Source organism: Gambusia affinis, linkage group LG16, assembly GCF_019740435.1.
Source record: "Gambusia affinis linkage group LG16, SWU_Gaff_1.0, whole genome shotgun sequence".
NCBI classification, from domain to species: Eukaryota; Metazoa; Chordata; class Actinopteri; order Cyprinodontiformes; family Poeciliidae; genus Gambusia; species Gambusia affinis.
The window spans coordinates 25,488,368-25,610,263 of NC_057883.1; the positions used below are offsets into that span (position 1 = coordinate 25,488,368).

A 121,896-nucleotide genomic window follows, 5' to 3' on the forward strand; every position below is an offset into this window, starting at 1 on the left:
TAGATCCTCCAACACAAAATGTCCTTCATCAAAATGTTTTTAGTAATTAAGAATCTAGGCAATAAATTGATTTTTATCAGTTAATTGTATTTTTGAATACTGGAATCTGGATTTCCACAGTCCAGAGTGATGTCTGCTTCCCCAAAGCCGCCATTTTGTTTGACAAGGTATTTTAAAGCTTCTATTTATTTGGACTTTGAATTCAGATCAGAATATTAGGACCGGTTTAATATTTATTTTTCTTTTAACTACACGAATACAATTGTAATGTTAGAAGAATAAAGTAGTAATTTGATGAAAAATAATCAAATATTAAAATGAGCCATGCTGAGCACCTGGTGAAGTTATACTTTGGTGTAAATTTTACACATAATATTTAATGTTTTCACAGCATCAAATCAAATTATTTTCAGAAGCAGAAGTGAAACGATCGACTGAGTCACTTCAGACCCTGATAACTCTGAGCAAACAATGTTCTTCTTGCCATTTTAAGAAGTTTTTCTGGTAAAATTGACTTTATTCTGCTAATATTATGATTATATCTTAAACAAAAACATTCTGGTAGCCTGGCCTGATCACATGATTTAAATAAAATCCACTGAAAATATTTGTTTTTACAGAGTAAGCTAAGAAAATAATAAATAAATAAAATTACAAGAATAGACATAAAATTACGAGAACAGTCAAAATAATGAGAATAAAGTCATTGTATTATGTAAAAAATAATAGTATTCCAACTTAATTCTCTAAATATTCTGAATTTATTTTTGTAATTTTTGTTTCTTTTTTTTTTTTAGTATGGCTCTAGCAGTCCATCCATCTTTTAGAAAAGAAAAAAATCGATTAGAATCGAAAATCGGGTCTTTTTAAGTCATATGATCTAAAAGTCGCCATCGTCGGTTTTTTTTAATCCATAAAATCCTGTTTCTGTTTTTCTTGTCATTTTGGCACAATTTGTAGTAACAAAGCTAACAGCTCAGAGACTAAACTACACTATTAGAGTCTCAGTTGTGCAGAAGCGTCTTGGTTTCAGACGGGCTGTGCGGTAGAAGACTCCGTGCCTCCAGAAACTCTAACCTGAGATACTTTCGTTTCAGTTTTCTCACGGCGGCCGCGTTTTCTCTCTGCCCTGCCAGCTGCGGCCGCCGCCGCGGCAGCTGCTCTCATGCTCCTGCTGGTCCAGTCGCTCTCGGCGCTGCTGTCCAGGGTCTGGGAGCCTCCGCGCCACATGCGGCAGATGTTGCGGAAGGCCCTGCGCAGGTCTTTGCTCCTCATGGCGTAGATCACGGGGTTCACAGTGGAGTTGAGCAGACACAGCATGCTGCAGAAGGCGAACACGGTCTTGATGAAGTCGTCCACCTTACCGAAGAGGTCGTAAACCATGATGGCAAGTAGCGGGCCCCAGCAGATGATGAGGGCCACCAGGATCATGACCAAGGTTTTGGCCAGGCGGAGGTCCATCCGGGCTTGCTCGGGCCCGTTTGCACTTTGGCGCCTTCTGCGGTGTAGATGATCACGCTCCTCTGGGAGGTCCGGCTCAGCATGCGGACGGCGTGGTGGTGCGACTTCCAGAGGATGAACATGTAGGCGTAGATGATGAACAACACCAAGACGCTCGTTATCCCAATCCAGAACATGAGGTACCTCCGGTCAATCAGCGGGAAAATGTCCGAGCAGACGGAGCCGAGCCGCTTGCAGTTCCAGCCGAGCAGCGGCAGCAACGAGATGACGATGGAGATGGTCCACATCATGCTGAAGGCGATCACCGCCTTCGTCTTGGTGACGATACGCTTGTACGCCATTGGCCTGTGGATGGAGATGTAGCGGTCAATGGCGGTGAGGAAGAGACTCCCGACGGAGGCCGTGAAGGAGGCGATGACTCCGGCCAGCTTGAAGAGGAAAACGTTGGGGCTGTCCTTCCTGTGGAGAACATGGAAGTCCAAGAAGCTGTAGACGAAAATGATGCTTCCAATGAGGTCGGCCACAGCCAGGCTGCCGATGAAGTGGTAAGAAGGTCGAGATCGAAGCGTTTGGGAGTGAAGGATCACACACAGAACCATGAAGTTCTCCAACACGGTGAAGGTACCCAGAGTGAGCGCCAAGATGACGATTGCAAGCTGCTGACTAGGGGTGAGGATCATGAAGCACTCAAGATTGTCCGCTAAGTTCTCCGCACACTGCGGCGCATCGACGCTCTCCACAGCGGTGGCGTTACCCAGCGCTAATCCCGAGATGTTGGTGGGAAAAACCGGAGCAATGGCGCTGAAAATCACCTCCTTACTTCCAAGGACGAAGCTGTTCTTCGATTGGCCGGAGTCGACTGAGAGGTCATCGTAGCTGGCGTCGTTGGAGCCCAGGTACTGCACACCTGTCGTGAGCGCGCTCATAGCCGTGCCAGCCACCCGGTGCGCAGCCAGCTTCATGGCGGCAGAGATGCTCAGTGAAGAGGCGAGTTGGGTAACAGCATCAGGTGAAAGAACATCTGAAAGGCAAAGGAATGTTTGGTTTCCATTAAAGGGGTGTTATGATGTGTTTTACAGTAACATAGTGCCATTTTATAGCACAAACAGGTAACTATGGTAACTTTAGTTGTAAAAACATTACATATGTTAAATATGACTTAAAGCTGCAGTAACGTTTACATATTTGTTCAAACAGTCTCCATGTTGTGACAGTATAAGTTGAGACAGATAATCTGTGAAAATATTGACGTTCTCCCTGAACTGCTATTACCATCTGAAGAAATCCAAAAGCAGCCAATCAGGACCAGGAGGAGGGTCTTAGCGCTGTCCATCATCCTTATGTACTCACTGCTAAATGTGCTAATGGCAGAGAAACAACTCACCAAAACAGGAAAACTGTTTATCCACCATCATCAGTGGCTATGCTAACTAGCATGCAGCATAGCAAAGAGTGTGGGGGCCTGATGGAAGAAGGATGAGCAGTGCCATAAGAGATTGTGATTGACAGCGCTAAGACCCGCCTCCTTGCTCTAATTAGAAGGCAGAGGAGTTCAGTTTTTAACAGATCATCTGTCTCATAACTATCACGACTCACCACAAAATGATAGTTTAAACAAACGTAAAAAGCACAATATGGATTTTTTTTTTTTTTTTTAAGTTACAAAATGCAGTTTTAAAAGAAATCTGACTTTGTAACTAACGCCTTAAAATTGGGCCTCTGCCTCTTTAAAAACTCCTGCTCTTTCTGAAACTCCAGGAAGTCGTCATGTTTATTGTTACCAGTGTTTCACTGAAAAGTAGCTCCTCTAGTGAGTTCAGCTGATGTGCAGCTCCCCCAGAGGTTTTCTAATTGCTGCTGGCTAGTCTGAAGGAGCTGCTGTTCTGTGAAGCAGAAGCTTGTTAGTTGGAAACTGAAGCTCTGAGGAGGATCTCCGTCCTCGAAGGCGGGGCTAGGTCCACTCAGGCTTTTTGGATAGCTGAATGGTTGCCATGGAGATTAAAGGGTTAATAAAACATGCATAAAAGAGTCAAGGCAAGACTGCAGGTATGATTTTGATTAACAAATAACATTATTATAAGATGATGTAAAGCTCAAAAAATAATTTTATACATAACACTGCCCCTTTAAGAATTGAATTATTTCTTATTTAAAGAGATTCTGGTTTTAAATTTAAAGGAAAATTAAAAGGAGCATCTGAATCACAGTTGCATCTCTGACAACAATGGGAAACTGAACAGTTGAGGAACCTTTGCAGCCTCAGGGCATGGAGGAAACCAGGGGCATTCTCATTAATTAAATCAGGTCATTATGCATTAAAGATGTTTTTTAATCCAGTGATCACCAGATTAATTAGGCATCATGGGGCCAGATCTGGGGATTAAAAATATCTGATCAATGAACCTTTAAAATTTGGTGACAGAATTCAGGATATGAATTATTTACACTCAGATTTACATAATTATTAGCAATAAGACATCAAGAAGACCAAATGATTCAGGAGCAGCATTACATAAAAAATGAGAAATAATTTAATTTTAAGAATGGATGCATGTAGTAAAGTTTGAAAAACACAAACCTTCATTGTTTCACTCCAAATATCCCGCAGCGATCCATGCTGTGGAAATAAAAAGTGCAAAGTCCGGGTGAGGAAAGCCTTAAAAGCGAGAGTTAATTAGCAGAAGTTGTTGCTATGGAGATGATTGCAGGAGAATAATCCCGTTTGGATCCTTCAGACAGACGCGGTGAGCATCAGAGCCAGGCTGGCTGTGCGCCGCTTTGGGAGAGGGGCGGTTATAAAGCGGCGCTCTGTGCGCCAGCCGCATGGTCACGTGACCTGAGGTGTTGGAGCGCAGCTCACGGTTCTCATCACTATCTGTTATAAATAAACACATTAACAGCTGCGGAGGAGCTTTACCTCCCCTCCGTTAATGAATCGCACACGACAGAAGGAGCTTTTTAACATTTTTGCAGCTTTTTTACAGTGAAACCTTTTAATGTGAATTTAGGGGGATTTAATGGTTGTTAGAAACAGCTCAAAATGTGAATCCAATTTTAACATGTTTTTACTCAAGTGAAAGCAAAAATGAACAGTCTAAAAAATTACTCAAGAGTAAAAAATGTATCTGGAGGAGAGAAACTGACCAGAACGTCCGATTTTAAAACGGCAGATAAAAGTGAAAAGTTATGTATAAATTCTGGTATTTTAAAAACAAAATAATGCAAATAAAAAACAGAGTCAACACTTTCCCTATTCATAAAAAAGAAACAATGAAACTTTAAATTATACTGGAGCAAGTACTTCCAGTAAATCAGCATAAGATTATAAAAATATATTTTGTACACAAACAAGAAGTCTACTGTAAGTGTCAGATGTATGTTTTGTTTTTTTTTATTCAGTGAAGTTACTCGCAGTAAGCAGAAATTTTACTCAAACAAGAGTAAAATTTATAAACTATATCATTTTATGCTTTATTATAAAATTACTCAAGTAAGAAATACGGTGTAGCAAAACGATTTAAGTGTAATATTAACAACAAATAAGTACCATTGTTAGAACCGTTTTTAAATTCAGAACAGTGTTTAATAGGACTGTTTACCGCAGTTAGCCTAAATGCTAACTACACAGTTAGCCTAAATGCTAACTACACAGTTAGCCTAAATGCTAACTACACAGTTAGCCTAAATGCTAACTACACAGTTAGCCTAAATGCTAACTACACAGTTAGCCTAAATGCTAGCTACACAGTTAGCCTAAATGCTATCAACCATTAGATTCTTTCTCGAAAGCGTTGGGCAATTTTACGAATATTTTCCCCTTTAGGTTAAAAAGTAGTTGCAATATATCTGGCCAGATTTATGTAAGCACTGGTCCAGTATAAAATTGTATATTTATTTTTATTAGTAACATAATGTAAGCCAATAATATGATTGTCTCATTAATGAGGTTTATTTTGTACATAACCAGACTGTTTACTCAGGCAAAAATACAAGAGAAATATTCACATTTTTTAAAACGAATCTTCTTATGTGTCCTGGTTTCACACAGAATCTTAAAATAAATCATAAACTGTGTATGTTATGATTTTTGTTATTTGGATTTTTAGTTTCAGTTCTATTCTCTTTTGATCATTTCTTTGCTTTTCTTTATTTCTGGCCATTTTAGTTTGTTCCCTTTTCTAATTTACCCCATTTGACGACGTATGAGATAGAAGAAAAAACTTTGGAAAAAAAGCAAAAATGCTGCAGTAAAAATTGCTGCATAGCTCAGAAAGAAAGACGTGAAGCAACACGAGTCAATATTTGTTCAAGGCTGCTCCTCTCAGGCTCAGACGAAATGAGCTTGATAATTATAATGCTGTCCTAGAAGTCAAATTATCATATAAAATTCAGTTTTATAATCCCAACTATGGACTAAAACATGGATTTTTGCTTCATTTAGGAACAAAGGTTTGTTCTTCTTCAACTACATTGAGAAAATATCACAATGCGTTGATGTTTCTTATTTTAGATTTGGTCTTGGTTCATTCTTCTGTGGGTTTACTTCTTGACTTATTATTATTATTATTATTATTATTATTATTATTATTATTATTATTATTATTATTATTATTATTATTATTATTATTATTATTATTATTATTATTATTATTATTATTTGGTATTAAATTTGGGTTTCTTAGATTAATGCTCCTTTTCCTTTCTAGTTTTATCTGTGGATCTTTATTAAAACAAGTATTTATGCCACATCACTATAAAAAATGTTGTCCACACAGGATTAATTTCAGAAAAGTTTTCGTCCACATGAACCTGCAGAAACATGCCGAACCCAAAGGGGGCAGTGTGGAGCAAAACTAAAACCTGTGTCAGCCAATCAGATTGCTTAGAAACAACCACGACTTCCTGTTAGAAATTAAAAATGGCGTCCGGAGCCTCGCTTATTTGGACATACATATTTACAGCGTATTAGAATAAAATGAAAGGCAATGTTGATTGGAATCATGCCAAAATAAGCATTATTTACCAGAAGTCTCCATTTTTCCATCTGCACACACAAACAAAATGGAGTTTCCTCAAATTGCTTTTATAAATAGTTGCTTTTAATAATATTAGATAAAGTTTTTGTGTAATTTTCTCCTTGTGCTCTGTTGCTCCATATTTCCTGGTGTCCAGTTGTTTAGTTTTCAGTTGAATGATTTAAAAATTTTGAGCATGATCCTCCTGAGCTCCTCATCCACCTTTAACAACAACAAATAAATGTTCCGGTAATTTCACGCTCGTGTATTTTTGAATGGGCACCATGCTGTGCAATTCTAGAGCAGTTTGAACCTCAAAGTGCAGCTCAGTCTATAATTTATCTGTTTGCAGCAGTTGTGGGTCATAAGCACACATGAGTTTGTTTCCTGCCCTGCGCAGCTGCACAATTATTTCCCCTGTGCTGGCTCACAAATTACATGTATCAGCTTGTGGACTCATAATGCCGGGTTTATACGAGCAGCTATTGATTGGTTGTGGCAGAGTAAGCTCTCTTCGCGAAGACATTTCACAGACTGACCAGATTTTCTCTTGAGAGATGGATACTGATCTGGAAACGACTGTAGAGCATTTTGTGTTTCAACCTTTGTTTATGTTCAGATTAATGGTGAAACATTTATTTATATTGTAGCTCTCAGTAATATTCTGTTCAAGAATTGACTGAGATGTTTGCATGTTGACAGGTTACGCTCTCAAGACGTACTTGGTAACTTTCCAAAACTTAACAGGTACTTTCTTGGAACTTACTGGTTAAATCCCAGAAACACTTAGATCTAACTGGTCACTTTCCCAGAACTTGCAAAGTATTTCCTGAAGTTTTAACAGTACTTACAAGTTACTCTCTCAAAACCTGCCGGATACTTTCCTGGGACTTTGCTGGAACTTACTGGTTAAATCTGAGAACAGTTCATGAAGCTAATTGTCTTCTTTCCTTGAACCTACGAGGTACAATTTTAAAGGTTTAACTGCTGAAGAAAGTACCATTTTTAAAAGTTACTCTCTCAAAACTTACCAGGTACTTTCCTGTATTTTTACTTATGGGTTACTCTCCCCAGACGTACTAGTCAGCCTTCCTTACTGGTTAAACCTTCCAGGTACTTTCCTGGAACTAACTGGTTGCATTTCTGGAACTTGACAGATTCTGTCCTGTATTTGCAGCTTCCTGTCTCAGGAGGTACCCAGTACTTGCAAAGTACTTTCCTGTAACTTGCAGGTTTAAATTTCCAGAAGGTATTTGGAACTAAGTGGTTACTTTCAGAAAACTTACAAAGTACCGTACATGAAGGTTACTCTTCCAAGACTTACTAGGTGCTTTTAGAAAACTTTCTAGGTACTTTCCTTAAACGTACCAGATATCTAACTTTGTAGAAACTTACTGGTTGAATTTTTGGAAAGTTTATAAACTGACGGATATTTTTCCAAAACCTACCAGGTCCTGGAATGTTTTGGGAACCAACTGTTTAAGTTCCTGGATCATTCATAGAACTCATCAGATACTTTCCTGTAGCTTTAATTTTAATTGCCTGTTACTTTCTCAGAACATGCCACACACTTTCCAGGAACTTTCTATATTTTCTGGATCTACATTGTTCTGTGATTTTGAGGAAAGTGCCGTTTAAATATTTTTGTTAGTCACAGATATTTTCAGAAAATAGGAAAAAAGGATTTAACGGAAAAAGTTGTTAAACATTTTTTGCAGTGAAGCATCTTTCACTATCCCAACCTGCATTTAAAATATCCTGCAAAACACACACACTGTGGGTCAAAGTTCACATCCTGGGTGTGTTTGTGTGTGTTGCGCCTCATCCTTCATGACAATCATGATTGTTATTCCAGCATCAACCGAGGTCGTTTCACATCCATCTGGCTTTTATGATAAATATTGCAAGTGATTTGCATTGATTGGTTCAATCAGTAGTCCAGATGAAAGAGCCATTAGTATGGATCTCTCCCCATCATGCATTACTCTATTACTTAAAGGAGGCAGATTTCTTTTTCTCCATGCACATCAAAAGTTGTTGTTATATTTAGTTTCATTTTGTGCAACAAAACAATAAAGGCAGTGGGAAGCTGCAGCCTGTCACTGATGCGTTTGTGCTGCAGGGACGATGCATAAATAGCGAAGGGAGGAGGATCACTGACAGCTCCTAACCGTTTCCTAATCTGCCACTTCTATATTCTGTTCAGCCCAGCTGGAGACACTTCGCGCTGTAGCCAAGGTGACACCAAAAACGGAAATCGCACCAGATCCGTTTGGCCGGGGGAGAAAAAGCCCAAATGTGATTATTAAACCAAAGACTTTGATTCTCGACTCATGACACAAAACAGAAAAAAACTGCAAAATTTGTAGGAATTTCTGGATGCATCACCATCGCAGGAGAAAAGTTGTGACTCAGTCCTTCTGTGAACAATGTTCTCCCACTTCATCCGTCCATTTTATTCCTAATATCCTGTTGTCAAAGCCATCAATGCATTTAGTTATCGGATTAATGGAAGTATCTGTAAAACGGAGAACAGAAAGACTGACAGCAAAATGGTCAGTTAGTAGAATCTCCTTCATGCACCATTTAATCATGTAAAGACCTTTTTTATCTCTGCAGAACACTCTTGCAATCACAAAGTCTTAGCAGGTGGTTCAGCAAATGTTCAGTTGCTGCAAAAGCTACAGGCAGAGACGAGTTACTCAGGCAGAAACACCCAGCTTTACATAACATCTGACTGGATTCAGATTCAGTCTGAGCAAACGCACCGGATCTACAAACATCACCGTCTGAAAAACAACAACAGAACCGTTTATTTGAGCTTTGTGCAGCTGCAGCGGATCACAGAGTGACGAAAAACCCAAATAAACCCGACAGCCGGAGCGCCAGCCGTCACTTACCTGGAACCACCTGGTCCGGTTCTGTCACACACAGGAGTTATGAAATTTAATTTTCAATTTTAACGCCTTGTATTCCGGATTTCTGGTACAAACGCTTGTTAAGGATCAGTCAATTCTATGTTTCCTCAAAGGGCAAATATGATCATATTCTGCAGAAATAATCCTGGAAAATCTAGAAGATAAATAACAATAATAATAATAATAATAATAATAATAATAATAATAATAATAATAATAATAATAATAATAATAATAATAATAATAATACTAATAATAATTAAAGGGCGTTTCAATTGGTTTTCGAAGCAATGAATAATTTTAAAATGTACGTTTCTGAAAGAAGTTTAAGGACACTGAAGAATAAATCCTGACTTTAATCAAAATATTGGCTTTTTACCAAAATACTGCAGCCAGTAGACGGAGAGATTTTTAGATTAATCTTAGAAATTTTCTAGAAAGAATTAAAAAATTTCTGAGCTGCAAAAGTAAAAAATTGATGATAAAAAAAACTCAGAAATGTTTTAATTAACCTTAGAATTAAATGCTGAAATTTCTTGGCTTCAAATGTTGAAAATCTGTGAGTGAAAACTTTAATCTGATCAATTTTATAGAAATGTTCTGATTTTGTAGTCAAAAATGTTTCACTATTGGACGTCAGAAGTTTTCATGTTTTTTTCTAGAAAATTTCTGACGTTGATCTAAAATTTTCAGTTTTTTGGTGGAACTTTTTTGTCTTGTTTCTTGTTTTTTTTCTATTTACTTTATAGGATTTGAACTTTAATCTCAGAATTATATCAGAGAAAAAAGTTATAATTTCTAGATTTAAATTAGAAAGGCAAAAATTTGAAGCTACTCCATTTTTGTTTACGTTTTGTGAAACAGGAAGTTGAGTTCAGCGTCTTCAGAGGTTTTCATATTGTTTCATTCAGTGGTTCTTGTTGCAGCGCCCCCACAGGCCAGGAGGGGAACAGGTTTTCAATTATTTAGAATCGTTTTGACACAACAATGTGAAATCAAACTGCAGAAGCTGAAAGTGTAACAAATGTTGCAATTTATACCCAAATTGTACCAAATCTACTGTGAAAACACCGGAAGCTTTTAAATTCCAGCATAGGGTGCTGGATTGTTTGGTTTCCCAGTTTCAGCACTGAGATTTTGTCTTTATCTGTCTGAGACTCACACTGAGAGTGTGAAGGAACGTTGAATTTGAGATTCTATTCCAGGAACATTAGCTGTATTTCATTTGTCGATGTGGATGAAAGGAGTTTCTAGAGGCAGCAGATTCTTTCTGTTTGTGATGCTGCAGAGATCTGATGCATTCAGGTGACTCACGGTCATCGTGTTTACAGACCTGCAGCTCCTCAGATTCCCCAGAATAGAAAGCAGCGTCAGTGACCCGCCCTGACTCCTGTTGCCGGTCAGAACTTATCGCTGGCTGGAGAATTGCTATTTACCCGGCAGCACAGAGACACTTTTTCCACCGAATCCTTTCCAGCTCAGTCAGCGCTGGAAACAATCAGGTGGGATTTGTGCTGAAAAACAGGTAAATTTCTGCCTCATTTTGACATGTTTACTAATTCAGAGACCAAAAAATGCATTAAGATTGGTTCATTCAGCAGAACAAGAGCAATGAACAGAATGCAAGCATCCAAGTTCTACACAAAACTAAAGTAAATTCCTGCTACTTTACAATCAGACGTTAAATATTCAAATTATGGAATAGATTTATTTAATACAATAGTGGTGATAAAAACTAACTTCATAAATCTATAAATAGGGTGGAAATAAAAAATTAACAACAACCAGCAGAGGGTCTTACAATTCAACTACAATACCACAGAAGAAGAAATAAATAGGAGAGGCTCCGAATGCTAAAGTCATACGGTTCAAACAACCCCAGAGTTTTCAGAGGTGATACAGTGAGATAAGGAACAATCTGAATAACAACAAAACAAAAGAGAAATACAACCTGGTTATTATTATAACTTATTATTTTGAGAAAATTGACAAAAAACTGGCTCCTTATTTTGAAAAAACCTCAAGAGAAAGAAAATCCAGAAATCAGGAAATGAACTTGTTACCTGGGAAACAGCAAATTCTGCATCAGTTTAGTGAGTTTAAACTCTGAAAAATCATCCGTTTGGTTGATGAGTCAAACCTCACCTGGATGATCTGGACAGGTAGAGACTCAATCTTCTCCTCCAAAGTGATCTCAGCCATCTGTGGCGGAAAGTGAGGCTGCAGCATCAAGCAGCATCAAGCAGCATCAAGCAGCATCAAGCTGCATCAAGCAGCATCAAGCAGCATCAAGCAGCATCAAGCAGCATCAAGCTGCATCAAGCAGCATCAAGCAGCATCAAGCAGCATCAAGCAGCATCAAGCAGCATCAAGCAGCATCAAGCTGCATCAAGCTGCATCAAGCAGCATCAAGCAGCATCAAGCAGCATCAAGCAGCATCAAGCTGCCTGCTGGCAGCCGGCCAGAACTGACAAACCAACGCAGACCATCCTTCAGTTCACGCCGACGAAGCCCCGTCATCATCATCATCATCATCATCATCATCATCCTCCACAGACTCACTTTTATCACTTCACAGCTTGTGGCCTGATGACTTCAGACTCACACATGGACGTTTGAAACTTTCAATTATCTGTGAATTTCACACCGAGGAAGATCTGCAAACACCTTTAACACCAACAAGTCACTTTCATTTTGAATAAATGTAGTTTTTTTCTTCCCATAAAACCAACAAGGATGTGGCAGAAGCAGTTCCTCCTTCTTGTTGTAATTTACCACATAAATACCAGCTGGTACTCAGATTAAATACATTCCTGATTTTCCTCTCGTCTGTTTCTGGTTGAAATAGTTTTGAAATATAAATTCAAAAATGTGGATGAGAATAAAAGAAAAACATTTTGTAATAACACAACAAAAATGTATCATTATACAATCACTGCTTGTTTAATAATAATAATTTGGATTATTAACTGGTGCTTTACTTCAAGGTGACTGCACTGCAAAACAACAAAACTAAATCTTACCAAGTATTTTGTTTGTTTTCTTGTGCAAATATCAAACTAAATGATCAGTAACTAAATACAACCTTCACTAAGGTTTGTATTTATTAATCACTTAATAAATTATTCACATTTATGAAGTCAATAATTTATAAATATTGATGAAAAGAACCATTTAGTATGGAGCTAAATTGGAGCCATAAAGTATGTTTTAAAAAACCATTCTGAACTGAAAATAAAAAGGTATGAAGCTGATAATTTGGGTGTTTTGTAAACAATAACAATCACTGGTGGTAATAATAATAATAATAATAATAATAATAATAATAATAATAATAATAATAATAATAATAATAATAATAATAATAATAATAATAATAATAATAATAATAATGATAATAATAATAATGATAATAATGATAATAATAATAATAATAATAATAATAATAATAATAATAATAATAATAATAATAATAATGATAATAATAATAATAATAATAATAATAATAATAATAATAATAATAATAATAAAACATTTCATGTTGCAAACTTTTATTATGTATTTAGTTTCTATTGCTAATATCAGTTTTCAGTAAAGCTTGTTTTAAGTCAATAATTAATTTAGTTCCACCGGCGTATTTATTATCATTATTTTATTTGATTTATAACATGTTAAAGAGTAAGGACTTTAATAACTATTGGAGAGAAATAAAAGTGCAGGAAAACTTCAGTTTCTAAGGTGAGCAGGAGCATTTAGCAATTCATATCTGCGGTGAGACGAATATAAAAGCCTTTGTTGGCGTCTGAGTGCGTCGCCATGGTAACCCACAACCAGCCAAGGTCACCTGGCTGAGCGCAGTTTGGGTGTTAACAGAGGAAGAGTTGGTTTTTATGTGAAGCAGCTCTGATGAAGATGAGCGTTCAGCAGCTGCTGGGTAGCAGTTGGTCTCATTCGACGCCTTCTGTCGCGTTTTCAGAGACTTTCTGCATAAATTATTATTTCTGCTGGATCTGCTGATCAGTCGCCTGGAAGATGTTTCATCTGAATGTTTTTAGTAGAGTGGATCGTTAAAGGCTGTTTTAGTTGGAGGTGTTTCATTTGTGCTTCATTCACTGCAAAAACACAAAATCTTACCATGTTTTTTTAGTTTCCAGTGCAAACATGTTAGTACAATCTAAATAAGAAAACTAACCCAGAAGTAACTTTTCAACAACATATAGTAAATAATGATAAGTAAATATGCAGTAAATAATTCCTTCATATTGATGATAGAGTCCCAGTTCAACCAGCAGATTGGGAAAAATCTCTCATAACTTTCAATCTCAAAAGTTTTCATGTTTTTTCTAGAAAATTTCCAAGATTAATCTAAAAATTTCAGAGGTTTTTATAGAAATTTTCAACTTTTCAAACTCAAAAATGTCCTTGTGTATTTCTAGGAAATGAATCTCCTTTAGATTAAACTACTTTTTTTTTTTTACTTTTCCTAAATTTAGGGGATTGAAATAAAACTTAAAATAAGATGATTTATATTACAAAAAAATATTTATAAGTTGGTCTTATCTGAGTTCAAGAAGCTACCCTTACAAAAAAATCCCATGAAAATCCCATGTGACTTTCACATGTGGATCACATGTGATTTTTTGTAAGGGTAGATCAACAATAGTTGGTAAGATTTTGTGTTTTTGCAGTGCGGTTTCTGAATTAGAAGTCAACAACAAAGCAAGTGTCTCTTCCAACACAAACAGTGAAAAAACCAGCTGACCAAACGTGCTGGATCCACCTGGGTTGCTAGGTAACGGGCTGGGCGTGGCTGGGGTTGCTAGGAGACGGTGAGTGAAGGAGTTATGGACTGATTGAAAGTTCTTATATGTTGCTGAAAAGTTACTAGTAAGTTTGTTTTTGTCTTAATTCAGGTTTACTGAGATATTTGAAGTAGAAACTAATCAAAAATACTTTGTAGGATTTTGTCCTGGATAAGTAAGAATAAGAAATTACTTTTTTTATTTTGTTTTTATCGTGCCAATTCACAATAAATGCCGTATAAGTCTTTTCTATTCAATCATTCCTCCTTTTTTTGAACGTGTTATATATTTTAGTTTTCTGCTTTTAGGATTATATTTTACTTACTTCATCTTCTGTTTGTAATTTTACTTTATTCCTCCTGTAAAGTAACAAATTGTATTATTATTATTATTATTATTATTATTATTATTATTATTATTATTATTATTATTATTATTATTATTATTATTATTATTATCATTATTATTATTATTATTATTATTATTATTATTATTATTATTTAAACTAACACTAGTTATCAAACATTTGACCAACTATTTTCTCATTTCAAGTACAAATATCTTAGTTTTACTCAGAAAGGGCCACTTACGAAGCTCTGGCGGGCCAGATTTGGCCCCCGAGCCTCGGGTTTTACACATGTTCTCTACAACCTGATACTAAAGAGGTGTATGTATACATTTGAGCCTATCAGAGAAAATTTAAAGTAAATTCAAATTCTTTACTTTGAAAAAGAAAAATGTCCGTTTAAATCCCAAAATCCGTTTGTCTTGTTGATTTTGAGCGTTTTTAAAATTCTGACTGGAAATCTTTTGTTTTTTGGCCGTTTTTACGTAACGTGAACAGAATCAGGACCAGCATGCTTTCCGTTGTGACTTGCTGGTTCAACCCTCATCAATCAGCTTCTAATAAACGTTCAGGATGAGGTCAAAGAGCCGAGCAGCAGAGTTCAGAGGTCAGAGTTCATCGTTACGTTTTGACTGATTAATGACATGTCATGCTGCGGCACCTGTTCCCACAATGAAATTAGCATTTTATCTCATTTCTTCTCACCGAGCGTCGAATCAGAAACTCCAACGACTCGATGATCTCGATGTTTTCAGAGTTTGAATACAAATATTTCTAATATTTTATGTATCTTGAAGGTAACGAACCTTCAGGTTGCACCGGCTTCATGTCTTTTATTCAGCTAAGAAATCAAAAATGAATTGTGTTTTCTTTTACCACTCAGAAAAAAAGTCACGTTTATTTTGATTAAATTTAGTCGTTTTCCACAAAACCAATAAGAATTTAGCAGCAACAGAAACTGGCTCTTTATATTCCTGAGATACTCAGATGTAATGATGTTTCTCTTGTTTCGTCTCTTTTCAATTGAAAATTTACTATAATTTTAAATATGAATTTAAAAATGTGGATAAGTAGAAAACATTTGAGTTGGACCAGGAGATCAACCGCCCACAATTTTGGGGTTTTGCAAACAATAGCAATAACTGATTAATAATAATAATGACTTACATTATTAACTTGTATGTTTTCTTTTTTCAAAAGAAGAACATGAAACTATAAAGAAAAATATTTGAAACTGAAAAAAATTCAAAACTTCTTTTCAGATTAAATTTTATTTTCAGTTTCATTTTTTTTTCCTTTTAAACAAATGTAATGGCCCCAATTTAGCTCCATAGATGAGCCAATTACAGAGAACTGTTTTGAAGCTCAAACTGTAAAAACACTAAATCTCACTTTTATTTTATTTCTCATCCTTTCACTCTGTCCTGACCTCCAACTTATAGCAACTAACCAAAACGTTAGCCAAAGCGCTAACCTTTAGCTAACTTTTCAATATGTGACGTCGCTAGTTGAAAAGTTGACTAAACCTTTGGCTCTCACTGAGTTAAAGTTTCCCTTTAGCTAAAGCTCAAACTTTTCGGTTAGCGCTTTAGCTAACTGAGATGTTAGCTAAGCATTTAGCTTACTTAGCTCTCAATTAATTAATATTTCTGGATACATTTTGAAGTGTGAATTTTCTCTTTTATAAACTTTCAGTTGAATAAAGTTCAACATTTGAGCTTGAAGTTTTGGTTATTGACGGTTTGCTCTCTTCTGCTAATCCGCTAAAAATGGATGTAACGTTTTGGTTAGTGCTTTTGCTAAGTTTGAAAACATTTAGCTTCTACTAAATTATCTTAAATTCTGAAGAGTGATTTTACTTGTCTGTTTTGTGAGGTAAAGTTTGACATCTGTGTTATTGACTGTTACGTATCCCTTTTCTTGTTGGTGTATTTAACTTTTTATGCGATTTAATCAAGAAAAGGACAGGAGTGCTGGTTGCTACGAGGTCAGTTTTGACACTCAGTTCTGTGTTGGGAAGAGCATGATTTAAAAATGTTCCTTCTCTGGTTTGTCTTTTACTTCTTTTTACATGAAGCATAATGAAATAAGGACGTGTAGCTTTATTTTGAGGGCATATTTTAAGACTTAACACACAATATCACAGTGCTAAAAGTATTAAAAGCAATCTTTAAGAAAATGTATTCAATGTTGAGAAAATCCAATCTTATCAGATGTAACTGTGTGTCCGTCAGTAGCATCTTTTGAAGTTCAGATAAAATGAGTGTAATTGAAGCCCAGCAGAGGGAGGCAGCTGGATGAACTGCTCCGCAGATGCAGCTTACAGTTGATTAATAAAATGACACTTGTGACAGTTTGATGACTGAGAGCCCTCATTAAAATAAAGATGAAAAAGATGCATCTTCATTTTGTTTTCCGTCTGTGCAAAGTCATGTTTATCTCTAGAAATACACATGGGAAAAAGATTCAAATGAAAGTAAAACAAAGAAAACGAGCTGCAGATTGTTCATAATTACAAGTTTGCCTTTGAAGAATTCTTCATCTTTTTTGTGTTAAACCTGTAAAGATTTATCTGATTTAGGAGGATTAAACAGTAACACAAGAATTTGCATATTCAGTTTGTGCCCTGTGGAGAGTAAAGATGTCTTCACATCCTGACGGATGACTGATTTTCTGCAAGTGTCGATCACAGTTAATGTCACAGCTGCTGAGTTTCTGAATAGATTCATGCTGCAGGTCATCTTCCTCAGCCTCTGGAACAAGAAAACACAACATTAAAACTTCACATGTAAGGGGAAAATCTTAATCTAAGCTAAATCTAAATATTTATCCTGGATGCTACGTAGGTGAGGCACTGAGGAAAACACCACACTTCTGATCAAAGATGGGAACAAAATGAAACATAAGGCAGAACCACCATGACTCCAAAGTCAGAGTTCTCAGATCATGAAAACATTCGACAGGAGATATTGCACAAAATTCACAGTTTTGTTTTTCCATTTTGGTCTTAACTGCAACTAAAAACTGTCCAAACATTTTAAAAAGATCATTTAGCTGTTTCTTCACAAAAGTTGAAGTTTTTGTTGTCTGGAAAATGAGCCGTTTCAAAAACTTGCTGATTGTTAAGTCACAATCCATGAGCGTTTCACCGTTACCTAGCAACCCCACACAAGCCGGCCGGTTACCTAGCAACCCAAGCAGAGCTCCAGGACGTTTGGTCTTACGCTGTACAATGACTCCTGGAAGAGACAAGCGTTTTGTTAGCGACTCACCATCCAGAACCGCTTGCTGCGTTGTTGTTGGTTGTGCAGGAGGCTCCACTTCTGCTTTTCGAAGATGTACGGTAGGATAATTGTACATCTGTTTGCCGCCATTTTGACGTGGGAGTGTAAATGTTGCATTGGGGTGGTGGGCGTGGCCAGCAGCAGCTTATTTGGATTTAAAGGGATAAAACTACAGCAGTGTGTTACTGGACCACTGTAGATAGATCATAAAGGAGTAAATCTTCATGCAAAATATGGCAAAATTTTGAGATTAATCTCAAAATTTTCTAGAACAATTATTATTTTTTCTTAATTCAGAAATTCCAAACTTTTCATTTGTAGTTAGTTGTATTTTAAGTGGCAATTTTGGTATTTTAAGACCCAAAATGACAATAGTTCACATAAATAACAAAACATAACAAAATCAGGCAAAAGAAAATGTTTCCAAATCAGCTTCTATCAATAAAAAACTTACGAAACTTTAACAACAACTGCATGTGTGTATCTGGTGACTTTTTGGTTAAAACATGTTTGTTTTTTATTCAGTGGGCAGAAAATCCAGAAGTTTGACTCAAGTAAGAGCAGAAATACTTCATAATAAAATTACTCAGATTACAGCATAAATCTACTCCTGAAAGTATTTTTTTCTCTAATAAAGTTACTCTAGTAAATATAATTCGGTAAATCTAAGTAGGAACAAAACAACTTGGATTTTACTACTTGACAGGCTAGTATGAAAACAATTTACAAAGTTTTTATAAAGTATTATTTTATGTAGAAGCTAATAGCGGGTTCGATTCCCGGACCCGACGACATTTGCTGCATGTCTTCCTCCCTCTCCTTCCCTCTTTCCTGTCAGCCTACTATGATAAAAGGGACACTGGCGCCACAAAAAGACCCCCTGGTGAGGAAAAAAATATATATATGTCAGCTAACCATCCAAACATTTGAGAAAAAACATTTCCTGATATTAACAGTGTTGGTAGCAGATGTGCATCAAAGTTTCTCAAAATGTGTTTGAGTCTCTTTGTCATCCAGGTCAATTGTAAATTGTTAAACTTTTAAAAACCCAAATGTTTCTTTGGGGTCAGAATCGTCTGGCAGGAATATTAAGCATGTTCATTATTCAGAAGGCGAGGCAACGCCATTAGGCAGTAAACAGAGGAAGACGCCTGCTGGCTCTCATGGGACGGCAACCAATTAGCACTTAAGCTTTTTTTCATGTTGGCAAAAAGCGACAAAAATCCCACAGAAACAGAGACTGAACATCTCCTAACATTTACAGATGCATCAAAGGTTCACCCGTTTTGTGTTTTTGATACTAATGAGTTTAATTTGACTTGTGTTTCATTATAGCTGTGCTTCCATTGACCTTAAAAATCCACAAATTGTAATTACAAAAATTAATTTGCTCAGTGAAATTGGATTTTTGAGTTCAGTATTTCAGTTGCGTCAAAATTTATTGATTTGGCAAAACTACGATGGAAACACTTTTTTCACATCACACAATTCCTATGATCAACAACAAAATGTTACTACTGGCAGAAACGACAAGGAAAACAACAGGAAGTAGTTGGAGGATGATGGCGCAGCGTTTTTTAACGACTTATCTTCTTGTAGTTCTCATTTATTGGATTAGAGCAAATGCACAATTTAGTTTTTTCACCATTAGTAGAATATTAACACAGTTGTGAATGCATTTATAATGGAAACAAAATAAAGCTCAAGTATTGCCTTGTTTTGTGTTCCATACAGTAGTTTACATAATTTAATCAACCTGCCTTGGATTTTGTTTTTGGACTTCATGTTTGCAGAAGAATTACTGCATCTCTCACATGCTACCATATTTACACAACTACAATATAACTGCAGTTAAATATTGCGGCAACTACCCAATGTTGTTTATCCTCATGTTACACAATGCAAACACTCTGTCTGCGCTGATGAAGATTCACCCACATTGGCATCCAGGTTGATTAACACTAAAATTGAAACTGTTTTACCTATTGGTCTTAATCTGGTAAAGAAATTGTAATCCCAGAGCAGTGGTGCCCCCAAGGGGGGGATCAAGGGAGGCTGTGGTCCCATCTGGAAATATGCTAACCACATTACTAGCATAATGTCCAGATCATATATAACTATACAGAGTTTTGATCAATACATAAATACAAACCCCAAAAAATAGATAAATAATTTTGAAAATTAAGCATAATTTAAATATGGTTATGTACTCAAGGAGCTAATAGCTAGCACACTGTGCTAACATGATGCTACTGCTAGCTACACAATTGTCAAGATATAACACGAATATAAAATATAAAATAAATATAAATTTTATACTAAATGAAAGTTTGTTGTGACAAAGTTTGTCATATATATATATATATATATATATATATATATATATATATATATATATATATATATATATATATCACATTAAAATATGATTATTTAGCGGTGATAGATTTGTTTTCTCACAGGTAATTGCACACATTCAAACCCAATATTCTTGGACTATTCAACCTGGCATTAAAACTACTTCAATACTTCAAATATCTGAAAGTATTTGCTGCTTTATTTCCTGCAGACCAGCTTGTCCTCCACTGCTCTTGTGTCTCCTGCCGTCTTGCTGATACTGACCTTTCCTTTGTGTCATCACAGGTCTTATCATCTTCACACAGAAAACATACTTTCCCAGTTAATCTCTGTGTTGAACCTGCAGCTGGTAGCTCAAAGCAGTAATAAAAGATGAAGGATCCCCTGAAGAGAAGGAGGAGGAGTTTCTTACCTCATCTTAAATGAAATCTCAGGAAACAAACACAGAAAATCTGTAATTCAAATAAAAAGCTTATATTTGGAGGAAGGGAGTGAACAGACTGATATTCTGAAACATTTTCCACACTCATTTAATATGCCTGATGTTAACATTTACAGTAGAAATCTAGGCAAACACCACTTCTGTTTAATCAGCTTTAGTCCAACTCCAGGCCATTTGCCTAGAAAGTCCGGTTTGGTTGGGAGGTGGGAATGCTAACTGAACTCTGGTCCACTTTTAAACTTGAACTCTGGTGAGGTTTGAATGCATATGTGAACAGCAAGCAAACTGGAGACCGCTCCAAAAGCAGGAAGTGGACTACAGCGCAGGGCATTCTGGGTAAAAAAACCCAACAAAACAAATGTGTTAGCCTTGCGCTAGCAGGAGAAATTGTTCATGGTCTTTAGCCAAAGACAGAAGAGAAATCCTCCGACCGCAAAAATCTGACGGAAGGAAGGAAGGAAGTTCCATGTGACGTTTCCTTCAGAGGTTTTTGTGTTATTTCCTTTAGTGGTCCTTGGTGCAGCGCCGCCACAGACCAGGAGGGGAACAGGTTCTTTAAACAATTTGGTTCATTTGATTCAGTGCAGTGTGAAAGCGAACCGCAGCAGCTGGAAATGCAACAAACCAAGTCTACCGGTTTATCGTCTTTACTCAGCTCCACTTCGCCCTGCTGATTACGGCTGGTCTGCAGGTTGAAGGACGGCTTGTCCTCCCACCGTCCCCCAGTCTGTCAACAAAGGCTGATGTTATTGGGTCAGACGCTTTTCCTTTGCCAAACAAAGAGAGAAATGGAGGCGAACTCAAGAGGAAACCAAGGAAACAAACAAAATGAACAAAACATCCGAATATTGTCAATTTCCTGCAAAAACAGAGATAAACCTTCAACCCACATAGAGATGGAGGGCTAAAGAAAATGACTTCCCTATTTATTGCAAACAAATTAAAAATGAAAAGATTTCAGTAAATAAACAGAATAATAATTTAGCTTAATGAAATTGAAATGCATAAGCTGCAGCAGCTGTAAAATTAGAAAAACTGATTTGGTTTTTCATATTGTAACGTCTGAGAGGAAGAAGTGAAGCTAAACCCGAAAACACAAACACAACAAACAAAAAGCAAATACTGCAGCGTGTAATTTAACCTCCAAACCGAGGTGTAAACGTGTTACTGCCTGGTGAACACAGAGGCAGAGAGCGTGCACTGACGTGACGATAATGACAGAAGAGGGTCTGTCACACGCACACACACACACACACACACACACACACACACACACACACACGCACACACACACACATTTTCCCTCGGGGGATTTGCTCGCCCCGCTGAGTGGCTCGGTTTGCAATATGAAGCACAACAGGCAGGATTTCTGTTGGGACTCTTCATGCTACGCGTCTCATTTGAAAGTGAAGCAGACAGGATGATGTCACTTCCCTCCACTGGCCTTGAATTTCATGTATAAAAATCAAGTTCCTCAAAAAAAAATGCTGAGGTTTTGAAGCATCAAGAAGTAAAACATGGTGTGACGCACTGCAAAAACACAAATCTGAAGAGTGTTTTTGGTCTAGTTTACTTGACATAAGAAAAACTAAAAAAAAAAAAAAGCTCTAGTTCACAGGAAAATTATAATATGGGAAAAATATCTTCCCATAAATCACAAAAAGGAGCAAAATCTTTGGCCATAAAAGCTCAGAAATTGTCTTGAACAGAATACAAAGTTTCTGAGTTTCAAAAGTAAAAAATTTGCTAGAAAAAAAAACAAAACAAAACAAAACAAAACAAAACAAAACTTGAGATTAATCTCAGAATTCTTCTAGAAAACTTTGTACATTTTGAAATTAATCTCCAAAATATGGACTACTATGAGTTTCAAAGGTCTAAAATATTTGACTGTAGAAAGCCAGAAATTTATTTAAATTTTCAATAAAAAATTCTGATTTCTTTTGTAGCAAGATTTTGACTTTCCAAACTCAGAAATGTCTTTCACTTTTCTAGAAAATATCTGTGATTAAAATAAATTTTTTTAATTATTATTTTCAAGCAAACTTTTAACTTTTCCAACTCAGGAGTTTCTGAGTTTTGTCTAGAAAATTTCTAAGATTAATCTAAAAATTTCTGATGTTTGTCCAAGCATATGTTTGACTTTTCAAACTCAGATATTTCCAAGTTTTTTCTAGAAAAATGTAGATTTTGGGGGGAGAAAATGTACGGCACTCCTTACTCTAATGCGCCGTCATATAACAGTGAGTAAATTAATTTATTTGACGTAAATCCCTCCGTGTAACCATGTGAAATCAAACACATGCTCCCCGCGGGTCAACGGGGTGACGCGTGGGTCGGTCCGTCCGTCACCAAACTGAAAACAAAATGGCGGCGCCGCAGCGGGGGGCGGGACGGGGGGCGTGGAGGAAGCTGACAGGCCGCCGTGGCGGTGTCATCCTGCTGCTGTGACTGACAGCAGATCCCAATTAACCCCAGACAGAAAACACACACAAGTACACCTGCTCTCCGTGTCACACACACTGATCTGAGATTTTACATCCAAAACTCTTTTACACCTTTACGCCCTCTGAGACTCAAAGTATGTAGACTGTGTAGTTAATAACATGAAATTAGGGCTGAAATGATTATTTAGATATATTACAATTAATTGCACTAAAAAATTACTGAAATAAGCCTCTAATTTAGTAATCAATTAACTAAATGAATCAATATTTAGACCCATTTGCTGAAACATCAACATATTCAGAGCAGTAAATATTCACATTTTGCATTTAAGATGTACAAAAACTTCTTTATTCTACCTGAAACTCCTCAAGTGATAGTTTTAGTTTCACCTGCTTCATATTCGGTTGAAAAAATAATTAGAATAAAAAACTCATATTAAGCATCTTTGCTATTCTATTCTATTCTATTCTATTGGTTAATCCAAAAAATTATCATCAGACTTTCTTGCATTTTAGGCAAGAAAACGTTTTTCAACCTGTATTTGTTTTAGCTAAAACTGAATTAAATTAGTCATTTGCATTTATTTGTGTATTTCTAAGAAAAAAGAAAGAAAAACGTCTTTAATAAAGTTTGAATTTTCTATTTTTTATTGAATTGATCGAGTCATCGTCAAGATAACTGATTAATCAATAACTGAAGAAGTCCTTAATTGCATTTGTAAATAAATTACACCTTTTACACAAATCCCCTATTAAAATTATTTATTTTATTCCCCACAGGAGAATGTGACTCTGGCGCCCTCTAGTGACGATATGGATGCAAAACGAAATGTTTTTAATTGGACGGCCTGTTTTGTTTAATAGACCAAAACAAAGTAATTGCAATTGAATAATAAAATATACTTGTTTTATAATCTAAATAAAATACGGAAGAGTCCCTTTTTGGGTAATTTAATCTCACTATAAATTCATCTGTTCTGTTTCTGACCTCAGAACATTAATGAACAAACACAAAACCCATAAAATAAACATCATATTTTGGTAATTTGTTACTGTAAGCAGTAGATATCATTGTTTTCTATTCTGTAATTATGTAAATAAGCTGCATTTTGTTTGAGAAGAATATGATTCCAGCCAGTAGACGGCAGAGTTTACACAGCTTGCTTTAAAAATTTATTTTTTAATTCATATAGTGCCCTAAAGGCTACGAAGCATTATTTATCCCGTTTGTCACCCTATTATTACTTCATTAAAAAAATTACTGGTTGAATTTCTAGGGTAAATATCTTATTACATTGAAATAAGATGAAACTGACTTGCAACTAACTTTTAAGCAAGAAATGTGGACTTATTCTACATAAATGATTCATTAATATAGATTTCGAAAAGTACTAGTTACATTGCCATATCATTTCACTTGTGGCATTGAATAGTTTTTTTTATAAGTTAAATATTCTGCCAATTGAATATTTAACATTAATATTAAGGAATTATTGACAAAAAACAAGTTGCTGAACATTTACTTATAAGTTCCTTTTATCTTATCTGAGGTGTAGTAAGATATTTGCACTAGAAATTAGACTAAAAATACTGAGAAGGACCTCGCTGCAGCGAACAGATGGTCCCATTTCCATATAAGGTATGAGCCTGACAGCGGTCCGTCCCCGCCCCTTTCTGTTTGCTGCAGCGAGGTGTACTTGGAGATACTTGGTAGGATTTTTGTGTTTTTGCAGCTTTCCCAGGTAATTTACGGCTATTTCTATTTAGGTAACCCGAAACTACTTCCGGTCAGAGGCTCCGCCCACGTTGAGACTTTAACGAATGTTCATTGGTCACAATGAACTTTTTGAATGTTTCACAGAGTAATGTAGGAATAAAACAAAACTCTGGTTCTGTTTGGACCTCCGGCGGTGCTGTGGGAATGGCGAACCGGAACCAGATGAAAGAAGCCCTGCAGGAGCGCATAGATTCACTGAAACAGCAGCTCCACAGTCTGAGTCGGGACATCTGGACCCGGCCCGAGGTCGCTGGCGAGGAGGTGAACGCTCACGATGTGCTGGTTCGCTTCTTCTCCGAGCAGGACCAGGCATGGACGGTCCAAAGCCACTACGAGCTGCCGACCGCGTTCCGGGCCAGCTGGGGTTCGGTCGGTACCACCGGGGAACCCCGGCGGCTGAACGTGGGTTTTCTGTGCGAGTATGACGCGCTGCCGGAAATTGGGCATGCATGCGGTCACAACCTGATAGCGGAAGTGGGAGCTGCGGCTGCTGTGGGGCTGAAAGCGGCGGTGGAGACCCAGCCAGAGCTTCCAGTGGAGGTAACGGTCCCTCACTGGGTTATACTGGTCTCACTGGGAGGGAGAGCAAAGTCCCAGAGACACAAGTTAAAACACTGGTAGTATAGATAAATACCCCCCTTCCCTAGCTAGCTAGTTGGTAATAATTACACCAGACGTCTATGGAATATCAAAAGTATCAAAAGTCAATAGATCCTGTATCATGTTTTAAATATCGACACCTTCCTAAAGAAATGGCCCATGTCATTTTTCACCAGAAGTCATTTAATTATTTGGTTAAACACACTCAGAAATTTCTTTTTTTTTCTTAGAAAATTTTAGAAAGTTTTTTGATGGAAATGTACTCCTATTCTATCTGTCCGTCCATCCATCCATCCATCCATCCAGACGTACCTACCTATTTTCCTTCCTTCCTTCCTTGCTTGTTTGCTTACTGCGCTTTTGTACTTCCATGCAGGGAAAAATCTCTAATTCTTAAACCATGAAGTACATCTTAGACTTTCTTCTCCAAACTTTTTATACAGTTCTTCTATGTCTCCTCCATTACATCATCTTGTTTGTGAAAACTTTATTTTGATCAAATATAAGTAATAATTTCTGTTTACTAGTTGAACTGGTAGTTTGAAGAATGATGTAAGCAGAAGCTTGGTTGGAGAAACTTCTAAAGATGAAAACAGTCCGAAACTCTCTGCTTTCATGATGGTAAAGATGCATACAATCTCATAATGTTGACTTCATTTCAAAGGTGACCTATTATGATTTCTGGAACAGGCTAGGATTGGTCTAAAACATGTTTACTACCTTTGTTGCACAAAATCGTTCTTAAATAATGAGAATTTAGTCTGCCCAGTTCTGGCTGTTTTCAGATGTTTTACGGCATCTTGTCACTTTAAATCCAAATAATCTGCTGATGGCCACGCCCCTCAACTGTACATTTACAAACAATCATAAAATGGCTGTAAACAAATGCTCAATTGTACAACCACACATCTTTGAAAAGCAGAAGTGGAGCCTCCTGCACAATTAACAAGAATACAGCAAGTGATTTCTAGATGGTAGGTCAACAACAAAACGCTTGTCTTTTCCAGCAGCCATTGTACAACGCATACAGCAGTAATATCAGCTGACCAGTCGAGCTGGAGCTTCCCTGGGGTTGCTAGGTAACAGAGCAGTGCCTGTTAATTTATGACATTATATTCTGGAAGTTTTTCGAACAGCTCATTTTTTCAGACACCAAAAATCTTTAAGTTATTGCAAAGAAACGGTTGGGTGGGTTTTTTAAACACTTGGACTTTTCTTATAAGCAGTTGAGACCCAAATGGAAGTACAAAAATATGCAAAATGTACATTTTGCCTAATAGATTCCCTTTAATATTAGGCCAGTTGACTTATTTGGATCATGGATCATGACTGGCACATATAAGGTGATATTTACATCAGGTTGCTGAACCCTTTTAATCCAAGATAACCGTTCTGGGAACACCGGCAGAGGAGGCGATTGGAGGAAAGATCGACCTGATCCGAGCCGGGGCTTTCACTGATGTGGATCTCATCTTCATGGCTCATCCGGCTCAGCAGGATGCCTCCTTCCTTCCCACCGTCACAATCGCTGAGTGAGCTCTTTTCCTTTCTTTTCTTTCTTCCTTGAAATAAAAACCTAAACTAACCATGTTGATGTCACAGGGTGTCAGTGAAGTACCATGGGAAGGCGTCTCATGCTTCTGCGTATCCGTGGGAGGGGGTGAACGCGCTGGATGCTGCTGTGCTAGCTTATAGCAACCTCTCTGCGCTCAGACAGCAGCTGAAGCCTGAGTGGAAACTTCATGGTGAGGGGAAAAGTAAACAGCGATATTTCAGTTTGATTAGCCTGCTGCAGAGAGAAAGTCGATGGTGTTCATTTTTCAAAGCCATATTTTTACCGTGTTATCCATTCATTTATACATTTATAAATACTCTGTGAAATAAACAAAAACACTAACTGTATTTTTATTAAGAAATGCGCCAAAACTTTGTTGATATTCCGCTAATGTTAAAAAACCCCCACAATTTTGCAACTGCGATGTTTTCATAAATAAGAAACACAATTAAAACCACACATGAATACGTTTGCTCACATAATTAGTCATTAAAAACCATGATGTGCCATCATCCTCCCACTTCCTGTCATCTTCTTCATTTCCACCAGTAGCAACATCCCGCTGTTGGTCGTGTGACTTGTAAAGCAAATAAAGGGTTTCCAATGCAGTTTTGCAAATTCCGTAAATTTTTGTTTGTTTTTTAGCCATATCAAAATTGGTTTATTTTGCAAAAGTGAAACATTTTTGCATCACTTGAGTCACATGATCAACAACAGGATGTTTTTTGGAAAACAAGAGTTTTTTCCCAAAATTGGCTTGTTTATTAAGTGTTTATTTTTATGATCCCAATTTCCTAGTTGATAAAACAGTAGTTTAATTTCCATTGAGCAAAGTGGAATTACGAAAATAAATTTGCTTAATGGAAACGCACCAATTTTGAAAAAAAAATAAAAATTTTTTTGATGTTTTAAAAAAAAAAAAGGTATATTTTCATTAAACATATTTTATATGGTCAATGGAAATGTCACTAGTTTACATTTAATTATATGTGCCAAGTGTAAACCTTGTTGCTGCATATAACAAGAAAATGGATGCTCTCTTTTCTATCCTCCATTTTTCTTTATGTCTTTATGTTTTCCTTCCTTACAGGCATCATCAAACACGGAGGGGCGAAGCCCAACATCATCCCTGCCTACTCAGAGCTGGAGTTTTATCTGCGAACCCCGTGGCTCAGTGATCTTTGGGAGCTGAAGGCCAAAGCCGAGGCGTGCTTCAGAGCTGCAGCTCTGGCCACAGGCTGCCAGGTGAGCTGTTGTCCATGACTCACCTGTCGTCTAGCATCATCCTTTTTACCTCATTGCTGTAATTATTCTCCAGAATGTTTGTTGCTGTTGCATAACTGCTACCTTTGAGCTATACGTCTTCTCAGTCTGCAGCTGATCTAAACAGGCTCTAGTTTCAGGAAACACACAAACAGAACAACTTGAATGTGATCTTAACCTACATGAGAGCCTGGACATTTTTTATTACATTTTTAATAACTTTGTCTGTGTTAAAGGGGAAGAATTATGCCAAAATTCACATTATGCATGTTTTACATTTCCATTTGGCTCTCAGCTGCTTCCCAAAACAAACCAAGTGCTTTAAAAGAAACACTTTAATCTTTAATGGTTAATGGAGGAGCCATGTTGTGATGGCTTCCTGAAGGCGGAGTTTCAAAACGAGCAGGAGTTTTTAAAGAGACAGAGGCTCAATTTCAAGGTGTTAAATTAAAAGTTACATTTCTTTTAAGTCATATTTGATACATACAGCATTTTTATAACAACTGAAGTTAACATAGTTGCTTCATTATTCTATAAAATGTCACTATGTGCCTGTAAAACATATAATACTGCCCCTAAAAGTCATGTTCTATGGGTACTGTGTCGTTACCTAGCAACCCCAGCCCATCGCCTAGCAACCCAAGTAGACTTCCAGCACAAAAATCCTCAAAGAATAGTTTAATTTCACTGTCATGTTTTCTCTACTGTGTGTGTATTTTATTTTGCTTGTTTAAGTTGTTTGAAATAAAGTTACTGGGAAAAAAGAGGAGAGGAAACGGTCTTCATCACTTCAAAATAAGAGCATGAATCCAAACCACTAACTCGGGTTAGAGGGAATAAACCAAATTCAAATAGAAAGAAAAGATTAAACTTATGAGATTGGAACTATATGGTAACACAACAATCAAACAATGAGGATTATTCTGTTCATTTTTAAAGTAAACTTGCCAATTCTTTTAAATCTTAAATTTTAAACACATTGTGACTGCTCCCTTTGGTCCCTGTAGGTGGAGATAATGTACCCGTCCCATACCTACTCTAACATTCTGCCTAATGACACACTGGCAACCCTGTATAAAAGCAACGGAGAAGCTTTGGGCATGGTGTTTCCTGAGCAGCCAGCTAGCTTCTCTGGTTGGTAAATATTGAATCTTTATAACAACGTTCTCCTCTCTGTCTGTTTTGCAGTGCTAACTTTTAGCAGCCGGTTTTGTTTACAGGATTGTTTCGACACAGAATCATTATCACAGTGAGTTTCTAATTATCCGGCAGGTTCCACAGACTTTGGTAACGTTTCATTCATAGTGCCTGGGATCCACCCGTTCTTCCACATCGGCACCGACGCATTAAACCACACAGAGAAATACGCTGCAGCAGCAGGTACAGCAAAATTATTATACTTAGCTAAAACATTTTTAAATGAAGTAAATAAAAACTATAATTAATGGACAAAAATACAAGTGGAAGTGTAATGAATGTTTATAAAACTAAGTTAAAACAGATTAAAATTAATATCCTTGTTTTCTTGTTTATTAATCTATTTTTACATAGTTCCCACAAGTCTGAACCTGAAGTGATTGGCACCATCTTGGTAGGCAAAATATAGATGAGCCATGGCTTCCAAACCAACAAAAATAAATTATATTGACACTCTTTAACGATATGGAATAAGAAATGCATATCAACAAAATGGCTGCTATCGCGATCGAAACACGTCAGGCGATATGGACAAGCTACCTCCGATCTCATACTATGACACGGTTACCTACCTGAGCACAAAGGGTTAAATCCATGAACGCATAAAATCAATGTTTAAACGGATTCTTAAAGGACGTACAAACTCTTCAGGTGAAAAACAAAATCCTGGTGACCGGCAGAGTAAGTACACGTAGCAAGATACATGTATGCTACATGTCCAAAAGCTGCACTAGCTAAGCTAACTTTGCTAGCTAGGCAGTAAGTACTGCAGTAAGTATCACTGATATTTATCTTAGTATTACAGAGAGGTGGATAGAGTGCTCAAAAATTGTAATTGAGTAACAGTTGTCATTTTCTAAGTTAAATGTGAACAAGGTGAGAGCTAGTTCTAAACTTGTGGCTTGTTTATTGTAGTCATAGTAACTCCATAGCAACTTCCTGCCAAGATGGCCGTCGGTTACAAAGTTCACTGAAGCGTGACGTCACAGGAGAAATGTGTTAGCCTTTCAAACTGATGTTAAATTTACCCCCCTATCTCCAACACAAGCAGTTTACGTCAGCTGTCGGAAAATTACGGCGCTCCATAAATCTCCTACGTTAGTCTGCAAAATGGCGGCCGCAAAGTTTAGGAGGAAAAAAAAACAGTCAGTTGGTTGTTCAGCAAAAATTGAGTCTATTTTTTAAAATAGATGAAAAAACTAGAACTACTACTGTAGGTAATAAAAACTATATTTAATTAATAATACTAACTAATAAAAACTAGCAAACACACTAAAACTAACTGAATTAGACAAATAAAAAGTCATAATTAAACAAAACTATTGGTTTCTGGCTATAAAAATGAACTCAGTAAAGTTCCCTTCCATGTCATGTGGTGATTTCTATTTTTAGCGTTTTATTTTCCTTCCTGCGCCAGGAGCCGAGGAGGCCCAGTTGTACGCCCTGCGGGCGGCCAAGGCTCTGGCTATGACAGCTGTGGATGTGCTGTGCTGCTCCGATCTGCTGCAGCGAGTGAGGGACGACTTCAGGCTGGCCAAACTGAGAGAGGAGAAGGGACCACAGGGCAGAAACAACAACTCACATTGAGACACACAAAATCCCCGAACTCGGCTGGATGGTTTCATTTCAACCACAAATGAATGGCACTTTGAAACAAATGTCAATGCATTTTATAAACCAACACAAGTGGTTACCAAGTATTTCTAGTTCTTGTTCAAACTAACTTATAAGTAACTTTTCTAAGAACTTGTTTTAAGCCAATAACTCTTCAATATTGATTTAATAAGTTAACTTAAGACATTTTTCTGTGGTAAAAGTGAAATAATCTGCCTGTGAAACTGATACGTTACTATTGATCAACCTCCTATTGTGCTGTAAAGTTACTGTAAGTAATTACTGTAAGTAATTTTGTTTTATTTCAAGTGTGATAAGATATTACCATTAGATATTAGACAAAAACCTCTTGATATTTGTGTTTTTCGCAGTGAAAACATTGGTTACATAGTGAATCTTTACAGTTGTTAAGTTATACAGTGGAGATTATAAACCAACCAAAATGCTTGGTAAGATTTTGCCGTTGTTCCGTCTTTGTGTCTTTTACAGCATAATTTTTCAGTTTTAAGCTCTCTCTTCTTCAGCAGCTTTTATGTGATAAAGAGTCGGATATTTCCCCTGCGGCTGCTTGGAGATGAAATGCAGAGTTAAAGGAAAACGCTCAAAGCTGAATTTCTTTCACAGGTGAGCAGGAACTCCTGATGTGACCTCAAATGAATGTTAATGCTGCAATGTGGCTCCCTAACTGCAGGGGGTGCTTCACTTTGAACTTTTTTAAAACATTTGGCGTTAGACCAAACTGGGGTTTATGCAATTTACATGCACACATCCTGTCATTTAGATCTTAGTGGCTGAATACCGGGGATTTATGCAAAAAAAAAAAAAGTATCAGTTCAAAGATATAAATTGGTTGCACAAGTTCTAGTGTCAGTTCAACATTTTTTAAATCCAGAGTCAATATTTAAAGTTCTAAGAAATTACAGGCATTTCATATCTCCAAAAGCAAACTCCTGGTACTTTTGGTTGGATATTTCATCACTTTTTTGATCAGTACTGGTGAATTTAAACCCTGAAAATACAAAGAACATTGATTTAGCTGTCAAACATGGTGGTGGCAGCATCATTCTGAGGTTTTACTTCCAATGGTAGTGCTAAAAATAAGGTCCAAAACCTACTTTAACTTTCTTGCAAATAAAAAACAAGACGGTAGATGTGTAATTTTAAAAAAATATCTTAATGTTTGATGCAAAATTATTCAAAGCCAGAAAAAGAATAGTTTGAATAAATAATTATTAGCTCAAAATTAGTTATTCCAGTTCTGCAAATGTTTTGCTTCAGTTTTCACTCTTAATTTTTTTCTAATTTCTTTCTTTTATTAAGGTTAAAAATAATAATCACAGCCATGCATGTCAAAGATCTTTGTCATTCTTATATTGCATGCAAGAGGGAATTTACATCAGCTGTGATAAATTCAGCACAAACAACTTTCACATTTTTAAGAAGATAAAACCGTTCTCTTCAATCTTTAGTTTACCTCAATCAAAGTACGTTTGGTCATTTTACAAATTAAATATTTACAGAAGATCAGGGTAACTAAAAAAATGAAAGGATTCTGAATTTCTTTTTGACTTTGAGATTTACAATTTTTTTCTCAAAATTCAGATTTTGTTTTTTTTCTAAGAATTTTGTTTCCTCAGAATTCACTTTTTTTATAATAAAGATTTTTTTCCTTGACAACCTTGACTTCAATATTCTGAAATTAAAGTTCTGAGGAAAAAAATCTTCTGTAATATCTCTATTTCATTTCACCAAAACTTTATGATAAAATATAAAACTATCAACTAACAGGTCACAGTGAAGCTCAAAGCCTCACAACAACAACATAGGAGATCAGCTTCAGTATAAAAAAAATAAATGAACATTAAATACAGATGTTTAAAAAAAATACTAAAACAGGTGTTGGGATTTACTAATTATATATTCAAATATTTTAAAACCCTTTTCCTAAACCTAAAGAGATTGGCAATAAAACAGCCCCACTGATCAAATCTTTATGTAACATAAACTGAGTCATGATGCAGAAAACCTGGAAATCTAACATGAGAACTGAATACAAAACTTTAACTTATTGTAACAAAATTTGTTTGGAAAAACTCTGAAATTTTGAGACTAATCTCAGAATTTTTTGAGAAAAAACTACATTTTTTAAAATTAGGAGATTTCCAAAATTTTCTCCAAAAACTTCAAAAGTAAAAATTTTTTGACTCTTCAAACTCACAAAATTTCTGAACATCAAATATTTCTAACAAATTCTTTTAAAACTCAGAAATGTCCTCTTTTGTACAAAAGCCCTGTGATTAATTTCAAAATTTCTGAGTTTTTTGACAAAAATGTGCCTCTTCCCTCTTATCTACAATGGCCCTGATGCGATGTCATAAAATATAAATATTCTATTGGATATCAAAATTTCCCTATCGCTAGTAGAAATACTTCAACATGTAGCATCATGACAAACTTCACATGAATGTGAATTTAAGAAAACCTGAAATTTTTATGAAGTTGGAATTGGAGGTATTGGCAGATAAATTCCCTTAAACCTTGGAAACAGGAGTTCATTTAAAGATTTTTCCACTTTAATGTTAAATGAGTCGATTCTCTCTCAACAAACTTGAAAACAGCGTCACTTTACTCCTCTGAGGCTTTCCACGTCTTTGTTGATTGTCATGCCCAGATTTTCTGCAAATTATAAAAAATTGGCGGTTTGTCACTTTTTTCACAAAGTCCAACGTTATCATCGACACCAGACACGCAAAAGCACACAGATTTGACGGAGTGATGAAACGGTGTTCTCAACAGTTTTAAGTGGCTGGGGCAAGAAGGCAAAAGTTTTCTATCTGTTGTTGATCCCCAGTTTATCCTCTGACAGAGCATCGGTTTAGCTTCTGCGCCAGCCAGTCGGCTAAACAGCCCGCCAGCTAACTAGCCTGCTGGCTATCTAGCCGGCTAACTAGCCCGTCGGCTATCCAACCGCGTTCTATTTAAAGCGTCCCAGTTTATGAGTATATGGACCAGTAAATGATGTTGAAGAGGATGTATGCGCCGGGGAAGACGACCCGGGAGTATTTGTCTATGGCGTGGGTGTCTATCCAGATGTTGACGTAGCTTCGGGAGGCCTTCACCTCACCCGTGATCTGAGGGTCGTTCAGCGCCACTTGGGCCAGGATTCGCTCCTGGCGCCCGCCGTTCTCAGGTATGCCATAATTCCCCGTGGTGTTGACATCCATGGAGCCGTAGCCAGTGATTTGTGGGTCGATCATCATCTCGTCGGGGTTGCCAATGCCACATGTGCACGGCAGCTAAACGATATAAACAAACAAAGGGTAAAAGGTGCATAAATCACATTTACTTAAAGGTGAAAATTTCTTTTGTCATTTTATACATTGTTTGTTCAAAATTATTCTTAGATAATGAGGTTTAAGACTTGGGTTTGTTCTGAAGTTTAGAGTATGACAGGGCCACGCTAAGAAAATAAAAATTACAATAAAGGTATATTTTTATGAGAATAATCATAATTATTATGACTTTATTCTTGTATTATTTCAACTTTATTGTCATATGACTACTCATAATTTTATTTTTTTTATTTATTAATAAAAATTTGTATAACCCTAATACTCTGTTGTATTTGACCTCCTTTCGGAATGAGCTGTTTTAGGGCGTCTTGTCTCTTTAAATCCAAATAAGTTGCTGCAAACCAGGCCCCTCAATGTTTTCTCTCGCACATAAAAATGTCTGCAAATAGATGCGCAATTATACAACCATACACCATTGAAAAGTGGTTTCTGGATTTTAAGCCATCAACAAAACACTTTTCTTCTCCAGGAGTAAAACCAGCTGACTAAACCTACTGGACCTCTGCGCGGGTTGCTAGGTAACAGATAGAACTCTTCCTGGGTTGCTAGGTTATGGACTTTACCACAGGGGCCGCTTTTCATTGGCTGATGCCCATTCTACGTGGTCACGTGATTGGCCGTCTCACAAACTGCTTCCTGTTAGCTAAGTACAGCATAATAGCAGCACTGATACAACTTGTACACCTTGTAGCCTGTCTGCTACAGTCTTACGTTAGCTAAACAGATCAATATGCAACGTGTATCTGACACACACTGAAGATTTTATTTTAACAGAAAAGGTTTTGGACTAAACTGTTCCTCCTGTTAGCCTCTCTAGCACCAAGTACAGCTGGTCAATCAACCATCACTGTGTTCAGGGAAGGAACGATTAATAATCCAGAAATAAACTTGATATCGTAACGGACTGAATGTTTTGTTTTTAACGTAATCTTTGCTCGTCTTGCGGGGCGCAGACGGTTGCCATGGTAACAGGTGTGTTTAAACTACAAAGAGAGAGAGAATAAAAAGGTAGGAGTGGTTTTGAGTTGATCACCTGTTCGGGTTATTTTACCTTTGTTTACCTTTGCTGTGGTTCATTACAGCCGCTGTAGTTTCTAAATGTTGGACTAATTACCTCGTTCCTTTGTGAGTTTACGTCATTCACAACAAACATCACATAAAACAAATAGATTTCATTAAATTTTAACAAACAAATGGCTTCTACCGCAATAATTATGTGAGATTAAATGAATTATATCCCATCTTCAGAAGATTTTCCTTTACCTTTCCAGAGCTCTTTGGTTCCTCCTGTCAGTCTGTAGCTTCTCATATTGAGGTCAAAGTTCAGATCTACCATAACTGACTGACACCTGCTGGCCTCAGGTTTGCAACCAGTTTGTGACTGAGAAACCAGTAACCTCCTCCCAGTTGATGACATGAACTTGTTAGTTCCTCTGTCCATTGCAGTAGCTGATATATTGTGACAATCCGCTAGAAATGAAGCACTAATGGAGTCATGTTTCCATAGAAACAGGAGACTTTGTTTGTGAGACTTGCGGTCACGTGGGTCGGTTGTGGGCGGGGCTTGTAAGGTCCATGGGCTAGGCTTCACTGGGGTCACTCAGTGAGGGGTAGGGCCTGTTGATTAGTGGCATTACATTTCATAGTTTCATTGTCCTGATACCACAAAGCATCAACTTATTGAAAAAAAAAAACAGCTGAGTTTTTTTAGCGCTTGGGTTGTTTTTAGAAGCAGTACAAACCCAAATGAAAGAACAAAAACTTGCAAAATGTGAATTTTGCAAACTGTGTCCCTTATTGTCAAAGGTAACAAACTGTCTTGTCTCTAAGTGGGTTTATTTCTGTATCATACTAATGACATTGAAACGAGTTTGCTGTGGGAGATTTATTGAAGATGTTTTTGCTGGAAATGTTCCTCGAGGTATGTGGGCAGTTTGGCTCCATATGCCACAACATTTGGCACATGAAGAATAGCAGCTCCGCATTCCCAGAAATAATTTACCGTAGCCCTCTGAGGAGCTTAAAGAGAGACGATTCAGAAAATATTTATCTGTTTATTGGCAACAGACATGAATCATTAACGCTCGTTTCTGCCAGTTTGGAAATATTTTTCCCATAAATCAGGTCAGCCTTGACTGATCCATCAATGAACTCGATTTAAATGTCTGAGTTTTCTTTGTTTAAACAGGTTTTCTTTCACCACAGTAACAAAACTTCACTATTTTCTGTGTTTTCCAAGCCAAATTTGACCAAAATATGCTTTTTAGTACATAGTTTTGGTTTAAAAAATGTGTTGTGTTTCTCAGCAGAATTAATGAAATATTAAAATATCACCAACTTATTAACTGTGACTACACAGATTGATGTTGACAAATCTCATAGATTACATCTAGGTAAATATTTCAAGTACATGAAAACCTTATTTTTTTTTAGCACATTCCTTTATACATTTGGAAATTATCCCAGATCTTTGTAGTAAAATTAACTGTGTAAATAAACTGAGTATATTCAGGAAAGTCAACTAGAATGTGGAAGAACATTTTATTTTGTCTTTTGAACTTTTATCTTCTTTCTGCTACTGAAGACAAACAATGTGGAAAATTCAATAGGATAGCTTCTTCAGTATTTACCTTAATACTGAGGAAGCTTGTGGTGCATTCAATTTCTAGTCAGAACTCGTAAATTCCAGTGGCCCAGTCAGAAAAATCAACTGGAACGCCCTCCGAAGTCGGGCTTCCTACTGGGAAAGTTGACCCTCGTTACGATTTTAAGGCAGTCTTTGCGTTTCAATATGGCCGCTCTGTTAACAACAGCAAATCAGAGTAAATCTAATGTCAATACTGAACGAATTTAAAGTGATGATTGCTTATGGAAAGTAAAGCTTAAACTGATGTAAGAGGTACTGCTAACAATGTTTATGGGCGCCGCCATGTTGAAATGTTACCTTAATCAGTGTTTCTCAGTTCCAGTCCTCAGCCCTGCTCTGCATGTTTTAGATGTACCTCTATTCCAGAGCAGCTGATTCAAATGATTGCATGACCATCAAGTCCTGCAGAAGGCTGTTAATCACCCAAAGATTCAATCCAGGTGTGTGGCAGAAGGAAACACCTAAAACATGCAGGGCGGGGGGCCTGAGGACTGGAATTGAGAAATGTTACTTTAACTGGAACGCTGTGACTTTGAGTGTAATGTTAAATCCAGCTTTGCTTTTTGTGTTTTTATATTCACTTACAAAACCAACATTAAATATTTAAAACCTCTCTGGTTTGAAAAATGTTGCCGTCAGATCAAAATCATATTTATATTTCACAGCAGGCAGGAAACAGAGAAAAACCCAACAAACAGAAATAACTTACTCTCTCCCTCAGCTTCCTCTCTTTCCTCTCCTGCACAGTTGAGAGGTAGTTCACAGCCGCGTACTCGATCACCGAGAGGAAGACAAAGACGAAGCTGACCCAGAGGTAAATGTCCACGGCCTTGATGTAGGACACGCGAGGCATGGAGGCGTTGACCCCGGTGATGATGGTGGACATGGTCAGCACTGTGGTGATACCTGAAGAGAAGACGACAAACACTGTGGTAAACACACGGGGAATTAAAAACTGACGCTTCGCTCTGTAATGTTAAACCAGGTTTATCTAAATGGCACATTTCAGTTCAAAGTGTTTTAAATTATGGAAACATAAAAACATCATACAGTCAACAAAAAGAAAGTATATTTACTCTCTTGACCAATGTGCAAGAGGAAGACACAGTAACATAATGGCTGCTGGCAGGATCGACCCGAATGAATCGGGTAATGAAAACATGTCAGACGATGTGGACAAACTGTGTCCGGCCTCCTGTTGTGAGGGTAGGGTTAGGGTTACCCTAACCCTAACCCGCCTACCTTGTAATCTAAGTAGGTAATCTAAGCGTTCATAGATTACGAGAAGTGTAATCTCCGCGTTTGTGGAAGTCAGCAGAAAAAGACAAAACTATAATTTAAGTCTTATTTTATTCTCAATGTCTTCCAATCAAAACCAATTATAGAATGAAGTAAAACCGTTTGTGTCTTCTCCTCTCACCGTCTCCCTTTCACAATAAAAGCATACATTCGGGTGTGAAATATATACATTGTATCTGCCACACAGGCCCCCCCTGAACACACAGAATGTCACACACACAAAAACACACATCATCACAAGTGCATAAAAGAAAACACACACGAGAAAAACTAAACAGCAGCAACAAACAAAAACCTAACGGTAACGACAAGGGAGTTTAATAAGTCGGCCACAAGTTCATAGATTACAAGAAGCGCAAACTATGAACACATAAAATAAAATGCTTAGATTTGTAAAGAGCTTGCAAACTGAATAACAAGGTTCTGGTGACTGGTAGAGTAAATATATGGAGCAACAAACCGGTAGAAGCTACATTAGCTACTGACTGCTAGCTCAGCAGTCAGTACTACAGTAAGTATCATTGAAATGTATCTTTGTGTTACTCAGGCAGGTAGAGTACTTAAACTGTAATCGAGTAATGGCTCTAAAGTACTTCTATTATTTATAAGTTAGGATTAAGAACGAGGCGAGAGCTACAGTAGTTCTACGCTTGTGGCTTGTTTATTGTTGTCATAGCAACTCCATCGCAACTGCCTTCCAAGATGGATCTCAGTTACAAACTTCATGGAAGTGTGACATCACATGAGAACATCAGATATGTCTGTCAATGTTGCATTTATTATGGTTCATTGACCAACAGGTGGGATTTTATTTTTTTACACAGACCTGTGAACACATTGTTGCAGAAATCAATGATGAACACATGGACGAGTTTCTCTAGATCTGGCTTCGTCCTTTAGTTCTGGAAATGGTTTTCAGGCGATGGAAGGCTGATTTTGTAACTGTCTTTATGTGACTCTGAAGGCTCAGGTCAGAGTTCATCACTACACCCGGCTTTCATCCTGATCTCTCGTTTCCAGCTGTGGTAACTGAAGCTTTGTGCTTTGACTAGATCGATCCTCTTTAGGTCCAAAGACAGTCATTTCTGTTTCTGTTCAGCTGGAGAAAGTTTTGGCACCCACACATTGTTTTTTTCTGAGCATTTGTTTAGTACATCCTGTTTGTGACCTGAGCAAGCGAGCACATTTAGATTTTGAATAGGAGAGCTGTTGCTGATATTATCCTAAAAGTTACAGTTTAAAATTTAAAGTAGACTATATTTAAAATTGATAGTGAATTACTTGAGGTCTAACCGTTTTTGATGGAGGAATAGCTCAGATTCTTTGAGTTAGACGTTTTTATGTGGTTGTTTTCTTCAGCTCTGACTCTCAGAAGAATCTCAGTGTCTTATATGAAAAGCCCTGAAGGATCCGACCTTCCTGAAGACGAAAAAGCTTTTTTATGATCAGCCTCTGCATTTCTTTCCTTCTGTTTATTTATTTCATGTTGCAGCATTCAAGGCCAAAGGAAATAGGATTTTTATCTCTTTATAACCCTGTAACAAGGTGCAGCATTACAATGTTTTAGGGTTTGTAATGTTAAAAGCAGGGGTGAGGCAGTCATTTTCTCTATTTAAAGGCATAAACTTATTTTGGATTCATTAGCATGCCACATTAAAACAGTTAGTTCATGTTGAGTCTGATCAGACAAATGAAGACTAATCAGGTCAGACTGGGTGTTGAACCCCCCCTCTGCCTCCAATGAGCTGTTTTAGGGCCTCTTGTGACGTCTTCTGACCAAATATGCTGCTCAACGTTTACACTCGAATGTGAAAATGGCTGCAAACAGATGTGCAATTATACATCTGTACATCTGTACATCTTTCAAAAGCAGAAGTGGAGCCTCCTGCACAAACAACAAGAAGATAGCAAGTAGTTTCTGGACGGTAAGTCAATAACAAAACTTTGGTGTTTTCCAGCAGCCATTGTACAGTGCATACAGTGGTAAAACCACCTGACCAAATGTGTTGGAACTTCACTTGGGTTGCTAGGTAACGTGCTGGGCTCAACTGGGGTTGCTGGGTAACGGTGATTCGACTAGACCAGACTAAAGACTTTTGTTCTCTAATTTCTCTAAAGGGGGGAAAAAAAGAAACTGAAAAGTCATAAAAATGTTATTTACTGATTTATTGCGTAATGCGACAGGCCTAGACTCAACAATCAGGACGTTTTTGAAACGGCTCATTTTCCAGACACCAAAAAAAACTAACTAATTGTCAAAAACCAGCTGGATGTTTTTTTAACCACTTTGAAGAGGTAGAAACCCAAACGGACGTATAAAAATGCCAATTATGCATATTAGAAAATGTACCAACATCAAGGGATATACATTTAATTTAGTGTATGTAATGTTTGCAGAGTTAGCATTTAAACACTGAAATGATGTACCTAAATAATTGAGAAAGTTTTAATAGAGGCTAATTCTTAGTCAAATAGATCTACCTAGTGGCACCCTGGCAGGAACGGCCCTGCGATCGATCCAGAAGGACACCCAGGACAGCATGACCATCAGCGTGGCGGGGAAGTACGTCTGCAGCAGGAAAAAGAAGATGTGGCGCCGCAGGGTGAAGTGGATGTACAAACGGTTGTACCAGCCTGCAGCACAAAAAGAGAGACAGCGCCAGTTATTCCCACATTGTCAGGCAGCTGATGAGCCATGTCAACACTGCAGGAATTGTCCCTGCAACTTTGGCAGAGAAAGATAGCGCACAAAATCCTTTTCATGCGCTGAGTCGCTGGAAAGTGACATGTGGTTGTGTGAACAGTGAAAAGCTTTCTGTGGGTTTCCTGCAGAGCACAGCAGGTCCACAAGAGCCTGTCTGCTTCAGTTCACTGCCAGGATTATGGATTCTTCACTGCAAAAACACAAAATCTTACCAACTATTTTCTAGTGCAGATATCTTGCTGCACTTAAAGTAAGACTGAACTATCTTCCAACAAGATACAGGAGCTTGTTTTAAGTCAATAATTCCTTAATATTGATGAAAAAGTTGTTGCTTCATTTTACTGATAATGTAGGAAAAATGTCTTGTTATAAGTGAAATAATCCGAGAATGGAACAAATACTTTTTCATTAATATTAAGGAATTACTGACTTAAAACAAGCTAATATTTCTTGCTGAAAAGTTATTTTTATGTTAATTTGATCTTATTTCAAGTGTACTGAGATATTTGTAGTAGAAACTAGATTAAAACCACTTGATAACAGTTTGTGTTTTTGCTCTGCAGACGGCGGGTTCCTGTGTGAAATGGCTGAGAACCAACATGAGACATGATGTTTGAATTCAGGTGTGTGGTAGCTACCTGTGCTGCTGTAAAACGCCAGCTTTGTGGTGGTGTGAAACTTTTGGATCAGGAACTGGGACAGAGATATTCTGTCATCCGTGTTCAGAGATTCGTTTCCTTTCTTCCAGTACAGCATCAGGTCGTCATCTGTGTACGCATCTGTTTGGGAAACAGAAAAGTTTTAACATTTTAAGTTACAAAACAATTTTAACCCATTTGAATAATAAACTGAACTTGGATCCAGGGCTAGGTTAGTGGCGTTTAACGTTTATTAATTTCCCTTTTGGATCAATAAAGTATTTTTGAATTTGAATTAACGCACTAACTCGTAGGTTACCTAGCAACAACCTGCTGAGGAACTTGTTACCTAGCAACAACTTGCGCAGCAGCAGTTTACAATTTTACCGCTGTGCCTCATAACTGCTTAAAAATAAAAAACTGCGGAGGGAAAATGGGAACGGTTATCCCAACTGTTTGAGGGTATTTCAAAAATCTAAAACAAAAAACTAATCAATAACTATCAATATCAACTGATATGAAACACCTATTTCATATCAGTTATGATCCGTTTTGCTGCCATACTGTCCAACCTTCATCCTGTAGATAAAAATACTAGCACTCTTCAGAAATTAAGAAATTACTTACACTAACAGACAGTAAATATAGTTTACTGTCTCAATAAGGTTTATTAATATTTGAAAAGTAAAATCTAGATGCGTTTCAGTTATTGGTGTGAAACTATGGAATAAATGACATGATAATCTCAAATTATGTGCTGTTTTTTGTTACTTGTTTGTAAAATAGTGTTTTACTTTGTTTCCTTTTTTAAAATATAAATTTACTAAAACAAAGCTACTCTGAATCTGGATGAAAATGTGAACTACCCATCATCATCATCGTCATCATCATCATCATCGTCATCATCATCATCATCATCGTACGGTCTCTACCTGCCAGTGTTCTCTACATGCTGCTCTTTATTCACCGTGAAGTTTTACATGAGACGGACTTCAAAGTAAAGCGGCAGAAAGTCCTAAAACTTTAATGCGCAGCAGATCTGGGGTTTCAGGGAATATCTGGTATGCAAAGCGGACATGTCAGTCTCAGCAGGGGGCAAGAAGAAAGCTCCTGAAGAGTGATGATACTAAAAATGACTGTCAGGCAACACCATGTGTGGAAAGGAAATCGACAGGAATACTCTGGAGTCGGGTGGAAATCTTTAATGTTTCTGTTGGGGGCAAATTTTACTGCAAATATTTTAACCAGAATTAAAGTGTCAGTTTAGCTGACTTCATTTCAGACTGGAGTTTTTATCCTCTGCCTTTCCAGGTGCTTTATTTCTATTTGCATTCTGTTTTTATAAAGGGAACCTATTGTGCAAAATTCACCTTTTGTACTTCCATTTCAGTTCGTTCTGCTTGGAGAAACGGATCACACGCTTTAAAGAAACAACCGTTTTTTGGTGATAAGTTATTGTTTTGGTATCTGGAATATGAGCCATTTCAAAAATCTATGGAAAGTAACTTGACAAATCAGCAGGCACTGTGCCATGAGTGACCCCAGCAAGGCCCAGCCCGTTGCCTAGCAACCCTAGTGGAGCTCCGCCCATCACCTAGCAACCCAATCTGATTTCCACAACATTTCATCAGGTTGACTGTGTAAATAGCTGTTTGCTAGTATTTCCTGTCCAGATTTTAGTGGATGTCTCTTAGAATACTTAAAATAAGACAAATTGAACTTTTCAGTGAGATTTATTAACTTGTTTTAAGTCAATAATTCCTTAATATTGATGAAAAAGCTAATTCCATTGGCAGATTATTTCACTTATAACAAGGGGAAAATGTGTAGCTATTATTCATCATGTAGCTATATCTGAAATAATCTCTTGGTGGCACTAGTACTTTTAAAGATCAATATTAAAAAATTATTGACTTAAACAAACTCTTAGATCTCGCTGTAAAGTTACTTATGAAGTAACTTTGAGTTTCGTATGAAGACATTTGCACCAGAAACCAAAAATATTTTGTAAAATTTTACGTTTTTTGCAGTTTAACATTAAGTTCTGAGGGAGAAATTATCTTGAGAATAAATGCTGTTTTAGTTTTTGGTGTTTCCAAACAAAAAAGTTGAAAATAGATCAGCTTATTTCATCTCACATCTTATCTTAAGTCCCAGCTGTAAAACAAAAGATCTGAACTTTGCCCCAGAAATCATTTCACTCACAGCTCTCGATCTCCAGTGAGCAGGTCTGGGTGTCCAGGGGGAAGCGGCTCAGGTCCATGTTGCACATGGCAGTGACTGTGACCCTGCAGAAAACACAGAGCAGATCCTCCTTAAACCAAGACAACAAACCTTCATCTGAACATCAGATGACAATCACTAAACCTGGAGCTGCTCCGTTTCATAACAAGGAAACTAATTAGTGTCTTGTACTGCTTTCCTCTTACCTTTTAAGATGTAATCAGAATTAAAGGGATGAGTCATTTCACCATCATGACTCCCCGATTTAGAAAAGCTTCCTGGATTTATCTCCACTGTGAAACTGAGAGATATCTTTTATATTTAATCAAGACCTGCAGCTGAACAAAAGTCTCTCAGCCTCCATTTTACCTGCAGTGCTGGCAGAGAAACGTCCTATTCAAAGCCCCTTTCACACTTCCAACAATGGTTCAAAAGCTTTAAAATGTATTTGTGGGTTTTTTTGTAGCAGCAAAACCCAATTAAAATGGAATATTTTAATTTGAGTACATTTATTTTTATGGGAAAAATCCAATATAAAGAAAAAAGTGGGTTTTTTTTTTACCTGCATCACAATTATTGATCTGCCTGTTATTAATGGTTTGTACAATAATAATAACAATAACAATAATCTCTCTGTATCAGGGGAGACTTTTGATAGAACCGGGTCGGACCCTGCAGTGCAAAAAGGCCTATACAGTATTAGCAGCATTACTTGGACTTTTGTGAAGTTAACAGTTGTTCCTGGTTCAAAAACCACCTTGTTGCCATGGTTACACATCATAACGGATGCTGAAAAGAAACAAAAACAATAATCTACAAATATCCTTCCAGCTACACAGCATCCAAGATCAGAGGGAATAGTTGATTTAAAAAAGTGTTTCCGGGGCGTAGAGGTTAGCGCGCCCCACGCCTGGAGGCTCCCAGCGACGCGTCGCGGGTTCGATTCCCGGACCTGACGACATTTGCCGCATGTCTTCCCCCCTCTCCTTCCTCCTTGCATAAGGGACACTAGAGCCACAAAAAGACCCCCTAGTGGGGGAAAAAAGTGTTTCTGCCAGAAGCAGGGAAGTTCATGTTTCTAAAAAAGAAAAGATCAGATGCGACGCCAACATGCTGCCAGCTTTATAACAGAACTGACATGGAAACTGTTGCCCAGTCTCTGACCAGAGATCATGGCTCCAACTGAAATCCAAGTACAGCTAAATAAACTTTACACATTCAGTTTTTTACACACAAAAGTATTTTTTACTGTAAACATCCACTCTAAAGGTTGCTATGGAAACTGAGAGACTTTCTCTAACCTTCTCTGGTGTTTACCGGGTTATAGTTACAGGAAAACAGGAACTCGTGGATTGAGATTTAGAAATCCCAAATACTCTGATTAGCCAAAAGAGCTATATATTTTTTTTGTATCTATTTAACATTTTTGCTAACTTTGTTGTAATCTTTCAATTGAATAAAGTTCGACATCTGCTGGGGATCGTCTAATAAGAATTCCTGAAGTAGTTAGATATTTATATCCGTGCTCTTATTTTGAAGTCTGTTTATGCTGAAGTTCTGTTTCCTCTCATCACCTTCTCTGTCAGCAAGTGGCAAACGAACAGCTGAGATACGTGACGTAAACATCCAGGATTAATAATTAAACAAATACAAATATTCTGAACTGCTTTGAGAGCATTTTTGTTGGTACATGATTTCCACCAATGATGTTGACATTTGTTCTGTACCCAGAATGCATTGCAGAGCTAATGTTTATGATTACTGCTTTAAGGTTAGCGCAACTTCTTAGTTATCTGTGCCCGCCACTGGAATATATAAAATTACCTTGCTAAACTATGTTATGTGAAATTGTTAGCTATGATGTAGTATTATAGAACACTAATAATTTTTTAAAATAAAATTACGACAACAAAGTCATAATATTATGAGAAAAAAATTAAAAAGTGAATTAAGTCATATGTCAAGAATAAAATCAGAGTATTACAAGAATAAAGTAGAAATAATACAAGAAAAAACTATAACATGAAAATAAAACCATCATTTTTGAGAATACATTACAAGAATAAAGTTAGAATATTAGGACTGTTATCGTAATATTATGATTTTATTCTCATAATTTTATTTTTTTCTAGTGTGCCTGAAAATATCAAAAATAATGCCATATTTTTAACCTCACTAGTTAAATGCTCTCAGACTAAAGGTTGGATTTTTTCAAGTATTGTTCTCAGATTATTTTACCTTCATAAAAAACAAATGAGCTTTTTCCATTTCTTTCTTAGGGTGCCAGTAAGGAAGATAAAGAAAACAGCTGCACTGAAAAGATGTAGAAACTGTTGCATTAGATGTGCTTACACACCTGCATCTTTCCTGCTCTTTGCTTTGTGAATCAGATAGAAATAAGTTTGTTCTGACCTGAGACTGTAGAGCACGTTGCCGTCAGGATAAACTCTCAACATGACATTATCAGTGGTGGTGTCGTGGATGAAAGAGCGCTTTGAGTGAACAAAAAACATGTCAGGAACCCAAATCTTCTTCACCAGACGACTGTCGAACGTCATGCTCTGGTTGTTGGTGCTGGGAAACGACAGCCGCTCATCTTTCCAGTAGTGACGCAGATACAAAGTCATGGTGAAGTCCTGCAGGAACAAAAATATTAAACAATATGAAACCAAATTTTGGTTCATGACAAACATCATCCTAATGCACTCGGCAGGACAAACATCCAAATTTGTCTCATAAGTGAAATTCTGATGAGATTAGATACAGATGGGCAACAAAAACATAACTTTTTATTTAAATTGACACCCTTTATCACCCTGGTTTAGATTTAATCTTCCAAAAAGATTATGGATGTTAACTGAAATAAAATTATGATACACATTTCATTTTCAGGAACAACCTGCTGTAAATATGCTTTAAAACTCTTAATAACATTTGATTGGCTTGTGTGATAAAATGTAAAACAGGCTTTAGGGCAATGTTTACATTTTATGTTTTAGCAGTTTGAAAAATATGAATAATCTCATTATTGACGTTTCTAATAGAAATTTCAAATCTATAAACTCAAACTTTTATACTAAAATGGTCCAACTATTTTGAAAAATTTTAATAAATAATTTTAGAAAATGGCTGCCAGTTACACCCGATCAGCAGCTCATAGCAACATCAACGTTGACCAAATGTGCAACACTTCCTGAACTAAAGAGCTTCTGACCTCATCAGGGACAGAAACATTTATTTTAGTGACATCATCAGAAGACAAAGTCCTCATGTGACGTCTCACTGACAGGAACTTTGCAGTTGACAGCGATCCTGGTATCCGTCACTAACTGTTATGACCGTTACTAAGGAGTTGCTATGACAACAATAAACAAGCCACAAGCTTAGAACTAGCTCTCTTCTAATTCCTACCTAACTTATAAAAAATATAAGTACACTACAGCGATAAATCATTAAACTTTATTTCATTCACGCTTTGCGCTGAGCTTGCCTACCAAGATGGCGGATCAGTGGCGCGGGTCACTTCCAGTTCAGACTTGTGGGAACTATCAGTCAATCCCTGAACTGTAATTTCTGTTTTTCTTTTAACCATTACATGGATGTCCAATAAGTGAAGAGTAATTCATGACCTGTTTTTTAATTTAAATGATTTTTATGAAGCTCTGTCATCCTCACCATATCCACCTCAGAGATGGTGTCAATACTTTCCACCTGAACATCAACACCCACAGGTATTGGAGGACCTGAAAAAAAGTCATTTCCAAAGTCAGTGTGTTGAAATATTATTTTCTGTTTGTAACTAAACATACAATCATTTTGACCTTTCACCTACAAAAGCTCTCCTCTCAGCTAGCCAGCTGATTTTACTGTTTAGTGAAAATAAAGTTTTATTTTAGTCATAAAGCAGCTTTCTAAAAAAATAAAAGTTTTTTTCTGACCTTGCAAACTAATGTTGCATAACTTTTCTTTCATAAAACACACCATTACTATGCCTAATGGACTGTCACTACGGTAACGCCAGGGCCGGCGCAAAACCTTTTTGGGGCCCAAAGCAGATTTTCTTTTGGGGCCCCAATACTAACATGTCAACACCAGATGCTCCATCATTTCTACGCTACTCTGTGTGTAACATTCCTGCTATCATTAGCATAATTTATAATGAACTTACATCATACTGCTGTTACTACAGCTGATGATTTTAACCTTACAGGAGAAACAAACGTACAAAAGAAATATTTAGATTTTGAAATGTAGATTGGTATTTAAATGTTCCATATTACTTTAACTATTTGAAAGTATCACTTGCAGATTAAATTTAAATTAGAGTAAGGACGTTAACAAGTTTGATGTCTTATATTTCCCCAACAACGGCAGCAGGAAACAAGAAGGGATTAATCTATTATTTTAGTTATAAAAACAATATAGAAATAATTTTTTCATATGTAACAGTATTTAGTTTGTATTATTCAATGCTATTATATATATAAGTTTTTCAGTCTTACATGTTCTGCTGTGTTGTTTATTTTAGATCATAATAGGACAGAAACGTTTGAATTAGACCAGAGAAAATAAAACCTGTTGTTTTCACTAAACCAAATCTTCATCATTTTTACACCTTCAATCAGCTTTAATTCTTACAGAAAGGTAAGAGCTGGTTTTTTGGCTGCAGTCTTCAAAAAACATTTAATTTATTTAATTTCTGTGTTGATACTAGTAACATTCATGCTTCAGAGGACAAAACTTTCATTGAAAAACTCTAAAACTGATTGTATTGTTAAGGAAGTAGCTCATATTCACTGGATTTGTTTAGATTATTTTATATAAACAGCGTTTAAAAGAAAGCACACAGCAAATGCTCGTGCTACAGCTGACAGTCGGGCTTTGATTTATCTTTGACCTATTTCAGCCCCTGTACTCTACATCATCAAATTCCCACAAGCACAAAACAACAATCAGGTCATAACAGATAAAAGCTGATGCAACACGACTCTCTTTTCCTCTTCATGCTTCACATTGGACGTGAAAAGACGATCCTGCAAAGCGTCACTTTGTGGGTTAGGGTAGATTGTTGTGATAAAAAATAGCAGCACATGTTGCAAATTAAAGGCGGTCATGGCTGATTTGTTGCTGCTAAAATAAGCTTTTGTTTTTGCATCAAAGGAGAATCAACACTGTAAAAAAAAACACAACCTAAAAAAGTATTGTTGGTCTAGTTTCTATTGTACACTTGAAATAAGACAAAGCTAACTTACAAGTAACAACTACCAATACAGTATTGGTAGATTAAAAAGAAGCAGAACATTTTCATCATTATTGAGAAATTATTGACTTAAAATAAGCTCCTGTATCTTGTTGAAAAGTTTCTTAAAAGTGAGTTTAAGTAACTCATTTATTTTCTCTAAAAAGTGGACAAGAATTACTGCTAAGATTTTGTGTTTTTGCAGTGTACCACTCTGCATTTCAAAGGTCAAATATTTTTTTTAGTTTGCTGCTCCTGTAAGGTAAAAATCAACAGCCAAAACTGGTGTGATGTAAGCTAATTACAAATGATGCTAATCATAGCAGCTATGCTACACACAGAGCAGTGTAGGAATAATGAAGCCTCATTTTTGGAGAGCCCCCAAACAACAAGACAAGACAAGACCCAGAGGCCCCAAAAGGCTTGGACCGGCCCTGTTCAAGTGGACTGAGATATTTGCACTAGGAACTGGACCAAAACACTTGGTAAGATTTTGTGTTTTACAGTATAAAAGATAACAAACACATTAAATAATTACTGTCTTCCAGTCTGAGTTTATCTTTGCATAATCGTTCAACAAATCCTTCCAAAATGAAAACATGAAGCAGAGCTTAATGGCGTTCTTAAGGTTTCAGGGAGATTAGAGCCTGCAGGACTAAAAGGTTAAAACAAAAACAACAAAAACAGAAAAACACCGACTGGATCTAGTGTAGCATTTTGGAGAGTTTTGATCTATAAAGTAGTTTCTAACCTCCAAACGCTGGCCTCATGGTGAAATCATGATCATCTATTCTCAGCAGCTGCTCAGATTTTGTCATCGGGTTTTTGGTCAGGTCTGGGCTTCGTTTGTAAATTGGACTATTTGGAAAATAAAAGCAAAATGTTTGTGAAAAATAAACTTTTATGTTATTTTTAAAAAGAAAGAAAATGCATTTTTCTTTAATTTTACCTTCCAGTCTTCTGACTGCCTCCTCCCTCCATTCTGGTGTCTCTTCTTGACCTGGTGATTCAAAACACAAAACATTATGGCACATTTATTAATATTGGTTTTTTCTATCGTTTTATGTATTTCTTTAGTTTTTACAGTTTTTTTCACACTTAAATGTTTCCAGTCAGAAACATGTTTTAATATCAAAGACAACTTAAGTAAATACAAAAAGCTTTTTACATTTTATGTTTTATATATTACAGAAAAAAATCTGTCTCATCACAATAGTTAACTGTAGATAAAAATGAAAAAGTACCAGATAATATTATTAAATTTAGATGTAATAACAAATACAAGTTTTTAGCTGTTTTTCATTTTTTTTCCTGGAATAAATAACACTAAAAATACTAATATTTTAGCTGTGATTTTTTTTTGCCATTATGTTGGGAACTTTGTGTTTTTTTAGTCTGTTTTTGCTCAATTTTATTATAGCTTTCATTTAAATTCTAAAAATAGAAATTAATTTACAGAATAGTTGATATTTATCTAAAATTACAAGTTTTTCTTTTTCAAGAAGTCGTGACATTTACAGCTGTAATTAAGTTTTTTTTTAGTACATGAAAACAAATGCAAAATTATTCAACCGTTGCTCTTTGAAAAACAGAAGGGTAACCTGCTGCACAATCAACAAGAACGCAGCAAGAAATTTCTGGGTGGTAAGTAAACAACAACAACACTTGTCTTTTCCAGCAGCCATTGTGCAGTTAATTCAATGTGCTGGAACTCAGCATAGGTTGCTAAGTAACAGGCTGGGCTCTGCTGTGGTTGCTAGGTAACGGCACAGTGATTATGGAATGTAACGTAACAATCAGAAAGCTTTTGAAACGACTCATTTTCCAGACACCAAAATTTATGAACTCATTGCTAAAGAACAACTGGATGTTTTTAGAAGCAGTTGAAGCCCAAACAGATTCGTACAAATGATCCAAAAGTGAATTTTGCAACAATAAAAATGCTCCTAAAAATTAATTTTCCCAAACAAGTTACTCAAGTAAAAGTAACTAGTTACTATCTAATTCTGGTTATAATGCGTTGCAGCCAGTTGATAAATTTTGCACCAAGTCACCAAGGTGTTACTTTCCAACATGGCCGCCAGTCACTTTGTACCTTCGGTATAAATTTTAGGCCACGAGGAGAAAGAGGGACAGAATAAATTAAAAAATAAAACCCAAACTGGATTAATAGAGTAAAGCTGTGCTGTGACAGGCGAAGCCAAATCCCTGTTGACTGAAGACGTGCATTAAGGAAATATCAAAGACTGAGCGGAGCCGAGACGCAGAGACTGACGCAAACAAAAGGGGGAATAATGGAGAATGAAATGAGAGCGAAGGAACAAGGTTTCATTGGGTTAAAGCCGCAGTGCAGTCGGTGTTGGGCCAGCGGATGCTACACATCCACCCAGCAGCTGGCTCTTAATCCTCTTGGCAGAAATGCCTCTGCAATCCCGTCTCTGCTGACCTGCGGCACATGCAGGCCGCCTGTCCGCTGCCTGGTCCACCACCGCAGCTGCGGGAATACATGAGGCCGCACCGCGGTTACTGGGCCAAATTTGTGCAGAGGTCATTATGGACGTGTTTACTAGCAGCAGGCCCACAAATAACAAGAACAGCAGCTGAAAACAGCAGGATAACTGTAAATAAAACACTTACAAGGCAAATATTGTATTTTAAAGGCATTAATCCTATTAAATGTTAAATATTGAGAGAATTATAAAACATAAATCAATTCAGAATAATTTAAAATCTCTGCTCTGTCGGTAGCAGAGATATCGCTATAATCATTTCAGAGTCATTTTCGACAACAGTCTCTATGTGCATCTTTCTGGATAAATAACTCAAACTATTTACAAACAGAAAATTGTAAGAGTTTTGATTAATGTCCTTTAAATAAAACACAAACAGGTTAAATGTGTTCAGTTTGAAATGGTAAAAATGTTGCTGTTGTGTCTTTTTAGCATCTCCACTATGAGGTGTTTTCTCCTCTGCTGTCCTTCTGTGCATCTCGTCTTTCCAAACCCAGCAGCAGCCAGTCGCTTCGGGATTTCACAGTCAAGACAGCAGACAGGTGATGAGAAACAGAGGAGAGGAAGAGCTGAATCCAACATGAATGTCTGAGGTTTTTATTCAAATTGACTTCACAGAGCCTGCATGTGCCAGCAGGGAGACGTTTGACATGAGGCGTCTTTTAATAGGAAGAAACAGCAAACAAGCTGCATTTCCATAACAAATATATACAAAATTTGTTGATATTCCACTAAAAAAAACCCCACTGTTTTGCAATTGCGATTTTTACATTAAATAAGAAGTGCAATTAAAATCACAAGAGAATAAGTTTGTTCATTTGATATGTTGTTAAAAAAACATGCAGTGCCATGATCTTCCAACCACTTCCTGTCGTCTTCTTTGTCGTTTCTGCCAGTAACAACATCTTGTTGTTGATCACATCACACATGTGATGCCATCCATCCATCCATCCATCCATCCATCCATCCATTTTCTGTTCACCCTTCTTCCCTAATGGGGTCAGGAGGGTTGCTGGTTCCTCTCCAGCTGCGTTCCGGGTGAGAGGCGGGGTCACAGGGTCACCCTGGACAGGTCGCCAGTCTGTCGCAGGGCAACACAGAGACATACAACCATTCATACTCACACTCACACCTAGGGAGAATTTAGAGAGACCAATTAACCTGACAGTCATGTTTTTGGACTGTGAGAGGAAGCCGGAGAACCCGGAGAGAACCCACCATGCACAGGGAGAACATGCAAACTCCATGCAGAAAGACCCCGGGCCGGGAATCGAACCCAGGACCTTCTTGCTGCAAGGCAGCAGCTCTACCAACTGCACCACTGTGCAGCCCCCATGTGATGCCAAATATACCAAAATCTATACAGCCAAAAAAAAACACCTCATATTAGCTCCAAAAAGGTTTATTATGTTTCAAAATTAACACATTTCCATTAAGTTAATTTATTTTTGTAATTTTATGGATAATGGAAACACAAACTGCATTTCCTTTACAAATGTGTGCAAAACTTTAATATTTTGCTAACATCAACAAAACAACATTTCACTAATGCAATGTTTCCACCAGTAGGATGTTACTACTGGTGGAAATGACGAAGAAGACAATAGAAAGTAGTTGAAGGATGATGTTTTTAATGATTTTTCACGTGAACAGAAGCATACATGGGTGATTTTAACTGCCTTTATTATTTGATACAAATAATAAAGGCATTCGAGAAATTGTGTTTTTACTGTAACATTGACAAAGTTTTTGCTCACATCTCTAAAGGAAACTTAGCTACTGGCATTTAAAGATTACAAAGCAGTTTGGAGCTGCATATCTTGTCATACCACTAATAATTTTAACTAGATTCTGCTTGTATTTTAATGATCATCTCTCAGAGGAGTTTTTCTTTCTTTCTGAAAACCGACCAAGTCCAATTCCAAGTCCATTAACTTTGACCCTTTGATCAGGATCTCTGCACCCAGCAGCTGTTTGTTAATTAAAACCTATTCATTTCCTTCAGATGGAGGAGAGTCTTAGTAATGAACTTGTTTTTCTGATCTATAAAAACCAGCTGAAGCATAAAAAGTGATACTGCATCTAAAGGCAGGGGAGGATTATGATTTGACGGGGTTTGTTGAATATATTAAGTGGATGCTGATAGCGTTTTGAGGCATTCAGCGCTGTTCTGGCACACTTGGGGAAAATCTTATCATCTTCAGCAGATTTTAATTCAAAGAGAGCTTCTCACTTCAGGCAACAGGCTGCAGCTGCACTTAGTGCTGATATATTTTTAAATGACAAGCTGCTGTGTATTTACCATCCACAGAGAACTTTCTCTTCATTTTCCCCACATTTAAAGTTGAGTGTTGCTTGTTCAAAGTGCTTATTTACCTGATGCCTTTGCAGAAATTGCATTTATGTTTGCACAGTTTCTGTGGCAACCAAACTGAAAGCGACGCCTGAAGCAATTTCAGGAAATGCACGTTTTGCTTATTACAAAATGATGCAATATTATCTGAAGAGCTTTAGGAAGGGATGCCAGAGTTTTATGACACTGTATGAGACAAAATTACAGCATTTTTTTCTATAATTTCTTTCTTGTTTTATATGGCAGCAATTTATACCAATTTTAAACTCCAATTTAAAATTGGTATAAATTATTATTAATAATAATAATAAAGATAAATTAAATGTAGTTCATCCAAGTTTCCTCATAGAGTTGTTGTAAAGTTTAGCTGTGGGCAGGAGGCATCTCCAGTTGCTGTCTGTACTGCAGCGTATCTTAAAGAGCCTCTAACTGAAGACACTGTCTGTGCTGCTAACTAAAAAGCTAGCTGCTCTAACCCTATATTGTTGATAGGTGATCAATATGTCCGTAGCGATCTACCGATCGATCGCAAAGGTACATTTTAAAAAACATAAACGCATGTCTGTCATTCAGCCCGTTACTTCAGTGATATTAGGGGCAGTTTCACCAGTTGGTGGCGGTAATGTTTCCTTCACTTGTTATACAAATGCCATTACAACAAAGAAGAAGAAGAACGGACGCTGTCACTGCGCATGCGCAAACAACGGTGAGGGGGTGCAGCAAAACGAACTGGATAGCTAATTAGCTCCAGTTTTTAGCCCTCGGCTCTTCTCTTAAAAAATTGATTAAAAATTAGTGAGGGAATACTTACAGGACCGGAATACGTGATCTGACACCTGTGAGTGGATTTTTGTTTGTTTTTGTGAGCGTTCTCTTTCGTCAGTGTAAATTTTAAAATCTTCAGATACCAAGAAAAGCATCAACATTCCGCCTCCATGAGACGCTGCCTGTTTTAATTAGCTGTCAGAGTGAATGGAGGAGAGAGAAAAATTTAAATTGCTTTAAAAAGTTAGTTTGTTTTATTCTGAAAGGTTTGGTGACAATTAGAAAAGCTTGATGTCAGATCAAATGTTAGACTTGCTTTGAAAATTAGGAATGTAGTTAAAAAGATTTAAAGATTAAAAGCATTTATTTTCCATTTTTAATGTGAAGTGCAGACAGGAAGGCAGCGTTGCAGCTAAACTAGGTGAGCGTTAGCTGTGCCCTACTTTAAAAAATATTTCCAAATTTTATTCAGACAGCTAATACTCTCACCTCCTGCACCTAATATTTTGCAAGATTTAATTATTTAAACAATATTTCTTAATATTCCGTAATAAAAATGCAAAATAAGTGTAAAAATTGGCTATCATTATTCTTTGATCTTTACTGGGATTCTGAACATTAATGGAGCTTCAAAAATGAGAAAGTGGTTAATTTTACAAAATTGTGAATTTTGTAAATATATATATATATATATATATATATATATATATATATATATATATATATATATATATATCAAGGATCTATTTATGTTTGTCCCCAAATGATGATAATGCAATGAAGATAAACCTTGATATATTCTGACTGCAGCTAAAAGTTGATTAATCAGACTAAATCCGACAGTTTATAAATTATTTTGTTGATCAAATGACATTAGTTTTTAAAATTAAAGTACTTTTTAAATATAAATGATCCGAATGCCAGAGGTCAGTCCTGAGACATTACTTCCAGTCATTAAACTGGAAACGCAAATGTTTCATCGACTGATCCAGTTCAGACCTCAGTAAAAACGTTTAATCCAATGCACACATTAACCAGGCTGCAATTAGCCTAAATAATCACCTGAAATGACATTGGCTACAACTGCAGCCGGCGGGGAAACAGTCATTATCTGCCCTGCAGCAGTTGTGGGGCAAGAGAGCACAGCATCGTCCTGTCATACATAAATAGAAGTAGGGATTTAGGTCTCCCTCTCTCATCTGGCCGACCTGCTGTCTGAATAAGTCTGTTTTCTGAAGGGAGGGAGCGTCCAGGTGATGCAGGGAACAGGGAAAAACACTGGATGCTAAATAAACTACAAACAGGGAATAAAACTCTCAGTCTCTGAGCATTTTCAGCTTCAATTATTTGATTTCTTTCTATAGCTGTTCCTATGACGGCGCATTAGGGCCATACTAGATAGAAAAAAGCAGAAGATGTCCAACAAAAACACTCTCAGAAATTTGGAGATTGATTCAGAAATTTTCTAGAAAAAGAAAAACTATTTATGAGCCTGAAAAGTCCTAAATGTGCAAGAATAACATTAAACTACAATGATAAAAAGTTTTGAGTCTTGAAAAAAACTTGGAAATTTTCTGAGTTTGAAAAGTGGAAAATATTCAGTTTTTGAGCTTTAAAAAAAAATTCTAGAAAGTTTCTGAGATTTCTTTTCACAAGTGCTCAACTTTTGAAACTCAAATATGTCCTTGTTTTTTCGAGAATATTTTTATGATTAATATGAAAACTTCAGAGTTTTTTTCTTGCAAATTTACAACTTTTTGACGTCAGAGAGTTTCCTTGTTTTCCTTTAAGATTTCAGAGTTTTTTGGCTGAAATTTATTCTTTTTTCTATCCACTGCAGCCCTAATTGTCACCTGTGGGTCGTTACCTGGTTTGTTTGTAGGGCTCCAGCTTGTGACCTCTCGGCTGAACCATCTTCGCCGCTGATCCTGCCATCCAGACGCAGAAAAGCATCAGAACCGTTTCCGCCTGCATGGCTCACATTCCCCGGACCGCTCCTGTCAGTCAGAATCCGCTTCCCACCGGGGTTTCCAGCACTCTGCCCTCCTCAGACATTCCCTTCTCCAGCGCCGGAGGAGCCGATAAGACGGAGGAAAACGGCAGCAGCAACCCGGCTATTCTCTGTGCTGAGAGGAAAACATCCTACTGTGCTTAATCTCCACAGTGGGAAAAGCAATTTTGACTAAACCCGTAAATCCTTGAGCGTCAGATGGTACAGATTTGATCCCTCCAGCGGCGGATGTGCCTGCCTCTCTGCTGCTTTCAGATACCCTGCACTCTGATGCGCTCTCCTCCACTTATTGCGCCGCCCAGAATCACCAGTTCTCGCAGCGATGCGGCGCTCGTTTGGAAGGTCAGTCACACAGAAGCAGAGAGGAAGCTCTTAGCTTCAGCAGGATCCGGAGAAAAGATGCTTTACATTTACACATTCCAGTGCCAGCAGAGGTTTTTCTTCTGAATTTTGCTGCGTTATTTTTCAATACCTGTGTTTCCATCGACCATATCACTGCGTAAATTGAAGTTACAAAAATAAATTTTCCAAATTGAAACACATAAATAAAAAACCCCACAAGTTTTGGCACTAGGTTGAGGTGCTATTTTCTTTTTGGGTTGTATCAAAATTTGTTTATTTCACAAAATTACAATGGAAACACTTTTTTCGGATCACACGAGTTGTGATCAATAACCAGATAATACTTCTGGTAGAAACAACAAAGGAGACGAAAGGAAGTAGTTGGCTACAGCCATAAAAACACCAAGTCCTAGCACCATTACTTTTAATCAAAAAATACAATTTACAAAATATGTGAAAAAGTTTGTTATGCAAAATGTTGTCACGCTGCGCCATCATCCTCCTACCACTTCCTGTTGTCGTCTTCTTTGTTTCTGCCAGTAGTAACATCCTGTTGTTGATCATGTGACTTGTGTGATGCGAAAAAACTGTTTCTGTTAGTTTTGTGAAATAAACCAAACCATCTCGTCCCAATTTTTATTTCTGTGATTCCAACTTGCAAATTTTATGGTCAATGGAAACGCAGCTGGTTTCAAAACGTTGCAGCAGGTCCTGCAGCAACCTGTAAAACTGCAGCTGTGGGGACTTTTTAGTTAGAACAAGTTTCTTCTTCATTCAGTGAAGCTACCCACAGTGGGCAGAGTATTGAAAAATTTTAATAACATAGTAAAAATATTCCTAAAAGTAATTTTTTCCAAAAAGGTTCCTCAAGTAATTGTAGCTAATTACTCCCCTGCTAATTACTGCTAATATGTTTAATCCAATCAACAGGAAAATTTAATTTGTTTGTTTAATTCAGCAACAAGCTAAATAAGAGGGAATGTTTTTTCCATCAAAACGTGCCGTTCAGCTGGAAACGCCATGAAAAAAAAGCGCTGACATCATCATCCGCCTGGCCACGTGTCCCCTTTCCAGACCGCACAGCTGGATTATAAGATCATGAATTTGGGTTAACTCCACCTACGTCAGTCTAAAAATTGGTCTAAATAATCTTAAGCATTATTTGTTTTTCAGATTTGCAGGTCCTTGTTTACAAAGTGTCACTGACCGAGTGAATAGAAGACTGACAGATTACCCAAAGGCTCATGAGAGTCATTATTAGACATCAGGACTCTGTTGTTGTGCTGAAGTAGGTCTTTAGAGACAATTATATATATATATATATATATATATATATATATATATATATATATATATATATATATATATATATATATATATATATGTATATACACATATATATATATATATATATATATATATATATATATATATATATATATATATATATATATATATATATGGTGAGGGCGAACCAACCAGACATAGTCGTGGTGGATAAACAACAGAGGAAAGCCGTTGTGGTGGATGTAGCGATACCAAGTGACTGCAACATCAGGAAAAAGGAGCATGAGAAACTAGAGAAATACCAGGGCCTAAGGGAGGAACTGGAGAGGGCCTGGAAGGTGAAGACCACAGTGGTGCCTGTGGTCATCGGGACCCTCGGGGCAGTCACCCCCAAACTGGAACAGTGGCTACAACAGATCCCAGGAACAACATCAGACATCTCAGTCCAGAAATGTGCAGTCCTAGACACAGCCAAGATACTGCGCAGAACCCTCAAGCTCCCAGGCCTCTGGTAGAGGACCCGAGCTAAGAGGAAGAAGAATCACCACCCGCGGTGGGTGAGAAGGGAATTTTTTTTATATATTTTTTTTTCTTATTGCCACAATGCAATAAGGAAATAATTTGTTAAAAATATATTTAGATAACCATATCTTTTAAAAACAAATTATGTGTATATTTGTTTTTATATCTATGCAAAGTGTAACACAATAAAGAAGCAAATTATTACTTACATGCTTATATGATGTTGATCATTTAAGAATGTAGATAAATATATTATCCGTAGTCATAAATTAACTTCAATTTTCATTTTTCAACACTTTTGAAATAAATATTTAATGGAAACTTTATTCTCAGAATTTTGCTAAATTTTACAGTTCTATACTCCAAAATGTATGGAATGCCAAAAGTGCCACAATGCAATAAAGAAATTAAATATTCACATAAGCAATATTACGGTAGTCTTACAATGTCATAAAGGGACATGAAATGAGTTTTAGCAATTTTTTTTTAAACTCTGAATTTCCCTGTAGAATTAATGTTTTGTAAATCTAAATTTGTATTTTACTAAATCTCTGTTTAATGTACCAAAATTTAGTTCAGGTTTTACCAATCCAAGTATTTTAGCTGTGAGCTAGAAATGATAAAATGCTGGTCAGATTTCTGTTTTAAAAGCGTCATAACCTTTTAGTTTAGCAAAAATAGCTGAAAACTTCAAATCATAAAACAACCTCGTAATCCTCAACCAGCTGCAGTACACGTACTGGGCAGAACACCAGGGGGCGCCAACTTCACATTTACGCAATAATAATAGATTCAAAGGTAGTAAGAAACTAAAACATTGTTGCTAATTTTATACATTTAATTATTCAAGCTACGTTTTTTACAAAAAAGAAAGAAAGAAAGCAATTTATAATAAGTAAAAAGAAAAACTATACGTCATTTAATGACCAATTATATATCAGATCATGTAACAGTTTGTCCCACTACTCACACTCTCTGGTCGTTGGACTCAGAAATCATTAAAACTTTTTAGTATTCTTAAAGCAACAAAAAGCCACAACAGTTGGTTTTATGTTTTTTTCTGAGTTGTAATAATATAAAACAACGATTTTTAGATGTTTACTTTCAAACTCCCTGAGTATTTAAAGGGAAACATAACAAACTGTCCACAAGAGGTCGCTGTGCTCAAATTAGATAGTTTAATGTATGTTTAATGTAAATTGAAGTCCAAAGGGGCCACAATTCAATCAATAAGTTGTTAAGTAAATGTTTATCTAGGTGATATTTAAAATAGAAATAAAACACATACTTACAAGTGTGGCCATATTTTGTTTAATATTTTCCAAACCTTTTCCAACTTGAATGCTGAGATAAAAGAAATTAAAATATAAAGTTGTCACCTCGTGTTGAAGCACTTAAGACTCTCATATCCTGAATGATGATGGATAATCAACACGCATGTTTGAGATTCATTTTTTATAGGTTTATAATTGTGTTGATAAGCTGTAAAAGTAGAGAAAACAAACTAAAAACTGAAGCTATAATTGAAATTTTTATTTTATTGACTGTCTTTTGGTTTAGGCCACGTTTAGGCTTTGTAGTCTGTACTTTACACTATAATGATATCATTTTGTGTTCTTAGTGAAGTTAGCAACGAGTCTCGACTTTAACGCGTTAATTTCACCCTGCGTTTTGACTGTTAGACTGACTTTTGCTCAGAAATAAATATTATTTTTCATGACTGACGCATTGTAATTTTTACGCAATATTTTCTGAGAAATGTGTTAATAAACCTCTAAAGTAAAAGGATGTAGCTGAAAATTTAGTTTTGTGGAGCGGTCCTGTTGGATGTATCAGACAGCGGTACTGTACCTTGCAGACAAAACTCCGGGTAAATTATCCATCGCTGTCATTGGTTATCGCCTTCCTGGCGGGTAACTGTGAAGCTTATTGTGCATTTTCAGCCAAATGTCGGCGATGTTTACTAAGATGATTATAGTAGATAGTTGCTTTCTTTAATGTGACACCCAAACCGACCATGAATGTTGAACACGCAGATAAGCGGCAGTTAAAATGAGCTAAAGATTTTTCGGTTTATCCTTTAAGAAACCAGCGCGAAGCTAAAGTTGTCATTTCCTCCCAGCTGCAGGTCTGCTGCTAGCTAAACAAAGATGAGCTCCTCTCGGGAAATTAAACGCAAGTATCTCTTTGTTTACGTGTTTTTCTTGCTAGCTTGGAAGGAGGATGTTAACCTCCGCGCTGTTTTTCTTTGTCTTTCAGAGCTGCAGAGAGCAAAAAGTAAAGCGCAGGCTAACAGGAACCTGAAGGAAGAGGCTAACATCTGCAACCAGCTCGGAGAATTGCTGTCCAGGACTGGTAGGACGTGTTTTACACTTAACATTCCAATACATAGTGACAAAAACAGTTTTTAAATACATAAACACAATGTTGTGACAATTTCAGACTGCTCCATTAATTTGATGAAAAGTTTAGTGGAAGGATAAAGTGTGATGACAAAAGGTGCTCTTGCATCCTTGACTGGATTATGAAGCAGTACCTGGATAAACCTTGTACTGAGGACAATATTTGTCCTATAAAATCCTTTCTTCTTGTTCTTATGTAATCATATTTTCTGATAAACTGAATTTGTGCTCATGAACTGTAACCCAGAATCATTAAAAGTAATAAAAGCAAACTCTTGAAACTGGTTTAATGAGATGATATTGCATAAAATAAATTATTCTTTTGTAATAACACTGAATACACATCTACTTTTAAAAATTCTGTTTTATTTTCTACCAAATTAAAGAAAATGGTTTCCAAATGTCTGAATATTGAGAGCCACGGGGAGTTGCAGCCAAATCCCTTATTGTTTTGCACAAACATGACCAATAAACTTAATTTAGATTTACTACAATTAAGTAACTTTTTAAAATATTCTAATTTATTTGGTTTCACCCATGTATTAACAGTATTTTTGGTTTTCATTTAGCTTATTTCATATTACATCAGTCATTTTGATAATTAATCGGATATAAAATTGGCACTTTTTGCAGATTCTTCATTTAGCAACTTTTAGCTACTTTTACACAATATTTGAAAGAATTATATTTCAAATACTTTTTTGAATAAGAAGTAAGAAAAAGTGCTTAAGGTTTTATTTTACAGATGTTTAACCAGGTTAAGGTAAACATGCTTAACTACTGAAAATGAAGGTTTTTCATGTTAAAAATATATACATGTATATAGGCTTAATTATTTCTCTGAATGTGTTATTTTTCAGAAAATGGCAATTTTCAGAGTCTGTTTGCTCCAGTTACTGATTAATTGATTACCAAATTAGTTGACAATTAATATCAATAATCAATTTATTATTTCAGCCTTTCTTGGATTCATGGTTCCTTCTTTCAGTTTGTCTAACTGGGTTTATTTTGCACCTCAGGAGACTATGAGGGCGCCATTAGGGAACACCAACAGGAGCTGGCGCTCTCCGAAGCGCTGAATGACGTGATTGGACGAGCTGTAGCAAACCGCAAAATAGGAGAATGCTACGCTGAGACGGGAAAAATCGAAGCCGCTTTGAAGGTTGGTTCTCTGTACCAAAAAGCTTTGGGTCATTAATGGTTAATTAGTTTAAAATTAGTTTCAGTCGATTAACTGATAACGTCCGCTCAGACCTTCTTTTAGCGTTGGAGCTTAGCTGCCATTTGTTATGGAAAGATGGTCAATCCTTTTGATACAAGAGAAAATTAAAGATGTTAAGAAAATAGCTGCTCATCAATTCATCGCTAGTTGATTGATAAGATCAGTGGACTTTAGATTTACTCATTAATCGACAACCTGCGTCCCTACATGCTTCAGCTTTGACTCTGATACTGAAGTCGTACCTTAAGAATAATGTCGAGTATCTGCATGAGGAAGTGTGGCACGTTTTGTTCTCCAGCACCAGCGTCGTCACCTGGACCTGGCCCGCTCTGTCGGAGATCATGCAGAGGAGCAGAGGGCGCTGGCCACCATTGGTCGAACCTTCCTGTTCCGGTATGAATCCGACCAATCAAAAAGCAGCTTAGAGGAAGCTGAGGACGCTTTCAGGAAGAGTTTGGCTGTTGTGGATGAACGGCTAGGCGGTGCGTGTCGTTTTTGTTTAGTTGATTAGTGAGTGATGTTGAATGATTTTCTGTAAACGATGTAATAATTTTTGATGTGATATTTTTAGGGACGGTGCCTGAGCGAGAGATCAGTGAGATGAAGGCTCGTCTCTTCCTCAACTTGGGTCTGGTCTGTGATCACCTGGGGGAGCCCAAACGCTGCAGCCAGTTCATCCGACGGAGCGTTTTCATCGCAGAGTAAGGACAAGCAGATCAGATGATGTCAGCACATGGCGGCCATTTTGTTTACAGCTTCTGTTTACTTGAACTTTGGATTCATATCAACTCTGACGGAAAATTAGGAGCAGGCTAAAAATGTTTTAATTGGGAGACTGAAGTTGTCATATTATGAAAATGGAGTCGTACGACAACAGAGTTGAGATAAGATAAGAATAAAGTAGAAAACTCAAGACATAAAAAATCAAAATGAGGACTGTTGATACTTTGGTTTTATAGATAATACCTAATAGAAATACTTAATCTGATATCATTTTCTTGTAACTAAGTTAAAATACTTGTAGCTTTGGCCTAATTCTCTGTTGTACAACTTGGATATGAATAAAAGCCACTTTTTGGAAAAACTTTAATAATTTAACTTTAGAAAAGAGACCAAGAAAGTTAAATCTGCAAAAACAGTCATTTTGATGAGGTGATCAAATCGTAACCTGATTGAAATAATACTAATAATAATTTAGTATTTTATGTTTCACAGTTTGCTGCTGTGCGTCGTTGTTTCACTGAACGTTTTCCCGTCCACAGGAAGAGCCAGCTGCTGGAGGATCTGTACCGGGCCAACTTCAACCTGGGCAACATCTACTTCCGCAACGGCGAGCCGTCCAGCGCCGTCCGCTGCCTGGAGCAGGCCAAGGACTGCGCCCGGAAAATGAAGGACAAGTTCAGCGAGAGCGAGTGCTTCCACTGCATCGGCAAGGTCCGAGTCCAGTTTATTATAATCTCATTATAGTTCAGTTTTAGTCGCTGCTGCTTTTTATGTCTCATTCAGTTAGTTTACTGGTTTTTGTTGATTATTATTTAAATATTGTTTAGTTTTAGATTTATTATTGTTAGTTATAGCAGTAGTTTTAGTTTTTCACACTTTCATTCAAACATTATTGTGTTATGATTATGTAAACATAAGGCTGGACAATATAGCTGAAAACTTTATCGCCATATAAGCGTTTCATAACAGTTTATCAATAAATATTGATTATTTATTGAGGCTGGGGGAACTTGAAACTGTTCCTGTGGAGTTACTCAGCAGGTTGTTGCTAGGCAACCAAAGCTAGGGGGAACTTGAAGCTGCTTCTTGCCAACAGGTTGTTGCTAGGCAACCAAAGAACGAGTGAGCTAATTCAGGCCACCATCTTTACTTAGCCGGCTGAGAGGTTAATCCGTTTAAGTCTTTCCTCTGCAAACTTCAGTGAATATTATATTTCCTGGGTGTTGAATATTCTATCAGACGTTTTATCTACTGATATATAATATTTATTTATTGTCCATACTTGTTATACTCAACAGAAGATACTATTTTCAATAAATGTATTCACTTATTGTTGAACAAATGACCAATTCAGTTTGATTCCAACTTTTGCTGTGGCCATTATTGCAGTTATTTGCTGACTGCTTGTGTAACTGAAGAAAAAAATCAATTTCTTATGAATTTGAAAAGCTATTTGTTTTTAATAAACACAAAATCCAGGGATATCGTACACATAATTACAGTATTGTGCGTTGTTTTATAAATGTGTAATATAGTTCTATGTACATTATAGTGTCCATGGAAACACTATAATAATGTGTATTATAGTTTGTTGCTCATCATTTATCTTTCTTAGTTATTTCAGTTACTGGAACTGTTTCCATTGTGTTGTTAGTTTCATTTAACTGGAATAATCTCATCGACAGGTTCAGCTTTCTCTGGGCGACTTCGTGGCGGCCCGACGATCTCTGAAGAAAGCTTTGCTTCTCGGCTCGCAGCAGCTGGCCGACAAAATGGCCGTGAAGAAAGCTTTCAAATATGGTGAGGAATCCTCTCCAGCCTCGTTTCTGGCTTGGTTTTTGTAAGACAGTTGCTTTTATTTCAATATTGTGCAGCTGATAAGGGCTGTAGGCTGGAGGAGGAGCTGTCGGAGGATCAGGGCAGCAGACCCGACTCTCACCAGGCCGTGGAGCTGACCGAGCAGCTGGGGGACCTGTGCTGCAAACTGGGCTGCTACAGCAAAGCTCTGGACGCTTACCGGGCTCAGGTGAGACCAAAGACTGGCCCATGGATCCATTTCAATTATCTATTTCACTTTTGGTGAAACTAAATGCTTTAGTTTGTTCGTCAGATTTAACTTTTTGGAAAGTCTGCATTTTTTTCCCGACCAATTCTCAAGGGCGGCCATCTTGTTTCACATCTTCTGTTTATTTGAACTTTGAACTCAGGTCAACTCCACAATGAAATATTAGGACCAAGCTCAAAAAGGTTTTATTTTGATGATAAAGTCATAATATTACCAGAATAAATTTGTATTAATACAACAGTCATGTTATCAGCGTATTATAGTTGTAGTAATACAAGAATAAAGCTGTATGACAGTCATATTACCAGAACAGAGGTCAAATATTGGGACAATAAAGTAGTAATTTTATGATAAACACTGAAAATAAAATTTAAATAATGAATGTTGAGCATCTTCTGAAGTTATACTTTGGTGTAAATTTTTACAAATAATACTTATTAAAAATACTTCATCTTTTAACACATCAGCATCAAATTATTATCAGTAGCAGAACTTTATTAGAACAACTTTTTTCTTGTAATTTTAAGACGTTTTTCTGGTAAAGTTGCGTCTTTATTCTCATAATTCCTGTGAATTTTGTTTTCTGTTGCGGTCCAGCTGGCGGCCGCTGAGGCTCTGGGGAAGCCGGATCGAGAGCTGGCCGTGATCCACGTCTCTCTGGCCGCGACCCACTCCGACCTGCGGCAGCACCGCCAGGCCGTGGAGCACTACAGGAAGGAGCTGGCGCTGCGCCGCGGCAACGCCGCCGAGGTGCTGGGGAGCAACACGCTGCTGCGTCTTCTGGACGTCACTAAAACCAAACAGATTAAATGAACAGGAGCATTAAATCACAGGACAACATTATCAGAGTCAACATTATGAACCGATTATTCAAATAATCGGCAACTAAGTGGAACGTAGAGGCTAGAATGTTTCTAACATCACAAGACAGTCAGCGGTAATTAAGTCAAAAAATCCATACATTTAACATTCAACATAAAAAAAACACATTTTTCTCCTCTACTGACAGTTTTAGCTTCAAATGGTTTAATTTCTGTTAAAAGATCGTTTTGCTGTCCAGTTATTAAATGCTTTATCTAAAAATAATGAACAGATCAGTCCAGTGGATGTGCTGCTTCTGTTGTGGGAAAAAACAGACAAAATTTTTCAAAAGATTTTCCCAAGTATTTGGTAGAAAAAACCTAGAAATTTTTAGTTTTATTTCAGAAATTTTCTCTAAAAGTCAAGAACATGTCCGAGTTTCAAAATGTGGAAATTTTCAACTTTTGCAAAATTAAATGAAATTCAGAGTTTTGTCTGGTGAATTTTCAACTTTTGGAGTTCTAGAAAAATCTAGAAGAGAAAGAGTTTCTCTCAAATTTTTAAAGATTCAAATGTAAAAATTTCCTTGTTTTTCTAAAGTAATTTCTGATTTATTTATCAGAAATGTAAAAAACTACGACCCTGCTGCATCATCATAGTTGTTGCATTACAGACAGCACAGTTTTTATTTCCTTATCTAAAGACAAACTGAATTGTTTGCATTTTGTTACATTTCAAATATTGCATAAAACAAGTTTAAGTGGATAAATGAGAAATTCGTTACAAAAGTGAATTCTGACGACTGATTGATCGTCAGAACAGCCGTCAGTCCGTTCAGGCCTGCAGAGTTGATGGTTTCTGTGTTGTAGGAGTGCAGCACGTGGCTGAACATCGCCGCCGCTCAGGAGGAGGGCGGCGGCGGCGGCGAGGACGTGGAGAGCAGCTACAGTTCGGCCGTCGGCTGCGCTGAGGCGTCTGGCCAGGCCCAGCTGCAGGTGGGCTGGTGAAACGCTCCGGGAGAGCATTTTATTTTATTTTATTTTATTTTATTTCTGAATTAACCAGTGAAACGTAGAAGTGACAGTTGGCTCCCAGCATGATGTTTGTTTTTCCTGGAATGACGTCAGGCCTCCTCCATGGGGCTGCTGATGGAAGCCGGTTCTCGTTCCTGCAGAAGCGGGCGCTGCGGCTCTGGCTGGCGTCCCGGCGGCGGCGCGGCGCGGCGGCTGATGATGCGTTGGAGGCGCGGCTGCAGCGGCTCTGCGCCGCGGAGAGCTGGGACCCCGAGGGGAGTGACGGAGAGGAGGAGGAGGAAGAGGAGGAGATGGAGAACAGCGAAGCTCTGGATGACAGCGACGTGGTTCTGTCTGATTCGGGTTCGGAGGCGCTCATCAGAACCGAGAGAGAACAATAATCGATCGATCAATCAGTTGATTAAATGATCCTGTTTGATTTTCCAGCAGACGATGATCTGGACGGTTACAACAAGATGGTGTCAGGAAGAAGGAAGACAGGAAGGGTGAGTGGCACAAAGCGGCCATTTTTAATATCTCAGTCCAGACATTTTCAGTTTTAACCTGTGACCTTTCACCTTTGACCCCCTGTGCTGCAGTGGAACAAGAGGAACGAGAAAGGAGAGACGTCTCTGCACAGAGCGAGCATCGATGGAGACCTGAGGCAGGTCCTCTACCTGGTGGAGCAGGTGAGCAAACTAAACGCTTCATCTGTTCGTCAGACGTTTGTTCATCCATCCATCCATTCATTCATTCACCCATCCATTCATTCATCCATTCATTCATCCATCCATTCATTCATCCATTCATTCATCCATCCATTCATTCATCCATCCAGCCATTCATCCATCCATCCATTCATCATCCATTCATTCATTCATCCACTCATTCATTCATCCATCCACTCATTCATTCATCCATTCATTCATCCATTCATTCATTTATTCATCCATTCATTCATCCATCCATCCATTCATTCATCCACTCATTCATTCATCCATTCATTCATCCATTCATTCATCCATCCATTCATTCATCCATTCATTCATCCATCCATTCATTCATTCATTCATTTATTCATCCATTCATTCATTCATTCATGCATTCATTCATCCATTCATTCATTCATCCATTCATCCATCCATCCATTCATCATCCATCCATCCATTCATCCATCCACTCATTCATTCATCCATTCATTCATCCATTCATTCATTTATTCATCCATTCATTCATCCATCCATCCATTCATTCATCCACTCATTCATTCATCCATCCATCCATTCATCCATCCACTCATTCATTCATCCATTCATTCATCCATTCATTCATCCATTCATTCATCCATCCATTCATTCATCCATTCATTCATCCATCCATTCATTCATCCATTCATTCATTCATTCATCCATTCATCCATCCATTCATTCATTCATGCATTCATTCATCCATTCATTCATTCATCCATTCATTCATCCATTCATTCATCCATTCATTCATTCATCCATTCATCCATCCATTCATTCATCCATTCATTCATCCATTCATTCATTCATCCATTCATCCATCCATTCATCCATTCATTCATCCATCCATCCATTCATTCATCTATTCATTCATCCATCCATCCATTCACTCATCTATTCATTCATTCATCAATTCATTCATCCATTCATTCATTCATCAATTCATTCATCCATTCATTCATTCATCAATTCATTCATCCATTCATTTATTAATCCATTCATTCATCCATTCATTCATTCATCAATTCATTCATCCATTCATTCATCAATCCATCCATTCATTCATCCATTCATTCATTCATTCATTCATCAATTCATTCATCCATTCATTCATTCATCAATTCATTCATCCATTCATTCATCAAACCATCCATTCATTCATCCATTCATTCATCCATCCATTCATTCATTCATCCATTCATTCTTTCTATTCTTCCGTTTTCCTTCCTCCTTCTTTTATCATTTGAAGTTTTTAAAAAGTTTTTTCTCTGACCTGTTTGTGTTTCAGGGTCATCCGGTGAATCCCAGGGATTACTGCGGCTGGACGCCGCTGCACGAGGCCTGCAACCACGGTCACCATGGTAACCTGGTGCTGTTGTGTTTTCTCCGTTGGTTCTTATTTTTGTGCTGCGTTTATGTCGTTCCTGTTTTGTTTTTTGTTTTGTCCCCAGACGTCGTAGCCGTGCTTCTGGACCGCGGCGCTAACATCAACGACCCCGGCGGCCCGCTCTGCGAGGGCGTGACCCCGCTGCACGACGCACTCACCTGCGGAAATTTCAAAGTGGCTCGGCTGCTGGTGGAGCGAGGCGCCGCCGTCACCATCCGAAACGCAAAGGTTTGCAAACAGGCCAGAGGTCACAGCTCTGAGTAGTTTAGAGAATAACAGAAACGCAGCTGCAGACAAATGAAAGCAGATTCAGGGTGTTTTCAGCAACGTGTTGGGGCAGGGCTCCTGCAGGAAACGCAAAAGGATCCATTGGGTTCATCGTTTTACTTTCAGTTTGGGGAAGTAAATAAAAGTTTGAAGAGTTTGTTTCAGACGTTTCTCTCTTCTTAAAGACGCGCCCTTCTCCTCTTTCTTTCTTCTTCTCTTTCCTTCTCCTCTTTCTTTCTTCTTCTCTTTCCTTCTCCTCTTTCTTTCTTCTTCTCTTTCCTTCTCCTCTTTATTTCTTTTTCTCTTTCCTTCTCTCTTCTCTCTTTTCTATTCCTCTTTTCTATTTAGTAAATTTTGTTGCTGTTTTTCCTCTTTTTTCTTGTTATTTTGCTCTTTCTTTTCTTTTTCTTTCCTGTATTTTACTCATTTTCTTTTTCTTTCTGTTTTTTGTTCCTTTATTTTTCTCTTTTTCTTTTTTTTCTTTTCCTGTTTTCTTACTCATTCTTTTTTCTTTTTCTCTTTCATTTTATTTCCCTCTTGTAATCGTCTTTTTAACGGAGCGAAGTGTGGGAACCAGTCAGGATGTTTTCTTGTTTCCTTCAGGGTGAGACTCCGATGGACACGCTGCGTCGCTGGCAGAGGACGCACAGGAGGGAGCTGGACGAGGAGACCAGGCAGGAATGTCTCTGCACGGAGAAACTGCTGAGGAAGGCGGCTGCAGGAGGAGGTGAACCGTTACCTAGCAACCCAATCTGAGCTCCAGCACGTTTGGTCAGCTGGTTTTACCGCTGTGTAATGGCTGCTGGGAAAGACGAGTGTTTTGTTGACTTATCATTCTGAAACCACTTGCTGTGTTCTTGTTGGTTGTGCAGAAGCTTCCACTTCTGCTTTTCAAAGATGTATGGTTGTATACTTGCCCATCTGTTTGCAACCATTTCCACATGCCAGGGTAAATGTTGGGGGCATGGCCAGCAGCAGATTATTTGGATTTAAAGTGACAAGAGGCCCTAAAACAGGCAGAAATGGCCAGATTAAAGTCTCGTAATCCAAGAAGGATTTTGTAATGAATGTTTCACCACAGACCTATTCTGAGGTCACCTGTAAAACAACACGCTGATGAAAACTTTAATTTCCTCAATGTCTTTCCCTCGCAGTCCCTGCTGCTCCGGCTGCAGCCAAACCCTTTGAGGCCCTGCAGGACAGCCAGCTGTTCGATGCAGAGAACTCAGAGCCCCTCCTGGCCACCGGAGGGCGCTCTTCGTCAAACCAGGACAGATCCAGCCCCAGGCAGCGGCCGAGCAGCGGCGCATCAAAGCGACACAGAGCCAGAGGGACCGAGGGCTCTGTTTTATACGGGGTAATGTTTGCAAAGACAACATTTGAGTTGCTTTTGTTTGTGAAATAGAGAAAAGTAAACAGAGTCTGTCTGTGTGGTTCAGACGTCCAGCAGCGGCTCAGACGGCAGCGACTCCGACAGCCCGGTCAGTCCTCTCCGTCCCGTCCGTCCCAGACGCGCCATCCAAGCCGCTCCGAGTCAGAATCCCTCAACCCAGGAGCCGCTCAGCACCGGGAGCACCAGGGAGGCCCCCCCGCCGTGCGTTTTCCAACGAGACGAGTACCACAGCGCCATCCGCAGCCTGGGCAGCGCCAAAACTCTTCGTCAGGCTCTTTCGCAGCCGCAGTTCTCCGGCACGCCGACCGTTTCGTCCGCTCTGGTTCCGGAGGACGAGTATCTGGCGGACGACTGGTTGGAGGATGATCTGGGTGAGATGCAGCCGAAGAAGAAGAGACGACTTCGAATGGATCTTAACGAGCCGAGACGAGAGGAAGCGGCTTCGTCATCGGCTAGAAGTCCGAATCACCTGAGCTCAGAGTCGTCCTGCAGAGGTAACCGCGGAGATTTCACTTCTGAATCCCAGTTTCACTTTCCTACGGCTCAAAGGCTGCAGCTAACAATTATTGTAGTTATTGATTAATCGACTATTTTGACGATTAGTGGATACATCTTGTTAAAAACTGAAACATTCTGCAGACTTTTCATTTAAGTCTTGTTTATATGAGATTAGAATTACATTAATAACCTGCAAATGAACAATTTAATTGCTTTTTAAATAAGAGTGCAACTAAAATGCAAAAAGTCAATTTTTCAGTAATAATTTTTTTTGTGATTAATCACGATTAATCGTTTGATCCCCACCAGGCTCTCTTCCTCTTGGCGCTGTATCAGGCTCGTCCAGCAGGGGGCTCTCTCAGAGGAGGAACGGCTCGCTGAAGCCTCACCAGGTCAAGATGACTCAGATGCCAGGGATGGTGAGGCTGGGCACACGAGAGGTCAGCAGGTCAAACAGCCCCTCCGTTACAGACGACGAAGACGTGAGGCCTGAAGCTCCTCCACTGCTCCACCGTCCGGTCAGACGCCAGATGCTAACTTCCACTGAATGCTGTTTATTTGTATTTTTGATGCTTAAACTTACATTTTAAGTTTCTTCCTTAGTGAGGCGTCCAGTCAACTGTTGCTTTTAAAGAAGTTTAACTGTATTATTTCTTGTGGATTTTTTTCCTTTCCGTGGATTAAAACATGATTCAAGATGGTGGCTTTGGTGCTTCACTGAAGTCAGTTTTTGTGAAACTTTTCTGACTTTATATTCTATAATTTGCTGTGAACCAATGCACAGACTGTAAATGAATGGTTCCTCGTGTCTCTTCCTGGATTCTTTGTATATTTTAGCCTCCAGCTGCCATAGCAGCATCACTGCCTCCACCCATCAGGATGAGGGTCAAAGTGCAAGAAGATGTCTTCCTCATCCCAGTCCCACAGAGGTTTGTGTTGCAGAAGCCCAGTTTCAGATCTGGAGGGTTTTGGGTGATTTTTTTAAAACCATCATGCTGGGTTTTTGCAGCGAGGCCGACTCCTGCACCGTGTCGTGGCTTTGTGAGCAGGCAGCTCAGCGCTACTACCAGAAATGTGGCCTCCTGCCTCGCCTGTCGCTGCAGAAGGAAGGAGCGCTGCTCTCTCCACAGGACCTGCTGCTGGCTGTGCTGCACACCAACGAGGAGGTGAGGGACAAATAAAGGAGATTAATCGATCAACTTTAGATAGACTGATTAATCGATAATCCTTTCTGGTTCTGGTTCTGGTTCTGCTCTGCATCCCCAGAACAAAACATGGAGAAGTAGCATTGAGCTGCTATGCACCACAAATCTGCACTTCTTGAAAACTGCAAAACAGCCGAAACACAGACTGTCTTTAAATCTAGACTATAACGAGACAATAAATGTAACGTTCAGATCAATTGATTGATGGATCGATTGATTGATTGATGTATTGATTGATGGATCAATTGATTGATTGATTGATGTATTGATCGATTGATTGATCAATTGATTGATGGATCGATTGATTGATTGATGGATGGATTGATTGATTGGTGGATCGATTGATGTATTGATCGATTGATTGATCAATTGATTGATGGATCGATTGATTGATTGGTGGATTGATTGATTGATTGATTGATTGATTGATTGATTGATGGATTGATCGATCCATCCATCCTTTGGTCCTTCCAGGTTTTGGCTGAGGTTTGCTCCTGGGATCTCCCTCCTCTTCCTGATCGCTATAGGAAAGCTTGTCAGAGTCTGGCAGTGGGTGAGCAACATGCACTGTAAAACAACAGTGAGTTTCCTGGTTCTTATTTTCTTTATTTGCTGTAACCAAACGTGTCTCCGCCTCCAGAGGAGGACAGATGCGTCTCCCGGCTGTGTGAGGTCCAGGACGGCGGCCGCTCCGTGTCGCTGTGCGGCCTCAGTTTGGCCCCCGCCTCCCTCAACCCTCTGCTTCGCGCCCTCAAGCTCCAAGCCGGCCTCACCGAGCTCCGCCTCTCTGGTAACCGTCTCCATGACAACCTCCTTCCGGAACTGGTCGCCACGACGATCACCATGCCCCGCCTCCGGCTGCTGGACGTTTCGGCCAATGGCATAACGAGGGAGGGGCTGGAGAAGGCTGTGGGGGCGCTGAAGGGACAGAGTCAGCCTGCATACGCGGTAAAACACCTCTAGTGTTCACACTGCTGCCGCTTAACTCACTTCTACTCACATTTTAACTTTTACAGCGAAGCAGCAAGTACACTGCAAAAACACAAAATCTTACCAAGTATTGTTGGTCTAGTTTCTGCTGCAAATATCTCACTGCACTTAAAATAAAACAAAACTAAATTCTACATAACATTTCAGTAAGATATAGGAGCTTGTTTTAAGTCAATCATTCCTTAAAATGACAGAAAAAGTACTGGTTCTGTTTCTGTACGGCAATTTTAAGGAATTATTGACTTAGAACAAGCTCTCATGTCTGGTGGAAACATTATTTGTAAGTTAGTTTTATCTTGTTTCAAGTGCACTAAGATATGAGCTCTAGAAACTAGAGCAGAAACACCTGGTAAGATTTTGTGTTTTGCAGTGTAGAGTATTGCAACAAAAAGCATTGATGGCTTTCAGAAGTGGACACTGCAAAAACACAAAATTGAGTAACATTTGGTAAATAATGACCTGATTTTAGCTGATTAGTCAGGCTATCTGCTCCTGCTAGAACCCATTAAACCTTCTACTTTCAGTTCTGTGAGGTTTATTTATTCATAATAAATTGTAATTTGACATTCCTGTCATGACTTTGTCTGTTTTCACTCTGCAGTACCTGGAGGAGCTCGATCTGAGCCTGAACCCGCTCGGAGACGGCGTGTCCGAGTCTCTGTCCCTCCTGCTGTCCAGCTGTCCTCTGCTGTCCAGGTTGTCTCTGCAGGCGTGTCGGCTCACGGCCCGCTTCCTTCAGCAGCACCGCCTGCCGCTGGCCGCCGCGCTGACGGGTAGACTGACGTAGCCCCGAACTGCTAAGAGCCACTTTAGTGTCCAAAAGTCGACATTTCAGGCCATTCTGCCGACATGAAGCTGTAAATCAGCTGCGTTTTCTTCTTTAGAACATCAACATCCACTTTAAACGACCAATATTACTGTTAAATCAACTTTTATTGATTTTATAGAATTTTTGTTGTCAGTTTTGGAAAATGTGGATTTTTGCACTCATTGGGTTTCCGTAGTTCAGAGTGATGTCATCATGCCCAGGTCGGCCATCTTGTTTTACAGCTTCTATTGGAATTCAGGTCAACTCTACAACAGAGTATTAGCAAACAGCTAATACAGCAGTCATGGTTTATAAGGATGTAATAACAAAACTCTTATTTTATTTGGAAAGAAAGTGAGGGGAAGTTTAACTAAAATCCCTTCATGCCTCAGGACTGGGCCACCTGAAGTCAGTGTCTCTGTCCCACAATGCACTGGGCTCCACTGGCTTTGAGCTGGTTCTGAAGACTCTGCCCCTGCAGACGCTCACTCATCTGGACCTGGCCGCCATCCGCAGGGGTCCAGCTGATCACCCGGCGCTGGAACACCTGGCCAAACTCCTGTCCCAGGTACCAACACGCTCAGGTTGGGTCGTTATGGCCGTTTCTGTACGATGAGACCAGTAAAACCAGTATGTCTTTACAGGGCGAGTGTCCTTTGATCCACCTGAGTCTGGCAGGAAATGGACTGACGGACGGCAGCGTCGCCATCTTGGCCAGGTTTGTGAGGCCTGGACACTAAATGAGTATCGCAGTAGAGATCGATATCAATCAATAATACGTCTGATATTCTTTATGGTCTATTTTCCTAGAATTCACTTTTTTCCTAAAATTCTGACTTTAATCTTTGGACATTACATTTCCTAACTGTTACTTTAATTTTCTCGCAGCACCTTTAACTCGATTCTGCTGATTTATGTAAACTTTAAGACGTTAGCACACGTGGTTAGCTGCAGCTAGCTAGCTTCCTAACAGCGGCTGTGGGAGCTGCAGAGGCCAAAATACGAGACTCCTGTTTATCCTTTTCTTATCGCAGATATCAGCTAATCCTGTGAAATTCTGCCTTTTCTTCTTGTTTATTAGATTCAGTTTGCATATTAATGTGACATCAGCAGCTCTGGTTCTGTGTCCGTCAGGTGTCTGCCTTCATGTCCAACCCTGAGGAGTCTGGACCTGTCAGGAAACCCGTCCGTTTCCTGGTCGGGCCTCCACAGCATCCTGACGTCCGTCCGAGAGGCTTCTCGACCTCTGACCCTTCTCAACCTGCAAGGTAGACATCAGCCTGTAGTTCTTTTTACACTCATTAGTAAATATCCAGTTAACGGTCAGAATAATTGATTAGTAGATTAATAATAAGCTGCAGCCTCACTGCTGTGTGCAGTTTTAGTTTCTGGATGTGGCAGAATCAGTGAAACCCGACGAGCCGCTGATGAGCTCTGAGACGTTTTCCTGGCAGATCAAACTTTCAGCAATCAGTCGACTTCTTCATATTCTGTTTGAGGTTAAAATAAAATGAACTGCTTGGTTTCTCTAACAGACTCAAAACTTAATGTGTTTACAATCTGAGGCCATGTTGGAAATGTTTACGCCTTTATTTTATTAGTTATTGTATTAGTTATTTTATTAGTTTTTTATTAGTTATTTTATTAGTTTTTATTAGATTTTTATTAGTTTTTTATTACTTTTTTTTATTAGTTTTCAGAGTATCTTGGTAGATTAAGAACTTCCCCCTGAGCAAATAATATTCAGGGTTTGGACACATGTTGGTGTTTTTAAAATGCTTAATTTCTCTACAAATTCCTTTTAAACTTATAGATATTCAAACTGCACAGTTTTGTAATCTAACATTTAATTAAAAGCTTAAATTTACATTTAAAAGCAGATATTTTCATACTTCTTACACATTTTTTTCTCTCTGTCTAAAGTTAAATCACATTAACTTTTCTTGTTTTACCAAAATTATTTATATTTGCTAATTATTTAGATTCTTTATAACTTTCTGTGTATATTATACTTAATGGTTTAATTTGAATATTTGTTATTCCAAACGGATTCAGAACTTATTAATTTGTGAAATTGAAATAAATGTTGGCTTTTATTTTATACGTTAAACGTTATTGAAATTTGTAGATTTATTCTTTTGTTAAATTAGTTTTGGTGTATAAGTTTGTTTGAGACACTTTTCAAAAGATAGAATTTTATTTTTTAGAATAATGTCACATTATTCATTGTGTTTGCAAAGTCTTTTATCTAAAGTTAAAATGTCTTAGAGTCCTTAAAAGCAGTAAGTTGTTTTTAAATACGTTTATCGCCTATTTAATTTCATAAAGCAGGTAGTTATTGTTTCTTTGAGGTTAAAGTTTTATATAATAATTGCTGCGTTAGCTAGCTGCTAGCTTTTTGCTTCAGTTAAATTTCATTCAGTTGGTGAAACCTACAGAAACCCTGAGCAGTAATAAAAAAATATATAAAATAGTGAATTTAAACTTTTAATTTAATTTGTATTGTTTTATGTCTGAAATATGGTGCTGGAAAAGTTTGAAAAGTGATTTGAAAGAGGCGACTCCGTTCCTCTACATTTATTAACATTTGAGGTGTTAAATTGTTACTTTTGTCATATAATATTTGGGTTTATTTGTATATTTTGTTAATCGTGTGATTAATTAATCATCCTGTTCATCAGGTTGCCAGGTTTCTGGTCCTTGGAGCAGCGAAGAGCTGGACGGTTTGTCTGAACTGGTGCAGGATCTCCGGCTTTGTTCCCAGGCGTTGAACAAGCTGGACAGAGAAGCGCTGAGGCTCAGCTGGCGACTCCAAGATGGAGGCTGTGTGAACCGAAACGCCCGGATTCTGCTTTCTGCAGCAGCAGCGGCGTCATCATGAGGAGGGTGTTTCACTGGAAATGGACGAAGCTTAGAGCCAGCTGTGGTGTTGACTGTAGATATTTGAGTTAAGTTTTGTTTTGTTTGTTCCTCATACACTAAATAATGGAAACTTAAATTAAAAAGCAATAAAAATCCATTTATTTCCAATTGTATGCATTTTTAATTCAGTATTTATGGGTCTGTATTTTTGTATGTAATATATATTTTTTTATGAAATAGAACAACCAACGTCTCTTTTAAGGATAATGTTGGAGAAAATATTTAAAACTGTGTTAGCTAATCATCTCTGATCAAATGAAAGTTATAAATATTAAGTCTTATGGAGAAAATTCTTTAAAAATTCTCAATTTTAAAATATTACTTGCACCATCAACTCCAGAATAGAACCAGCAACAGTGGGCATTAATAACTAAAAAACTAGTTAACCTTAAGCACTAACCACGGACATTATTTTTCGTTTACAAAACCTTCATTTTAAAAAATTGTTTTGCTAACATTGGTGTTCTAATAATGAAAGCTAATGCTAATGTGCTAACTAAAAATTATATCAGAGCACCGATTTAATTTTTACATAATTTGCATGCGCTACAATACAGATGTTGTAATGTTTATATCTCTTTCTCTACTGTACGTTGTTTTCTACGGAAGAGGATTAGGGCCACCGAAAAAAAAAGAATTCTGACTTTAATCTCAGAATTTCTTTTTTTTTCGGTGGCCCTAATCCTCTTCCGTAGTTTTCTGTACGAAATGTTTCTTGTTTGAAAGTTATTTGTGAGGGAAAGCGAGAACGAGAGGAGAAAACGGAAATGCTTCGTAAACAATTTTCACCACTTTCAAAATAAGAGCCTGCACATAAATGGCAAACTGAGGAATTCATAACGGTCTATAACCAAAAGTTCAACATAGATGTCGAACTTTATTCAACTTAAAGTTTATATAACAGCCATCTGTATTAGCAAAAATGCTGAGTGGGCGAAATGTTTTCAAATTTAGTAAGGTGCTATGCTAAAAGTTAGCTCTGCTATTAGCGCATTATTAGTGGAAGCCTTTTTCAGGTTGAGCCTCTTTAGCTTGCTGGTTCTGAACAGATCTGCAGAATAAGTTCTAGACTGGATATTTCTCTTCGTTGACTCAGTGAGAAATGGACACAATGTCAAACTGTCAAGTTTATTTGCTCAAGGGAAAAACTTTTCGGCGGAAGATTTGCTTTAGTTAAAGAAAAGCTAATTGTTTGCTGTTTGAATGCTTTCAGTTGCATAAAGCTACATTATGTTTCTCTGGTCGTCAGTTGACGTCATTGATCTCGATGCGTAGCGATTCCTGTTTGATTGAATCGAAGATCATCTCCAGATCCTTCGGCCTGAAGAGAAAAAACAAACAAAAATGAACAAATTAAAGTGATGCAGTGAAAAACTGCACAGCTGATCTGCGCGACTCACTTGCACGCTCTCAGGTTGACGCAAATCGTTCTGACGTCATCAGTGGTCGTCAGCTCCTCAATCAGGATTCCAAGGTTACCGTTAATAAACTTACGGCACTGTGACTTTAGTAATCCAATCCCATCGCAGACGGATCTCAGTTTTGCTTTAATGGCCTGGAGAAACACAAATAAAGGAGAGTTTTTTCCTCTCCAGTGTCTCTGATGGGACTTTTTGCTGCATGCAGCCATTTTGAACTTTTACCTCCGCAGTGGAGTTTGAGCCAAGTTCTTTTTTCAACTTGTTCAAAGCCCATTTGCATCCCCAGCACATCCCTGGAAGCTAAAAACAAGAGTTGGAAAAATAAATGTTTAGAAAAAAAATCTAAATTTATTTCACCTCCTGCAGAATTAATCCAAGTTTTCATTTGAATCCGTTTTAAACCAATGAAATTGTAATGTTGGGTAGAAACTAGTCACATTAACTCACACTTACTTGTGTAACTTTTTGGAAAAGTTACTCTTAGAGTAAAATATCTGGGTACTCTACTCACTGTGAGAAACTTCACTGAATGAAGAAGAAGTCAGTTTTAAACAAAAAGTCACCAGAAACAAACAGACCTGCAGTTTTAGCAAAAGTTTCATATTGAAAAGTTTTTTTTCATCTGATTTTATTATTTTTGGAATATTATTCATATAAAATTATTTTCAGTTATTAGTTATTAAAGTAAAAAAATATGTTTTTCAAGAAAGTTTTTAAGATTAATCTAAAATTTTCCTTTTTTTATTTTTAGAAGATTTCTGAAAGAAATTAAAAAATTAAAAAAAACAATTCCTGCAAATTTTTTACTTTTGAAACTAATTAAAATCTTGTTCTTTTCTAGAAAATTTCTGAGGTTATTCTCAAATTTCTTGAGTTTATTCTAGCAACATGTTCAACTTTTCAAACTTTAAAAAGTTCTTGTTTTTTTTCTATTAAATCTCCAAGATCGATCTAAATAATTTAGTGTTTTGAAGCGAATTTTTGACTTTTCTGACTCAATAATCTTCTTATTTTTTATAGTATTCTGGCAGAAATTTCCTCCTTTTATTCAATCTGCAATGGTCCTGAGACGTCGTTGTAAATATTACATATTTTATTAGTTTGTGGTGGAAAAATTTGATCAGATTAACAAAATCATAATATATTACCTGATAATAAAAAAATATCCACTAAAATGGAACTAAAATCAGAAAGTATTTTGTAGCGTTTATGTTAAACAAAAGTTATAATTATTGAAGAGTGAATAAAAGTGAGAGAAAAATGTGTTTACATATTTTTGTAGCATTCTGTGGCGGTTTTAGCCAGAAGCTAACGCTATTTATCTTATTGGCTTTTTTTCTGGTTTAACAAAAAATTGCCTGTTTCAGTTGCATATGTTTTTAAAACTCCTTTATAATAGATACTATGGAAATTGGTAAAAATAACTAGCAGAATAATTTTAATAAGAAGAACAATTTTTTAAAATCCTTACCCCTTGTACATCAGGTTCTCCCAGCTCATCATCATCCATCCTGATCTTTACGCTTCTTCCCTGGATCATCCAGACTGTGAAGAGATTAAACAGTTTTATTAATGCAAACCTAATTGAATGCAAATTTTGAGAGAGAATCCGTACTTGAACATGCCAGAACGATGCACAGGAGGAATGAACGGTTCTCCATAGCTGACTGTCAGCTGAAACCTCTGGAGCAAAGTGGGTCCCCAGTATTTATGTCTGATGGAGGTGAAGGAGGTGGATGTGCATGAAAACAGTCATCAGCAGCAGACATCCGCCATGGTAACACCTGGAGGTGGAGGTGTTAGGATGGTGGTCTTTGTTATTTTAGTCGCTGCTGTGAAAGGAAATGAGGGCGTTGGTTTTTTATTCACTTATTATTAATCACTATCTTCATTTCTAAGCTCAAGAAGTCATTTAATAGACAAATATTTAAAATAAACTCTCCTGTTGGAAAATGTATCCTAGATTCACAAAGGAGCATTAACACAGATCCATCTGGCCACAAACAGTTTTATTCAATTCAAACATTTCTGCTGGTATTGAATCATCTCTGTTACAGTTTTTCTTTTACATATATTGTAAATATATTATTGTCTTTTAAAGAACAAATTAACATATTTACACTGCAAAAACACAAAATCTTACCAAATATTTTTAGTCTAGTTTCTTTTGCAAATATTTTATTACTCTCGAAATGTAACTTACTAGTAACATTTCAGAAATATATATGTTTGTTTAAAGTGAATAATTCCTGAATATTAACAAAAAATACTTTTTCTATTGGCAGATTATTTCACTTATAACATGAGAAAAATGTCTTGTTATGAATGAAATAATGGAACTAGCATTTATTATCACTATTAAGGAATTGTATAGATCTATATCTAGATGGATGGTTCATTGTGTCTTATTTCAAGATATTTGTACTAGAAACTAGAGCACAAATATTTGGTAAGACGTCGTGTTTTTGCAGAAAGATTAAAAAAAGAAAACAATAGGATTTCAATATTAATTGAAGAAGCTTTGTTGGAGACTCGCTGGATGAAAAGAAGCAAAATGTGACGTTTCCAGATAGACACAATTTAGGTGAGAATGTTGGTTAAAGTTCAGTTGGGTGAATGAGTCATCAGACATCTAATGGTGTCTGAGGTCAAGACACCATCAGCTAAAAATGTTATTAAAAATAAATAGTATGTGAGAAACTTATGGCTATTTATTCACGCTGAATGTCGATGCTCAATGCTTGTCTCTGTCTTTTTTTTTGGAGCCTTTCTTTGCACATTCTCCAAATCTACAGATTATGGATCTGGTCAAGTGTCTCTCAATGCAAGTGATCAAATCTTCTCAACAAGAAGCCTGGACGCCCGGCGGGATCCACCTGGATTTATTCATGATAACAGGATTTCTGCTGTTTGGAGCTGGCGGATTCCTGGCTTATCAACAAATTGGTGACGGACTTGACCAAACTAGCGAACAGTCAGACTGTCGGTGGGAACAGAGTTACATGTTGGATGTGGGTCGTGCTGAGACTCTAAAACTCACTGATGGGATGCAATCGATCTCAGAGGAGTTGCTAGCTTCGGTTCAGTGGAACAACCAAACTAATTTGAGTAATTGGGAACAGATAAATCGGAGAGTTTAGGGAAGATTGAAATTTATAATCTACCCGACCTCAGACATTCTGTATCTGAATTGTCTTTCCCATGTTGCCTTGGAAGGGCTGCATATTTCCAATCTCCTTGAAGAGTTGCAAACAAAACGCTCCTTCCCAGTTCACCTCCTCCTGTTATCCATGCAGCTGTGGAGCTGAGCGCTAACAGGAACATCCAGCCTTGGTAACAACATCTGATCGGACTTCTGTCGGGAGGCTGAGCAACGAGGTTTCATGGCCCTGTGATGTCACTTCCTTCACTTGTCTTTGTTTTGTCTGAATGTTGCCGTGTGCCCTAATGTGTCCGTTTCTCTTTTTTATTTTATTTTGTTAGAAACTGTGGAGTTCTCACTTTTAACCCAGAAAATGAATTAGAACAAACTTGGAATTCAGAGACTTTAGTTTATTAATCACTCTTTAGCTTATATTTTAGAAACTGTGGAGTACTCACTATTTAGATCAATATTAGATTAATTTTTAGATTATTATGCAATCCAGAAAAGGAATTGGGAGCGTGTTAACCCCCCCTCTAGTTTATTTACTTTAGATCAACATTAGATTCTTCTTTTCTTTTGCTCTTTCCTTTGGTTTGTTATTTTGTTTGTATTTCCTTTTAATTCCTGTAAATCATTTTGTATTGCCTTGTTGATGAAAATGTGCTCTAAATAAATTTACCTTTACCTTTAAATGATCCAGACTACAGAGACAGCAGTGGGAAAGTCTGTCAATGTTTTGACCAACGGCAATAGAATTAAAAAAATCATAAAGTGCTACATTTAGTTTGTCACATACAATGAAAACATAAATGTTAGACGGGTTGATAGGCAGAAATAACAAGAGACTCAGGCTGGGTAGCCATGGTAACGCTAACGCTAAGCTAGCAACCCTAGAGTAAATTATATTTTGATGGTTTAATGTCTGATTTAAAGTTTCTCCTTGTTGTGTTTCTTCTTGATGCCATTTGTTCTCCAATAGTGATCATTATTCTTACTCATTAGCAGAACAGCAGTGCAGAGGAAGTGACACGTATTGCAACACTTCATCATAAAGTACAAGAAGACTTGAGACTTCTAGACAATTTAGATCTCCTTCTAACGGCAGATGCAATATTACGTATGTGGGATGATATTTCTATAGAAAGGAAATAAAACTAAATCAGCAGAATCTATATTTTTTCACAGTTGTTTAAAACTTTTATTTATGAATCATGATTAAAATAATTTGTGGCCTTTTGCACACAAACTGCAAAACTCACCGTTTGAATCAGAGAAATAATGACTTTGCTCAGGCAGATATAAACCAGCAAGAAAGGCAGGAAGAATTTTGAATCTGTTAAGAATTTTTATAAAACAATAAATAAAAAAATAAAAGCAATGGTTGTGATGTATTTAAATTATTTAAAAGTTAGTTAGGAACGAGGCTATTGTTGTCATAGTAACTCCATAGCAACAGCCATGGCAGTTGGATACGGATACCTACCAAGATGGCTGCCAGTTACAAAGGTTGCAGAAATGTGACGTTTGCTGCATTATCAAAAATTGGAAATTTAATATTTTTGGAAAGTTTCTGAGTTTCAAAAGATGAAACTTTTGAAAGTCAGAAAATTTCTTATCTTCTGAAGATCAGTGATGAATTTCAAAATTTCTTCAGAAATGTACTCTTTTTTCCATCTGCAAAGAAACAAAGAAACGTCTTAAACTGGGGAAACTAAGATGGTGGCATCGTGTTCAGACTTCAGGCAGGAACTGCTGCTAAAGTTGGATCAACAAAGTATTAGGCAGAGAATGGAAAATTTTCTACACTCAAAAAAAGTTCCCACAGTGTTATAGTGTATAGAATTATACAAGTGATTAATTGAACTCAATTTAAAACAATGTTTTAACATAAGATGTGTAAAAAGTGAAGCACTGTGAATGTTTTCTCCTGATGCTCCCTACATTAGATGTTGCTAAGCGATGGAGTAAATCCATAAACAACTGGCTTCACAAACAGCTTTTCTATTTTCAGCGTTTTGAACAAGTTGCCAGCAACCTGCTTAAAATAGTTGGGAAGGGAAATTTTACTTCATCACCTGCTCTTTTCTCAAGTTTCTGTAAAAACTCAGTGGCCTTTGTGCGTCACAATACAAACTCTCACATTGTCAGTGTGTGAAAACAGGAAGCAACATCTGGGTTTCACTATATGAATATGTGTTATGTGAGTCAACTCTGCCACTATTAAAGGGGACCTCCTGATATTTCTATGTTCATTACATTTTGTGCACAAAATCATTCTTAGATGATGAGATTTTGAGCATTACTGTTACAGAAAATGGCTGTTGGCCGCCTTCATATGAATAATGAAGATTATTCATATGAAGATTATATTAATAATCTTCATATTATTCTTATGAATAATATGAAGATGCAGTTCATGTTTGAAAAGCAGAAGTAGAACCTCCAGCTGACCAAACGTTCCAGTGCTTTTTGAATGTGACTCAGCAATCGGGGGGGTTTTCAAACAGCTCATTTTCCAGACACCAAAAATATCAAACTACTGTCAGAAAATGGCTGGGTGTTTTTTAAAACTTTTTTAAACAAACCTCAGACTAAAACTGCAGTTCAACCCAGAAAACAGACCCAACCACGTCCCCCAGGTTCCCATAAATATTGGTGATACGTTGTACAAAACTCATGGTTAAAATTATTTAGTGTGAATTCCGTGCAAAACATTTTATTTCAGAGGGTTAGGGACTCATAAATGATTAGGATGCTCTGATATATCTTTAAAAAACTCAAAACGTTCAACAAACTGCAAAATTTATGATTAAACTTGCTAACATACGTTCTGTTTTAAACTCAACTTCGCTTGTGGCTTTTGTTGTTGTGTTGTGAAGTCAAGAGTTTAATTTAGACTCATTTTAAATGAAACTGTGTTGTTGATGAGTGAAGTTACTGGATTATTATATTTTATGAGTTCTTGTGGTCTGTTTGGTCCTGATGACACATTCGTGGTTCTGTCAGGTTCTCATTTCTTGAGTTGTTTCTGCTAGCTGATTGCAGCTTTAACTTTATAATAAAATGATTTTTTTTTTTTACCAAAAATGCCCCATATTTAATCAACATTGTGTTATTTTCCAATCAATCACTTAGTTGTGGATTTTATATATTTTTTTGCTTTTCTTGTTGGTTCTAGAGCAAGAATTTACTGCTTTTGTTCCAAATGATGCTACAAGCACTTTGTACAAAGTTCTGCTCTTTATTCCAGGTGAGAAATTAAACATGTACAAATGTCATACAATCCAACCTCACAATAAAACCTCTTCCACTGAGGCTTCTAGCGAGAAATTCATTGTTTTCTTACATGTTCAAAGTCACAACCAGCAAACCGAAGATCAGTCTTTAGAAAAGTTAGAAAAGTTTTGTTTGTTATGATGCTGTGAAAAGTTTTCACTCCCTTTCACAGATAAATTTTACTGTCACACAAAGATAACACGAATATAAACAAATTATAATTTAATTGGTAAAAGAAACTATCCAAACAACTTGACTTTGTGGAAAAGTTTTGCCCCATAAACAGGTTATTGTTAATAGAAAAAACAGAATACATTTTCACCAAAAAATCTTAGAAATTTCCTAGAACACATTTCGAAATTTCTGTTTGAAAAGCAGAACATTTTCCAGAAAAAATAAAATTTCAGAATCATCTCAGAAAACAAGGACATTTCTGAATTTCAAAAATAATAAATTTTAGACTTTTGAAATGTCCAAAAGTCACATTTATTTTTACTTCTGAAACTCAGGAATTTCAAGTTGTATTTTTTCCAAAACTTTGTGATCAATCTCAAAATTTGAGTTTACTAGAAAATTTTCAGCTTTTCAAACTTTAAAATCATGCATCTCCAACCTCTCCGTCGTCTTCCTCTTTGTTGTTTCTACCAGTAGTAACATTCGGTTTTTGATCATGCGTTTTGTGTGAAGCAGAAAAGGTGTAACCATTGCAGTTTTGCAAAATAAACCAATTACGATACGTCCAAAAACAAAACAAACTAAACTAACAAACAAACAAACAAACAAACAAACAAACAAACAAACAAACAAACAAACAAACACCTCATCCTGGCTCCAAAACTTTTTATTAAAAAATTAGGGAGTTTTTGTTTTATCCATTAAGTGAATTTACTTTTGAAATGTGGAATTGTGCAGTTATATGGTCAGGAGATTTAGCACATTTTTTCTCGTTGCTAAATCGCTACCATTATATTTTCAGGCTACATTTAGGATATCTTGATTCTGCTGGTCTGGCAGTAATTAGGGCTGAATGTGGCATTTATTTTGGTTGAAATGGGATTTTTTCCTCAAATGAAGTCTTCGTTTAAAGCATGTTTTGCTTGTATTTAATCAGACTAGCTTAGATGGGTATTTTTATTTACTTGATGATAAAAAATTGACACAAAAAGAGAAAAAAAGGCTGTAAGAGACAATAACTTTTCACAGCTTTATAGTTTAGATAACTTAAATCTTTGAAGAAAAATAACAAAAAACACAATAAACTGCAAGTTAAAATTAAAAATGAGTCATGTAGAAAATGTTTACAACCTAACAAGTAAAGTGGCAGATGAAAGGATAAAGATACTGCAGGAAACTACACTGGATATTTACTACAGGTTACCATTTTTCCTTTTACAATATAGACTGGAGTTCTTGAACATTTTGTATTCTTGGATTTTGGTTGTTTTATGTGAAATCTTTATTTCTTCTAGCAGTCTAGATGTGTTTAAATATTTAGATAAATCCTTCATTTTTGGTCTTTTACAAGATCATACTGAGAGTATGTAGAACTACATTTTGATTTCTGTCAATAAGCTGTAAAAATGCCCAGCAGGTTACCGCATTGACTACTGTTGTTTACGTTAAAATCCAGGGCTTGTTGCAGATTCATGCAAAGACCAAATCAGTTTTCTTGCTTGTCTTTTTGCCTCCAATCATCCTAAATTATTAACAGAATGCCAGAAGACTGGCAGTAGTTTATGTCTCAATAAAATCTGTTGGCTCAAATGGTTTAGCTAACATGCAGTAATTAGATTTAGAATGAGTTTCACTGTTTGAGTTGCGTTACTATTATTGAAATGCAATTGTTTACCAGTTTACATTGGCTGAATTAACCTGGATGTCTGTGTACAACGTCTTTATCTTAATTATTACTAGCTACCTGTTACCATGTTCTGGACCAGTTAGCTCTGTTCATTTGACTCTTATTTGATCTAATTAGGCAGTATTTAAGTCTGTTCTTCATACTGTATGATAAAAATGCCTTTGTTTGTTAAATACTCAAAATTAGGTAAGCTAAGGGTTTCTATCTTAAAATGGAATTTTGGCGTAAAATTTTTGGGGGCTCGTCCGGGATCTCACTGAATCTATTACAATGTGAAAAATGCAACAATGTAACTGTTTCTAATTAATTTGGACACAGTAAGGGTCACATCATAAAATACTTTTTGGATTTAAGGACTGATTCTCATCTCTCTTTTTTTCAGTTTTACTGTTTCAGAGCCATTATAGAATAAATATAAGGTTTTGTTTGATGTTAAGAAGAGCTCAAACATAAATAAACAAATTCATAAACTTTTAGGACAAATCAAGGCATAAATGCTCATATTCTCTTATTGTAAAGAGACATGTTTGTTTTTGTACTGCTGTGTGGGTCAGTAACTGACATAGAAAACTACACTTAACATTCTTTACTTCTGTACAAATGCAACATTTATGTGGAAAATCCTGTAGTATAAAAGCATTGGGAACTAAACTATGTAAAAGAGGAATTCTGTTTATGTAATAAGAGCTTAAAAAATAATTTCAATAAGCAATTGTCTATGTCTTTACAATTTATGCTGTTTTCTTTTACATGAGCAATCGCTTATATTTAAATAATCTACAGAAAAACAAAACAAAAGCCACAGGCTCTATAAATTAAATGTAAAAAACAGTGACACAGTGATCTCCTGTCTCCTTGCAGTTTGTTGTCGCAGCATCTTCTTGAGCAGGACCGTTTGAGAAGGAGTTTTTTCTGAGTTTCTGGTGCAGAACCCATCAGTGCTTGATTAAACTCCATTTTGTGACGATGTGAGCGCCTCTCTTCCTGTTCCTTCGGTTCCTCCACCTCTTACATCCCAGTGGTTGATCCAGTCCGACTTTTTATCCCTGTCATGCTTTTGCAGCGTCTTTGTCTCAGATGATTTCCAGGACATCACAGGGGACGTAGCCTCTCTTCTTTCCAAACGCCACTCTGATGAAGCCGCCACGCTCGCCCTCACTGCTCACACAGATCTACAGCAGAGGAGAAATCATCATCAATTAATGGATGAAAAACATCTTAGGAGTATAGCAGCTGGTCTATTCTCTTACTGCATTGTGTCAAATTTACCTTTTATATCCCAGATTTGAAATGAGTGACAGTTGTCTGCTTTTGGACTGCAACAAACAATTATTTTAGTAAATGATTAATCGCTAGTCTGATGATTAATCAGATTTTTAAAATTCACTTAACCAGGTAAGCATTTTTTATACAATATTAAAAATACATTAAAGAAATAATTCAATTTCTTTCATAAAGAAATACACATTTAATTGCCTAAAATGCAACAACATAACTTTCATTTAGCAAACAATGCATCAAATGTGAAAAGCTCAACAATTTCTGCTTGACTTATCAATACATTGTAGGGCCAATCTGTTGATTATTTTTTGGATTAACTAATTAATAATTATATATTAATGTGAACCAGATGAAGCTAAAACTATAGAGGGTTCATGTTTACTGATGAATACCTTTTAGTTTTGTCTGAAAGGTCAAATGTATTTTTCTGTGCAGTTTTGGTTTAGTTCCTGCTCTGTGCTCCTTTTTTGGGTCTATGTACTCCAGTTAGCGATTAATCGATTACTAAATGATTGTTTTAATATTTGACTCATCATCATGAATCTAGCTTAATTAAATATTATTATAGAAGGAGAGGAAATGTGTAACATGATAATAAAACATGTTATTGCTCATCAGTTCCTGTTTTTTTCCTGTTTTTGTTTAAAATTCCTGTCAAAAATAGCCTGTCATCATTTTTGCTGCCAGGCTGTTTTTAACAAAAATCAGTTTCCCACAAGCTCATAAAAAACAATTTTACTTTTTTTTCAGCATTTATTAACTTCCATATCTCATTTTATTTCAATCAGATCATTCACTCAGCTGTCACTCTAAGTGAACTACATGAATTTGTCTTTAGCCGTGAAGCTTTTCTGTTCCTCCAAACACACCGAGTGTTTACCTTTATGGAACGGCCTGGTTTAAACTTCGACCCTGTTAATGAACACATGAATGTGCATGTCTGCTCTGAGCGTTTCTCCCCTGGGTCTGAGTGAATGGAAAAGAGAGTCAGAGGGTCACAGATTCATCTTGCTGAGTTGGTTTTATCCCCACTGGGCGCCTTTACTTTATGCGTACTCAGAGTCTTCGACACAACGGGTCCTGGGAAGCAAACAGACGCTGGTCTGAGATCTGCTAACAGCTGAGATGCTAATTTGATTAGATTAGATTCCTGAGAGGAAATGTCTGTTGACTCCAGATGAACTTTTCTGTGAACAAGTGTGTGCCAGAATAATTTACCCAAAGAGCCGTCGAATAATTTGAAGCTCCGGTTCTTAAACGTTGAGCTGTGACTCTGCATTCGACGTGAGCAATGTATGAAATTATGTCTGAATATTTACCAAATGCATCTGTGCCTATCAAAGAGACCTAAAAAAGGAAAATAAATGTGTAGATAAAGGCTGCAGTTAACAATTATTAATCTAATATTCTGACGATTAATTGAATTAGAAAGGATGCATCTCCACCTAAAAACACTTCCAACAGGTAATGAGATTTTTTTCAGATTTGGCTAAATTACAGCCAAAACTGTAATTTATATACTTTCATTCATATAAGTTCATATACTCCAGTTAATCAATTACTAAAATAGTTTATTATATCAATAATCAATTCATCACAATTGATCTGATCAATCGTTTCAGCTCTTTCTGAAAGTAAAAGGTATTTTAGTTATCGATTAATCTATTATTCTGACGATTAATCGGATATAAATATTCAGTTAACGACTTAAACCTTTTTATACAATGTTAGAATTATATCAAAAACATCAAATAAATTATTTAAATAAGGTTGAGACAAAAACATCAGACTAAAGATTTTTATCACCCATTTTCTGGTAGAAAGAGAAAAAAGAAAAATGAAAAGTCATGCAAATGGAAATTGTTGAACTGGATTTAATTTATCATCTGATTAATTGATTTATTGCAACAAGCCTAATTTTATGATGTCCATTTCTTAGTTTACTTATTTCTTCAATACATTTTTATAATTTGAAAAATGTTTAAAATCAGTAAAATGCCACAAAATAATGTTTTTCTCATATTATAGTTTATAATGTTCTGGTCCACTGGTAGATTAATTCTCATCTCTAGAACTTTTTCATCACTATTAAGCCATTATTGACTAAAAACAAACTAAAACGTTACTCGGTTAGTTTTGCCTTATTTTAAGATATTTATTTCAGAAATTAGACCAAAAATATTTTGTACGATTTGTGTTTTTGCTGCTAAAACAAGAAGAAGATTCTGTTGTGAATACCCCGCTGGAGGGCTGTGGGGTAATTAGCTGCAGTACCTGCCCCTCCTTCAGAGTGAGCTGCCCTTGCTCTTTGCAGCCGATGAATGTCCTGTTGCACCTGAACACCTGATCTCCCCCCTGCAGCTCATGAGCAAAGGCTGCTGGGAAATAACCGATCCTGTCCTCAATCACTCCCTAAAACACAAAAGACAGACGTCCATCAAGCTAAAGCGAAACATCAGGAAGGTGTGCAGAGCTTTAATCTGCGCCTGCAGACGAAGTTAAAATGCATAATGTGTTTCCGTACGCTCTGCTGGAAACAGGCCGGCTCGCCCAGTTTGTCCCCTAATTCATCTCCGATGTGTTTAATGAATCCTGGAGAATTTTCAGCTCAATTTCCCCTTTATTATAAAGTTTATCTGTATTTATCTTTGATACGAACAAAGAATTAAAAATGTCAGAGCGACCGTTTGGAAAATGCAGCTTTGATTTCCTGCCTACCTTCCACCAGTCGTCGTTGGAATCATCTGCCAGCAATATTCTGTCTCCTGCTCTGTAAGGAGAAATACGGAGGAAGATTAGTGCCACCGCAGGAGAAAATAACCTCACTTTAATCTCAACATTCTGATTATTTTTCTCAGTATTCGTTTTTTTCTCAGAATTATTATTTTTTTCTGACAACTTTGTTTTCTTTGAGAATTCAAACTTTTTTGCAGAATTCAGATTTTTTTCTCAGAATTTAGTTTTTTTTTCAGAATTCTAATTTTTCATCCTAATTCTGATTTTTCTTCTCAAAATCATTTTTGTTTAAATTGCTTTTGCACCACAGAGCAAATCTAGTATTAAAACTTAAATCTACTAAATAAATCTGGTAACATGTTAAAGTGCAAGTTTACAAATCTTATATCATTATTATTTTCATATACTGATGACATAACTGACACAAAACTAACAATGTTTGGTGATTTATTTGAATTTTGACACAGAATCAGGATTCTGAAATTAAAATCAGAATTGTATTTATTTGTTGGATTTTGGGCCATGATCTCCTTCTGTAGAAAACAAAGACATAAATAAGAAAACTCACATAAACATGTTAAACCACTAGAGGGACCCGTTTCAGCATTTATCCCTAACAAACAGTGTCTGTATGATTTTGATCTCTAGTAAAAGAAAAATATCAGGTTTTACAGTAAAATGTGTCAAAAGTTTAACCACTACTTCCTCTAATCCTCTGAGGAAGAAACATTTTGCTCCACGGAGCAAAAATATTAAATATTACGAACAGATTAATTCTGGTTCCAGAATATAATTTCCTTTGTGACACTTTTTTTTTTTTTATAGTAAAATTTAGAAAATCATTTTTCTTCCACTATGCTGGTGTGTAAAAAATAAAATGATTGGCTGAAGATGTGGAAAGCTGAAGTTAGTTACAGTCTAAAAGGGAATTAAGTATAAAATATTAAAACCTGCAGATAAAATGGAAGAACTTCTTTCAGGATTTTGCTCATTTAAAATGCGTCATCATCACATGCTGAAAAAAAGACAATAGTGTAATTAGAGTCTGTGTTGGCAGCTGAAACTAATCAACAAACTAATTTTCTTACTTTAAATCAGAATGAAAATTAACCCCTTTGATTGGGGAAACTCTTTAGTTTGTCATTTAAAGCACTGATTTATTTCTGAGCTAAACGGGAGGAAAAACATGGAAAAACATGGAAAAGAGAAGAGCATCTTATCCGAGTTTCCTCAGGAGATTTCTGTGAGAACCGGAAACAAATTGATACTTCGACTCAAGGACTCATCTTTCCCGAAAGCCTATTTTAAAGTATCCTGCAGATCATGAGCAAAGAGCCGAAGCTTGGACAGAGCAGAACATCTGGACTCCATAGGAAGTCCTTTAAGAAGCTCTGCAGGAATGAAACAAAAAATGTTTCCCAAAAATACAAATAACCCACTAATACTCAGGTTTTTACAGGGCGGTCACTTTAAATCCAAATCCTCTCCTGCTGGCCACACCCCCAGCTCATTGTTTACACTCACATCTCCGAAAAGCAGAAGTGGAGCCTCCTGCACAACCAACAAAAATAAACACCACAAAAACACAAAATCTTACCAAATCATTTTGGTATTAAAATAAGTAAGAAATGCATATTAATAAATCATTTTCATTAATTTATTGCTTAAAATGCAGCTACATAACACTCCTTCAGTGTATGCTTGATAATCTGTAGTAAAGTATGCATGTACAGCTAAAAACAAACACTAAAAAACACTTTAATAATCCTTTTTTGCTTCATTTAACATCAATGCAATGTATGGCTGATTAATCTGTTCATACACTTTTTCAATTAACTAATTAATGACTGGATAACAAAAGGTGCTTAATATGAGATTTTCTTCAGAAAATCTGAACCAGGTGAAGCGAAACTTTCCCCTGGAAGAGTTCTGGATAGAAAATAATTACTGATAAAAAACATTGTTCATCTGAAATATTAAAAAGTTTACATTTTTGTTTGGTTTTGGCTTAATTATGGCTCTGACTGTGTAGGTTTTTGAGTATGTATAGTCCAGTTAACGATTAATCGGTTACTAAATGAGTTGAAGATTATTTCAATGAGCGATTAATCGTGATTAATCGGTTCTGACCTCCGTCACTACAGTTTCAGGGAATGTTTCTACCAACTTGTCACGTCTACATGCTGAAGCTTTTGACTATTTTTATTTGCAAAACAACCCAATGATGGAGAAGAAACTGAAGACAAATAAATTAAAAGCTATTAAAATGTATTTTCTTCAGAATTATGTCTGATTTTGTTCTCATGGAAAATCTGAATACCATTCACATTACATAAGAGTCATTTTCAAAAGCTCCTTTTCCCCTGATTTATCTGTAATTCGTCTTTCTTTCACATCCTAAATTACAGCAGCATCTACTTCTGTTCTGGTCTGAAATATGCAACACTTTGTCAGTTTAATGGCAATAAATCATATTTGTATTAGGCTTCACACACGGTGCAGTCCATCTTAGTGAAATACCCTGATGGGGCTGTTAATGGAAGATCCTGGCATCGTTAATCTCATTCAGTTTAGATATAAAAAAAGACTGATTGGATATTAATACTTTCTACCATTTCTCCATCAGGTGTCATTAATGAGGTCACTCTGCACATCTGAGTCTTTGGATCATTTGTCTCATTTATAAATGTAAAATTTTACTGCTGAAAGTTATGTTATAAATCAGGGTTAAAAAGCAATAGAGCGCAAGAACAGAGGGAAATGCAGAAGTAACATAGAGCTGAAACGATTAATCGTGATTAATCGATTATTGAAATAATAATCAACTAATTTTGTAATCAATTAATCATTAACTGGAGTATACAGACTCAAAAAGGGTCATTTACTCAAAAAACAGAGAAGTATTTAAGCTAAAAATGTACAAAAATCACAGTGTTAGCTTCACCTGGTTCAGATTATATATAAAAAATCCCTACAGTTTATTGATAAATGAAGAAGAAAGGGAAGAGCTTTTCAAACGTGTGTTAATATTTTTTTAGCAGCAGATGAATCCTTTGCAACAAATGATCAAGCGAACACTAAAGGAACAATGAGTTATTGCATTTAGGCAATGAAATGTTTATTTTCTTATTGAAGAAAGGAATTTAATTATTTGTTGTCTTTTAGCATTTTTAATGCTTTTTAATATTTACAGTGGTTAAATGAAAATCTGAAAATGTGTCAATTTCCTTATCCGATTAATCGTCAGAATAATGAATAGTATAATCAGTTGCTAAAATAATAAATGAGGCTATTTTCAGCAGAGAAAGGTGAATCAAGGTACAAACCTCTAATCTATTAATTTATGAATAAACATGGAGGGAGTTATAAAGAAGAGGGAAAAAATCTGATTTTTGAGGATTTTACCATCTACTGAGAGGCATTCATGAAAACAATTTACCAGATTTTGAGCTCTAATTGATGGAAAAATGTTATTAATCGAGTAATTCTCCAAACTGAAACTGCTATATGTGAGAAGGAGAACAGATGAAAACTTAAATCTAGTTTCTTTGCGAAGTTGAATTGTTGGATCTGGAGAGGTGAAGCCGCTGTGCACAGCGAGTCTCAACCTTTTTATTTATTTCACATTTTCAACAACAAAGAAGATCAATGAGGTCAGAGTCAATCAGTCAGCAGCGTTTCACCCGCAGGTCTGGAGAGGTGCAGCTCTGGTGGATGCTGTGCTGTTTGCCTTAACTCTGTGTGTGTGTGTGTGTGTGTGTGTGTGTGTGTGTGTGTGTGTGTGTGTGTGTGCGTGCGTGTGTGTGTGTAGCGCAGACCTCATCTCCAGGTCGTGGCTCTCCTGGGCGCTGAAATCGTACAAGGCCACCAACGTGTTGAGCTTGAGCGGATCGTTGTGCAGCTGGATCTGATCCATCTGAACAGAACAGAAACACGGCTGAAGCCAAATATTTACATACACTATATTAAAAAACACAACATCAGTGACCGTCGTCAGAAAGACACTGTATGGAGCTCTGGTGGTGCCTAAAAAGCATATATTTTGGTGGTTTAATTTCCCCCCCAATAAACTGTGCTTAAATTACTTTTATATATAAATATATTTTTCAAATATAGCCATTTTTTGCTTTATGATTGGAATTTTTTTAAATTTAATTTTGAATGAAACAGTTTCCATATTGGAGTGGTCATCATAAATATCTTTTATTCTTCACATTTATGAAATAAAAATAATTTTAGTAACAGTAACTGACCCCAAAATAGGAAACATTTAGTCTGATTTAAAGTCAAAAAGTGAGAACAAACAATCTTTTCTATTCAATGTGTATAAATTATGGTTCTTATAAGTAACTAAAACTAATGAAATAACAAAAACCGAAAGCGAGAAAACATTTTTTGTTAACTGAAATACATAAAAAAGGTAATTAATAGGGAAAAAAATATAAGTAACTCAAACTTCAGGTGCATTTATAAAACATACTGAAATTATATATTTCTTCAATTTTGTGTTTATGAATTTATTAGCTGTTTGAATGGATTGGGGGATTTGTGTTAGCCGACAGTAAATTACGGCTCTCCATTCGCCAACGCTCGTCCACAAAACGACGTCAGCAAATGTTGGAAGAAAACACCAGTCAGTTGGTTGAAAACAGTTTTTAAATGTCGAGTATTTATTACCAATCCATGTAAACATAACCACAATAATACACTTGGAATTCTCCACCTAAAAATGAACCAAAATATTTTAAAAAACTAAATTACTATTTTAACTAATAAAGACTAAAATAAAAGTAAACAATATTTAACTTATAATAAGTAAAAAAACAAACTAAACCTAAGTAGACAAAAATTCACAACAAAAACACCAAAATTATTACAACCCTGATGTAAACATCTGGTTTCACCTGTAAATTAGACGTGCTGTAGAATACTTACGTTACTCTGCAGGTTTGGGAAAATAATTTGTTTCTGCTCAGTTTCTCTTCAAATCATCGATAAAAGTAATAATAATAATAAGAATTGGGTTTTCAGAGGGTTGCCATGTTTCTGCAACCCATCAATATGGAAACTCAATCTGCTGAGCAACAGCAGGAAAAAACTCATTTAATAAATGAGTTTTATTAAAATGTAGGGAATGTAATTGTGTTTTTCTCCAGCTGGACTTCAGACGGTGATGATAAAGTGAAACTGTTTGTAACGGTGGCAGGGAAACGAGCGCAGGGTCCAAAACGTGATACAGGCCTCCGTTACAGAACCGCCAGAACCACAACAACACTTCTGTGGAACAATTCAAATCAGATCAACTGAACTGCAGCGTTTCAAATACAGACATCCAGTGAAGTGAGAATGTTTTAAATATACAGCTGGAACAAAAAGTTTATATTCAGCACAAAATAGAAAATGTACATTTTTTATTGCTTCACATGAAATCACACTAAATGTTTGCTGTTTTGGGTCAATTAGGATTACTAAAATATTTATCTTTGCTAAATAATAAAATCCTTCTGAAGTTGCCATGACAACGAAGAGTCTTTGTAGGTGAAAGGTCAATGGCTGTTTATCCTTATACCTGTATGAAATCAGATTGTTGGTGAATGATTTGTCTATTATCACCATAATTACTAATGATTATGCTTTTTTTTTACCTTTTTAGTGGAAATATAAACGGTACTGTTTGCTAAGAAACGATGATTTCTGCAAAATCCACCATTGATGAAGAGAAAATCATTCCTGCAAGGACAGGAAAACCCATTCTGGTGAAGGTTTACAGACGGTTTCTGGGCTCGATACCCTGCAGAGCCTCCATCTGGTCCGCCAGCCTGAGCTAATGGACCGTCTGACCCGCTCCAGTCTGACCCGCTCCAGTCTGTCCGGGTCCAGTTTGACCCGCTCCAGACTGACCCGCTCCAGTCTGTCCGGGTCCAGTTTGACCCGCTCCAGTCTGACCCGCTCCAGTCTGTCCGGGTCCAGTTTGACCCGCTCCAGTCTGTCCGGGTCCAGTCTGACCCGCTCCAGTCTGACCCGCTCCAGTCTGTCCGGGTCCAGTTTGACCCGCTCCAGTTTGACCCGCTCCAGTCTGTCCGGGTCCAGTTTGACCCGCTCCAGTTTGACCCGCTCCAGTCTGACCCGCTCCAGTCTGACCCGCTCCAGTCTGACCCGCTCCAGTCTGACCCGCTCCAGTCTGACCCGCTCCAGTCTGACCCGCTCCAGTCTGACCCGCTCCAGTCTGTCCGGGTCCAGTCTGTCCGGGTCCAGTCTGTCCGGGTCCAGTCTGTCCGGGTCCAGTTTGACCCGCTCCAGTCTGTCCGGGTCCAGTCTGACCCGCTCCAGTCTGACCCGCTCCAGTCTGACCCGCTCCAGTCTGACCCGCTCCAGTTCGACCCGCTCCAGACTGACCCGCTCCAGTCTGTCCGGGTCCAGTCTGACCCGCTCCAGTCTGTCCGGGTCCAGTCTGACCCGCTCCACCTCCGGTACCGGTCGGCTGCTGAAGCGCCACATTGCACAACACGGAGCTCCAACCAAACTGTTTTCACATTTTATCACCTTAAAACCAACTTTCAGTGTTTTAATTGGGATTTCAGTGTTTATAGTTCAACTATGACAAGTTAATTTTTACAAATAAAAATGTGATTAGTGTTTCTAACCTATAAAACTGGCTCTAATTGGTTGCTTCTAGATATCACAGGAAGAAGGCAGAGCAGCTTGATTTTTTCACAAATTATCTGACTTTTCAACAAAAATCAGGAAAAATATTTTTTCATAAAAGTTACATATTGCAGCTTTAAAACGGTAACATAATTTCGCCCTGAAGGAGACGACAGAGACGACGGAGGCTAATGAAGCCGCTCCATGAAATATTCATGGCGGAGCTGCAGGAGGGGATCTCAGAGTTTAACCTTCTTCCTTTCTGCAGCATGAATTTTGCACCATCAGCACTGAATCCAGGCACAACAGCAGCAGCACAGAAAATGGCAGCAGGTCAAAGGTTGAAAGGTCAAGGTTTGTCTGCACTGCCACAGGGAAACAGTCACATCAGTTTGGGTTTGATTTGTTATAGAAAACTGAATTTCCCCCCCAGAATCTGGGGAAATTTAGCAGAGAATCACAGTTTGGTTGGAGGAAAGATTATTGGCCACGAGTAAATCCTCATAAAACCATAAAGTAGATGAAGAGCTTTCCAGATAAAGAGCTGAAAAATCTTTTCTTAGGAAGTAGTTTCTCACCGGTAAGTCATCAGCTTGTCTCTCTGGCAGGTACAAACACTCGGCTCCGTTCTGCATAACTGTGAAAACTAAGAAAACAAACAGAAAATGACTCACTGCAGAAATCTGAACTTTCAGCAGAGTGGAAAACTGCAGGAAAACGAGTTCCTGGAACAGGATCTCACCGTCATCGCTGTGTTTTCTCGACAACTCTTGCCTGCTGTTGTGAGCCACGACCTCCTCTGGGACGTTATCCAGATCGCTGGCCTACAAGTAATTAATCAATACAGAAACTGATCAGCTAGTGATCAACACTCATTGCCTGGGATTTAGTTGTAACATTTCTGATATTTAAAGAATACATTGGTACTGACAGGAAGGCATTCTTAAGTGCTGCCACAGATTCTTGATTTAGTTCTGGACTTTGACTGGGCCACTCTAACATCCCAATGAGTTTAAATTGTGGCCAATTCATGGATTTGTTTTATAGATAATAATTAAATAAGCTTGAAAAAATGATTAATTGACTCTAGATCATTTCTATTGTGATGATCAATTTTTTTGAAGATATTACTGTACAGGTATAACAGGAAAAAAAGTTCATTTTTGCCAAAAAAACTCAAAACTCTGAGATCAATCTCAGAAATTTTATAGGAAAAGAATTATAAATTTTTTAGCTCCAAAATTTGACGATTTATGAGAAAAAAATTTCAGAAACTTTCTAGAAGATTTCCTAAAAGTTTTCCTAAAATATTTCTAAGATTTTACTAGCAAATTTAAATTTTTTCAAGCTCAGAAATTTCTAGATAATTTTAGGTTTCTGAGATTTTTGGTAGAAAATTAACTCCTATTTTTTATTTTATTTTCTATCTAACCAATCTGTCAGCAGCCCCAATCTGTCAGCAGCCCCAATTAGACGAAAGAAACTTTAAATTTCTTTCAAAATAACATTTATGAAACTGTAATAAAAACTTAATTCTGTTAAGTAAGTAATTTACCCACTGTGTCACACCAGCTCTCCATTTGCCATTAAATATGGATAAAATACGTGTAAGTTAGTTCACCAAAGTCAGTGGTGGCCACATTTATGCTAGTATGCTAATCTGTGACTTCGCTAATTCAGAGCTAATTTTTAGCTTAACGCTTTAGTATTTTTGCAAACTTTGAAAACAATTAGTGCACCCAACTTTACCTAAGTAAATTTTTGCAGATAAATTTTAAAGCGCTAATTTATTTGACTGTTTTGTAGAATAAAGTTTGACATCAGTGTTTAAGGCCCAGCCAAGAATGGCTGAAAAGTCACCATGAGAGAACTTAAAAATATTCACAACTTCAATCAAAACCCGTCACAAAAAAGTAATTTAAGACAACAAGAACCATAAAACCCAAAATCCTGACATTAGGCAACTTCTGCATGCAGTTTGATGGACTAGATTATACTTAAGTGAATCAGTATAATTACACACCACACTTTTCAGATGTTTAGTTGTGCAAACCAACAAAAAAATAACTTTTCTTCAACGTCACGATTATGTCTGCTTGGTCCTATTGAATGCAATCAATGAAAATAATTGAAGGGTTTTTAGTTGCAATGTAACAAATAAAATAAGCAAAGGGGTGTGAATACTTTTACAAAGCACAATAAGTCAACAAGTGAAGTTTCAGAGCACTAAGTTTGCTAAAATGAATCTATTTTCTGTGCTGAACTGCAGATGGGAGTAAATGTGCCGTTTCCCAGTCTGCATTTGGAAGCTATTATCAGACTCCTGCTGAGAACACATTGTCTCTAAAGTCTCCACACACACACCCACACACACACACACACACACACACACACACACACACGCACACACACACACACACACACACACACGCACACACGCACACACACACACCCACGCATCTCTAACAGCTGCACAGGACATCGGATGACGGCTGAAACCCAGCAGCTTTCAGTCGTCATCATCCAGAGGCACGCGTCCAGATTCGGTTCACCTTACATTACGATATATACGGCATGAGAGCAGATTCAGCAAGCAGCTGCAAATCAGTGTGATTCATCTTCAGAGCGGTGACACTGCTGTTCGCAGTGACATCTTCCAGCAAGCCCGCCTGGGCCACACTGCCTTTATTGGTAGTGTTTGCAGCTCTGCAGCATACGGATCTATCTAAACCATCGTGTCTGCAAAATTTACATGAAGCCCAAACAAAAGTAATGGTCCCTTCACACCAGCTCTGTTTGATTCAAACTAACTCCAGTTTGTTTGTCTAGAAGGTTTGGTTCGTTTGGGGAGGTGTGAATGCGTAATGGAACTTCAAAAGAAGTCTGGCTTTGGTTGAAGTGAACTCTGGTGTGGAAACCGCTCCAAAAGCAGAAAGTAGACAACAACGCAGGGCATTCTGGGTAACACAACCAAAACAAACGTGCTAGCCTAGCGCTTGCAGGAGAAACTGTTTGTGGTCTTTAGCCAAACTCAAAAGAGAAATCCTCCAACGGCTAAAATCTGACAACATTTTTGTTTACGTTTTGTGAAACAGGAAGTTGGGCTCAGTGGCTTCTCTAGAGGTTTTTATATTGTTTCCTTCAGTGTTTCTTGGTGCAGCGCCCCCTCAGGCGAGGAGGGAAACAGGTTGCTTAAATGTGACGTATTATGTTTATAATTTAACTCATTTTTAGATAATGAGATTTGAGTCTGGTCAGTTCTGTTTCAGGTCGTCTTGTAACTTTAAATCCAAATAAGCTCCTGCTGGCAACGCTTCCCAAACTCAGTGTTTACACTCACAGATGGAGTTGGCTGCAAACAGATGAGCAAATATACTTTTTGTATTTCCAAACGGAAGCAAAAAAAATTATTTTTCATAATTTGTCCCCTTTAAATGGCTTGATTTATTTCAGCAAACTGCAGCAGATGAAAAATGTAACAAATGTTACAATTCTGGTCCCAAATCAAAGTGACAACACCCAAAACTCAAGATGTCACATAAATATTGGGTTCTTACCGAGTTTCTGTGAGGAGAATCTGAGCCGCTTGCCCTCTTGGCCTTTTGTGCCAGCGACGTCCCAAACCTCAGGGCTTCATACACTGGGTCCACCTTATTCCCACAAGCTGTGGAGCAAAACACAAGATACAAGATAAGCTGATGACCAAACAAAAATGAAGCTTTCATCTCGGCCAAGTGGTTTTTCCATAAAGACATAAACATTAAACAGCAGATAAACTCTACAGATTAGATACACAGCAGAGTTTAAACACACAGCTGAGTCTTCAAAACTTGTTCTCCAGAAACATTAGCACTGCTTCAACATATTTTCACTCAAGTAAAAGTAAACAGTAAAAAGTAGCCTTTTTATGAGTATTTGGTAAAACGTATACTCAGATACTGAGTAACTGATCAAACCATTAATCATTTAAAAATTACAGAATCAGACAGACCAAATTATAACGTTATGTAGAAATGTTGGTACTTTTAAGATCCAAATGTAAATAATTCATATAAATAACAATTACAAAATCAGGCAAAAGTAAAAACTTTAAATTTCTTTCAAAATAACATTTACGAAACTGTAATAAAAACTTAATTCTGTTAAGTAAGTAATTTACCCACTGTGTCCAGAAATTACGCTCAAGTAAGAATAGCTAGCAGTAGGTAAATAGCTACCTAGCTACATGGCTACCATTAGATATTTAGCTACATACACAGCTAGTAGCAGATAGACAGTTAGCTCGCTAGAAAGATAGCTAACCAGATTATTAATCCCATGTGGGAAATTGTTTCGCTACAGCAGGGACAACTAGAAAGTAAAAATCCTCCGAACAGTATTTTTTTTCTTCAAAACGTTGCTCAAGTAAATGTAACTGAGTAGATGTAACTAGTTACTTCCCAGCTCTGAGCATCAGATGTGTGAATCTCACCGATGGGCATGACTTCCTTAATGCAGCCGTACTGTTCCTGGTTCAGCAACGGAGAGCTGTAGTATCGGCGAAAACCTTTAGGCTGCAGAAGAGAAAAACAGTGAGTCAAAATATGTCTATATGACAAATCATAACCATTAAGAATAAAAATAAAAAATTACTGAAGCCTTGAAATATTTGGATTTTTGATAAAGTTTTGGAGAGATATTTTTATCCATAAAAAGTCGTGCATCTGTGCAGCAAATGCGACCCATTTTCTCACTTGAGAAAAGAAAAAAAGGCAGACTGAACTCATCAACTCTTTTAGTCACCGTTTATCAGCCTATAAAAATGCACAAATTAATAGAAATGCTGTGACAGCCACAAATAAAAGGCAGTTCAAGGGCAAACAGATGCCGGAGGGCGTGGCGCTCTTAACAAAACGATGTCAGACTCGGACGTCATGCTCAGCACACGGCCGCCCTGAGGCTAATCGTTTCTACAAACGCTCAGATTTACCACGATATTAAACGGAAAAATGTCACGGCTACAGTTTAAAAAGGAAAATCTATTTTGTCATTCCTACGGTTGAAACTTTGACGTGTATCCAGCTAGAAAAATGCTCAGAAAGTTTTACCATTTCTAACTATTCCTAGAAATAGTTTAAAATGAGAAATTCTTTTTAAAAATTCAGAATTGGTGGTTTTTCTGGGGAAAAAAAACACATTTTCTGAAGATGTTGGTTTTACGCATTTTGAAAGTTATATGACATCAAATCACAGGTCAGAACCAGAAACACCTAAAACCTTTGAAAGTATATAAACAAACATGTATAAATCACTTTTTTATTGCTATAATAAGCAGATTAGTTATTCTAAAAACTTTTGTCATACGAAAGAGAACTGCTCTAAAACCCTGCAAGACATGGACATAGAAATTTATCACAATATTTTATGGTATCAATGTGATAACAATAAAAAAATATAAAAATCTATTTATAGCTTTTTTAAATGTATTTTTAGATGTGACCGTACATAGCAAAATAAACACAAATGTTGCTGTTGAAAGACTTTCCCATTTTATACAGCCTTCTTCAGAATGCTTAAAAAAAGATATATATCACTAAACTTCAAAAAGTAACTCAATTTAAACATTTTTTTAATTTTCTTTATTTCTAATAATACAGTCAGTTATTTTTAATCATCGTTAATTGGAATTTTTCTCATTACCTAGCAACCCCAGCAGAGTTCTGCCTGTTACCTAGCAACCCCAGCAGAGTTCCGCCTGTTACCTAGCAACCCCAGCAGAGTTCCGCCTGTTACCTAGCAACCCCAGCAGAGTTCCGCCTGTTACCTAGCAACCGCAGCAGAGTTCTGCCTGTTACCTAGCAACCCCAGCAGAGTTCTGCCTGTTACCTAGCAACCCCAGCAGAGTTCCGCCTGTTACCTAGCAACCCCAGCAGAGTTCCGCCTGTTACCTAGCAACCCCAGCAGAGTTCCGCCTGTTACCTAGCAACCCCAGTGAAGCTCAGAGAATGTCAGTAAAGAACATGCTTTGTTTTGCTGACAGACGAATCCCAACCTGTTCAGAGAAGCCTAGCAGCCAACAGATCGTATGTTTAAAAGCTTCTTCTTAGAGAAATTATTCAGGTTTAAAAAACACTTTCCAACAGGAAGTCACTTTCCATTCTTTGCAGGAAACCTGAAGGAAGCTGTGAAGATGAGCAGGAGGTGTTGCGGCTTCTCTTTTTGTTTGTGACAGAAACATTCCTCACAAACAAAAAAAACTGAAGAATGAATCACTGATTTTTATCATGAGCAATTCTGTGAATGAATTAAATTCCTTTTCAAATCATGACGCTGCAGATATTGTCCAACATGTGAAGGGCTGTCAGGATCCGAGATTGAAGCAGTGACACACGTCGGCTTATGTTAACAGGAAATACAACGTTTAACAGTCAGAGAAAAAAAGTCTTCAAAGTATGAAACAAATATTTCTCAGGCAGACTTTTTATTGTTTTCTAAATAAAACATTTTAAAATCAACTCAATCAGCGTTTGAGTCACAGTTCAGAGATGCATTTTCATGTCTGGATCCTGTCCTGGCAAATTGTGTTATCACTAGAGAAATAACAATTTTCAAAATGTAGTAGAAAGAAACAAACTAACTAGGCCTTTCTGAATTATGTAAACATTTCAATGATTCTAAGAGTTTTTTGTCAAGAGCCACATTTCTGCAGGTAATTCACCACAGAGAGCTTTTAAATTTCAGGATAGGGTGCCAGTCTGCTATGTCTCTAGCATGCTAATGGTGCTTTAACTTTGTCATCTTTCGATAAATATTTTCATTTTATGAATTCATGTTGAAGCTGGAGGCTTTTCGTTACGTCACACATCGATACCCGACACCCAACCAGCAACAAATCAACTAATTACTTAATAAATTTAGACAAAATTTCTATTTGGACAAGAAACATTAAATTGAATCCCATTATAATACAGATGAAAATTGCTGCAAAAATCCTCCCCAGCCCTTCTGAGTGTGTTTCCTGTCTAAGCTGAATGATTCATATATTTTCAAATGCAGTTTTGCTTACAGAGATTTTAAAATCCATTTTAGATATTTTAGTTTTGGTTCGTTGTTTATTCATGTGGGATATTTGAAATGTTTTCCAGTGTTAAATGTTCTTTTGGAAATAAAGTTTTTACTTTTTCTTTTGCTTATCGTTATCATTTCTGGGACAATTTATTGTCCTGCAGTTGTTGAGTTTTGAAAACTACACCCTGCTCTCCAAAGCTGTCAGTTTTTGTTTTTGGGTCTTTTTGTGGAGTTTGTTAGAAAAAATAAGTTTCAGCTTTAATGCAGCTTTGGAGCATGAAGTCACTTGCTTTTCTACTGGCTGCATTCAGTTTGCCAAGAGAAACAAGCATGGCAGCAAACGCATCCAAGTTTAGAGTTTGCTGAATTTAGAGCTGCACTCCTCTGGGGAAACTTCCCTTTATATGCTTGACCTTTCAACCTGATTTTCCACTCCTGAGAGCCGGTCATATCATCCCAGGAAAAAACATGGCAAGGGGGGAAAGGAGAAAGCAAAGGCTGTGTTGTTGATTTTACAGCTACATCGTTTCCATATGACATTAATTCCCTTTTATCTTGTTTGACACCAACTCTGCGTACTCCAAATGTTCCTAACTGGTTCCAGTTATTGTTGCATAATGGAGACAACAGAGGAGCATTAAGGGGGGAGGGGGCAACCATAAATTATAGGACTTTAAAGGCCTGCAGAGGCTGAGGTGCAGTGTGCAGGATGACAATAAAAAATGCTTCTCCGTCTTCATGAAAACACCAAGACCACCCTGGCAGACGCATCCCTGAGCCAGAAGACCTTCTTCTAATTCAGGTTATAAATGATCCAAAGAGATAAAAGTTGTGACACATTTTTTCCAGATCTTTGTTTTAAACTTTTAAGAAAATGGCCTACAAGTTGAATCACTTCATGGTCCACAAAAAACAGTGACAAAGACTTTCCTGGGAGTGAGAATCCTAAGAAAAGTGTTTGAAGGTAACAAACTCACTGCTGCCACGGCGTTTAGAACCAGAGGACATCAAAACGCTGATTTACTGACTCAACTGAGGAGAATCTACACGTTGGCAGACATACTGGAGCTCAAACTTACAGAAATTGTCAATTATTTATTAATAAATCAGTCAACAGAAGAAGAAATTACATTTTGCCTTGTAAGTATTTATGTTGTGATCCGTGTTTTTCTGTGTTTATTTTGAGTTTCTGAGTTTCCCTCTGATTAGTTCCCAGGTGTGTCTCGTTCCCTGATCCCCTGCTGTGTATTTAGTGTCACCTGTGTGTCTGTGGGTTCCTCGTCTCGTGTGAGTTTGCTCTGTCTGTGTTTGGTCCATCGTGTTTCCTGTTGCTACCAGGGTTGAGCCTCAGCCTGCGTGGTGCCTGGTTTCTTGACTGTTCAGGATTATTGTCACCATTAAATCGTCATCATATAACTCGTCTATAACTCGTCTGTAACTCGTCTATAACTCGTCTATAACTCGTCTATAACTCGTCTATAACTCGCCAGTAACTCGTCATGTAACTCGTCATGTAACTCGTCTGTAACTCGTCATATAACTCGTCATATAACTCGTCTATAACTCGTCATATAACTCGTCTGTAACTCGTCTGTAACTCGTCTGTAACTCGTCATATAACTCGTCATATAACTCGTCTATAACTCGTCATATAACTCGTCTGTAACTCGTCTGTAACTCGTCTGTAACTCGTCATGTAACTCGTCATGTAACTCGTCTGTAACTCGTCTGTAACTCGTCTGTAACTCGTCATGTAACTCGTCATGTAACTCGTCATGTAACTCGTCTGTAACTCGTCTGTAACTCGTCTGTAACTCGTCTGTAACTCGTCTGTAACTCGTCTATAACTCGTCATATAACTCGTCATATAACTCGTCTGTAACTCGTCTGTAACTCGTCATGTAACTCGTCATGTAACTCGTCATGTAACTCGTCTGTAACTCGTCTGTAACTCGTCTGTAACTCGTCTGTAACTCGTCTGTAACTCGTCATGTAACTCGTCTGTAACTCGTCTGTAACTCGTCTGTAACTCGCCAGTAACTCGTCATGTAACTCGTCTGTAACTCGCCAGTAACTCGTCTGTAACTCGTCATATAACTCGTCTATAACTCGTCTATAACTCGTCTATAACTCGTCATATAACTCGTCTGTAACTCGTCTGTAACTCGTCTGTAACTCGTCTGTAACTCGTCATGTAACTCGTCATATAACTCGTCTGTAACTCGTCTGTAACTCGTCTGTAACTCGTCTGTAACTCGTCATGTAACTCGCCTGTAACTCGCCTGTAACTCGTCAATAACTCGTCTATAACTCGTCTGTAACTCGTCTATAACTCGTCTATAACTCGTCTGTAACTCGTCTATAACTCGTCTGTAACTCGTCTATAACTCGTCTATAACTCGTCTGTAACTCGTCTGTAACTCGTCTGTAACTCGTCTGTAACTCGTCTGTAACTCGTCTGTAACTCGTCTATAACTCGTCTGTAACTCGTCTGTAACTCGTCTGTAACTCGTCTGTAACTCGTCTGTAACTCGTCTATAACTCGTCTGTAACTCGTCTGTAACTCGTCTGTAACTCGTCTATAACTCATCATATAACTCGTCTATAACTCGTCTATAACTCGTCTATAACTCGTCTGTAACTCGTCTATAACTCATCATATAACTCGTCTGTAACTCGTCTGTAACTCGTCTATAACTCGTCTATAACTCGTCTATAACTCGTCTGTAACTCGTCTGGATCTGCTGCGTTTCCTCACCGCTTCCACCATCACACTTCATGACAATTTCTGCTGCTTGAAGTTTTTCACGTTTTGTCAAGTTTGAGCCACAGACTTTAATATGTTTATTGGGATTTTATGAGACAAAGTGACACGATAAACTGTGTAGTTATGAAGTAAGTAGAGGATGTGAATTCTTTTATAGGTAAAAATGTGAAAAGTGAGGTTCATGTTGATGAATCAATAAGAATAGAAATGTATGATTCCACAGAGATGAATGCTGTGCTCAACGGCAGCGTTAAAGGTGACGGTTATACTTCCTTAAACAGGTTTGTATGATCAGTGGGCAACAACGGAACATGTTCATTACATTTTTTAAATGATGAGATTTTCATTCTGCCCATTGATCTCCTCCAGAAGGCGCCGTTTTAGGGCCTCTGTCACTTTAAATCCAGATAAGTTGCTAAACAAGTTGCTCCTCAACCAGGTTGCTCCAGCTAATCATTTAACACAGCACTGGCCACGCCCCCAACTGACCAAACCTGCTGGAACTATCCTGGTGTTGCTCGGCAACGGGTTGGGTCTTAGCTGGGGTTGCTAGGTAACGAGACTCAACATTCTGGAGGTTTTACATTTCAGTTATTATTTTATACATATTTTTGCTATAAATAAGCAACATATACTTTTCACACAATCAAGTCGTTTCAGAAACAAACTCTCTGTTTTATTGGGTTAGAAAGAAATGACGACCCTGAAGTTATTATTATTAATTATTATTATTATCTATTTAATTTTTCTTTGGGGTCAATAAAGGATCCAGAACTTTTGTTTAAAAAATTTTAAGTCTTTTTTTAGCCATTTGTTCAAGTTATCATCATGTTGTGACAATATAACAGGTAATCTGTGAAAAAAAAGTATGTATGAGATAATCTGGGAAAAAATTGTTTCTCTGCCTTTTCCCAGTGCCAACTATAAACAACCAATCAGAGTCAGGAGGCGGGGCTTAGTGCTGTCAATCATCCTCTCTTGCTAAGGCTAGTTAGCATAGATGATGACGGGTAAACAGTTCTCCTGTAACGGTAAACTGTTTCTCTGCCATTGGCACATAATCCAGGCATACATGAGCTTGATTGACAGCGCTAAGACCCTCCTGCTCTGCTTGGTTGTTTTTGTTTTTGGAGGAGGTCGATCTTTTCACAGATTATTTGTCTCATAATATACTGGATATGGATAAACATTTCTTTGTAAAAGTTGCTGCTTTAAAGGGTGTGAATACTTTTTATTTAGCTGAATGTTTTCCATCATCTGTGGACAAACTTCATTATTTCAGGACTCCAAACCTTTTGCCTTCTTCTTAAAGTCATGCACATTAAACTGCCTCATGACCTCTGACAGGTCGCCGGAGCGCCGCCATGTTTGTCTTTAACGGGTTACGCTGACCCGTTAATAAAGGGTCATGACCCGGGCTGGACATGATGAAGACGAAGGGGAGCTCTGTGTTTTCAGACGGGGAGCTGCGCTGCTCTTATCTAACACGGATGATATAACGATGATGAGGAGGATGACGACGGCGGTCACAGATGCGCTGGCACACTGACACATAAAGTGTGATTTCTGAATCAGCACATTCTGGTGGGAAAGAGACACTTTTCATATTTCAACGTGTCTGTTTTGGTTGCTGTTGCTGTGCTGACTGACTTCCCTCACAGACGCCCAAACTGGTAAAAGTGCCCGATGCGCCGTGCGGTCTGCGTCTCACCAGTTTCCCCATGCAACGCTGCTGGCCGACTCCGTTCTCACATTTGTGGTGCAGGCTCATCTTGCAGGCTTTACAGCGCAGGCCATGCTTCGCCGTGTTTCCTGCCAGGAACACCACGTGCTTGGCTGTTGTTCCTGATGCAAACAAAATGGAGGGAAAACGGTTTAGAAGTAAACCAACAACCCACTTCCAGCCAGAAAACCTGGAGAAGATTTTCCCAGATGCCCTCAGTGTTCATGTCTGTGTGAAAATGTAGCCATGCAGAGGTGAGCAGAGGGGATTGAAGATGATCTAATCCAATGTTTAACAATGTAAGATTAGCTGCTTTTCCATTACAAATGTGTGAAAAACTTTTTCAATATTCTGCTAATGTCGAAAAAATATTTTCACAATTGCAGTGACTCCATTAAATAAGAAACACAATTTAAAATCACACCTGAATAAGTTTGTTTTTGCAATAAGTCATTAAGAACATGCAGCTCCATCAGCCTAAAACTACTTCCTGTCGCCTTCTTCATCACTTCCACCAGTAGAAACGTCTGGTTGTTGATCATGTGACTCCTGATGCCAAAAAAGTTTTTCTATCGTAATTTTGCAACGACCTCATCCCAGGCCAAATGTTTTTATCAAAAAAACAGTGTTTTGAATTTGGAGCATTTCCATTAAGAAACTTAACTTTCAAAATGTCAAATTGCACAAATATATGATCTGGAAACACAACCAGTCTCTGGTTCTGCAGAACTGTTTGCCAGGATTACAGGACTTGCACATCTGTATCATAAATAGCAAACAATTTTTAAAAAATAGGTAAAATATAACTTCATTTTCTTTGCTTGCTTTTTTGTGAAATCCATGTTAAAACTTTATAAAGGTTCAGTAGATCACTAAAATGTTTAAATCTAAAACAATTAATTGGATTAATTGTGGTTAATCAATTATTGACAGAATTGTCAACAAATTTAGCAATCAAATAATCGTTAAGTGGAATGTACCAAGAAGAACAAACTAACACGGGTAATGAAGACAAAACTGTACAAAAATATAAATATAATATATTTAAGATAAATATAAATGCATTTAAGAAAGAAAAAGTTTTTGTCTGCATGAATGTTTTAGGAAGAACTGCAGCTTCACCTGCTGTTTGGTTTCAGTCGACATCCACAGATTAAGAAAAGTAAAGAAAGTAAAAATCTCCATTGGTTCACAGATCACAACATCAGCAGCAGCAGCGGAAAGCAATGCACATTTTTCACCTCAAATTAGATCAAGTAATTATGTCCTTTAACGAGCAGCTCGTGTTTCACAGCCTGGTCAGCGGATCTGTAAGAACGGAAACCTTTTAGGATTAAGATGTTAGTCTGTCTCTGAGGAAACTCAGGAACAGGAAGTCAAATATTTTCTCGTTAGGAAACTTTTATGCTGACCTGAGATAATAAACACCAGAACTGTTCCTTTCTCTGAGCGTTTAAAACGTTAAATATGTTTGAACTGGAGGTGAAGACGGTTGTGAAGAAACTGCAATCATCAGGGCTGGAACAAGAAATCGATTAGTCACCATTAATCAGATTATCTCAATTAATCAATTATTAATTGTCTGTTTTATGTGTTTCAGTGTACAGCACTTTGGCCAAGACTGTTGTTTTAAAGTAAACTGGAAATAAAATTGTATTGTCCTGAAAGAAACATCAACTAGTTTAGAATTTATTAGTTAACTGGATCATATAGAGTCAAAGCAGAACCTAATGAAGCTAAAGCTGAACAAAATAAACACATATAAAAACATCTTTATCTATAAACATCTTTTACTCAAGAGGCACTTTTTGTTTCCTCTGGTTCAAGGTCACTACAGGAAATGCATTTTATTTTTTTCCTTTGAAGCCCTAAAATATTTTATTGTATTTGAAATATTGAATAAAAGTGAATAAGTGAAAAATGAAATAATCACCAAGCCCATCAATCTTTTGTTTAAGAGACGGAACAATTCAAACCCAAGGGTCCGTTTATCAGCTAGAATAAATGATGATATTTAATATTGTAACCACAGCATTTGGTTAATATGATCATTAATTCCACAAATGAAACTTTCTATCTAAAGGCTGTTTTCAGAGTGGAAGGTAAAGAGACATTTACACGTCTCTTTACCTTTCAGTGCTGGTTTTATGCAGTCATGTGTTCCTGACATGATGCCCATCAATATTCATGGATTATAAGAATATCTGCTGCCAGAGAACTGGGACCAACTGACCAGGGAAGGACAGACGGAGGGACTGGACTCAGATTGGGCTGAATAATCTGTCAGACTGAGCTGCAGTTCTCTCATTTATCAAATATCTTCTGTTAGAAAGTGAATGTAAAGCTGAGGAAAAAAAACACTCAGCTGTTTTTTTTGTAAATGTTTAGGAGGAACATGTTAATGTTTTCTGGTGTCTGGAAAAGGAGCAAACCTCCAGAATGTGACGTCACAAATCTGCAGGCACCGTTACCTAGCAACGCGGGATGACTCCGCCCGTTACCTAGCAACCCAAGCAGAATTCCAGAACTTTTGGTCAGGTGGTTTTATCGCTGTATAATGGCTGCTGGAAAAAACTAGTCTTTTGTTGTTGACTCAACATCTGGAAACCACTTGCTGCATTCTTGTTGGTTTTGCAGAAGGCTCCACTTCTGCTTTTCAAAGACGTACGGTTGTTTGTGCCTCTTCTTGGAGCCATTTTCACCTGCGTCGGTCTAAATAACAAATTTTGCTGGACAATAAATTGTGCCATAAGTTATTGCGATAGACATTATTATTGTTGTTTGGAGACCATTTTCAAGCAACATAATGGTAATAATAATGCAAGAACACATTCTCAAAGACCAATGAACTTTAAGTTCTGATGAACATTGAACACTAGAACTGGAAGACATTTTAAAATCCATCACAAATAAACAAAACAACAGAAACAACAAATAAAATGAATCATGAAGTCTCCTTAAACAAAACTGTTTTTTCTGTCCTCCAGGTTTTGGTAGAAAGAACGAGAGAAAAACAATAAATCATTGAGTTAGTTTTAATTATGATGCCATTAATTGATTCATTTTGCGAGTTCGGAACAAGGCGAGAGGTCGCTCTAAGCTTATGGCTTGTTTACTGTTGTCATAGCAACTCCATAGCAACATGGCTGTCAGCCACAAAGTCCATGGATGTAAAGGCAGAAGAATAAAATCATAACTTGTAGTGAACATGTTCTGTTGTTGCCCTTTAACCTATGCTAACCTGTTTGAGGAAGCCTGATAGTTTTCCTTCCTCTCCTGATCTCACGTCTCTGAAACACGGATCACGTCAGCAGAGGGCGGCGTTCCAACCATACCTACTATCATGTGGTTGCAGACGTCGCAGAACGTGGGCTTCTTGAAGATGTGCTCCATGAAGCAGTGTCCCGCCGAGTCCACCTGCAGCGGGTTGCGCGCCTGCGAGCGCGACGTTGGCGGCGGGGCGGAGGGGATGGCGGGCGGGACCGGCGGGATCTGCAGGCTGGCGGTGTGCGGCGGGGCCATCCCGATGTTGCAGAGATGGCCCGTGCTGCTGCTCACATCCGACAGGAGCTCCGTCTTGTTCTCGCTGCTGTTCCGGAAGAAGTTGTCGGCGCTCTTGCTGCGGATGCTCTTCGTCTTGAAGGAAAGCGAGCGTTTGAGTCTCTGCAGCTGGAAGACGAGAGAAGATGAAAAGGTAGAGCAGGTTTGTATTAATAATCGACCCCAAAAGGGGCTGAGCTTCCAGTAACCAGGTAATGGTTACTGCTTGTTACTGGTTTTGTTGACTTTATGGTGTCTTTTCTGACTTCATATTTTTGTGTTTTTATGAAATAAAGCACTTTGAGCTGCCTTGCTGCTGAAATGTGCTATTCAAATAAACTTCACTGATTGATTGATGATTGCTCAATTTGACATTTTGAAAATAAATTTGCTTATTTACACAGCAGAAAGACAAGATTTTACCAAATATCTTTGGTCTCGTTTCTAGAGCAACTGTCTTATTCCTGCTCTTTCTGTAACCCTTCAGGAAGTCACTATAACTCGGCTCATTTATTAACCCTTTAACCAAGATTTTATCAGCATTTCACTGAGAAGGAAGAACCATGACCTCAGCAGATGCGTGGTTCAGACAGGTGTTTGCTAATTGCTGCTGGCTAGTCTAAAGGAGCAGCTCTACGAGGCAGAAGCTGCAGCTCTGAGGAGGAGCTTTGCTGTGGAAGGCGGGGCTACGTCCACCCAGGCGTTCTGCACATGGTTGCCATGGAAATTAAAAGATTTCTCAAACATGCATGAAAGAATCAAATCTACACTCCAGACTTGTTTCTGATGGGGGAATAAAATTATAACATGATGTTAAGCTAAAAAAAAGTCTATTTCACACAACAGTTACTTTAATTGTATTTTTTAGACCTTATAGTTGGTGTTTAGATATTGTTAAAAATGTCTTCCAATGACAAATAATTAGCAAGGCATATTTTGAAATTTCTGGTCAACTTTAAACTAGTTTTAACTAAAACCACAGTTTGCTGGGCAGTTATGGGATGTTTATCAGCAGATTTATTTTGTTAGAGTCCATCTGAGAATCTGTGGCAAGACTTGAAAACTAAAGTTCCCAGATGCTCCACTTGAGCTTCAGCTGCTTCAAAAAGAAAAAGTGCCATTGTTTTATTCTCTAGATTTATAAATCTGATGGCGATGCCCCAGAAGTCCCTCATCACAGTGAAAGACTGTTGGAAAACGAAGCGCTGTGGTTTCACTGCACCAAAATGGGTAAAAGTTAAAGGGTGGAGACCTTTACAGGGCACCGTGAGCGTCTTCTTCTGCGTTCACATGCAGTTCATCCAAAACACGAAGGCTGAAACTGCAGCGCTGCTCGCTGAATTAACACATTGTGCACACGCTGGTTTTGCTTGTCATTTTTCCTGATCACGGCTCTGCAAATCGTTCTGAGTCACTGCAGCTGGGCCACAGCGAATCAATTCCCTGGGTCACTCTGGAAACAATCAATTTACAGCCTTTCTCTCCTGTTACCTCCCACACACACTTTCACAAGCAAACAGAAATACCTCCATGTTACATTAAATTACTTCTGAAAATAAACCTCATTTACAGAAAAGCTGGGAAATTCTCTGAAATCCTTCAAAACCTTAAAGCGGTTTCAGTCCTGCTAGCATTGCTGTCGTATTTATAAAATAAATATGAATAGATGTAGAATCTGGCGCCAGTAAAGACAAAAGGCAAATGTCACATTTGAGCATGAAAAGCAGCTCATCATTTTGCATATCAGCTCCTAAAAACTGTAAATAATATTTCTGTGGGCAAAAGCAACAAGCTAACGTTGCATTAGTGGCATTTGACCTTTGAGAAGCTCAGAAATGACGCAAGATTACAACAATTTACCAAGTATTTATGGTCTAATTTCTAGATCAAATATCTTAGAACACTTGAATTGAGACAAAACCAAATTAAAAATAAGTTTTAGAAAATTATACTGAGTCAGTAATTCTTTAACTGATGAAAAACTTCTAGCTTCATTGGCAGATTATTTCCACGAACAACAAGGCACTTTAAATTGTTAAAAGTTAAATAATCAGCCAATGAAACTTGTACTTTTTCATCAATATTAAAGAACTTAAAACAAAGTCCAAAATCTTGCTGACAACTTAGTTTGTCTTCATTCAAGTGAGGAAGATATTTTCACTAGAAACTGGATCAAAAATATTTGGCAAGATCTTTTTTTTTTGCAGTGATAAATCTGGATAAATCTGAATTTATTTTGATATTCAGACTTTTCTATGTTTCAGAAGTGATAAAGGAAATACAGGCAAGTGGAAAAGTCATGCATTAGGGTTTGTTGTGGGTGTTGAGCTGATGCAGAAGCAAATGTTGCGGTTTTTCAGCGTTTTTGCCACCAGCTCTCAGAAATGTAGGGCTGGACAATAAATCAATAACAATAAATATTGTGATAGACACCTGATCAATATTAACAGATAATAAATCTGATAGAATATTCAACATATTTTCACTGAACTCCCTTCTAGAGCCAAACAGGTGGAATCAACTAACTGACTCATTCTTTGGTTACCTAGCAACTGACTCATTCTTTGGTTACCTAGCAACTGACTCATTCTTTGGTTACCTAGCAACTGACTCATTCTTTGGTTACCTAGCAACTGACTCATTCTTTGGTTACCTAGCAACAACATGCTGAGTAGCAGTTTCATGTTTCGCTACAGTGCCTCATAACTGCTAAAAAATAAAAAACTTTGTAGAGTGAAAGTTGCTGCTAAAGCTGTAAAGGTCAGGCATCATTTTTTAATATTAAAGATATTTAAAAACAAAAAATGGATCAAGATTTATGAATATCACTGAAGTGAAACGTTTGTGATGCGATTCAGTTTCAGTGATTTCCAATCAAATATTTAATTTAATATCATTATTACAAATGCATTAAAATATGTACAGTTAAAAATGTAATCATAAGCATGATGCTGCCACCACCATGTTTCACTCAGGAAAGGGTGAGTCCAGGTGATCAGTGTTAGTGTTTCGCCAAACGTTTAATGCACAACTAAGATCATTTTTATAACTTCCTCCCTGCCAGACACAATAAATAAACATGGAAATTTGTGGTTTTGTTGGGACAAAATGTGAAAAATGTGTCCTGGGCAAAACGGCTCAAAATAAATCTCTGATTTTCTTCATAACACAGCCAGATTTTTTTTTTATTGCTTTCTTTACCAAGAAAATAAATGACAAATGCTGAAAAAATATTTTCAAAAAGTCAATTACATTTTCATCAATCCTTCTGGATTATAAAATTATAAAATTACAAGAAGTTGTTTTATTGAGAACAAAACTTTAATATCTATCTTGATCTGACTCGGTTCAAATGTTTCTTCTAAATAAACACATTTCAAATTAATACAATCAGAGCTAAAAAACTAAATCCTTTAAAAAAAACAAACAGTTTTTGCGACGCTTTTGATTTTTAAGTCAATTTAAAGGCTCATTTTCTTTCATTTTGAAAACTTCCCAACCTTTCTGGTGATGCAGTTGGTGGATTAAACATTATTTGTGTAATTTTATCATCCGTCTTCTTTTTGCTGCTGCAACAAATACAGAGCGGTGAGGGAAATGTGTGCATGCAGCTCATGCATCAGGTTTATGGGAGCCATCATAAAGCAGGAAGGGTTAAACAAACCGCAGCTGCTACTCACTGCTGAAGATTCAAATCTTAATCACATGCAGAAGAAGAAGTGCCAGCTATAAGTATGGGTGATGATGGATTTAACTGGATTCCTTAAAGTGATTTTACTTTAAAAGCACTAAAAGTTTTTATCTATACATGTGCATGCAGGTATGCTTTTATATAACGAAGGCCTAAAATCAGCTGAGTTTACACAGGAGTGGAGGCTCACCTTGCGCTTCTGGTGCTCAGGTCTCACAGTATTCTTAAAAGGAGGAATGAAAACACAGACACAGCTTTACTACTAGGGAACTTTTCTACTTTTTCTATCAACAAAGCGTCCGGTGTGGCACTGCAGCTCGTTTTGATTCAGATTTAAACTGTCAGTACAGGTGAAGCTAAACTAGACCAGCTTTCTGACATTTAGAGCGAGAGCCGGCCTGCTGGGTCCTGTGTGGGAGTTTTTGGGACAGGAGAGGAGAAGAGAAGAGCGGACGACTACAGTCCAATAATGTGCTGCTAATTGTAGGAGGCCGGCCAACATGTGACCCACATAGACAACGCCAGAGGCAGCTATAAATCTCTGCTGCTCAGCTTCCATCAGGAACAAGCAGAAAGTGCAAAACTACTTTAGGTTAGCCACAATTATTAGAGCCAAAATTAATCACTTTTTACTCTAATTTATTCAGGAAACTCCTTCTAACTTGTTGATTCAATAAAACAGAATGCAAAAAACAATAATTATATAAAGTAAGATAAAATGGGTTAAAATGAGTTTTGTAACTTACCTGGCTCACTCTTACACTGTAAAAACAAGATTTAACCAAGTATTTATATCTAGTGTAAATATCTAAGAACACTTGAAATAAGAAAAATGAACTTAAAGTAACTTTTCAGACTTAAAGTCCATTTGATTCTTCAATGTTGATGGAAAAGTTCTTGTTCCACTGGGAAATTATTTCACTTATAGCTAAACACTTTTCCACACGACATAAGTGAAATAATTTGTAGGTTTTTTAATAAAAATTAAGAAATTATTTATTGAAAATAAGCTCCTATGTCTTGCTAAAAGGTCATCCACAAGTAAGTTTTGTCTTATTCCAAGTGTATTCAGATATTTCCACTTGAAACAAGACTAAAAATACTTTATAAGATTTTGTGTTTTTGCAGTGTAAAGTTGCAAGGTGTCAATTGATCAGTTAATCTAAAGTTGAGTAATCTTAGATTGATAAACAGCCATTTTCTCTTGTATCTAAAGGGCCGACCGTCTAGCATAAAGAAATAGTTTTTTCATAATATGCTGAATTTAACAAAAACATCATTAAATTTTAGCATCATTTTGTCAGAAATCATTTTGTTAGAAAACTGACTGAATAAACAGAATAATAAAATTATAAAATATAACTAAATGGGAACTTCTTAAGTAGCTGAATAAAAATAAATAATTAAAAGGTGTAAAGAATAAAATACGTAAAAGACAAAGAATTACTGTTTGTGGTGTTGAAGCTTTTCTCCATGAAGCGCTCAGCTTCGTAGCAACCCAGTAAGTTTTTAAATGAAAAGTTGAAACAGCTCCGAGATGCAGCTCGGCTGGATGAACCGCGATTTCAGGTCAAATTTGAGGAACTTGTGAGAGTTTATATTTTTAAACAGAACCGCATAATGTGCATTTTGAACTCCAAACCGGACTGTGTTTGGACCGTTACTCGTCAGCTTTAGTGTGGCCGTCCGCCATTTCTGTTTGTGAATCGCTGGCTCCGCTTAAGGGTGACCAGCGGCGCCCCTGCTGGATGGCGGCCAAACTACAACTCTAAATGAAGGTCAAAGTGGTCGTTATCAGTTAATGAGAAGCTGCTCCATCAGCTTCTCAGCTGAATGAAAGTTAAGGTGAAACTTAAGGAAATTGTGAATGTTTACATTTCAAAACTGAATCGCATGAAGTGCATTTTGCCTCCCAAACCGGATTCTGTTTGGACTGGTTCTCCTTTCCGTTCTGGTTTGGCCGCCATCTTTGTGGCTCCGATTAAGGATGACCAGCCCAAACTACAAAACTGAAAGAAGGTCTAACGTTATTAGTTAATCTATTGGAACAAATTTTAACCTAATAAACCATTAATTGACAATTACTAGAACTATGAAGGGGGTTCTTTTTGAAATGAACCAGTGTTTTTCTAACATCTAATTTCAAGCATGCACACACCCTCAGTCATGATTTCTTAAACATGGTGAAGCTCGTTAATGTCCACCCTGCTGCTTTCTCAAACGTGAAACAAGCAGGTGCTGCTATTTAAAAGCACCAACTAGCAGATCATTAGTAGGGCTGTCACATAACACATTTTAATAGTTGATAAATTGTGCAAGAAAATATTTGATTGTTCTAGCAATTAATTGATTAATTAGCAAAATGGCTTAAGCTTATTTTATACAATGTTTAGAAACATGTTTAAAAGTGCTAATAAACAATTACATCTCTTTTTCTTCAAAAGAAAAAAAATATCTAAAATGCAGTAACATTAATGCTAATAACGTAAAGCTAATTCCTTCAGGGTATACATGCAGATTTTTATGATGCATCTGCAGCTAAAAAAATACAAATTAAATGCTTACTTACACCTTTTCTGTGTTACTTAACATCAGTGCAGTGAAGAGCTACGTTTTCAATTAACCAATTAATAATTGGAGAATTGTACATAATTTGAACCAGGTGAAGCTAAAACTGTCACTTGAGGACTTCAACTTATTTACATAATTACTGGTTTGAATATGTTGTTCTTTCAGCAAATTGCCTTTTTAAAAGTCTGTTTAATCTAGTCATTGATTAATGATTATTAAGTTAGTTGATGATTATTTTAGTAATAAATTAATCACGAATAATCCAATTAATCTTTTCATCCTTACATTTTAGAGATAAATTCCTCTGAGTTATGAAGCTTGACCCAAACTGGAGCATCAACAGGACAATGACAACAAACCCAGACTGGAATCTAGAACAGCTGCAGAAAAACAACCAAAGTGCTGCAACAGTCCAAGTCTAGACTTTAACCTGGTGGAAACTTAAAGTCCATCATCTTGGACTTTAAGGTTGGAATGAAGAGTCCTTCACATTTATGTGATATGAGCGATCCAAACAGAGAACTGCTGCAGAGAGATTTTACTTCTAAAAGTGCAGTTATGCACTCTCCATTTTAGCTCCTTCAAAACATTAACAGTTAATAAACAATAACTGAGCGGAATCGGTTTTTTGCTCTCTTAAATTCAGATTTAAATCAAAATAAGTCGATTTGAAACCATTTTTGCTGATTCCTAAGATGGCCAGGTTGGTGCATTTTCATCTGGTTCTCTAGTAAATAATAACATTTCTGATTATTGTTCACCGATATGTACGTCATTATGTCTCTGTCAGGGTGAAACTGTAAATATCCTAACATAATCCCTCTCTGATTGATTTTAGAACTACTTTGAAACTACTGTTGCTGTTTAGCTGATTTGACCGAAGTTTCTTGTTTCTAAGACTTGCATCCTGTTAAAACTCGAGAGTTGATTGGGAATATATGATTTCCAGGGCAGACCTTGGTTTCCTGCTGGCTGGCGCTCATCGTCGGGGATTGTAGAGCTTCATCCTGGTCCTGCTCGTCCTCTTTGCCTCCGCTGTCGTCCTGAACTGCGTTCGCCGGTGGGATCATCCTGTCTTTCTGTGTGCTCTGTTAGAAAAAACGCTGCTGCCCTTCAGAGTGGAAAGCTCGTTTCCACTCCCCCAACCCGAAACAGTCACAGCGAAGTCATCCAGAACCGAGTGACACAGGAGGAGGAAGAAAGAAACATCCGAGAGGAAATAAGCAGATGCGAAAGGAAAGAGGAGGTTTCTGAACTAAACTGCGTCCCGCTTCGGCTCCAGCTGCGTGGCGTGGCGTCGTGCGTAAACCTCCCAAGACGTTTCCAAGAACACGCTGCGCGCTTTACGCCTTGCAGCGCCCGAACCGGCGGCTTTAAGGGAAGATCCGGACGGGGAAGGAGGAGAAATCCGACGTCGTCACTGCGTGTTGTCAAAATGTAAATTTCCAGAACACGGAGGCAACACGCCCACTAGCATAAACATGGGCAGCCCACTCCACGCGTGGCTCTTGTTTCTGGAGCGAGCGCGTTACTTAATACACTTGAACTTTCGCACAGGTTTTCACCATGACTTTAGTTCTGGTCACATTAACTTCCCCACAGATTATGTTTTCCTTCATGGTATGAGAATCTTTAAGATGATTTATCTTTATGGTCAAACTTCTTTATTTTTCATGTCTGCATCTTCTTTTCGGTGTTGGAGGTTGTTAATGTGAACACAATTTAAAACAAATAAATAACTTGACAGTCATGTTTTTGTATAAGGCAGAGTACCCAGAAAGAAAACTATCCACTCACAAGGAGAGCATGCAAACTGAAATTAAGCAGTCGAATAATCTTTAGTAGTGCCATTTTAAAGCTCAATCAAGTAACCATGTTACCTTCAGTTGTAAAAAACGCAATATATACTAAATGTGCGGCAAACTAACGGTGTTGTAGAGCCACACTGGATTAACGCGGTGAATTTCAAACTGCTTCAACACACTCCAGGTCTCTTCAGGTTGTTGCAATCATCAATTTATTCCACTTTGACAGCCATACTTCAGACTTTACCAAGACCGACCGACACATCCTGACCAGGCTACACCATACAATGGTGCCAACAATAAGCGACATTACAGCACAGTCAACAGAAATGACGACCACCACCGGCGTCCTCATACATACTAAACCGGCGCGCAGGTTTGGCTCCCATTCATACCTTAGTGAAAAGCCACGCCCACCTGGACACGCCCGTCTGGACACGCCCACCTGGACACTCCCACCACCCAAGTGTCAAAACCGTGAGCTCCTGCCACATCACTAATTGCTTATTTCAATCATATGGCTCTTACATATACGTATTTTTTACATTCTGATTTAATGTCAAGAAATTGAGCCTGTCTCTTTAAAAACTTCGCCTTCAGGAAATCATCACAATATGGCTCCTCAGCAACAATTTTACCAGCATTTCACTGAGAAGTAGCTTCTATAGTCATCTTAATACATGCTGCAGTTCCACCAGGTGTTCGCTAACTGCTGCTGGCTAGTCTGAAGGAGTTGAGTGGGGGAGGGCTGCTCTGTGAGGTGGAAGGGGACTTCAGCGCAGGGCATTCTGGGTAAATACAACCAAAACAAACATGCTAGCTTAGCGCTAGCAAGAAAAAAAACCAAACACTACCATTTTTGTTTTCATTTTTCCAAAGAAGGAAGTTGCGCTCAATGGCTTCTTCGTTTCCTTCTGTGTTTTTTAATGCAGCGCCCCCACAGGTGAGGAGGGGAACAGGTTTTTCAGATAGT

The 121,896-nt window shown here is 37.4% G+C and overlaps 7 protein-coding genes and 2 long non-coding RNA genes across 16 annotated transcripts in view; 4 read left to right on the forward strand and 5 right to left on the reverse strand.

The window, feature by feature from the left end:
- The window catches only part of LOC122845901 (cannabinoid receptor type 1B-like), a 4,759-nt gene extending 324 nt beyond the window's left edge, over positions 1-4,435 (reverse strand). The window contains 4 exon segments of the mRNA XM_044142443.1: positions 1-1,478; positions 1,481-2,482; positions 3,243-3,339; positions 4,040-4,435. The exon segment at positions 1-1,478 is cut by the window's left edge and continues 324 nt beyond it. Coding sequence (XP_043998378.1) covers positions 1,030-1,478; positions 1,481-2,423 — 1,392 coding nt within the window. The 5' untranslated portion in view covers positions 2,424-2,482; positions 3,243-3,339; positions 4,040-4,435 and the 3' untranslated portion in view covers positions 1-1,029.
- Positions 4,436-24,740: 20,305 nt separating this feature from the next.
- LOC122845902 (peptidase M20 domain-containing protein 2-like) lies at positions 24,741-31,537 on the forward strand. Its single transcript, XM_044142444.1, has 7 exons — positions 24,741-25,390; positions 26,834-26,982; positions 27,053-27,195; positions 28,096-28,250; positions 29,276-29,402; positions 29,541-29,648; positions 30,883-31,537. The coding sequence occupies exons 1-7, from the start codon at positions 24,911-24,913 to the stop codon at positions 31,050-31,052; spliced, it is 1,332 nt and encodes a 443-aa protein (XP_043998379.1). The 5' UTR covers positions 24,741-24,910; the 3' UTR covers positions 31,053-31,537.
- A 2,379-nt stretch (positions 31,538-33,916) lies between these two features.
- LOC122845904 (gamma-aminobutyric acid receptor subunit rho-1-like) lies at positions 33,917-57,099 on the reverse strand. The gene is made up of 10 exons (XM_044142449.1): positions 56,678-57,099; positions 50,132-50,182; positions 49,934-50,040; positions 47,619-47,686; positions 46,356-46,579; positions 43,926-44,008; positions 41,721-41,861; positions 40,860-41,012; positions 37,789-37,985; positions 33,917-34,375 (listed from the first exon to the last, which is right to left on the reverse strand). Exons 1-10 carry the CDS (start codon positions 56,782-56,784, stop codon positions 34,073-34,075), a joined length of 1,434 nt encoding a protein of 477 aa, XP_043998384.1. The 5' UTR covers positions 56,785-57,099; the 3' UTR covers positions 33,917-34,072.
- Positions 37,930-42,920, forward strand: LOC122845905. Its single transcript, XR_006373156.1, has 3 exons — positions 37,930-38,011; positions 41,646-41,705; positions 42,555-42,920. It is a non-coding gene; the product is annotated as an uncharacterized LOC122845905 (long non-coding RNA).
- On the forward strand, positions 57,029-77,511 carry tonsl (tonsoku-like, DNA repair protein). 3 transcript variants are annotated; one of them, XM_044142447.1, is made up of 29 exons: positions 57,029-57,163; positions 61,095-61,147; positions 61,232-61,327; positions 62,394-62,536; positions 62,895-63,078; positions 63,168-63,297; positions 63,859-64,030; positions 65,005-65,119; positions 65,194-65,345; positions 65,982-66,134; positions 67,055-67,180; positions 67,360-67,561; positions 67,646-67,704; positions 67,798-67,887; positions 69,233-69,305; positions 69,396-69,559; positions 70,202-70,325; positions 70,753-70,955; positions 71,038-71,485; positions 71,799-72,007; positions 72,327-72,418; positions 72,499-72,655; positions 73,169-73,247; positions 73,335-73,642; positions 74,286-74,457; positions 74,885-75,060; positions 75,137-75,210; positions 75,627-75,760; positions 77,174-77,511. In XM_044142447.1, the coding sequence occupies exons 2-29, from the start codon at positions 61,123-61,125 to the stop codon at positions 77,371-77,373; spliced, it is 4,260 nt and encodes a 1,419-aa protein (XP_043998382.1). In that variant the 5' UTR covers positions 57,029-57,163; positions 61,095-61,122; the 3' UTR covers positions 77,374-77,511. The 3 variants fall into 3 exon arrangements, with proteins under 3 accessions (XP_043998382.1, XP_043998381.1, XP_043998383.1); XM_044142446.1 differs by lacking the exon at positions 57,029-57,163 and having other exon boundaries at positions 60,857-61,147; XM_044142448.1 differs by lacking the exon at positions 57,029-57,163 and having other exon boundaries at positions 60,857-61,147; positions 67,649-67,704.
- Positions 77,512-78,528: 1,017 nt separating this feature from the next.
- nkl.4 (NK-lysin tandem duplicate 4) lies at positions 78,529-83,359 on the reverse strand. 3 transcript variants are annotated; one of them, XM_044142450.1, is made up of 6 exons: positions 83,240-83,357; positions 80,451-80,667; positions 80,307-80,380; positions 79,058-79,135; positions 78,815-78,969; positions 78,529-78,735 (listed from the first exon to the last, which is right to left on the reverse strand). In XM_044142450.1, the coding sequence occupies exons 2-6, from the start codon at positions 80,494-80,496 to the stop codon at positions 78,660-78,662; spliced, it is 429 nt and encodes a 142-aa protein (XP_043998385.1). In that variant the 5' UTR covers positions 80,497-80,667; positions 83,240-83,357; the 3' UTR covers positions 78,529-78,659. The 3 variants fall into 3 exon arrangements, with proteins under 3 accessions (XP_043998385.1, XP_043998386.1, XP_043998387.1); XM_044142451.1 differs by lacking the exon at positions 83,240-83,357 and adding an exon at positions 82,666-82,747; XM_044142452.1 differs by lacking the exon at positions 80,451-80,667 and having other exon boundaries at positions 83,240-83,359.
- Positions 83,360-85,205: 1,846 nt separating this feature from the next.
- Positions 85,206-120,839, reverse strand: stac (SH3 and cysteine rich domain). Of its 4 annotated transcripts, XM_044142455.1 has the most exons (13): positions 120,075-120,839; positions 116,738-116,770; positions 112,652-112,985; positions 109,305-109,438; positions 102,251-102,332; positions 101,337-101,443; positions 98,522-98,603; positions 98,358-98,425; positions 94,953-95,050; positions 91,117-91,168; positions 90,673-90,810; positions 88,387-88,433; positions 85,221-88,289 (listed from the first exon to the last, which is right to left on the reverse strand). In XM_044142455.1, the coding sequence occupies exons 1-13, from the start codon at positions 120,186-120,188 to the stop codon at positions 88,280-88,282; spliced, it is 1,299 nt and encodes a 432-aa protein (XP_043998390.1). In that variant the 5' UTR covers positions 120,189-120,839; the 3' UTR covers positions 85,221-88,279. The 4 variants fall into 4 exon arrangements, with proteins under 4 accessions (XP_043998389.1, XP_043998390.1, XP_043998388.1 ...); XM_044142453.1 differs by lacking the exon at positions 88,387-88,433 and having other exon boundaries at positions 120,075-120,837; XM_044142454.1 differs by lacking the exons at positions 88,387-88,433; positions 116,738-116,770 and having other exon boundaries at positions 85,206-88,289; positions 120,075-120,836.
- Positions 95,060-98,350, reverse strand: LOC122845909 (apical junction molecule-like). The gene is made up of 2 exons (XM_044142457.1): positions 96,780-98,350; positions 95,060-96,703 (listed from the first exon to the last, which is right to left on the reverse strand). The coding sequence occupies exon 1, from the start codon at positions 97,630-97,632 to the stop codon at positions 96,859-96,861; it is 774 nt and encodes a 257-aa protein (XP_043998392.1). The 5' UTR covers positions 97,633-98,350; the 3' UTR covers positions 95,060-96,703; positions 96,780-96,858.
- On the forward strand, positions 118,251-120,144 carry LOC122845910. Its single transcript, XR_006373157.1, has 3 exons — positions 118,251-118,392; positions 119,411-119,586; positions 120,068-120,144. It is a non-coding gene; the product is annotated as an uncharacterized LOC122845910 (long non-coding RNA).
- Positions 120,840-121,896: the final 1,057 nt, after the last annotated feature.

Bases quoted from the DNA above. Each gene is read 5' to 3' on its own strand.
- LOC122845902 (XM_044142444.1), top strand. From the start codon at position 24,911: ATGAACTTTTTGAATGTTTCACAGAGTAATGTAGGAATAAAACAAAAC. The intron at 25,391-26,833 runs GTAACGGTCCCT...TTTTAATCCAAG, and splicing joins AGCCAGAGCTTCCAGTGGAG to ATAACCGTTCTGGGAACACC. The intron at 29,403-29,540 runs GTTGGTAAATAT...ATTATCCGGCAG, and splicing joins GCAGCCAGCTAGCTTCTCTG to GTTCCACAGACTTTGGTAAC.
- LOC122845904 (XM_044142449.1), bottom strand. From the start codon at position 56,784: ATGCAGGCGGAAACGGTTCTGATGCTTTTCTGCGTCTGGATGGCAGGA. The intron at 50,183-56,677 runs GTAACGACCCAC...TTGAATCACCAG, and splicing joins GAGCCCTACAAACAAACCAG to GTCAAGAAGAGACACCAGAA. The intron at 44,009-46,355 runs GTCAGAACAAAC...TGTTTTCTGCAG, and splicing joins AACGTGCTCTACAGTCTCAG to GGTCACAGTCACTGCCATGT.
- tonsl (XM_044142447.1), top strand. From the start codon at position 61,123: ATGAGCTCCTCTCGGGAAATTAAAC. The intron at 72,656-73,168 runs GTGAGGGACAAA...TGGTCCTTCCAG, and splicing joins TGCTGCACACCAACGAGGAG to GTTTTGGCTGAGGTTTGCTC. The intron at 75,761-77,173 runs GTAGACATCAGC...CCTGTTCATCAG, and splicing joins GACCCTTCTCAACCTGCAAG to GTTGCCAGGTTTCTGGTCCT.
- nkl.4 (XM_044142450.1), bottom strand. From the start codon at position 80,496: ATGGAGAACCGTTCATTCCTCCTGTGCATCGTTCTGGCATGTTCAA. The intron at 80,381-80,450 runs GTACGGATTCTC...ATCTCTTCACAG, and splicing joins CATCGTTCTGGCATGTTCAA to TCTGGATGATCCAGGGAAGA. The intron at 79,136-80,306 runs GTAAGGATTTTA...TCTTGTTTTTAG, and splicing joins GAGAACCTGATGTACAAGGG to CTTCCAGGGATGTGCTGGGG.
- LOC122845909 (XM_044142457.1), bottom strand. From the start codon at position 97,632: ATGTGGCGCTTCAGCAGCCGACCGGTACCGGAGGTGGAGCGGGTCAGA.
- stac (XM_044142453.1), bottom strand. From the start codon at position 120,188: ATGATCCCACCGGCGAACGCAGTTCAGGACGACAGCGGAGGCAAAGAG. The intron at 101,444-102,250 runs GTGAGATTCACA...TTTGCTCCACAG, and splicing joins TAAGGAAGTCATGCCCATCG to CTTGTGGGAATAAGGTGGAC. The intron at 98,426-98,521 runs GTGAGATCCTGT...TTGTTTTCTTAG, and splicing joins GAGAAAACACAGCGATGACG to TTTTCACAGTTATGCAGAAC.